Source organism: Caretta caretta, chromosome 8, assembly GCF_965140235.1.
Source record: "Caretta caretta isolate rCarCar2 chromosome 8, rCarCar1.hap1, whole genome shotgun sequence".
In the NCBI taxonomy this organism is placed as follows: Eukaryota; Metazoa; Chordata; order Testudines; family Cheloniidae; genus Caretta; species Caretta caretta.
Window position 1 is genome coordinate 9,900,735 of NC_134213.1, and position 144,179 is coordinate 10,044,913.

Below are 144,179 nucleotides of genomic sequence, written 5' to 3' on the forward strand. Positions count from 1 at the left end.
CATGGAGGAGTGTGTTTGAGAAATAGGTTCCCTGCAGCTGGAGGGTATGGGAATGTGGCAAGCCGGAAACTTTCCCTGTGTTCCCCTTTGACCAAAGTCCCTGGCCGGCGCAAAGGAGACTGGAGGATGCCTTGTGCAGCGGCGGCAGCTCGGAGAGGTGTAAACTCAACACCGCTCCCGCAGTTGCTGTTGCCAGGAGACCGAGTAGCGAGCTCGGAGGGAAGGGGGGAGGAGGCGGCTGCAGCAGGAGTAGCGGCTGCTGCAGGGAGCGCTGGGTAAGGAGCGCCGGGGCTGCTGCAGGAGCAAGCGAGAGGAAGCGGCTCGGAAGGGGGCGGCGGCGGCGGGGGCAGATCCGATTGCAGCCGGGCCGAAGCGCAGGCAGTGATTACTCCCTCCAGCCCGCTGGGTGCAAGCGGCCGCGGGCTTGCGAGGGGACTGGAGTGCATGCGGAGTTCAGGCTCCAGTCCGGCTGCGCACGATGGAGGATGAAAGGTATGTGCGGAGTGTGTGTGTGTGTGTGTGTGTGCAGGGCAGACGCCTTTGTGTTTGCGTTGGGGCTGGCGGGGCACGCAATGCCCTGCAGCCCGGCGCTTATCTGTCAGTGTCACAGCCCTGCTTCGTGGGGTGGGGGTGGGGGTGGGGGATGAAGTTTCAAAGCTCTCCCTTGTGAGGAAGGTTTTGCATTGTGTTGCTCTGAGACAGTCATCGCTCACATCACCGCTGGGCACTTTGTGTTTCCTTTTCCCCCAGCGCTTCCTCGTAGAAATTGCCCCCGGTGAACTGTCTCTGAGTGGAGCGTGTATGTGCTTTCGAGATTTAAAATCCCCCCTGTTGTCAGCGCCTGAACTGGGGGGCCTTGGAGCTGTGCAATACAAGGATCTCTGCTTTTTTTTTTAAAAAATAAATAAATAATAAAGGGCAGTCTAAGGGGAAACATTCTCATGGGAACTGCTTTTTAATTTAATTTGAAATTAAGCTTACTTACAGTTGCATAAGCTTATCAGCAAGAATGTGAGATGTGTGACTTGTAAGAACCAGATCACTTCGCCAGTGGCACTCATTGGCATGCAAGAAGTGGTGATTAAGTAAAGGGCTGATTCTTAATGTTCCTATGAGAATTCACCTTACTTCTGAAGCATGTGAGGCTCCTGTTCCTGCAAGGCCTTTTTTCCCTAATCCCCTGCACAAAATATGTTGTTTTTTATCTTCTGATTACTAGACATTGCAATGTCATAGGTGAAGGTTACTTCACCTGATTCAAAACTGTGCTCAGAAGTTGAAGGGAATTTATTTCCATGCAAAACTTGCCATAAAAAAGATTTTTTTTTTAATGAGATGTTGGAATGCATTTTGTCTGATTGACGCAGGCATTTAAAGAACATGCGGAGTTGAGCTGGAAATTTAATGTGGGTTGATGTAGTGCAGCCTACCAGTAAAATTTTAAACTCTGATTTAGTGTTCACCTCACTCTTTAATTTCAGCTAGTTGATTTTAGTTCTGTAAATCTTGACTTGTACCCAGTGGCACCCATTTAGTGCTTTTTGTAGTTAACAAACAAAAGTTTATGAATTTTGCAAATCGTACTGTGAGTATATTTACACATCCTTTGTAAGCCAAAACAAGCGACCTGTGTTTTATGACAGGCAGAGGGAGACAGCAGGATGGATCTTTATAGCTGCTCATAGGGTAGATGGGCCATTAACTGTTTCCTGTGTAGTCTTGTTTTTGTCTGTCGTACCTTGGTTGCTGTAGTTTTCTAAGAAAAAGCTAAGCTCTTAATAGCCACTGAACATAGTGCAAATAATGAGAGGTGGCATCTTGTGATTGTTGCATGGGAATGCCCAGGAGAAGAGGGGTATATAAAATATTTACCATGTAGGCGTTCTTCTTTGAATGCCCCTGTGACTTTTTGAAGCCAGAAACTTAAACTTCTAGAAGCTAAAAATCAGCGGAGTACTCCCTTTCCAAGTTGTGCTGGTGACCTTTGTGTATGGGGAAAGTTTTCACAGAATAATATTGATGGAACTACTGCCTTTTGGGATGTGAGGAAAACTTTGCTTCTCCAACATACTGTACCTAAAATGAAACCTGGCTGCAGTCTTTGAGCAACATTCTCATTGCAGCCAAAGGGAATTTTGTCCAAGTAGCAAGGGGCAGGATTCTATCCTTAGGTGAATAGAGAGTCTCAATAGTTGTTTGTATATTTAATGTTCAAAACAAAACTCTCAGCCTATGATCTCTCTTGCAGTTAAATATATTCTAGAATAGATCTAGTGTTTGTTTAAATGGCCACCTGTGGAGGTTAATCATTAGTATATTTAAATCTCAGAGGTATTTTAGATACTTGCCCATGTAACTTGTGTCCAATTCTTGCAGCTTTTAAAGTGAATCTGTTGTCTGAGAGTTGACAGGAGAGGAAGCTGAGGCCATGTGCTTATCCCAGTGGAGAGTGGCAATTCATTATCATCCTTGTTAATCAATTCTATTCTGGTAGTGCCCAAAAGCCCAAATACGGACTTGGCTCTGATCATTCTGGGCACTGTACAAACATAAATGTCCCTATAATAACCAGTTTGGCTCAGTTTTGTTTTAGACTGAGATGCTTTTTCATTCCCTAAGAACAATCTCCATATCCCCTCAGTCTTTGAAACTGAAGAATCCCACTGAAACTTCTGGGGGATTTTGTTGGTTTGAATATAATTATCCAAACTGTGGCTTACACACCATTGCTCTCAGGGTAGGGACGGAAGGCTCTTCAATGAACCCAGGCTGTGAGGACCTTGGATTTATGTCCCCTCTGAAGAGGCAGTTGAGAGATGTCAGCTTCTCACATTCTAGAAGTGCACGTCCTGTTGAACTCCACAAAAGCTACATCCTACACACTGAAAAGTGGAATGAATAGCTCTTTAAAAAGGACTCTGTCAAGTACTTTATTTCTGTGTGTTTTTTTGTGGTGGCTTTGTGTTTATATTTGTACATGTGCTTAGAATTTTGATGGGAACATTTTATAAACTTGCATAAAAATAGTATAGACCTCAAGTTTGACCTACTTTAACTTTCTTATTTGGATTTTAATTTCTTTCTTTCCCACTCAGTTAAATTTTTTTTAAAAAAGTACTTTATTATCAGGTCATGCCATACGTAGGTTCTAAACCTGCCAACACTTGTATTTCTGAGGAACTTTTACACATGTGAACTTCTTCAGTGGGGCTACTTACATGTGTAAAGTTACTCATGTGCCTAAATGTTTGCAGAGCGAGTGATTTTGTGTAAGCCAGTCATGTGTGGCAATCTAAATTGCTTACTTTGAAATCACAGTTCTCTCTTTGTCAATGCTGGTATGGCTACACTTTGTCTGGCAAAACTACACAGCTGTATGATCAAAATGTGTGTTCTTTACCTCTGATGAAATTAGACACATTTTATTGTTCAACCAAAATAATAATATGAATGATACAGAATAATTATTGAAAACTTAAATTTTCCAATATCGTAATTTAAAATAATGGCTTTGAATGATTTTGCATAAACATGGTGATGTCTTCATAGTATTTTTTCCGAGAGGTTTAATATTTGCATCGCAAAGCAACTGTGATATTGGTGTTGAATTTGAATAATTATCTTAATTAGGGTAAAAATTGTTATCCTATGTTGTGGAACGCTTTATCTTTGTGATTTTTATCAAGTCCACGTTCCTCAAAATAATGTTCTTTTGGGGTTCTAGTGTGCATATCTGCAGTATACTCCAATTGCATATGTTACCAATTTTGTGTGTCCATTTTTGTGTAGTAATAGGCAATGCCAAAAATGCCTTAACAAAATAGGGGAAATATTACTTACCTCAAAAACAAAAAATCTGTTCTTATATTGATTTTTTTTTTAAATGGGGGAGAGGAGCAGAATGAGCCAGTTCTGTTTCATTATTTTCAAATCCTCTGCAAAATCTGCCTCCCCCAATCAAAGCTGGCATTTTCAAAGACGCCAAAGGGAGTTAGGTGGCAAACTCCTATTGAGTATTGGGGATATTTGGCAAGCTAATTTCTCTAAGCTCCTTTGACAGTCCTAGCCCATAGTCTTTAAAATTATTTTATTTTCATGTGGCCTTAAAAAAAATAAAGATTAGCTAGTGCACGTGCGCTCGCTCGCTCTCTCTCTCTCTTTCATAGCTAGCTATTATCAGTCTCTTCTATATGTACTGTAACATTGACATCTGATAGTAGAATGGGTGTTAGCTTGTCTCTGGGGTGAAAATATTAGGTATAATAATAAATATATTTGCTTCCAGGTATTTCTTGCCACTCATTCTAGATGTAAAATATTGTTGCTCTTTTTGTTTTATACTTGCTTTGTTTCCTTCAGTTAAAATTAAAGATCAAAACATTTATTTTTTGGCTATGATATCCATTTATCATAATAAAAAAACTTCCTTTCTTCTCAAATTAAAAATAAGGAAGACAGCTCTGTCAATATGGATAGCAGTTCTATCTTGATAAACAGATTCTTTGTTAGCTTTATAAGTCAGGGGACTGCAATTTAATATCTATTTAGTTCCCAGATCAAACTACATTAGACTGGAGTAAAGGCCGAGTGCCTGTCAGCAACTTAAGGGTAAAAATCATTACAAGGATGCTGTAATTATCCCATTAATAGGCACTACAAATCCAGGAAATTCAGAGTTCAGGTTAAATTTTAAGAAAGCTGACATGTCAAGGAATGGAAATGCACAATTAAGGTCCCAAACAACCTTAACTCTGCCCTCTGTAGTAACATTGTGCCACAACCATAAAATTATGGTTAGTACAGAAGTGTCTGTAGTTCTGCTGGCCACCGTCTTCCCTGAGGGCAGCTCGGCTCCACTCCTGTTTGAAAGTAGGCACTTTTAGCTTCAGTCTATTGAGAACGATAGAGCATGGCAGCCATTTTGAAAGAGGGCAGCTCTTCATGGAATCCTTTGCAGCAGTAGCATAGATTCATAGATATTTAGGTCAGAAGGGATCATTATGATCATCTAGTCTGACCTCCTGCACAACGCAGGCCACAGAATTTCACCCACCACTCCTACAAAAAAAACCTCACACCTATATCTGTGCTATTGAAGTCCTCAAATCGTAGTTTAAAGACTTCAAGGAGCAGAGAATCCTCCAGCAAGTGACCCGTGCCCCATGCTACAGAGGAAGGTGAAAAACCTCCAGGGCCTCTTCCAATCTGCCCTGGAGGAAAATTCCTTCCCGACCCCAAATATGGCGATCAGCTAAACCCTGAGCATATGGGCAAGATTCATCAGCCAGATACTACAGAAAATTCTTTCCTGGGTAACTCGGATCTCACCACATCTAATAGCCCATCACAGGCCATTGGGCGTATTTACCATGAATATTTAATTACCAAAACCATGTTATCCCATCATACCATCTCCTCCATAAACTTATAGAGTTTAATCTTAAAGCCAGATAGATCTTTTGCCCCCACTGCTTCCCTTGGAAGGCTGTTCCAAAACTTCACTCCTCTGATGGTTAAAAACCTTCGTCTAATTTCTAGTCTAAATTTCCTAGTGGCCAGTTTATATCCATTTGTTCTTGTGTCCACGTTGGTACTGAGCTTAAATAATTCCTCTCCCTCTCCAGTATTTATCCCTCTGATATATTTATAGAGATCAATCATATCTCCCCTCAACCAGAAACACTATTCATCAGTTTTGGCTGAAGAAGAAGCTTGCATGGTGCCTTCCCTGATGCCATGGAAATCCCTCTGTGGTTAGAGAGATGGCAGATCAGAGGCAGTGCAGGTTCCCAACTTCTTTCTGTGGCATCGTTCTTTCTTCCCTCTCCAGGAGATGTATGGGGATTCCTGGTCTAGTCCTTATTGACTGACTGCTCTTTACCTCTGCGTCATAAAATCCCCTTCTGGGGGTGGGGTTGTTTTGCCAGCAGCAGCATCTAACAGGGACACGGTGGCGTTTTGGTCCCCGCTGGAGCTGCTCTGTTGCAGTTGCTGCGTGGAGGAGCAGGAAGCAGTACCACAGCTGCTCCTGCGTAGAAACCCGGGCCATATCCCCTAGTGTCTGCATGAACCTCGGGAAGCTGAGTGGTTCAATGGGCTGAACCTCTTGACTAGTCTGTGGAATGTGCATGTGGAAACATGCCCTTCCCCCCCTCTAAGGATGGATCAGCTGAAAACTGTTATAATGGACCACATTTAATAGAGTGGCTTGAAAATCCCATTGATAATTGGGGAATTTTACCTAATGAATGGAGAGGAGAGGAAGGGGCTGAGGCTGATTTCTGCAGAAATCAACGTTGGTTTTTTTTTGTAGTTGAAATATGATGTGTGAACCATGATCTCACCTGAGCCTGCAAATAGACCTCGCTAGTGTACCTGTCGCTGCTTGGGCCAGAGCAGCACCTTAAATAGAACTCTAATTAATTTCACTGCTGCTGTTTGGGGAAACTCTGAGGTCAGGGCTGCTTCTGCTTGGAAAAGTTCTGAGTGGCACTGGAGGTAGGAACTGAGGCTGCTCACGGAAGACGAGTCTTCAAAAATTGGAGGCTGGATGAGGGATAGAGCTGCAGAGAGGCTGGAAGAATATGTAGAATAGCAGGCAGCAACCCCTCAAATTGAAGAGGGGTTGTGGTCAATCTCTCCTTCCCCTGAGATGGTACTACATTGTTTCCCTACTGGAATTTAGAGCAGGCTAAAAACTTCGAGGGACTGCTCTGCTGGCTAAGGGTAGCTAGGATGCAGGTGGCATAGAGTTGGCTACATTGGCTTTACGCCTCTTGGAGATTTGCCTAAACCAGGGGTATCCTCCGCTGCCGGTCTTGCGTACTTTTTGAGTTGTTGTACATAGCCACGTGCACTTTAGTTCACACATCATCCTTAAATGTTCATCAGAAATCTTCATTCCATAGCTAAGCCTTCTCACTATGTTAAAGAACAAGATCAACTGGAAATCTTGTCATTTTCACAGATGTGTTAAAGGTTCTTGTCAATTTGAATCTTCTTAAAAACTGACTCGTTAAAAAAAATTCATCTTTGAGAGAGAGAGAGAGAGAGAGAACCCTTTAAATGGGATGTCTTGATCTCAAAAATTATTAAACGTGTTGGCAACACTAAGGTTTTTCAGCTAACTCTCACAATTTTATGGTGAGCCTCAGGATATTGGATGGCTTTCTTATAGCCCCAACTCCTGGAGTTAGTTAATTATATGAGAATATCAGCTTTCATGTTTAGTAACCTCGCCCCCTCCTTCCCTCCAGCTGCTAGCTCTCATGGGGGATGGAGAAAAGCTTGAAAATGTGCAACTTAAAGGCTCCAGTACCAGAAGGCAAATAAAAAGAACCTGAATGTAGTAGTTTTGAAATCTCATGACTTTTAAACCAGTCTCAGGAATTTTTAATGCTTGGACTTGGCAATACTATAAGAAGGGTTTTTGTGCACACCCACAAGCAATGCCACTAAGCCACCCTACTGCTCCGAGTCCTGCTGTGTTCCCTGTGTGCATCTATACATGTGCTTGCAGCCTGTTTTGTTTTCAGTTTCACTCTCAGCTCTGTTGCTGGTAAATGCCCTTTTTCAGGGCCTGGGGTAAGGTGTATAGTCAGTGACCTATATCTAGCCTTGTGCTGTCAAATGGACAAGGTAAACAAACTGGGGGAGGAGGGGAAACATATTTCCCATCTCTAACCTGTCATTCAGACGACTTTTGCGGATAATACAGGTACAAGATTGACAACCAAAGCTTTCTTCTGACAATTCGATGCTTCAGAGAAGTTTCAAGTACTTTGGCTGCTCTAGAATGCCCAATCCCAGTTTTGTGGGTTTTTTTTGTTTTTTTAAATATAGACACTTCCTTTAATGTGGCTGTGTGTAAATCCCAGACAGACATAAGGTGGAATTAGCTGGCACTGATTTACACAGGGGAAACAATGGAATTGATTTTATGCAAAGTGCTGTCAAATGCATAAAGTAAGCAAACTAGAAACATAGAAAAATATTTTTTCCTATAATCATTCAGTAATAATAAGATTGGAGATTACTTGTAAGAATAGGCTTTTTTAAAAAAAATCAGGCAATTGTCTTTAATGGACTGTGTCACTATCGTAATAGACACTGTGCACATTACAGAAGTGTTGTAAGCATTTAACAATATTACTAAAATCACCTTAAAATATTAAGTGTCAATGTTAAAAATCCGCTTGTACTGTTCTGGGTTAAATCCAGGCTGTGGTAATGTCAATGGGAGTTTTGCTATGGACCCCCAGTTGGGTTCATTTTCTTCCTACATTTATCCCAGCTTTGGAAATGAAAATCAGTTAAATCACTTGCATTTTTGGGTTCTTCATGATTGGGTTTCATGTGCTGGAGGGGAAGGTTTGGCTGCTGAAAAGCCTGGAGAAAGCATTATGGATTTAAATAGAGTAGCAGTCTCTCATTCTATTTGTTTTCAATAAAATTGAAACATTGAGCTCAGAGTAATTTTCCACGTATGAATAATAGAGGCTGGTGTTGACCTAATGGCAGTCTTGCACAGAGAGACAATTCTCTGCACAAGGTAATGAGGACACTGATGTGCCTTAAACTTCCAGATTATGGTGATCCTTGTTAGACAGATCACATTGGGCAAAACTGCTTCTGTTTGTATAGCTTGCCGTCCTGAAAGGAGGTTCTAGTTTAATAATCCCTCCTGTACGCCTCACCTGCACTACACCCTGTTTTCTAAACTTAACACCGAATGAGGCGTGACCTCTAAACTAATACAGTGGACGTCGTACAAATAATTTCAATTCCAATTTTCTGACTTATCGCTGTAGAGTGCGTTCCATGCAATCTACTGTGAGCATGTTTCTTTCAGATGAGATGAAAAACCACAGTCCTGCTCTTTGTGTGGACACTGGCCCCCTTGTGCTTAAGTCTATACCTATGCAGCAAGGCAATTAAGCACCTGCTTAACTTTAAGGTCAAGTGCTTTGCTGAATCAGAGCCTGTCAGGGCTTGTCTTCACTGTAGTAGTTAGCTGGAGTTAGTACACTTTTGTTATTGATAGGGCTGCCACCTATGAGATACAAAACCCAGGACATACCTATTACTTAATGCTGGAGATCCAACTGTCCCACCATTATGCCAGGGCACAGGACAGCCTGCAGGGTCTGCCCCTGCCACCCAGCACTGGGGGCGGGACACGTGGGTCCCCAAGACAAGCCCCTCACTTCCCCACAGGCTGGGCTCCCAAGCTCCAGCTGCTGGTCAGCAGAGGCAGGCCGGCCCAGGGGCAGTCCGACACTGCAGCCGTCCTGCTGTGGCCATCACCTCCCCCTCAGCCACATGAGTCTGTCCCTGGAGCCTGCCCTCATTGGTGCGCTGTGCCATCTGTCTGTGGTGCAGATGCGGCCCCAGTCTCTGAGCAGGCTCAGAGTGACGTATTATTACACAGCTGTGGTTAAAAAAAAAACAACACTGCACAACCTGGGAGTTTTAATGTCCTGAGAAGACTCGCAGATTTCCTGGGACAGCTGCCTCAAAAAGGGATGATCCTGGGAAAACCTGGGCAGGTGGCAAGTCTCGTTACTGTAGGTGAGCTAGGCCAGCTCCAATGAGAGCAACCATGCTGCAAAGCAACACTAGAGTTACACAATGATTTGGATTAGCTGTTGCATCCCCACTGAATTACCAGCTCGAGCACCAGCATCACTTGCATGTCAAGCCACGCTCCCCACCCTCCGATTGGCCAGCTAGCTCGACCTTAAAGCAGCACTTAACTCGGGTTAGAGATTTTTGTGGACATGTGTTGTGTTAGGTTTAACACATGAGCGATCACTCAGATTAACTGGGCTGTGAAAGCATACCCTCAGGGTATGTCCACACTTTGAGCTGGGCATGTGATTCCCAACTCAACATACCTGCACTTGCTCTAATTGAGCTAGCATGCTAAAAATACAGCATAGTTATACGGGCGTGAGCAGTGGAAGGGGCTAGCCACCCGAAATACGTTTTCGTCAGAGACTATAGGCATGTACTCGCGGCAGCTAGCCTTTCCTGCCACTTGCACTGCTGTGACCACACTATTTTTAGTGCACTAGCTTGATCAGAGCTAATGTGGGCATGTCTCCTGAAGCAGGGAATCACACCCCCCAGCTTGAAGTTTAAATGTATCCTGAGACTTGAATTTGTCCTCATGTGCTTGGCTCACATTTCTTCCCCTTCCCACTCTTGTCTGGCTGGCTGCGACCATCTAACCAACCAGCGGTAGCTGCATTTCAGCGAGACTTTCCATATACGGACACTGATCCTAGAGACAAGGATGAGAGTGTCTGTGACTCTACACATGAGTTGTCCTGTTCGTACTACTTGCATGCGCAAGTGTTTGCAGGAGCTGGGCCGTAAGCTGTAAAGCATTGGGGATCCTTCAGAACAGAGCTTGCTATATTAACATAAATTATTGCTATCTTTAAATTCAATTATGCTGGATTCAACAACACTGAAAAAGCATAAACTTTCCCTTCCCTCTTATCCTCATTTTCAGCATCAAACAGAGTTCCCAGTCACCTGATGAAGCTGAAGATAAGGAGAAGGACCAGCGCACGATAACAGTCAATCCTTCTCACATGGGAAAGGCATTCAAGGTCATGAATGAATTACGGAGGTACTTTTTCCACGTAACATGCATCATCTTTGGTTTATCAGACACATGCTGATCAGAACAGAAAGTCATTTGGGGCACTTTAAAAAATAATATTCTGTATTCGCTTCAGCACAAAAGGAGGTCACGCAACAGGGTGTTAGCAAAGCAGTAGGAAGAGGCAGCCAAAGTGTAGACTTGTAGAGCGCTGCTATTCCCACCCACACACCTGTCTACCTCTTTGTCAAAAAGAAGCCAGCTGTGTCATTTTCAGAGCCATATCTGCTGTTTACAAACAATAATTGGTTTAAAGTTTCCCACTACTTACAGCAAATCCACACACACAAACACACTATTCTCAACAGAGCAAATGGCTTGAAGACCAATAATAGAATATTACAGCTATGAGGACACCTACACGTAATTACAGAGCAAGGATTGCTAAAGTGGGATTCTCATTCTCTTTGACTCACGGTCACTCAATCTCAGCTTTGTACTGCAAAGTGTGTAAAAAAACAAAAAAAAAACCACACCACCCACAAGCCAATTTTAAAACTTCACACTGCTCAAAGAAGAACTCCAGCAGATTTTCGATCAAGTGTGTGTATGTGTGGGGGAGAGGAGAATTGTTACTTTAAATGGCCTTTTAAAAAAATTAGTCATTTAAAAGATACCTGTGGGTGTGTCAGCCATTCAGTGGCAGTGGATGACATTTGGCTTGTTTCTTGGAGTCTGCCATCTTCCCTTGAAGCAGGTTGAAATTCAGCGAGTGTTTGACTTTTTCATTTGTGTGACTTATTTGAGTCCTTGGCCTGCCAAACGGTATCTTTGGTTTGTGGAAACTATTCTGTTTTATTTATTTAATGTGAAAAATGTGTATGTAACACTCTCTTTTCCCCCTCCCTCCGCCCCCGGGTTGAATAGGTTGACCTTCTAAAATATGCATTATCCTATAAAGAGAAGGACTGGAATCCTCTTCCTCTGCAGCAGATGCCACCATGCTTGGGCTGGCCCAAGCAGAGGGGCATAACACAGAGAAATGCTAAGTATCCTTCCCATCTCACAGTTCTGTGAAGCTGAGTGCATTTCCTTTTCAGTCTCCCTCTAGTCCTCTGCTGGCAGAGGGATGAGGAGACCTGAATGCAGGTGCTTGTGCAGCTGAGCACCAGGCGGCCATGGTTATGTTGAAACTCCAATATTGTATTCCTTTAACTGAAGTGCACTGGAGACCCGAGCAGTGCTGCTTTCTTGGTTTCTGTGTTTTGCTCGATCCCGTATGTTACTCAGCTGACTGTAGAAGGTTAGATCTGCCCTTAAGCACATGCTTTTCAGACTGCATCTTTGCATGCTCCTTGGCACTGCTTTCTCTTCACTCCTGCTGCTATTCTGCAGTCTGCAAATCCTGATGTGTGTATGGTGCACTGCTTTGAACCATCACTCAGTAGTACTGTCAGACAGCCTGTGAAAATGGTTACCTTGAATAACAGCGATTTAATTCCTGTTTATCTAGTAATCCCTTACAGAAAGTCTAGATTTAAACTCTCTGGGAGGTAGTGAGACCTCTAACCTATTGACTACGAGTTAGTTGCTTGGCACATTCATCTTCTAAATGTAAATGGAAAACTCATTTGCATGAAATAGACTTTTTAGATGATAGGATCCCAGAGAGGGACTAAACTGGATTCCTTCTTGATAGACTGAAGTGAATGATCTCCAAAGCCTGCACTGTATTTTGCTCACATAAAAGCTCCCTTTACCACCACCACCCCATCAGAGCTGGTATAAATATGAAACACACAGTCTCTTATCTATTTCTAGGTGTTGTCTTTCCTGTATGTTTCCAGCTGTAATTTTCAGCGTTTTGGGAGTCATTTTATTAAGTATCACAAAATACAAGGGACGTACCTAGTCTGTTAGAAGGCTAAATGTGTTTTTTGTTTTACATGGGGTTTTCTAAAGCAAAAGCGCAATAAGCTGTATAGAAGAGAAAGTGACATCTGGATTTGTAGACCCTGATCTTTTTTCCTAATGTGACCCCGTCAATGAGCACCCTTATTCTGCATTTAGATGCTTAAGTAGGGACTAGGTATTTTATAATACTGAGCACTTACAATATACAAACATCAATTAACAAATGCTCAAAGGAGAGATCTGAGAGGGAGATAAAAATGGGCACAGAGTCATGAAAAACTTACCCAAAGACAAGCTGTGAGTGAGTAGCAGAACTGGGGCTGACTCCATGCTGACTCGTGCGTTAAACTCGGTCATCAAGATGAATAGCAGACTCCAGTGAATGAGTGCACTTTGTGGTGATGCTCTTGAGAATGACGCGAGGAACCCTTTGTGTGCCATTCAGCCCTGAGGAATACGCTTTGTTTGTTCATGTGCTGTAGCATCAAACCTTCTCCTCTACCAGGCCTGTTGTGTCATGTGGGGAAAAAAAGGAACCCTCTCCCCATTTATCCCACCTCCTTCCCAAGGCTGTGGAGAGATGAAAGCTGCAGCATCCCCTACTGCTTTATGGGGGAAAAGTGGGTGGCACATCGGTGTAGTGACAGAGCTGCTAGGAGGATCCTTTGTCCCTTTCCCAGGCTGCTTTATGATTGGAGATGGAGACAATCTGAACTTCGGGGTTCAGGACCCTGTGGCCAGCCTCCCAAATCCTTCCTTTTGTAGAACAGGATGCGTCCAGTTCTATTGCAGGCAGGGATCTCTGCCGCTTTGGGTGGGAGCAGGATATGCTCCATAAAGAAAAGTTGATAGGGACTGGTTGTCTCCTTGTGTTTCAACCTTCCACTGAGACTCCAGCAGTTGTCAGATCTTGCTGGATGATTCAGGTCACTTGTTTGTGACATAGGAACTCTGCTCATTTTTCCAAAGGTATTTACAGAGGGCCCTTTGCATGGCCAGATGTTCTGAAACCATGTTGTCTTCTCTGGTGTTTTCCAGCAAGCGACTCCTCTGTGATGTGGTGATTGTTGCTGAAGCCGTTGAGATGGAAGCCCATCGCGTTGTCCTAGCAGCCTGCAGCCCCTATTTTTGTGCAATGTTTACAGGTACTTTTCTGCCTCCAAACAAAGTTCTGTGGTTGAGTGTGCTCTGCAGAATCCAAGACGCACACAGTTATGTCTCCACGATAGACCTGCTGCAGATGGTGTGGGCTCGGGTCTGTATGAAGGTCTTTTCGTGGAAGAGAAGAAATGTAGTAAAGTCTGTAGCTGCTTATACCAATGAATGTGCTTGAACATCTCTTGGCTAAATCCCCTTTGGACAGGGGACCTTGTCTTGTGCAGGTTTGAGGACACTGGCAGCACTTGGTAAAAGTTGGATGCCACCGTATGTGGCCCTCCCATGGGAGCTCTGTGCTGTGTGGGACACAGAAGGAATTGTATGTGGGTTGGCAGATAGCATTTGAAGTGAGATGTTTGATTTTTCTAGACCAGAATTCGGGGTGTTAAAGCATGTTTTTTATTTATTCATATCAAGCATTTATACAGTGCAGTAAAGTTGCATGTTACATTGCTCACACGTCCCCCCACAAAAGTCCCTGTCTCAGAGCTTACGATCCAAAGGCCTTATCCTACAAAAACTTGAACACAAGGGATGGACGTGTTCCGAAGTGTTCAGCATTGGTTTAATTCTGCTCCCACTGAAGCAAATGGTAGAAGTCTTGTTGACTCCTTGGTCTGAGTGCTGCCACTGTCTTTGGAAACCCCGTCCGTGATTATAGGATTATAATTCAAAATGATCTGGACAAACTGGCGAAATGGTCTGAAGTAACAAGGATGAAATTCAATAAGGACAAATGCAAAGTACTCCACTTAGGAAGGAACAGTCAGTTGCGAACGCACAAAATGGGAAATGACTGCCTAGGAAGGACTACTGCGGAAAGGGATCTGGGGGTCATAGCGGACCACAAGCTAAATATGAGTCAACAGTGTAACACCGTTGCCCAAAAAAAAAAAAAGGGGAACATCATTCTGGGATGTATTAGCAGGACTGTTGTAATCAAAACACGAAAAGTAATTCTTCTGCTCTACTCCACGCTGATTAGGCCTCAACTGGAGCATGGTGTCGAGTTCTGGGTGCCACATTTCAGGAAGGATGTGGACAAATTGGAGGAAGTCCAGCAAAGAGCAACAAAAATGATAAAGCTCTAGAAAACATGACCTGTGAGGGAAGATTGAAAAATTGGGTTTGTTTAGTTTGAAGAAGAGGAGACTTAGAGGGGACATGAGAACAGTTTTCAAGTACGCAAAAGGTTGTTACAAGGAGGAGGGTGAAAAATTGTTCCCGTTAACCTCTGGGGATAGGACAAGAAGCAATGGGCTGAAATTGCAGCAAGGGAGGTTTAGGTTGGACATTAGGAAAAAATTCCCAACTGTGAAGGTGCTTAAGGACTGGAATAAATTGCCTAAGGAGGTTGTGGAATGTCCATCACTGGTGATTTTTAAGAGCATGTTGGACAAACACCTGTCAGGGATGGTCTAGATTGGGGCAGGCAAACTTTCTGGCCTGAGGGCCGCATCGCGTTTCGGAAATTGTATGGAGAGCTGGTTAGGGGAGGAGGTCGTGGTCCGGCCCCCACCTCCTATCTGGCCCCCCACCCCCGGGACTCCTGCCCCATCCACACCCCCTGGCTCCCTGTCCGCTGACTGCCCCCGGACCCCTGCCCCCCGCCACCCCATCCAACCTCTCCTCTCATTCCTGACTGCCCCCCCGGGACCCCTGCCCCATCCAACCACCCCTTCTCCCTGTTCCCTGACTGCCCCCTGCTGCCCCATACAACCCCCCCTCCTTCCTGACTCCCCCCCCCGGACCCCTGTCCCCATTCAACCCCCTGTTCCCGCCCGACCCCTAGCCACTCCCCTGCCCTCTATCCAATCCCCCCGCTCCGTGCCCCCTTACCACACTGCCTGGAGGCGCTACAGACATGCTGCCCGGCTGGAACCGGGGCACGCTGCCGCCGCCACCGTGCAGCACAGAGCACCGCGTCAGGCCGGGCTCGGCAGCTACGCTGCCTCAGGAGCTCACAGTCCCGCTGCCCAGAACACTGCGCCGGCGGTGGAGTGAGCTGAGGCTGCGGGGGAGGGGGAACAGTGGGGGGGGGGGGGCCGGGGGGCGAGCCTCCCTCGCCAGGAACTCAGGGGCTGCGCTGGATGTGGCCCCCGGGCTGTAGTTTGCCCACCTCTGGTCTAGATAATACTTAGTCCTGCCATGAGTTCAGGGGACTGGACTAGACCTCTCGAGGTCCCTTCCAGTTCTATGATTCTGTGTAAGCAAAACTACACACACACTTCAGCGTTGGCAAGATTAGGCCTTAGGTTAAGACAAAAGGTCAAGAAGAGCGGAACAAGTCTCTGAGGACAGGGATGGAATATTTCCACCTAACTCAACTGAAGACTCAGCCTGGTAGCTCAGCTGGAAGACACCTGCACTGCAGTACCGTCTCTGCTCCCAAGCCCCTTGGCCATGCATGTTGAATTTCCATTGGCAAATCTTTGCTCCCACCTGACCAGCCATATCTGTGCCTCCAACAAATCAGTTATACCCCCAAACAATGCTGCCCCCTTCAAAAAATTTCAATCAGTACTGTCACCCCGCCCAACTCTACCTCTTTGCAGGGCTCTGCAACTGCTGACCCTCCTCCTGTTGCTGTCCTGAGTACATAGGAGACCTTTGACTACCCTCTCCACCTGGGCCATCTGCTCTTTTCTCCTCTTCTTAAAGGAGCAGCTGCCAGGAGGCCACACTGTTCCCTCCCTCACATTCCCTTCCTGAAAAAGAGCCAACAAACCAAAATTCTGAGTAATAAAACAGATTGGATTTTAAGCTCTCCTGAACGACTCTTGTGATGGCTTAACTTCAGCCCAATGCATTATGTGAGAAACCCAATTTGGGGAACGTTCTGTGATACTCCTTGATTTGTGGTCACCAAAGCGTTGGAGGATGGTCAAAAGGGAGCTGGGAGAGCTACTGTTTTGTGTCTCTACGTGGATGCTCCCTCCTTAAAGAGGCTTAGATTGACCCTGTTTCTGTCAGTTTTATTGGAAGAGTTCAACTCCTTGCTAATCATCATCTGCAAAATGTGTTTTCTTTGTCGTGACTTAAAAGCTATAGCAGAGCCAGGCAGTGTTTGTGCCAGAAAGAATGTGGTCCTAACTGAATGGGAAAAGGGGGGATGCAACTGTGAGTTCATGTGCTGGGCTTGGTGTTCTGCCGGGATTGCATGTATCGGTGGCTTTTGGCATATGGGAAGTAGAAGGTGCATTCACTTAAAAAATAAATTGATGGTTGACGTTGTGGGATGTATGTCTGTATAAGCAGGAGTGCGTTGGTAGGTACTTTACGTTTGCCAGGAAGTTTTTTCTTCGTAAGGCTGACAAATCTAAGCTACTAAGAATCTAGAGAGCTGAGACAGTATCTTGGGATTGGATGTTAGCAGTAATAATAATGCCACTATGTGTAAGGAGCAAAGCAGGAAGGCGTGCTCTGTGAGAGTATTTGTTACTGTTTGTGGTAGTTATTACACCAGCCAACAAGAGCACAGCCCTGGAGAAGCCTCTGATCCTTAGAGGTCATGTCTGCCTGAAACCAGCCACCATGATTAACTGGCATTAATAAGGGCAGGTAGACTTTGTCGCTGTTCCAATTCTGGAATTCTGTGAGGCCCAGTAATGCTCGGATCTGAAAGTTAAATAGTAACCATCTAACCACAATCGTGTGACTTTTTTTTTTGTAAACTACCTTTGGCTATAGTTCTAACGATTACTGTTTGCTGCTGCTCTGGTTGTAAAACAAGTTGAGCGCTAGGTCACTATCTCCTCTCCTCTCTGTTTAGGGCTGGCTGTTCCCATATTCTGGGAACAAGTTCTGGGTCTCCCTATTGCAAGGTCAGAAGTACTTCTCTGTACCTCAGCATTGTTTCACTTTGTGGAGAGTGATCCTTTACCAAAATAAGCTCACTATTCTTCATTTTTTTTTTTTTGTTGCTGCTCAGAGATGAAACTTGACAACAGTGGGGAAACTGAGCTCTTGTATTTATCCACAGGACCCGCACAGCATGAGCAGCAGCAGTAGCAAGCTGTTTGGGAGAGCCCCTAGTAGTATATGTCCTGCTTGGCCTGGAAGGGACCTCTTCTGGGGCAGAGATTTCACTCCAGGGGGAAAATCCCTATGGCCATGCCCATGAGGAAGGTGCTCATTGGGTTAGCTGGTAGAAAAGAAGACTGTGGGCAGACAAGCAGGAACCAAACGGAGACCAACAATTCATTCCCTATGTGTGATCATCCCACTGCTGGTCAGCAACTCTCAATCAGTGTAGACTTCTACTGGATTTGAACCAGTGACCTTGAGATGAAGGACTCCCTATGCCAGTGCCTTTAGCCAGCTGATCTCTTCTAGTTATGTATTTGTTTAAAACCAAGACTTTGAAGCTCTGGAATAAGCAGGCACATCGCCCACTGAAGGTCATGAGACTTACCCCTGCGAACTCCAGAGCTGGATTTGGAGCAGTGTTCCTAAACTGATTGCTTTCCCTTCATTATTTTTTAAAAGCACTTCCCATGGAGGCTTGATGGTTTTGTTTTGTTCTGCAAGGATGGTCATTATAATGTACAACATTCTGAAATAAAACAAAACCAGATCCACTCCAATAATGACTGCAACAGCTGCAGTGATGTGATTGCAAAAAGAAAAGGAGGACTTGTGGCACCTTAGAGACTAACCAATTTATTTGAGCATAAGTTTTCGTGAGCTACAGCTCACTTCATCGGATGCATACTTTGGAAAGTGTAGAAGATCTTTTTATATACACACAAAGCATGAAAAAAGGAGAGTGATCACTTTAGATAAGCTATTACCAGCAGGAGAGTGGGGTGGGAGGAGGTATTTTTTCATGCTTTGTGTCTATATAAAAAGATCTTCTACATTTTCCACAGTATGCATCCGATGAAGTGAGCTGTAGCTCACGAAAGCTTATGCTCAAATAAATTGGTTAGTCTCTAAGGTGCCACAAGTACTCCTTTTCTTTTTGTGGATACAGACTAACACGGCTGTTACTCTGAAACCAGTGATGTGATTGGAATGTTTGAGGCCGTTACTGCAGAACAGATTGTGTGTGTTGGGGTTTTGGAAGCACAGAAGCAGTCAGCAGCAATCCAGATCTTCTCTTCAGATCTTCGGCATCGCTTCAGAATCTGCTCTCCTCTTTTTGTGTGTGAAATGGCTGCTGTTGTGTTTTCTGCCACATGTGTATTCTCCTCACAGGCAGTTTGAACAGATCCTTGGTTTAAACCCCCCCCACAAAAAAGAGCTAGAGCTATGAACCAGACAGTGTCCATGTGGAGCACAAGAAATACGGCGCAGGGCGGCCTGCAGTGCTCCGTGAACAAGGCGATATCAAAGATGGGAGAGAAGAACTGACTCCCCCACTGAGTTAATGCAGGCTAGAAAGAGCAATGGCATTGCAGTATATAGGACAGACAGTCATGTGTATTGAGGGGGTGTGCAAGGTATACGTAAGAAGTGCTTGCAGATGTGGGAGTAGTGGTTGCAAAGTCTTCTCAGCAGCAAAAGGCAGCATGATCCAGTAGGTAGAGCACAGGACTGGGAGTCAGGAACACAACCCAGCTCTCCTGGCTTTGACACTGACCTGTTGCATGACCATAGGCAAGTCACTTTCCTTCCTACCTTTGTCTGTCTTGTCTATTTCGATTCTTTGGAGCAGGGCGTGGCTAATGTGCACAGTGCCTAGCACAGTGGGGCCCTGTTATCAGTTGTTGTCTGTCGATATAGTGCTAATACAAATAATTAATAACAGTGCTTTAAATTAAGATCTGAAGCAAGCAAGGCTCGATTCTGGTTTGTCAAAGACTTTAGGATTTTTTTTTTTTTTTTTTGAAAGGGTGTATGGGATGAGTTGAATTAATTCATCCAGTCATTCCGACACCTCCAAAGATGCCTTAGGAGATGCTATATTTGTACTGAATATGCGTGCTTCGGCTTGGATGGAAGCATTTATCACCCACTCCTATTATCCTGCTAACTTCACTCCCCTGCTCCCCATTCCCTTTCAGCTCATAGTGTCCAGATGTTTCCTGGCTGGGAAGAGTAACAGGCACGTGAAAAGTGGTGCCTTCTGACCAGTGGAACAGGTTGGAGTGACCTGCTGGAGTGTGGAGGGGGTAGATGGTATCGCTGCAGCTCTACTTGCCTGGGCAATGGAGCTGAGCATAACGATCTAGAGATCTAGCAGAATGCAAACTGCAGCGTTAGCAGCTTGTGGGTGGGCGTGTGAGCCCACACAGTATGTATTTTTTGTTGGCTGTGTCTTATGAGTGCCACAAAGGGAGATGATGATCTCAGATCAGTCTCTCTGAGCTATTTGTGTATTGATCTCTGCATAAGTTCTTCTGACTCTGTCCTCTACCCCTCTTTTTTTCAATAAACATATCCGTGTTTGTGCTGAGTCTTTTGCTTGCTCTGAAGCACAGGTACAGGGTGTTACCGTAGCACCCGGGAGACTTTTATGGACCATTCTGTAATATCCTTTGTTCAGGATGCTTCCTTCAAGTGGTGAGAATTCTCTTTTTTTTTTTTTTTAAATCCCACTTGCTTTAAATACCACCAGGGATTTGATTTGACTTCACAGATGTGGGTCTTTTGCTTGTAAAGATGTCCCAGGTTCCTTTACGTGATCTTTATCATTGTGTTTTTTAATTCATTCAGTTCAACGCAAGACTTTATTGGTTTTACTTAGGGACCAGGTCCTGCTCATCTTACTCACACACAGTGTAGTTCATGTTTCAGAGTAACAGCCGTGTTAGTCTGTATTTGCAAAAAGAAAAGGAGTACTTGTGGCACCTTAGAGACTAACCAATTTATATGAGCATAAGCTTTTGTGAGCTACAGCTCACTTCATCGGATGCATACTGTAGAAACTGCAGAAGACATTATATACACAGAGATCATGAAACAATACCTCCTCCCACCCCACTCTCCTGCTGGTAATAGCTTATCTAAAGTGATCACTCTCCTTACAATGACAGGTTTCAGAGGAACAGCCGTGTTAGTCTGTATTCGCAAAAAGAAAAGGAGTTCTTGTGGCACCTTAGAGACTAACCAATTTATTTGAGCATGAGCTTTCATGAGCTACAGCTCACTTCATCAGATGCATCTGATGAAGTGAGCTGTAGCTCACGAAAGCTCATGCTCAAATAAATTGGTTAGTCTCTAAGGTGCCACAAGTCCTCCTTTTCTTATTATAAGGAGAGTGATCACTTTAGATAAGCTATTACCAGCAGGAGAGTGGGGTGGGAGGAGGTATTGTTTCATGGTCTCTGTGCATATAATGTCTTCTGCAGTTTCCACAGTGTAGTTCATGTCACTTGTGTGAAGAAGGCCAGAGCTAGGTGGTGTTCCCAGTGTCAGGATTTTGCTGAAACTTGGTTGCCTTTGTGTGTCTGTCTCACCCCAGGTCATATGCTGTGCTCTTAGGATGTGGAGCTCTATCATGTCATGTCAAAGATGACTTGAACATTTCCTTTACATACATGCAGCCTGTAACTGTTTTTCACAGAGGATGAGTGTAGAACTACTCCTCTTAATCCCACAGCAGCACTGAGTGACCGAATTTCTCAATGTTGTGATTATTCGTATCCCAGTAAAAGATTTGACAGTTGTTCAATTTCTCCTTTGTCTAACTTAATTGTTTTCTTCTATTGTTTTACTTCTGCTGCTGGAATTTGTTTTTCTTCCCTGGCTTATCAGCATTTTGAGAAAACCTGGAGGTGTAATGTCACTTTCTGCAACTGATCGTTAAAGGTGGCCTCAGGGATCCTTTCTTGCAACACCCACAGCTTTCTTTTGTTACTGAAATATACCTCCTTCCTACCTCCATTTCTAATTAAGCTCAAAGTCAGCTACACCGGGATATGCATGTGTAGGCTGTTGAGCAGACACAGGTTTGGTTTACCTCCAGTGGAGTCTCTTGTTTGCCACTTTTTATATTTATAAAAAAAAAAAAAAGTTAACCTTAGATTTCCTTTGGCCTATCCCTCTGGATAGGACTGCCCCATTGGCCAAAAAAAAAAAAAAATGCTAGCAACGGAGTGGTGATTTCTGCAGAGATTTTCATAGTTTCCTAGTTTGTGCGAAGAGGCCCTCCAGAGATTCACCCATAATTAGTTCTTATAGCCTATCAAAGGACAACTTTTTTGTCATCTTCTGTGCTTATCCATCTATGAGAGTAATTAATTGTGTCTTATTGTTGTTTTCTCATATACATTTGAACTTGGGTGAATCTCAGGAGGTTGTCTTCATCCAAGCACCCAGCTCATGGGGAAATGTATTTTGAACCAGGCCAATCTCTTCAGTCTGCGGAACTATGCTGGAAGCCTCAGGAGAAGAGGCTGCTAGAAGACCACCCGGTTCTGGGCATGCTGTTCTTGGGGTACCTCTCCCCCGTTGTAGTTCTTGGGCTGTGAAACAGTGCACACACACACTGTGTGAAGGGAAGTCTCTCTTGTTGCCTCCTGATATCGCTCTCTGATGTTTAGAAGATGGCACTAATGGACTTCTGCCAGTCATCCTGGACCTGCAGGGATAGCGACTGGGTTCAGGGCTTTCCATTGTGTTTTAATTGGGGGTGGAGGGAGAGTTTCCACTGGGCATATCGGGCATTGAGGTGGAGGGGAGGAGAAAAGCAAACAAATATTGAATGCCAGTTTGAACTGAATTTCAGGAGACATGACTGAAAGTAAAGCAAAGAAGATTGAAATAAAAGACGTCGATGGGCAAACACTGAGTAAGCTGATTGATTACATCTATACAGCTGAAATAGAGGTCACGGAAGAGAACGTGCAGGTAAGCTGGGCTCAATAACTCCTGGAAACTGAAGGGGAAAAGCCTTCATGGCTTAAATCGCAGACTGAGGAACCATCAGCGTAACTGGTGCCTGCAGGCTACACAAAATGAAGGGTAGAGTGTGACGCGTGCTACCTTTCTTTTCTGTATTGTTTTGAGGCACTTTACTGCTTTTTCCCCACACATAAGTCATGTTACATTTAGTCTTCATTTCATGTTCCTGTTATAAGACGAGAGAGACAAGGTGAGTGAGGTAATATCTTTTACTGGACCCACTTCTGTTGGTCAGAGAGACAAGCTTATGAGTTTACATGCTTGTCTCTCTGACCAACAGAAGTGGATCCAGTAAAAGATATTACCTGACCCACCTTATCTCTCTAATATCCTGGAACCGACATGACTACAACACCACTGCATATTATAAGACTAAGCATTTGCCTTCCAAGAAGCCGTGCTAACTTGTCGGGTCAGTCTAGTGAAGGTCAAGATACGCTAAAACAAGCATAAGTGGGGTGATGGTTCTTCAGGTCCCAATAGAAAACTCCTGTGGTGATTAGTTTTTAGTTCTTATGGGTAGTCATTTGGGTTGTGTGAAGCTTTGAGTAGAATGCAAATTTACAGCTAAAATTAGAGCTCGCATAGCCACTTCTAGTTCCTACTTCCTTCCTTTGTATTCTGTCTAGACTTGAAGCTCTTTGGGGGAAGAACATTGGGTCTGATTCTGCTCTCACACTGGTATAAATCATGTGCATCTCGAAAGGAGTAATGCCAGTGTTAATCTGGTGGGGGAGCAGATTTGGGCTCCTTTATACCAGTGTGTAAAGCACTTAGTACCCTATTGATTCTATACAGATAATAAAGAATACTAGTAAGCTGAGATGGGTGGAAGAGAGGGTTATTTTATATGGAACCTGCCAATACAAAATAAGAATTACAAATATGATTGAATTTTGGTTCTAAAGTCCTGTTTTGGGGAGCTATTTGTAAAGAGAAGAGAGTCACAGATTGATAGCGGTGGTTGTGTAGAGTGGGAAATAGGCAGGGGACTATCAAGAGTAGAGAGGAAGTTACTGAATACAAGGAAAGCAAAACTATTTGGCAGCAGGGGGAAGAATCATTGACCGGGTGCAGTAGACTAGTATAGTCTGTAGGTAACACATGATGCTTAGGAGCGGGTATTTTTACTTTTCTCCTGTGTCTGTGTGGAAGATAGTGAAGGTGTCCAATGCCTACATTTGTATTTATAGCAAAAGAGCAGCTGGTGGGAAGTGGGTCATTGAATTCCAGGAGGGGTTTTGGGATCTCTGACAGGTTTGGTTTCAATTGTTGTTGCTACTTGTTTAAAAATGGTAGACATAAGGCATGGTTACACTAGAGAGTTTACAGCCGCTGTAAGCTCTCCGATGTAGCCACTCTAAGCTGATGGGAGAGAGCTCTTCTGTCTGCTTAACTCCTCCAGCCCCCACGAGTGCCCATAACTTTGTCGGTGGGAGAAGCACCGTGCACACCGGCATTTACGTTAGTATAACTTCTGTCTCTCAGAGGGGTGGTTTATTCACACCCCTGAGCGATATAAATTATGCTGGCATAAGCTGCAGTGTAGACATAGCCTTAGTTTCAACCATCTTCCTTTTCTGAATGATTTTGAAATTGGACAAGGCATACGCAGTTCATCTCCACAGGATGGAGTGAAAAATGAGCACGAGAGAGTGCTGGGAAATACTACAGCGTGTGTTTTAGATTGTCTTTATTTGAAAATGCGAGACTAGAGGGAGCAGCAAGAAGCCCTTTAAGAATCTGTCTTCAGGTGGTGATGTTCTTGATGCAAGTGAGATGGCCACTAGCTTTGTCCAATCCCTTAGGACTTGGGGAAACAAGGGTTTGAGTGCTTATTTTGCCACTGACTTCCTGCCTGACCGTGGGCAAATCACCTAGTCTCTTGCCTCAGTTCCCCATCTGTAAAATGGGAAAAATAGCACTTCGCTACTTCACAGGGGTGTTACAAGGATCAATATGTTAAAGATTGTGAGTGCTCAGATACAATGTTAATGGGGGACATAAAAGAGCCTTAGATGGCTCCAAAATAATGTGTATTGGGAAATGTTCTCTCTCCTGAATCTCTAGGAGCTTGCGTCTCATGCGAAGAGATATAGCTTACACATTGCCAAGACTGGTCTGTCTGTCTTATGGTAAACATCAAGAGGTTCAGATTGTATGTCTCCTCTAGCCAAACGCTGGCTCACGGGAACTGAACAGAGGCTAGTGTCTTACTAATAGAACCCAACCACTGCCTTTGCTTTAAAGCTCTGTGGTGGAACAAATAGTTGAAGTAAGAGCCCTTTCTGTACTCTTTCAAAGATGTATGCAGTCAAACTAGTTCAAACCCAAGTGGACAGAGGCCTAGAAAAGTCCAATAGGAATAGAGATGTTTGCATGATCTAAATAAAATAAACCCCAAACAGCTTCACCCCCATGTGACTTATTTAAACATCACCCTGCTCCCTTTTGAAAGCCCAGAATTATGTTAATACAAGAAACTGCATTAACTTAAAGAAAGTGAAACCGATTATAAACAAAGATGAAACTGACTAGTCTGTTTCAATATCCAAGTTGATATTGTTATGGAAATGTCTTATAGAATTTAACTTAATTTTATATTGAAACCAGTAGAATAGAAATTACTCTTCAACACTGACAGCAATGCACAGAGAATGATCTCCTTTTCCCTGATCTCCTTTTTCTAACCATTCTACAGAACATAATGAACAGTTCTATTCCTCCCATAGAGCCTGTGATGGCTCTAGAAAGGAGATCATTCTTTGTCTCTTTCTCTTTGCATAGCTAGCCAAAGAAGTTCAGACAGCATGAATGATGAAGAGTAAGACTGTTAATGTCTCAGGTGTATCTACTAAAAAAGAGTGAGGAATTGTTTTATACTGATGCTCATTACAGAGAACGGATTGGGGGAAAATCCCCCTGCCATGCAACAATCTGAGGAAATCCTCACCTGGGGTTTCCTCCCTGCTGCCTCTTGCTGTAATGTGGTGTGAGTTTTTGTTCTTCCCTCCCTTTATGGGGTGTGTGCGTGTAAGCTGGCCCCAAGGAATTTGCAGGAACATGCGATTATTGTGGGTCCAGTTCTGTCCATGGATGCTTACATACATCCCCTTTTGGCTTCACTGGAAGCTGCCTGTGTGCCTCTGAGCAGAGCCTGCTTCCCAGTGTATTCTAGTTACATGGCTTGGTAGAACCCTGAAAATCTGGCTGTTCCGGCAGGCTGTTGTCATGCCAATTATGTGGATTTCCCAGGTAAGAGAAGACTTCAAGTTGTAGCTGAAATTAATGTCTCTCCAGTGGCTTTCCATTGCTCGCGTCTAAGCTGCTGGCTCAGTAAAGAGTTATAGGGAACAAAGGCCAGCTGCTGACAAAGGCTCAAAGCCACTTCCCCCTAGTGGAGATCGAAGTCAAGTAGAGAATTAAAGTGCTGCCAGGTTTCTGAAGAAGCTTCTGGTGCTGTGAGCTTGATGAGAGTTTATTAGAGCAGCTCTGCTTTGCTGAGCCAACGCTAGTTCACTGTGGTGATGGAACAATTTTTGTGGTGGAGGTGCTGAAGGTGGAAACCACGTATTTGGGTGGTTGTTACTACTTCAAACCAGCACCCCTGGTTCCAACACCTAGGGTAGTGCAGATATTTGGAAGGAGACATAGCTCTGTCAGCCTCATGAGGGCCGGACCAGTGAGGTGCCATTAGCATGGGGCTCCCACAAAAATTGTCCCCCTCAGCCTTTGCCTTGGCCTTAGGGTGTGTATGTTGCAGAGAGAAGAGCGAGGGACGGTAAAAAGGGACTTGATTTGGTTCCTGTTTAGACAAAACCACAGAACCAGGGAGGGAGGGAGGCAGGCAGTGCAGCATTATATCCGATGCGTGTTCTGGAAATGCCTGTCCTGTATTTGTTGCACAGTGACCAGCTTGTGTAACCTTGGGTGGGCATGGAATCTCAAAGGGGCTGGGATTATCCTCTCCATGGAAACTCTTCTGAAAATACCTCATTCCTGGAGCAATCTGGACTTCACCAAAACCTCCCCGTTCAAATAAACGTTGCTCTTCAAGTGTCTTTGTGAGTTCCAAGGATAGGTAAATCTTTTTTGGCAGGGATGCTGTGGCAGTGCCCAGAGAAGAGGTGACTCCATCAGATGCAGGGATATTACTCCAAAAATCTTCCATTCCATTTGGTGATGGAACGTTAATGCAGGACCCCCTGAGAGACCCCCTACAGCACGTCACTGGGAAGAGATCCTTAACAGAGCTGCTTAATTACCTGCATGCATCCAAGAAATTACCATCCTAATTGAGCAAGTAATTGTCAATAAGTATCATTAGGATAAACTGGTTCCCTGGGAATGGGCTCATTGAGCTGATTCCACAATTAAACCCTTCCCAGTTAGGTGCAGGATGCTATGTTTGAGTGCTTCCCTGTGCATTCATTGCATGAAAAAAGTGCAAGTGTGTGTGTGTTGTAGAATGAAAAATGTCCGAGAATCCAAGGCATGAGGGGAAAGAGCTGGGGACTCTCCTGGTTTTTAAAAATTTTTACAAATAAATGTGGTCTGCAAAATGTAATTAAAAACCTCCCGTAAACTCTGCAGCATTTTGGAGCCTTCAGAGGTTGCACCCTTCTACCCAGCACATCTCTGGCAACGCTGGAAACTGTTGTTAAACAACAACTTTGGCATACAGGAAAGCTGTGGATGAGGCAGAGAGAGTCCTTCAGCATAGGGCTTGTCTACACTACCCGCTGGATCTGCGGGCAGCGATCGATCCAGTGGGGGTCGATTTATCTTCTATAGATGTGATAAATTGACCGTTGAACACTCTCTCCCCTCGACTTTGGTACTCCACCAGAACGAGAAGTGCAAGCAGACTCGACGGGAGAGCGCCAGCTGTCAACTTCAGTTATTCACGTAGCTGAAGTTGTGTATCTTAGATCGACCCCGCACGGTAGTGTGGACAAGCCCAGTGTGTTAAGGAAGTCTGATTAAAATCTGTGTTCTCCTTGCTACAGGAGATATTCTTGCTTTACGTCTGTGTCTAATGGAGTACCAAAGAGACCTCCTTAATATCCCTCTGCTGTGGCTGTTCAGTTTTAACAGGACCCAAACTGGGGTTCCCCCCAATCCCTTAGGAAGGATTAGAGGCCAGTATCGTCAGATGGGAGATGGACAAGGAACAGAAACTCGTAGCACCTTAAAAACTATAGTGTGGGTTTTGCAGTCACAGTCTGATGTGGTTTGTTGCACGTGCTCTCAGCTGTTTGCCAACAGACACAGTTAGCCATTCTACAATATAAAGTTTGGGAAGGAATATTTTTGGGGAGTGGAGTTGATGCCTCCGCACTTTTTATTTCATGTCCACCTGTTTCTTCTCTCCCTCCTTTTCTCTGGCTGTTCCTCTCCTTGTTTCTCCATACGGAGATGTTACCATGTGTCTGTTTGGTTTGTGCCAGGGTCACCCGTCTGGAAGCATTTCACCTGCAGTGCTGCTGCAGTATTTTCCCCTGGGGAAAGCATTTAAATGCGGGAGCTGGTCTTCATTCCCAGCTGCTAGTGCTGGTTGGACATCATTTGGAGAGCGGGGCAATAAGGCAAATTCTCTCTCTTAAACAAACCAGAGAAATCAAAGGAAGCTGAATGTAGCTTCCTCTGTCCCATGTGCCGTTGGCAGCTGCTCATCTAACAGCACAGTGTTTTCATCTGCCTTCCACATGGAGGATCCATGTACTTCTGTGTCTCAAACTATGTAGAAAACTTTCCAGGAAGAGGCTTCAGGGAAACAGCAGCACTTCAGGATGTCTGTTCGGGAAGCAGCCTTTAGTCCTCTGCTGATATGCAGAGTACCTTTTGTTAATGAGGATGTGTGGTTTGTCAGGGGAGGGTTACAAGATCTACATCTTTGTCTCGGACCTGCCCCCTCAACGTATCCTGAATGGGCTGTCTAGGTCTACCTCATTGTTTGCTTCTATCATATTTATCTGGCCCTCATTACTGTTGCATCTGAGTTACTCTCAATATTTAATGTATTTGTGCTCTCAACACCCTTGTGTGACAGGACAGTTCTACTATCCCTGTATGACTGAGGATAAACTCAGTCTTTGTGCCTAATTGACTTTCCTGAGATCACACAGGAGGTCTCTGGCAGAACATGGAATGGAACCCAGATCTCCCACAGCCAAGGCTAGTGCCCTAACCACTGGGCCATACTTCCTTTCAACTGCAGCAATCAATATAAATGTGTTCACACCTTCTGACGTTCAGAAACTGTTCCCAAACCAGCTGTGACCTCAGCCAAACATTTAAAAAAATACAATCCCTTGCAAATAGTGTTCAGCAAAACGAGAATCTGAGAACCAGCTACAGCAGCTGCCGAGATCTGGATATTGCAGCTTATAACCATGTATCCGATTCCAGATATAAGTCATCCCAATAGAGAATTTCAGTAGTAAATGTAGCACAGGTTTTGATGTAACTTTCAAAGGAAGACTCAAGTTTTAGCCAGGAAGCTGATGTAGCTGAGAAACCAAATTAGCATTTGCTGTCTAAATTGCACCCAGCAGCAACTTGAATTTAAGCATTAAGAGCCAAATTCTGATGCAGTTGAAATAGATGGCAAAAACTTGTGTGGATTATACTGGAATTGAGATTTAGCCAGGGTATGTGATTAGGCAGGGCATTTCCTCCTGTTATTTCTACAGGAAACATACACAGTGCTAACGGATATCCTTAGCTGGGTTTTCATGTTCTCTGGTAAAAACAAGACTGATAGAGAAGCACACAGCTGAGAAGAGAGAGAGTGACAACCCACTTATCTGTTGATACACTATATTTTTCTCTCTCTCTCTCTCTCTTTAAGCATTAGGTAATGATGCCTCTTTTCCATGCAGCAGGCCAAATGCTTATGTCCTGGGGAATTGTTCCACTACTCAGAGTAAAGTACGCTTTACCCGTTACATGCCCAGTGCTATAATAGGAGGGGTTCCGGGAAGTTTATGTGGCTTTGTTGTGCATTTGTAACCCAGAACAGTATAGCTTTATTATGGATGGCCTCTTTCATGCAGATTTTATCCCAAAACACAGAAGGAAATCCTCTCACTCAGCTTGCTCAGGACAGTACATTTGGAAGCTGTGATGTATTGCTACAGATGGCATAACCTCAGCTTCTAGTGAACCTGGGAGGATCTCGCTCTTTGGGATGGTTATGTAAGCTGCGTGCACACCCCCACGTTGAACTGAGGAGGCAGTTTTAGTAGAATAATGAGAAAGTAGAAAGTTGTTCATAGCTAGATGTTAAGATAACACTGCTCTCGCCTTTTTAACTGAATCAACCAGACAGACTAATCTGTTCCTGGGATCGAAGTGTTTGGATGAAACAGCCCCGTGGGTTAATTGATTTCTTTGTTTTATTGTTGCCTGTTGGGGTTGTAGCTGTCTGTGAAAGTTACTGCTTGGTAATATTAACATGTAATCCAATTGGATTCGATTTTTTTTCTTTGAATGGATCAGTGGCTTAGAATGTACCTAAGGGCAGGTTGCCGGTTTAGTGCTATTCTGCTGAGATGTATGGGGGAGGGGGAGGCTTGGGAAAAAAACATTTTTGCTTCTTACCAACACTGAGCTGCAGTAAGGTAAGCTTTTTTAACAGGCATCTGTTTCCCCTGATCAGAAATAATTTAGAAGTTGGTGACATGTTTTGAAACCCCATTAATGTGTGGCTGGCGTTCCCATTAAGAACGAGTTCTCGGCACTAGCCAGAGTTATGAAAACATGGACTCAAAAAACTGATCGCAGTGCATTGGCAAAAGACAAGAGAAAAGAAACGTAACAAGCTGAAGTGACGGCTGCAGTGTCCAGCCTGGCTTTATCTCTGACTTCCTGTCCAGGAGCCCTGAAGGCATTTTCTCTCACAGATGAACAGTGCTAAATGCCGTAGGCCGAGTTCTTGTCCTGGGTTTATCCCGGCCTCCATTTTTTGCACTCTCAATTCTGTGGGTGCGATTTCCAGCGCCTGGACACTTAAGTACCTCATTTGTGGGTGCAGTCGAGTATTTCAGCATCTAAATCCTATAAGTGGCATCTGCAGTTTTGTGGGTGCAAAGATGTGGTCATTGTTCGAGTATTAGGGCTATCCCCCAAGAGAATAGTTCTGTACCTAAAAACCTTTTAAACCGAAAACTGGCTGTGGAGCACATTAATAGCTCCTTGCCGGTACAGAGCACCCACCTACAAATAAAAGGATTTTTTTTTTTTTTTGGTTGGAAACTCAGATTCCAGGTGGTTGGGGTCCTAAGTATAATGGAATGTTTGTGTGTTCGTGAATGGGGTGTGAGTTCCATCCCAAGCCTGCAAATAATATAATGCTCTCCAGAACGAAGGCTTCACGAGGGACCTACTGTCAACCAATTGAGGATTTTAGGTGGGTTGGCTGTAGCAGGCTCATTGTGCTGTCTCTCTCCTCTGCCTGACTGTGCAACTTCTTCAGTGGGGAAGAAGTGAGGAGGGGAGCTTCACTGTTGGGTGCCCCAAGATGTTGCTGCTTTTGCCAGTCACCACATGGGGGAGGGAACCTCTGTCCATAGATGCTCCTAAATCTTTAGCACCTCTTGTGCTGCTGCTAACACCCTCCGCCCCTAAAAAGCCAAGAAACCCATCCTTGTTTTGAAGGGGGGTAATATCTGGTGAGTTTATGCCAGGAATCAAACTGGTGCCTCTGGTGCTAACTCTGGTTTCTCTCTCTTCTCCCTCCCCCCTCTCCCTTCCCACTCTCAGGTTTTGTTGCCAGCTGCCAGCTTATTGCAATTAATGGATGTTAGACAAAACTGCTGTGATTTTCTCCAGTCCCAGCTGCACCCCACAAATTGCCTTGGAATTCGAGCCTTTGCAGATGTGCACACCTGCACTGAACTTCTGCAGCAGGCAAATGCATATGCAGGTGAGCAAAACATCCTGGCTCATCCCAGCCACTTAGAGTTTGGGCCCAAGTATAAAGGATACTTGGGGCTGGAGCCATTAGCAACTCGTACTTTTAATGTTGTTTCCAAAGAACATGCAATGGGCTTCTTTATTGGACTTCGCAGGGCTCTGATGCGTGGTGGTCCTGCAAAAGACGGAGGTTCTTCAGAATAATGGAAGCTTTGGAGGTGAAATGAAGGACTTTAGTTTAATTTGTTATGGAAAATGCAGGCGGGTGTCAGGTGAATTATTTCCTTTATGTGTTCCTAAATCTGTAGTAGAAATACAGCTTGGTGGTTCTTCTGGAAAAAACACTCTCTAGAGCAGTGGCTGAATATCTTGTCTGTTTGTCTTATCAAATTTCTTTCTCTCCTGCTCCTCTTCTGTGAGCGCAGCCTTTCAAAGCGTGTTGTAGTCGGGCTCCTCTGACTGACCCTTTGGGGATTTACGTTACTATGACCGACAAGGGGGAAGTTGCTCTCACAGTTTTCTCAAATATTTATCCATAAGCTAACTGAAAAGCATGTTTACTCATCTTCGATGTGCCAGTATCTTGTCTTTCTATCTCTCTGTACCGCACCTCATACACTGCACTGCAGTGTAATAAAGAGAACACAATCCTTAGTTCAGTCTCTTAATACATTTGATCTATATTCTGCAGATACATTTTACACTTAAGATGAGAATTTGCCGGGGGGACAAGGAGAGGTTGTTTTGTTTTGTTTTATATTTGGAAGCAACGTTAGGCTGTAACCATTCACTGATCACAATGGGCACTTGTGAATTTACTTTATTTATTTCTTGATACTACTTGCAACAGTTCTCTTACAGACCGCGTGAGCTCAAATCTGTCTAGTCGTATTGGGCATCATGTTATGTACAAAGTACTCTTTTTCATCTAAATGAGCCAAGAGAAGGCTGAGTATCTGGACAGCTAAAAGCCAAACCCTAATGCAAGGTGCTCAGTCACTTAGAACATTTTCTACTTAAATGGTAGTCAATCTAGTTACAAAGCTGCTGTTCTACTTTGCAGCTGCACCACAGGGCGCTCAGTCACTCGCAAAGCCTCCCTGACTTTGGCAAGTTCCAATATGCCAAGCGGTACCAGAAGTTAACGTCCATGCTCTGGGTAACGCCTGATGGCATTAATCTCCAAGACTTGTAACAGAACTTGGACAGAGAGGTTGCCACTATTCGCAACCAGGCCAACTGCTACGGACATATCGTTCAGAGTGTGCCAGGCTTTGTCTGTGCCAAACACTATCCTTCTGCTCCACCTCAGCTAAATTCAACTTATATGGTCCCAGGACACACCAGACGCTCTTTTGGTGGCCTTTGGATGAGGAATGCTAGCTGCGTTGCGCTATCAAGGCCCTTTGGCTAGTTACTCAGCAGTGTCAGCCATGTTGATGGAGCAGTCTCAATTCCTCTTGTTTGGCAGCTGGTATCCAACCACAACAAACCTGCACTAGTTTGATGTGCATTCTAGGAGCGCTTGTCTAGGCAAACAGGTTTAGGGACACATCCTGAGCTGGTGTACATTGTCATTGTTCCACTGACTTTGAAGGAACTATGACAACTGACATCCATGGAGGAAATGCCTCTTCAATTTAATGGCTGACTTAATTGGATAATAACCTATTGCATAATACCGATTCCTCAATGACGTCTCTTTATACTCTCTGCTTGCTTTCTGCCTGCGTGCATCGTCCAGGAGATTTGTTCCTGTATCTGTTAGCTGGTGCCCAAGGCAGAAACCCAAGTGGACCCGAGTGAGAATTCTCCACGCTCTTAACTCCCCCGCGCCCTCCTTTCTCCAGTAGATTTGCTTCTGAGCTTTTGCCTGCTGTGCTGTGCTTTGTGTAGGCAAAGCAGGGCTAATCTCCAAGTCCTTCCCCGATCAGGCTCCGCGTTCACGCTTCCTCTCCTCTGCGACATTTTGCCTGGCATTTATGGTTTTTAGTCATATGGTGAGTAGGCTCTTTCGCAACAAAAAAAATCGGGTGGCCACCAAATTCTCCGGCATTCTCCCTCAAATCCAGACAAAACCTTTCAGCCTCCCTTGTTGCATTATTCCCTGGAGAAAAACATACTCTGAAAGGGATGGTTTATTGTGTAAGGGTTTGCTTGTAATACCTCATTATCCTTGCTTCCAGGACCCTGGTTAATCTTTAACCTAACAAGCAGTGCATTCTGTATATATTTATTTGGTTTTTTGGCAGTTGCTTTTGTTGCTTTATTGGCCTTCATGAGTCCCTGTTAATACAATAGCCTATATAATGTTAATGAAACTCCATTAATAAAAATGCCATTAAAATTCTTTGAGTTGTTTATGTAACAACATTAAGCCAAGCCAGAAATCTGAGGGAGACCCCAAGGATTTCATGAGCTCAGTTACTCGAAAATGCCTAGTTTAAAAAGCTTAATTTTAAACAATGGATAATTTAGGCAGGTGAAGTAGTCTTCTTTATATGAGAGGGCAGATGCTGTTAAATGTGTAAAATCAGAACGTGTTTTACATGCTTGTAACAAATAACAAGGAATGAAATATTCATTGTCTGCTGTCCAATACCTGAACTGTCTTGGTTGAAACGTAGATTGCATTATCCAGAGCACATGCATTGTGCTGGGTGGAGTCTTGTACTGTCCTCTGGCATAGGCACAACATGTCAGGGCCTAATTCTCATTTACACTAAAGCCATTCATGCGAAGGTACCCTAAAGTGGGTGCTGGTTGTAATGTACATCCACCCTTATGCAGCCAGAGTGTTCTGTAAAGTGTCAATGAGAATCGGGCCTGTTAATGTCTGAGTTCAGCCAGAGAATTTGCCACGTTAGCTGGAGTAATAGTCTTTTGTGATGGCCGTTTCCTAGAAGACAGTAAGGGCGGAGCGAGCGGAAAGGGAGGAAATGTAAGGGAAGGCATTGCCACCTGTTTGCTGTCATTTAACCCACACGGCACCGTGAGTGCAGTACAGAACAGAACGCAAGATGTGGCCCTCGCCCCAATGAGCTCACCTCGGTGCTCATGGCTGGATTTCTCAGTGCTGAAAGGATTAGGCCTTGAAAGTCGCTGCTCCAAAGAGACTCCCCAAGCTTAAAGATTCATGTTGTCATATTTCAGCTGAAAGATAAATGGGGCTGTACAAGCATTAGGTGAGACTGTAAGTGCCTAGGGGCAGCAGCTGTCTTAATTCTGTCCTTTAAAGGACCACATGCATGATGGGATATATACAAATCCTATTGATTTACATAATAACATAAAGCACCAACTCTCCTGCGAAACATTATAATAATGGATTGGGCTGTATAAAACAGAGCCAGTTTGCAGTAGTACGGATATTTGTCTAGCAATAAAAGTGTCTGTAAACAGATCTCAGTCTTTTTAGACAACAAATGTCTAATTACTTAATTATATGGACCTGTGCCCTTCGTTAAGCTTTAATATGTAATGGAAAGCACTGTCAGATCTGAAGAGCTCTTTCAGAACTGTGTTACTGCCAGGGAGATTGCTCCCTGTTTGATTATTTGTGACACACAAATATTTTAGTATTTTTATACAGTGCCTCTCAAAGTCAGAATGGAGGGGGTTGGAGATGGTGGAAAGGGACTTAGGCCAGGGTGGATCCTATGAGTTTAGAGGAAGGGGTGGGGTAGGTAGAGGGATAGGTAGTTGGTGGGGTCTGTAGTCAGAATTTTGAGGATGGGGGAGACTAGGTTTATACTTTGTGATGACGGAGCCTGAGGACAGTAAAAGGTTAAGTAGGCGGAAGAGAGTGATGGGGGTGAGGGCAGGGACAGGGGAGGTCAGTGGTCAGGAAAGGTGGTGGAGGTAGAGACCAGCCGACAGACTGGAGTTACTGTTAGGAGTGATTTTGACCCTGGGCATTTGGCTTGCTGGAGCAGGAGAGGAAGATGCAAGTATTAGATGTCAGACAGGATTTGGGGGAGGGGAGTAGGGGTTAGTGAAACAGGGTGTGGGTGGCACAAGAGAGGGGTCAGGGTGGAGTGTGGCTGACAGCTGTTGAGATGCCTGGGATATTGATGGGTTGGAGGTTATGGAAGGCCTAGGAGTGGAGATGGGAGGCTGATGACTCTCCATGCTCTATTTAATCACCCCAAACTGCCTGAAATTTCAGCAGTGTAATTCTGTGTAATTCTTCACTTCCCGTGTGGCTGTCAGACCGCCGCTGGGTTATACACAACAATGCTGACTGTGCCTGTCTTGTTGAAATGATTCAAGTCAGTGTCAGGGTTTTTTGGTTTAATAACTGGCAACGTTCAGAGCCTCCATTGAACATCTCTGAAAGCTAACAACACAGCATTCCTTAGAACAGTGCTGGCCTTAGTGACTCTAAGTCTCACCTACTGACTTGCCAGCACCACTTCCTGCCTCACCGTGTGGTTTTCTTCTGGGGGTGTCTCATCCAAGTACAGAACAAATCTAATGCCGCTTAGCTTGCGAGAGCAGACAAGGGTCACATCCAGAGGTGGCATGGTTGCAGGTTATCTATTGGTCGGGAAACGAGCTCCTCTTTCTGAATTGCCATTGGCAATTATACTTGCCATTGAAGAAAAATACTTAGCAACACTACAGAGTTTTGTTTGTGCCATTTTATGATTTATTGCAATTAGTGAATGAATCTCTGGGGCAGCATTTCAAATAACATCAGGTTGCTTTAACCTGCTCTGAGAATATTTTCTAGTCTATACAGCATTTTGATTTGAGTGTAATCATATTTGTTTTGGGCCATTGCTGTAATAGTAACAATTCTCTGAACACTGTAGTCCTTCTGTTGACTGAAAGCATGGATTTCATTATAATTTTCCTTTCCAACCTTTGATTTTTTGAACAGAGCAGCACTTTCCCGAGGTGATGCTAGGGGAAGAATTTCTTAGCCTTAGTCTGGACCAGGTTTGCAGTTTAATTTCAAGTGACAAGCTCACTGTGTCTTCAGAAGAAAAGGTACAGTAAGTTATGTAGTAATAGAGAATCTGTTCGGGAATGTTTTGAGTTTTTAGCAATTTTATTGGTAACTGGTCTCATGTTATGCTGTCTTTGAGTCCTTTTTCCAATAGTGCACCACGTCTCAAAAGGAGAGAAAATTTATAACTAATAAAAATTCTAGAACTCCATCAACATGTTCTATCACAATTTTCTCTACATAAAGTCTTGACTATAAAAAGCGTTTTATCCATCTCCTCCCAGGGTAAGAAGGAAATTCTGTTTCTCTTTGGAAAACAGGAATCTCTCTCTTCCACAGATATAAAGCTCGTCTTCTAAACCCAAAACATCATGAGATATCTGACCTTAGGCCTTTCCCTGGTCCTGGATGGGAGGTTGCATGTTCTGCAATTCAGAACTGGGTAATTCGGGGAGGAGAGGTCCACTATTAGGAGGAAATAAGGAAATGCTTTTTTCTGGCAGGGTTTTCTTTTGTTTTAAAAGAAAAATAATGGTGGCTGGTGCCATTTGGAAGTTTGGCATGTCAGGCACCGTACCCTATTGGTAAGGTCCTACCAAATTCACTGACCATTTTGGTCAATTTCTTGGTCATAGGATTTTAAAAAATCATAAATTTCATGATTTCAGCTACTTACATCTGAAATTTAAAGGTGTTGTAATTGTAGGGGTCCTGACCCAAAAAGGAGTTGTGTTGTGTGTGTGTGTGTGGGGGGGGGTCGCAAGGTTATTGAAGGGGGATTAGCAGTACTGCTACCCTTACTTCTGCACTGCTGCTGACGGGGCGCCGCCTTCAGAGCTGGGCGCCTGGCCCCCAGCCACTGCTCTCCAGCCACCCAGCTTTGAAGGCAGCGCAGAAATAAGGGTGGCAATACTGCAAACCCCTAAAATAACCTTGCCAACCCCCAGCATCTCCCTTTTGGGTCAGGATCCCCAATTTGAGAAACGCTGGTCTCCCCATGAAATCTGTATAGTATGGGATAAAGGCACATAAAAGACCAGATTTCACGGTCTGGGACATGTTTTTCATGGCTGTGAATTTGGTATGGCCCTACTTATTGGTCAAGGCAGATGAAATAGCTGGAGGGAAGGATGGCCCAGTGGTTAGGGAACTAGCCTGGGATTTGGGAGAGGTGGGTTCAATTACTCCCTCCACCTCAAGTTTTCCTGTTTCACTTTGAGCAAGTCACGTAGCCTGTGTGCCTCAGTTCCACATGTGTACAATTACAATGGGGAGAATAGCACTGCCCTGCCTCAAAGGGGGGTTGTGGGGATGAAGACATCACACAGATTGTGAAGTGCTCAGATTTTATGGAAATAGGGGCCAGATAAGCACCGAAAATGATAGATTGATTGTCACCAGAACATGATATTGTAATTTATCACACTGACATGACCAGCTCACTCTAGGGTTGCCAACCTTTTAATGGCACAAAACCGAACACCCTAGCTCTGCCTCTTCCCCAAGGCCCTGCCCCCACTCACTATATTCCCCCTCCCTTGGTGGCTCACTCTCCCCTACCCTCACTCACTTTCACTGGGCTGGGGCAAGGGCTTGGGGTGCGTGAAGGGGTGCGGGCTCCAGGGTGGGGCTGGGGATGAGGGGTTTGAGGTGCAGGAGAGGACTCCAGCCTGGGAGATGGAGCCCAGGGATTTGGAGTGTGGGAGGAGGCTGCGGGTTGATGCAGGAGGGGGGTGAGGGCTCGGGTGAGGCCAGGGATGAGGGGTTCAGGGTGTAGGAGGGGGCTCTGGGCTGGGTTGGGATGCTGGGGGGGATAAGGGCTCTTGGCTCAGCGGGGCAGGGCTTACCTCGGGCGGCTCCCGGTCAGCGTGTCCTGACACTGCGTTGCGCACGCCCCAGAAGCAGCCAGCAGATCTGACACTAGTAGGCGGGGGGGGGGAGGAGGCTCTGCATGCTTCTCTCACCTGCTGCAGACACCCTGCCCCCAGCTCCCATTGGCTGCTTCCAGGGCACAGCACGGTGCCAGGACAGGTAGGGACCTGCCTTAGTACCACAGCACTGCCGACCGGACCTTTAATGGGACTGGAGCCACCAGAGTCCCTTTTCGACCCGGTGTTTCGGTTGAAAATCAGACACTGGTCATCCTAGCTCACTCACATGCAAAATCTGAGCTATAGATGTGTAATGAATTTGTCATCAGAAAGTTAAAAGGGAAAAGCAAACTCTCATCCTGTACGTATGATTTTGCCACAAATTTGCTCTGCTTGTGTAGAGCAGCTTGCACAGGGTTTTACTAGCTCTTTGCACTGCTGTGTTGACACATCTGTTGTGTTAATAAATAGCCTTTACTGTCCGTGTTCCCACGATATGGAAAGCCGAGCTTCCACTCTTCTCTTCTGGACTTCATACAGTTGAAAACATAATTTTTTTGGTAGGTTTTGAAGTAAGCGTGCAAGACTGTAAAAGAAAATGTAAGCTGAAGCCACACATTCAAAACGACAGAAATTAATAACAGGCTAGAGATGCAAAAAGAATGTAGACACGCAGGATATGTTCTGGCATCCAAAGAAAATTCCAAATATTCAGGTCATATTGATAGAATAGTTCAATAGCTCATGTAAACATCGGTATTATAGGCAGTAAAATTTCTCTGACCTTACATATTCATCTCTTCCGATGTTCTCATTGTGTAGCGCAGTGGTTCTCAGACTTTTGTACTGGTGACCCCTTTCACATAGCAAGCATCTGAGTGCGATCCCCCCTTATAAATTAAAAACACTTCTTAATATATTTAATACCATTAGAAATGCTGGAGGCCAAGTGGGGTTTGGAGTGGAGGCTGACAGCTCGTGACCCCCCATGTAATAACCTCGCGATCCTCTGAGGGGTCCCGACCCCCAGTTTGAGAACCCCGGTGTAGCTGATTATTTTAAAAAATAATTTGATGGAGTAAGTAGACAAATGTTTAAAACGGCATAGGGCTAAATTGTCATAACCAGATTTTGAGAAGTGCTCACTTTTAAAGTAGGCTAAACTCTTCGTGGATAAAGAAATAAATAGAAATGCCTATTCTTGATGTGTCTTCTGTGTATAACGGAACTAATGAACCAGTACATTCCATCTTCCAGAATAGATGGACACGTTATAGTCAGATACCTGTAGGCCCAAACTGTAACAGGGCATTGGGAGGCATTGCTTTTGGAATGTTCCTGTCACCAAGTTATCTGTCTTGTTTGTATACATGTGGTCAGCTTGAAGGGTTGTCCTCTTAGTACCTCTGCTGTACCTGGGTGCATCTCTCCCTCCTTACTTCATTGCTGCTTTAACTGCAGACATCAGACATAGAAAGAGGGACCGTTTTTTTATAAAATCAAGCTTGTTCAGACATATAAAAACTAGGAGCTAACCGTGTATGAAACTGGAATTTAGCAGTAATCTGCAGAAGTGGTAACCCAGCCCCCCATTTCTGCATGCCTACCAGTGTTTAATGTATTGATCCTTACAACACCCATGCGAGTTAGGGAAGTGCTCTTATCCCCAATTTACAGAGTGGGGAGGACTGAGGCAGAGACTAAGGTCACACACGGTACGTCTACACAGCATTTTGGAGCAAGTGGGAGCGGGTCTCCCAGCCTGGGCGGGCTGACTCGGGTTAGCAAGGCTCGCGCCAGTGCTCTAAAAATAGCTGTATGGACAGGGCTTTGATGTTGTGGCTCATGCTAGCGCTTGGATCCTGAAGCCTGCCCCCATCCCTAGACCTGGGCTGGGAAGCCTGCTCACTCACGCCAAAGTTCTGTGTAGCCAGACCCAGAGGGAGTCTGTGACAGAACAGGGGATTGAACCCAAATCTCCTACATCTTGGGCTAAAATTTGCTTATTGATCCATCACTTAAACCTAATAAATATAACCCAGGGCTTTGAGCCCAATCCTCAATGGACCTGCACCCCATGCCACGCTACGGAAGCTGGTGCAGAACTCCTCAGAATCTGGGGCCATCAGAGATTTCTGTATGGGAAAACACGAAGGCTCACTCTGTCTTCTCTCGGGCAGTGTGCACAGAGGGGATATTCCAAACTTGTATAAAAGCTTTTCAGGCAGTCCCAGTCTCTTCCTACACTTTGTTTGTTACTCAGCAAGTCAGAGCTCCCCTTCTCCTGAACTCGAGAGCAGCACCTTGGTTTGGGTAGGTGGCTCTCACTGAACTGAATGGAAAAGATTGGCTTTCTCACATCCAGGTTCTCTGGGTGTGTAGCTGGAAAGTGCTCTCTCAAAGTCACAGGGGTGTTGCAAACAGTGGAAGGGTCATGGCCATTCAGATTCTGTTGGGTCAGCTGTGAAATGCTCTGGATGGTGAGTAGAGTCGTGCACTGAAATACAAAAACTGATCGGAACCCGGTAACAATTATAATTCTGCAGAACAGTGGAAACGTGGAAACTGACACAACTTTTGAAATAAAAGAAGTTGGGGTTTTGGACTAAGATTTTTCCTCTGTTAAAAATTGAATTAGGTGCTGTTGGAAGGTACCAGAGGTACACCTTGTGAGTATGAATTTTCCCGTTTATCCACAGAGTAGGTATAGCACGGATAGCATCAGTATAAACTTCCTCCACACAACCCAGCAGTGTTCTTTGATCTTATTTTGGATGTCTTGAGATAGCCATCAACTATTTTGGACTAAACTATGACCAGTAGAACTGGTGCCATCACATGACTTTAATTTCTCCAAACTGGAGGCCTTGTACTTAACGTGGCTGCCTCCCAGAAGAAACTAAGATACTTGTAAATTGTGGGACTGATGATTTGGTGACTGCCTGGGAAGGTCAAAACTGGAAGGCATGTACTCATAACTCTGAGTGAATATGCCAGACTCCAAGATGCTAGATGTAAGGGATACACTTGAAATCTCTTAGAGAGAGTGAGGATATTTTGGTAACCATTGATGGGAAGGGCAAAGGTCAGCACTGGGATATTTCACATGTACGTAGAGGCCCACAGTGAATAAGTGCCAAATTTCACAATTCTGGCTCAGTGGGAACATGGGAATTGTCTGTCAGTCATCCTGTTGCAAGGATCTAGATTGTATTACATAATATCTCCAATTGCCCTGCCCCCTTTCCCTACTCTGCAGGTTTTCTCTGGAATGCCTTTTACATTTCTTGATAGGTCTTTAGTCCCTGTCTACACTAGGATTGTAGCTGTTGTGGTTTCAACTCCTTTGTGGATGGGCCTTTACTAACTGGTCTTTGTTAACCAAATGTTGAACAATATGGGCAGAATGAAGTGCTCTTAGATACTTCACCAAACACCACTCTCTACCCATCAGTTGAGTTATTTTTATTTTTTTAATACATCACAGCATGCATATTCTTCCAGGATTCTGCGTGTGTGTGTTCTGTGGCGTACTCTCCACTGCAGCTACTACTATACAAAGTGTCTGTCTATTTACAGTTTGTTCTGGGCCGAAAGTTTGGCTGCAGATCTGAACCTGTTTGATCTGGAAATGAAGCTGGAATTGTGCTCAGACCAGGCTTCTTCACCAAATTTCCAACAGCCCCTTCTTTCCCTCCTGGAAGCACAGGTTGTTTTTTTTTGGTGGTGTTTGGATATATTTAGCTGCGCTGCCTTGTTTCAGCTATCAGAGGAGGGTGAAATTTAAGAACTGGAACAAGTGTCAAAATATTAGGAATTTCACTGCACATGTTGTGAGCATTTTCCATAGTTGTTTTCAAGTTTTGGAAGGAGGTGATGAAGGGATTTAAATCTGATTTTAAGCACCGAATTAGCATGTGATCCCAAAACATGTGTGAAGCTGATCTGCCTGATCTTTCGCGTATTACAAATAATAAATCCTTGTGTGTTGTTTTTACGAATAATGCCCAGCATGAATGCTGAAAGACTAATTACATTTTGTCTTCATTCCAAAACCTAACGTAACAGAGGTGCGTGCTGGTCTGGGTGACCTGCTTCACTTTGAGAATGTCATTGATCATCTAATGATGAAACAGAGGATTTATCAAAGTGTGCAGCCCTGTTCTCTTGACACACATGACCAAAGCTTGGGGAAATGTTTGTGCTCTGCATATATGCAGCATTGTGCATCTTTATCTGTCTTTCTGCATTATTACCTGCTAGAGCTCTTATCCCTGGTGCATCTTTTATTTATTTCTTTAGATACTGCAAACCTGATGCTTACATCACTAAGCCCCTGGCTTTGATGATTACTGAGAAGGCACGTTCTCTTTTCTATAGTTAATTGTACTCTCTCTGTGTAGGTCTTTGAAGCTGTTATATCTTGGATAAATTATGAGAAAGAGTCTCGCTTAGAACACATGGCTAAACTAATGGAGCATGTTCGTCTGCCCCTTTTGCCCAGAGATTATCTTGTACAGGTTAGTACATTTTAAAAAAAAATCCTCACATTAAAACTGAGTGTAGATCCTTAGCCTATGTACTTGATTGTTCGAGTGCTTCTGTTGTGGGTGGTTTGGCATTTATCTTAGTCGGTGGGCCGAAGACCAGAGTCAATATTTTACAGTGTGCCTTCAAACTGAGTGGGATCTAAATATAATTCAAGGACTGAAAAACCTTTTTCTCCCTGAATGTGTTCTGTATTCTACTCAGCAGTGCAAAAGGCAGTGATGTGCACCCTAAAACTGCCACAAATGTGGAAATATGTATTTTTTTTTAAAAAGGCATCCACTTACCTGTTTTTATAGCTGGTTAAATTAAGGGCCTGATTCTGAAGCTGAGCCATGCACATGGGATTCCTGCATAATCCAGATGGAGGCTTTTGGGAATATATATAGTTCAAGACCATACAGAATCCATTAGGTGTTATGTCTGCACTTCAGAATATTTTTTCTTAGGTTTATATCTGCACTTCAAGCTGGGGACGTGATTCCCCGCTCAAGGAGACATAGCCATGGTAGCTCTGATGGAACTAACATGCTAAAAATAGTTTAGCCGTGGTGGAAGGGGCTAGCTGCCTCAAGTATGTACCTGTCCAACACCATAGGCACGTACATAGGCAGCTAGCACTTCCCACCTCTTGTCACCATGGCTATTCTCTATTTTTAGCATGCTACTTCAATCAGAGCTATTAAGCACTGGTGTTGGGCTGAATTTCCTGAAAGAAAAGATCAGCCTGCATGCTGTTGGACCGTCTCTGTACCAGGATTGGTGTATCTGTATAAATAAGTTAAACTTAGAATAGAGCCAGACTCTCCACCACTGATTTCTCCTTTACTGAGAAGCTGACCTGCAAGGCCCCAGAAGTCTGCTACTGCTTGGCAGAGAGGGAGGGCTGGTGTCAGAACAGGACACAGGTGTTGGGAGAAGGGGCAACAGTAATGCAAGTTGTAGTTGCTATGTGTTAGGCTTTTGACATAAAACCAGCTAAAGCCTCCCCACCCTCACTATCCCCCAAGCCTCCCTCTGTATACAGCTCAACTGTTTGGGCGTGATGTAAGTGATGGTCAGGGTGCAGGACTCCACTTTCCCCAGCCAGAAGTTGCACTATTGGTGTAAAATGCCAATCCTCATGTTTGAACTGGGTGCAAAGTGATTCCTGTCCCTTCAGGAAAATCCGTGCCTTTCTGCAGAAAGGATTTAGTTTCCAATATGAGGATGAAAGCAACCCTCATTGTTTGGATGCAGTTATGACTTCAGAACAGATAGACCTGCATAAATGGATCTTTAAAGATCTGGTAAGAAAGAGAGCAAACTTGGAAGTAAATATTGTGTGCCTTAGCAGGTCCTTACTGAAGACTCAGAATACTGCCTACTGATGTTGCAGCTATTCTATCTTTCTCACTGTGGTACTTTTAAAAAAAAATCCCAATCTTTTCCCTATATTTTCTCTGAAAACTCCCTAGTGAAATACATCCATTCAAATAATCTTTATTGGCATTCCCAGACAGTTGAAGAAGAAGCTTTAATCAAGAATAACAACACGTGTAAAGACTTCCTTATTGAGGCCATGAAATATCACTTGCTTCCTCTGGATCAAAGGCAATTGATAAAGAATCCTAGAACAAAACCAAGGACTCCAGTTAGCCTGCCAAAGGTAAGATAAATTCTCTTCCAAAATAGAGAAACTTAGAAGGGAAAATGTAGGTCTTTTTTTTTTTATTGGCTTTGATATTGCGTCATTAGAGGCATCTTTCACCTTTGAATGGCTAGAGCTTGTTCTCTTACTAGATTTCATTTGATTGATTCCTAATTCTGTTGCGTTTCAGTGGCTCTGATAGGGCCTGACCCAAAGCCTGCTGAAGGCAGCCTGACAATAGCACACATTCTGGAAATTCCCCCATGCCAGGGGAATGCCCACCAGAAGATTTGTGGCTAGTCTCTGATCCTTTTTGTGCTGCCTGAGCAGAACAGGGTCAAGAATCTGCCTCAGTGTCCTTAAAATTGGCTACTATCCTAGAAGCCTGGAGGGTAACAAATATTCATCCTGTCTTCAGAAATAGCACGAGCATTTCTCCTGGGAAGTGCAGACAAGTGAGCTCAGTTTCAATAGGACGGAAACTAGTTGAACTGACCATTTAAAAATAGGGTTAGACACTCACATGCGTAATGACAGCAGTAGCAGCATTTCCATTAGGTAGGCTAGCTGGTTTTTGGGTTTTTTTAGAAGAGCTATAAAACCACCTGCATTGGAGCATGAGCCAGTCGCTAACTGATGAGGGTTACTTCCTTTATGGGCAAGTAATTCCATAGTAGTCTAGTACAGGGGTTTACTGCACCCTCCTGCAGTACTCTCCTTAGTATCAGGGACATGATACTGGAGTAGATGGGTCTGATCCAATATGGCAGTTCCGATGTTCGAATTTCCCACTGTTTGGTTCTCAAAATATTTCATTCTGGACCACCAGCAGTGTTGTGGGGGCTACTGGTGGCCTCGGGACTACAGTTGAGAACCGCGGGTCCGTGGGGTAGGCAGGGGTTTACAGTGCTCAGAGGGTTGGCCAAGATTTCTGCTGAGTGAAGCAGCTTGGATATTGTGCGGTTGGAGAGGGCTATGGTGCTTTTAGCTCGCATTAGTTCATCTGCATGTTGGAGGCAGAGCCTGATACAGCAAAAAAAACTCCAACCAACCTTATCTGAAAACTGGCTCATGGCAGATTCTGAACAGCGACTGAGAATAGATGTGGCACAAGAAAAAATAACTCCGAGATTCCCTATATTGATACGGGAGCTGTGCACTGCTCTGCATCCATGTGCATTAGTGAGAAAAACGCTACCCCATCCCCAAAGCATACAGGCAGCTTGCACAGAAAACTGTCACTGAAATTCTTAATGAGAATTTCAGGCTGTAAGATGTCAAATCACGTGCCTATTCCTCCACTTATAAACAATAGGAAGCTAGATTTTGTGAGGCTTTGTACCAGTTTTATCTCAGGAGGCGGTATTCAAATGCTGATTTGCTGGATACTGTTAATTTGCAGTTCTGTAGTGCATGCATCGTATTTGCCTACATATTGTGGTTCTTAATAGGAATTAATCTACAGAATCTACCTTTGGGGTTGTCATGGTGAATGTGTCTTTGCCCTTTACGGACCGTGCGCTGGAATCATGGAACTGGAGAAACGAGAGGTGGAAAAGATTTGAGGTCAATAAGTTCAGAGGTTCTCAACATTTTCTATACCATGACCCCAAAGTATGAAAGAAAAACCTACTAGCCGGGTCCCCCAGCTCTGCCTTCCATCTAGCTGAAAAGAAAGGGAGGGAGGTTCCTCCTGCTGGACCTACCTCATTGAGAAGCTATATGGTCTTGTCTATTGCTCCTACCAATGTGGGATTGTTTCCTGCTGTATAATCTCCACTGCTTTGTCAACTCCTCATTTTAAATGTCTTAAGCTCTGTGGCTTTCCTCTCTTTTCCTTGGGAGGCTAGTCCACAATTAGTAGGTCACCGTTGTTAGGAAATGTTTCCTGATAACTTTTTTTACCTTGTCACCTCAATTTCATGCTATTGCTTCTACATTAAACAGTTATACAGAGGTCTCTTTCCCTGTTTTTTATGCCCTGTAAATGCTTCTAGACTGTTATCTAATCATCCCATTCCACTCCAACCGTCTGGGACTTGAACTCAGGACCTTTACATACTAGGCTACATTCTTTTTTCTCAGAAACAAGAGATCGGGGTTTTATTTTCCCCCCCGTCACGCTGTTGATCTGTTCCGAGGCTAATTATCTTGGTGCCAGCTCCTCAGCCTTCTAAAAATACGCTCGTCTTGTGTAATGCTCGCTCCTGCTGGCGTGCTGTGTTGTGATAAGAGGAGTGAATCTCATTCTCGATAGCTGTAGAGAATAAGAAGTAATGTCTTCGGAGCAGTGCACAAATCAAGCTGCTTTCTCAGTGAAGGAGCCAGCGACCGTTTCAAAAATCTGCTGGGGTTCCGTTGCAGCTTGGTTGCTATGGGCAGCCATCAACAGCTGAGCTCTCATCGGGAATGTTCCTGCGTTCCCAAACCAACAGTCACGGGCCAGAAATGTGTCGATTGGGGGCTTCAGAAAATGCACTGGGATTTGATTTTTTTTTTTCCTGTTGATCAAGATAAAGTTTACTAAGATCTAAGCAATTTAGACTTAAAATGCACTGGATTTGTTTCAGTGCACATGTTGCATCAGAGACCTTAGGAAGCTGACAAGGACCCCCCTGTGCGATCCACAGCCAGACCTACTACTCCAGCAGTTCTCAAACTGTGGGTCGGGACCCCAAAGTGGGTCACGACCCCATTTTAGTGAGGTCGCCAGGGCTGGCTTAGACTTGCTGGGGCCCAGGGCCGAAGCTGAAGCCTGAGCCCCATTGCCTGGGGCCGAAACCTGAGGGCTTCAGCCCTGGGTGGCAGGGCTTAGGTTACAGGCCCCCTGCTGGGGCTGAAGCCCTGGGGCTTCAGTTCCCCACCCCCACACAGGATGGTGAGACTTGGGCTTTGGCCCCCGATCCTGGGCCATGGTGCTCGGGCGGGCTTAGGCTTCGGTCCCCCCTCCTGGGGTCGTGTAGTAATTTTTGGTGTCAGAAGGGGATCACGGTGCAATGAAGTCTGAGAATCCCTGTAACACTCTAATCCCTTACACAGACATGGTGCTTTCTGGGGGAGTAGTTTCCATCATGGGTGGTGGTCCACCTGGAGTGCTTCACTTATTTATCAGCATCAGTATTTGTCAGCATAACTATGAAAACAGCAAATACGCGGTGGTCTGACCACTGAAACGACACTGAGGTCTTCTCCACTTAGAGCACTGGCACATTGTGCGGGTCTGTGGTGGGATGAGAAATGCTATGCTGATTTATGCGTTACACAGGTAAATGTGACAAGGCACATGGGCAATAAATAAATGGGGTGATGGGCTGCTGAATTAAGCAGAGCTTCCATGGCTGGGGGCTAAGTTACAAAACGGGGGATAAACTTAGAAGAAGAATCTTCAGAGGTCATTTGAGAAAATTCCCGTAAGACAGTCCTGGGAGGCAGGATGTCTAGCCAGGAGTACGTCAGATTAGCCTTCAAATATGTATTTTCTCCCTTAAAGGCCAGTGATTTCCATTGCCTTGGCAGGGTGGGAATGGGGGATTTCCTTGAATCTCTGCGTCTCTTTAGAACTCTTCTGCTGCAGTGGGAAAGGTTTTGAGGGAGAGTCCATGGGGAAATCCCTATTGCATAAAAACATAACAGCTGCCATACTGGGTCAGATCATGGTCCATCTTGCCTAGTATCCTGTCTTTGACAATAGGCCATATCAGAGCTTCAGAGGGAATGTACAGAACTGGGTAGTTATGGTGTGATCCAGCCATCTTCCATTCCCAGCTTCTGATAGGCAAAGCTTCTGATAGGTTGCCCCAAGCATGGGGTTGAGTCGCTGACTATCTTGGCTAATAACCATTGATGGACCTATCCTCTATGAATTTAGTTCTTTTTTGAATCCAGTTATACTTTTGGCCTTCACAACATCCCATGCCAATGAGTTTCACAGGTTTGTTGTGTGGAAAAAGTTCTTCCTCTTGTTTGTATTAAACCTGCTGCCTATTCATTTAATTGGGTGACCCCTGGTTAGTGTATTGTATGAAAAGGTAAATCGCACTTCTCTATTCATTCCCCCCTCCCCCCCACTATTCATCATTTTATAGACCTTTATGATATCCCCCTAGTTGTCTCTTTTCTAAAATGAACAGACTAATATTTAGTCTGTCCTCTTATGGAAGCTGTTCCATACCATTGATCATCTTTGTTGCCCTTCTCTGAATGTTTTCCAGTTCCACTATATCCTTTTTGAGATGGGACGACCAGAATTGGACTTAGTATTCAAGGTGTGGGTGCACCATGGATTTATACAGTTGCAGTAAGATATTTTGTCCTTTTTTTTTTTTTGGGTTATACCTTTCCTAACAATATATTAGGAACTGTTAACCTTTTTGACTGCTGCTGTGCATTGAGCAGAACTGTCCATGGTGACTCCAACATCTTTCTTTCGTAACAGCTAGTTTAGAACTCATCATTATATATGGATAGTTGGGATTATGTTTTCCAACATGCATTACTTTGCCCTTATCAACGCTGAATTTCATCTACCATTTTGTTGCCCAGTCACCCAGTTTTGTGAAATCTCTCTAACTCCTCACAGTCTGCTTTGAATTTAATTATCTTGAATAGTTTTGTATTGTCTGTAAACTTTGCCAGTTCTCTATTCATCTCCTTTCCAGATCATTAATAAATATGTTGAACAGCACAGGTCTTCATACAGATCCTTAGGGGACCCTGCTGTTCACCTCTGTCCGTTGTGAAAACTGTCCATTTTTTTTGTTCATACCCTTTGTTTCTTATCTTTCAACCAGCTACTGATCCAGGAGAGGACCTTCCCTTTTATCCCATGGCTACCTAGTTTCTATAAGAGCCTTTGGTGAGGGACTTTGTCAAGGCTTTCTGAAAATCCAAGTACACTATCTTGACTTTATCACCCTTATTCCCATGCTCGTTGACTCTCTGAGAATGCAGACAGATTGGTGATGCATGACTTCCTTCTACAAAAGCCATCTTGACTCTTCCCCCACAAATTGTGTTTTCCTGTGTATCTGATCATTCTCTTCTTTTACTATAATTCTGCCAATTTGTCCAGCACTGACACTAGGCTCAGTAGCCTGTAATTGCCAGGATCCCCTCAGGGAGCCCTTTCTAAAAATTAGCATTAAATTAGCTACCTTCCAGTCATCTGGTACAGAGGCTGTTTTCAGTGATAGTTTTGCAATACTACTAACTGCACTGCACTGCACTGGGCAGCACAGCATGGAGAGGAGGTGACCAGCCCTCTGTGAAGGAAGAAGTGGTTCGGGACTATTTAGGAAAACTGGATGTGCACAAGTCCATGGGGCCGGATGCGTTGCATCCAAGAGTGCTAAAGGAATTGGCGGATGTGATTGCAGAGCCATTGGCCATTATCTTTGAAAACTCATGGCAATCAGGGGAAGTCCCGGAAGACTGGAAAAAGGCTAATGTAGTGCCCATCTTTAAAAAAGGGAAGAAGGAGGATCCTGGGAACTACAGGCCGGTCAGCCTCACCTCAGTCCCCGGAGAAATCATGGAGCAGGTCCTCAAAGAATCAATCCTGAAGCACTTACATGAGAGGAAAGTGATCAGGAACAGTCAGCATGGATTCACCAAGGGAAAGTCATGCCTGACTAATCTAATTGCCTTCTATGATGAGATAACTGGTTCTCTGGATGAAGGGAAAGCAGTGGACATGTTATTCCTCGACTTTAGCAAAGCTTTTGACACGGTCTCCCACAGTATTCTTGTCAGCAAGTTAAAGAAGTATGGGCTGGATGGATGCACTACAAGGTGGGTAGAAAGTTGGCTAGATTGTCGGGCTCAACGGGTCGTGATCAATGGCTCCATGTCTACTTGGCAGCCAGTATCTAGCGGAGTGCCCCAAGGGTCAGTCCTGGGGCCGGTTTTGTTCAATATCTTCATTAATGATCTGGAGGATGGTGTGGATTGCACCCTCAGCAAGTTTGCAGATGACACTAAACTGGGAGGAGAGGTAAGGATAGGATCCAGAGGGACCTAGACAAATTAGAGGATTGGGCCAAAACAAATATGATGAGGTTCAACAAGGACAAGTGCAGAGTCCTGCATTGAGGACAGAAGAATCCCATGCACCGCTACAGACTAGAGACCGAATGGCTCGGCAGCAGTTCTGCAGAGAAGGACCTAGGGGTGACAGTGGACGAGAAGCTGGATATGAGTCAACAGTGTGCCCTTGTTGCCAAGAAGGCCAATGGCATTTTGGGGTGTATAAGTAGGGGCATTGCCAGCAGATCGAGGGACGTGATAGTTCCCCTCGATGTGGTATTTAACTGTGGTATTTAACCTATCGTGTGGGCATGGATCCCAGAGATCTAGTCCAACCAAAAGAGAGCACTTTTTCTCACCAGCTGTCCCATGAGAACCATGCTGGTGCTTTGTGTCCTCTGCTGAGCAAGAGCCATCACTTGTGATTTGAAAACATAGGTATTGCATTAGAGTGAGGAAAAGGGCACAGCAACCCTATAGAGATTGACCATAGAGCAAGATTTCTTAAGGGGACATCTCATCTGCCAGAGAGGGAGAATTCAAAGAACTTTGGGCAGTCTTTGGGGCCGTTGAAGTTCTGCTGACCCAGCTGGTTTGCTTGGGGAATGATAATTGGTGGGATGGAGCACCCTGATGCAAGCCAAAAAACTGCTTGCAGACTAGCTTGGGTGAGGGGGAAATCTTTTAGCGTATATTGAGGTCAGCATAAGCACAAAAGCCTGTTTTGTTTTTAGGTTTCCCCCCTAAACAGTATGTAATAAGCTGTACTCCTGGGCGTATAGGTCCTCTAGGGACAGATTCTCAAAGGGCCCAACCCTTTTATGCCTTTAAAAATCACCCTCCTCCCCACATAGACAGCCCCCCAGCTGTCAATATAGCTCACTTCTACTAGGTTCTGGTTGTGGTTTTTATTTTGCAGGATGCAGCCTGCTGTGTAAACAGTCCTTGACCTAAGGGTTTCCCTTCTCTTGTTTTTCCTTCCCAGATAATGATTGTGGTTGGTGGGCAAGCGCCCAAAGCCATCCGGAGCGTGGAGTGTTACGATTTTGAGGAGGATCGGTGGGAGCAGATAGCTGAGCTTCCCTCCCGGAGATGCAGAGCAGGTAAATGGAACATGTCCAGTAGCCTCCATCACTTTCCCACTAAATACCTTAGGGGACAGAAGTGTATTCAGCCCCTCTCTGTTTCCAGCCGACAACAGCTCTGCCTCCCACCAAGATCCAGGAGAAAGCTTCTCTCCCTTAAATGGGCACAAAGCCAGCTCACTCCCCACTACTTCCTCTATGCTATTCCTTCCATCTCCTCTGGCCTGGCTTCACAGTGGGAGCCAACTTTCCCTGTTGGCTTTCCAGTAAAGAGCTGGGAACAGAGATCATTCACTGGACTTGCAGTTTGAAAGAGAAGGGATTTTTCCTAGCAGAGGTGAGGTATGTGGAGTTGAAACTTGTTCCTCCTTGGAGATCTGACTGACCTACCATCCAGCATCCAGAGGTGCTCTCCGGATCCATACTTTATTCCCCCTCTCTGAGGCACCTTGAAATTATCTGGGTCTCATACCCACCTTGGAATTGGCAAGCTTGCAGACCAGCTTGGGTGAGGCCTGGTTTAGTATTCTGTGTTATGTGCGTTATTTTCCCTACAATCTGTACGTTCTCTTATTCAGATCTAATGGTTGTACAGAGCAAGTAAATGCTAAACATTTGCAAATGTCCTATTCTTCCCTTCTCTGTTACCATCAGATGGCTCTGTTGGTATTTGTATCTCTTTTCCAAGCTACCTGTAGGTGCGGTTGGAACCTGTAGGTGCGGTTGGCTCTCTAAACCTAACTCGGAGTCTTAAGTCTCTCTCCCCTTCTAACAGGTGTGGTGTTTATGGCAGGCAACGTTTATGCTGTTGGAGGGTTTAATGGCTCTCTGAGAGTGCGAACTGTAGACGTGTATGACGGTGTGAAGGATCAGTGGACATCAATTGCCAGCATGCAGGAACGACGGAGCACTTTGGGGGCGGCTGTGCTGAATGAACTCCTGTATGCTGTGGGCGGATTTGATGGAAGCACTGGTATGTTACTGCACAAAAGCCAGGCAGCCAAATGAAATGGATATTGTACTAGTTCTGTGTTTTCCAGGTCCCTCACAGGGAGTCTTTGAACGGCAAATTCCCTCACGGTAGAAAACAGCAGTTAGTTCCAACCAGTTGTCCACACCTATGTTTTTAGCTTTGTGTTTTGATGTCTTGTGTTTATTTTTTTTTTTCCTCTAGAAAGTAAGAATTTATTCAACAAGAATCTGACGCTTTAAAAGGAAATGTTTTCATAGCAAACATCTTTGGTTTTTGTAGGGATCTTGCTATTGCAAGGCAAGTGATTCACTAACATTCACTTTAAGTGACAATCCCCAGGAGCAGCAAAAATCCTGATTTGCTAGTAGATCTGGTTAGTGAAGATGGGATTGGGAACTATGGGGATATTTTAAAGTGCATGTTTCAGAGGCATCTCACTGTTGGAAAGTGTCGGTATTATTATTGGGTTCTTTTTTGCCATGAAATAATAGTTACGTTCACTTTGCAGTTGTGCTTGAATGGCTCAAACTAGAACTGAGCAAATAGTTTGTTTCTAAAAACTCTGCGTCTTTCCTGAATGCATTAATTGTTCTGAAATTCTGCCCGCCGTGATCTCTGCAAACATTTCTTGAGCTGTAGTATGCTGGTGAGCTGTGAATAGAAAATAACTGCATTTGAAATCTTCAACTGTTTTGGTTAGTTTGGTTTTGCCAGAGGTCATATGGTTTTGTTTTCTTTCCTGATTGGATTAGATTAAAACTTTTCTCTCTTAGAATCAGTTTTCTGGTGTAAAGACTCACGATTATCTTTCTGTAACTATTCTCTAGTATTCACTAAAAATTTCCTTTTTAGGAAAATTTTCTTTCCAGTAAACTGTTCACTTAGAACATACATGGAAAGTGATCACAAAATGCAGTCAGAGCAGCCTTATTTAAGAATTGGAATGAACATTAATACAAAAATGTTCTGAAGTATTTCGCCAGCTCTAGTTCAAACCCCAGATTGACCATTGTTTCATACTGTTTTAAATGGAGATTGGTGAAATGGGTTTGGATTAAACAAAAGCCTTCTCTGAACTTGTCAAGGTGAAATACTTGCTTGTCACTTCTCCCACACCCTTCCTTGTCCTTCTGTGTTGCACACTTCAGTGCTTCCAGGTTCTGCCCAGGACTGGAAGGGAAAGTGCTGAAGTTACTGCAGGAGACTGGTTTTGCTGTATTTCTAGCTGTATTTCTGAGACCCATTTGCTTCAGAAAGTTCAGATAAGCATCCAGATTTTGGGTGTTGATGCAAAACTAACTCTGCCCTTCCCGAAGGGCTTGCCTGCACAGGCGAGTTTTACCAGTTATACTGGCCTAGTTATTGTAATATAATTATATTGGTGGAACTCCCTGTGTGGACACTTATTCTGGAATAAGAGAGGCTTTTTAAACCCTTGCCGAAGTAACAAAAGCCAAACCAGAACAAAGCACTCTTTTATCAGAATAAGAATGCCCACCTGGCTGTTATCCCAGTGTAAGCATAGTGGTTTCAGTTCACACCTTAGCTTGTGCTGGTATAGCTTTGTAATGTAGACAAGCTTGTGATGAGCAAACCTCAGAGGGCTTAAAGGGGCGGTTTTAAAACCTTTGCATTGGACTGATTTTAATGCTGCTTGAAAGAACAGTCACTGTTGGACTATTCCAGCTGAAGAGCTCAGGATCTAGGCCCCAGATCCAGTCTCTTATTCCCAGCACATTAGAAGTGGCAGCAGCCTCAGGACAGGGAGTCATCTGGTAAGGCTCAATAGCAATCTTCCTGGCTGCAGAAGGAGCAGCATTGATGGGCCAGTACCAACCTGCTTTTCCTTGCCTAGCAGGAAAATGGCCGCGCAGCTGCCATGGGAGTGGGGAGGGAATTGAGAACCTTGGGAAACTTTAGTCCAGGTCACGGTGGAGATGTGTCTCCAAGGGGGAGAACAGTACAATGCTAATCTATGTATCCTCTTTTTAACTAGGTCTGGCATCAGTAGAGGCCTATAGCTATAAAACCAATGAGTGGTTTTTTGTGGCTCCCATGAACACAAGAAGAAGCAGTGTTGGAGTTGGAGTTGTGGAAGGTAAGAATAATAGCAGCCATTTCAGTCACTGGAATATTACTATTTAAAACGAAAACACAAGTGGTTAAAGTCTGAGTTCCTGCAGCGAAGGAGCAGGAGCTGTTCTCCAAACATTCCCTGAGGTAACCTGCTGGCAGATGAGCACAAGAACAAGCCAGGCTGGTTTCTAAAAGCTGCATTCTAGATGTTTGTTGATTGGTAAAGATTTTTTTTTTAACGTGACTAAATTGCTGCAGCTTTGAATAGTCTCTTTGTTGTGCGGGAAAATTGTATGTTTTGCCATCCGCGCTACATGGCACAGGATCTTGATACTGATGCTGGGCCCAACAGCAGCTGGCCACCTCTCCTGCTTTGCGTGGGGCATTCTCATTTTTTTGGTGGGAGAATAACATTCTGAGACGTCTCTGGTCAGTGAAACAAGGCACTGTGAGGGTGTTCTGTTGTGGTCATCAGCAAGCATTGTGATAGACAATGGCAACCGCAAGAGGAAGACCTTTAAAAATCTGCCCTCCAAAATGAAGGCTGAAGCACGGTTAAAATCCTGGCACCTTAGCTGGGTGGCATACTACCAACAAAATCATAAGATTCTGCAGTTGTTTGCATCGGACTCACATGTCGGGTTGCCCATTCTGCTTTGTGCGTAAATGGGGAATTTACAGTAACAAATTTCAGTACCATGCCAGCACAGGGATGGGGTAGGGAAGGATAAGGGGCAGTTGCAATTGTTGAAACAGCCATCAGCATGAACATGTAAGTATGAAAGTCCTGAGGTCTGGTGCCAGATGGGTTGATTTCATTTTACCTTGCTTAGAATCCAGGGGAACAATCACTTTAGAATATGAATTTCTTTCCATTTTGTGGAACTTTGTGGCAGTGTTTTTATTATGTAGCCCTAATTGCAGCGGGTTGTAGCTGTCTCCCGTACAGTATGTAGTGATTGGTTGGTGGAGTTAGCCCCAGTATGTTACAAACTTGAGTTCCTGGGATTGCAAATGGGCTGGTTTGGCCAGTAAATGGGAATGGATTGGAAATTTTCTTTAAAAAAGGGAGGAGGAGAGGAACTGAAGTCCGTTTCTCTTTAAGGAGTGATAGAGCGGCTAAAATCTGCTTAACTGCTTGTGGAGTTTAATAATAATTTCCTTAATTATTGGCATATTCATATGCTTATGATGTGCTTAGTAAACAGTGATACCTATGAAAAGCCAAAATGGGTCATATTCAGTTCGAGTGCTTAACAGAGATTTAAGAAATGCTGTGGTGATTTTTCTTTTAAACAAGGCAAAACAAATGCACGTGTAGACCCGCTGGAGCAAAAATAGCCAAGTGTCTTGGAGCTGAACAGGTTTTAAATCAGCAGGAGCGAACAACAAATTTGATATACGGCTTAAGCCACGGTCCAGAGTTAAACAACACCCCCAGAGTTCTAGCCACAGAGACTGACTATGATGAAAATTGGCCTGGTGCCTACAGTTACTGACCATATCTAATAGTTGATGCAAACCAACAAACGTTACCTTGGTAGAGCATAGTCGGCACCAAAATGTTTCCTGCTTTGATTTGTTGACCTAAAACACCAGTGGAGTTGACATGATTGCACAAATAAGTGTATGAAATGTCTAAAGAGACAGTAACAGGGGAGTGCAATTACCCCTGTACGTATGGAAGTGTAAGAAACTGATCTTGCCAGTGAAGTGTGATGGGACTGACTTTGACTTCAGCCAATTTTCACCAGTAGGAAGAAAGGCAGCGTGTCGCCCAGGACCTGAGTGTAGGCAGGCTTATTAGTGTTCATATTAGGCGAGGTTCAGACTGGTGCATGGGCCCCCACCACACTTCAGTTGTGCTTAATTTGAGACTTAATTGGTACAAAGGGCTTTTCAGGGGCCCTCTGTAATGGGGTGAGCTCAATACCCTGTACTGTTGAGATTAAAACGAAGAGGAGAATCAAATGCTTTACATGGCAAATTGGAGAAAGTTGGCAAGGTTTATGGGAGGGTGTTGTTTTAAGTGAAATTAGACAGTATCTATTTATTGAAATGTACGGTACGCTAAACAAAAGGGCATGATCTCGCAAGCTCTCGGCACCTGTGGCACACTCTTAAAAATACCCATAAATCCCCAGACTCCAGCCGTTTCCCACAGATGATACTACCGAGCAGCAGGAGCAGCACTGAGAAAGATGTAATAATCCCCACTAACAGTCACTACCAGAGTCACCCTCTGGAAGGACATAGGTTTCCAGTGTTCCTTAGTATGAAACAGGATAGAAGGAACAAAAGACTGGTGCTGGTTCTGGTTCTTGTGAACCTCTCTCTGGCATGAGTTAGCAGTTACTCATGTGCATGGTCACATAGTCAGTGGAGCTGTGTGTGTAAGGGTTCATGGGCGGGCCCCCGCTGTGTGTGGTAACACTGTGTGAAGGAAATTAGCCTGCATCCTCTTGGAGTTGTAAAGCCATCAGGGAAAGAAGATGGTGGAAAAGACCAGACATCGTAAAAACAGACAGCAGGAGGGTCACAGAGCAAAGGGGTGAGCGACCCATTTAAGGTCATGTTGTACCCTCACAGAACGTAAGTACTGTAATCCCGTTCACCTCAGGACGGTTTTGGGCAAAGACCGAGGGTAGAATTTAAGTATTATTTTGTTGACAATGGTGCTCCGGGATACAGCCTCGTTAGATGCCCGTCATTTTTTTTTTTCCGTTCGTTTGTTGGGGATACCAATCGTACGCATGACTCCTGGCATGCATCAGCACAACAGGAACAAGATGATGCTATACACTCAGTCCAAAGAAGCAGACAGCCTTGGGCTGCAGTTACAACATCAGCTCGCTTTCGACTGGCCAGGATTCTTCAAAATAGGGATTTAGTGTTTAACTGTAGCCAATGCAGATGCCTGTTGCAGTGGAGTAAGTTATTCCACGTTTATCACTTTCATGGCATCTTAAATATTGCACTGTTTTCAAACCAGAAGGTGCTACTGAGGTGAATGTAATTTAACTCCTATGTAAGACCACTGTGAGGTAAATATTAGCTCCATTTTACTAAAGCAGAGAAATTGGAATGTTGTTCCCAAGGCAACATAATTGGCCAAATTCATGGCTGAGATTGTGTCCTAAATGGGTGACACTTCCACATAGTTCTGCCCCCTTTACAGTGCATGTTACGCTAACTTAGTCTCCCTCTGAATCAGTTAGATACATGCCCACTTACCAATATATAGCTTGCAGTATATTGTTTTTACGCATCACCTCTGCGTTTGGCTAAGTGAATATAAGGGCGTATACATCAGCATAATGCACGTAACAGACAAAATCTAGCAACTGAATGGGAGGATATAAGGATGTGTAAGGTTAAAGCAGGTGAAAGCCTGCTTTAAATGGACACCTTCTCCTGGGTGTATCAGCTGCAGCAGTTTAGAGTCCCTTACACCTCATAAACTGGGTGTGAGTGGGTCTGAGGGTCTGATTGTGTTTTCATACTACCTCTGAATCTGGTGCAGTGAATCACGTGGTAGAGCTGGATTAGAACTCTGGCCTTCCGGGATTCCAGCCTCCTGCGTTTTCCTGTGGAGACAGTGTTCGTGTTCGCCGCTTAAAAACGGGCACATCAATTGTAAATATGCTCTAACTTGTACAGTAGAGTGCCCCCTCCCCCCCACCTGGAAAGAGATACAGACTCACCCAGTGGCACCCCAATCTCAATTGGATTTTTCGGCACTATGGTAGTCTACAAATGATTGATAATAATGTACCCTATTGTGATGATCAGATATTAAATGCACCCATTTCTCTCTGATTAGTCTGTGCCGTGATTGTTGCAGGTAAGCTGTATGCTGTGGGAGGTTACGATGGAGCATCACGTCAGTGCCTTAGTACCGTAGAACAGTATAATCCAGCTACAAATGAATGGACCTACGTCGCTGATATGAGCACTCGGCGCAGCGGTGCAGGTATCGATTCTGAGACACCTATAAATAAATAAATAAATCCTTTCCCCACTTCTCGGAAGCATTTAATTCACACATGTCCGGCTTTTATCCCCTGTCACTGCATGGTGAGGAAGTGAAGAAGTTGCGTTGTTGGGCTGCCAGTTCTGAGGAGTGAAGCTTTTTTCGTGTGGGTCGTGATCACATGGAAGCTTCCAACTGCTCCCTTGACTGTGTTAATCTCCCCCAAAATTAAAATTAATCTCTGCTTTGGACAGTGACTCTGAGAAATGGCATCATGTCTATTGTCTCTGAGTAGCTTCCATATCAAACTTGCCTTGTCCGTGCGGTAAAAAGACAGCTTTTCTAATTGCCAGCCCTGCAAACTCACCCTGGGACCAGAAAGCCAAGCTCTGACACACCGTCACTTGCACCTTCCACCACTTCATTTCTTGTCCTGTGGGCTTCCTCTTGATTTCCATAGGTCACTGTAGATATAGTAGGTGTTTCATAGATCAAAATTCACCTGCAGCAAGTGACCTAAAAACCAAGTTAAAGCACTTTATTCCATCTTAACAAGTGCTCCATCTCGACCCAGTTTTTAATGAGTGGACAGGCCAGAGGATTGTAGAATAAGACAGGGAACAAGGGATTTGTGTTCCATTCTTGACTGCTACTGAAGCGTAGTGTGGCTATAGGCTACTCACAAAACTGATCAGTGCATTTTCCTAGTCTGTTGGAATGGGGATGATAATGCTGAACCTCCTTGTGTAAGTAATTTGTATCCGTGGATGAAAGATGCTATAGAAGTTTTATAATTATGGTGTAACACGTACAGTGGAAACTCACTTTTGCTGAATGTGAACATAGTGAAACTGTGTTTAAGAAGGTGAAGTTCCCACCCTGCTCCTACCACCAGAAACACACACTGACTAGGGCCCCAAATCAACCCTTTCCTCGAGGCTTGCCTTTATTACTAGCTGAAATAATAACGCATAAGCCTCAGTAAGAATTTTCTCCTTGACTGGCTGTAGCACTCTTCTCTGCAGGATCTCTCTCTGCCCCTGCCTCTAACTACCTCTGTCTCTGACATGCCAACCCTTTAACGCTCCCAGTTTGGGGCCCTCCTGATCTGACATCAGGGTGAGTCAGCAAAAGAGCTTTCCGTCTCTATGCAGGGCCATTGAACCTGCCTCACCCTGTCTTATAGGGAAATAGAATGAATATCCCACACTGTCAGTCCATGGCGATGTGCAATTGGCGTTCCTTGCGTATAGCAATTCTGGTTATAATGAATCTCTGCTTTTGGTGACGTTTCCTTATTAAACTGACTGTGCTGGGAGTCCTGCTTTACACATACTTCTAATGCGAAACACAGAGGAAGGAATATAGTCGCTCTAATATTCTGAACATGCTCTCAATTGCCTGCAAATGCTGCTGTTCATTTTCTTTTCCTCAACTGGGTATGAGGTGCAGCAAATTATGGCAGTTACCAAAACAGGCAGTGAATTTTCCTCTTTTCAGGGGAAAATGCCAGTAATGGAATTCACTACTTAGAGCAATAAAAAGTGACTATCAGTATAACACTATTGCAATAAATAAAACCACGGTCAGTGCCTCCAGCATCATTGGCTCAATGCTGCCATCTAGTGTTCTTTGGGAAACAAGTGCTCCTGTATACTGGATAAAAGAACAGGAGTACTTGTGGCACCTTAGAGACCAACAAATTTATTTTGAGCATAAGCTTTGTGTAGCTCTCGAAAGCTCATGCTCAAATAAATTTGTTAGTCTCTAAGGTGCCACAAGTCCTCCTTTTCTTTTTGCGAATACAGACTAACACGGCTGCTACTCTGAAACCTGTATACTGGATAGTTGCAGTTTAATTTTGATTGCTAGCTGCAGGCCCTGTACAGACTAAAAAATACATGTATTCTGGCAGTGCATCAGCAGGCCTCTTTCTGTGTACTAGGTCAACAGAAAAGAATCCCATTCGTTCCTGGAAAGGATGTCCTCTCTTTGGATCTGAGATACCCTGCATTGATGCAGATGGAATCCTACAGGCACTGCAGGTGGAGAGGCCGTTTTAGGCTGGATGGGACATTTCTAACTTTTTTTATTTTTCCTCTCCCAATCTAATAATCTAACTATTTTAACATTTGGCTGCACTTACTATTTAAAAAATGATTCCGAAAGTGTTGCAATTCCAGTGTGATATACCCAAGTGTAACACAAGTTTCCTGCCCATTTCCCACGGTCTCCCAATAATCACAGTATTAGCGCACACACACTGGGCCAAATCCAGAGTTACTCCACTGAACCTGGAATTTGGCCTAATATTGCTGATGGGCTTGTTTCTCCAGTGCGCAAAAGTTAAATACAGTATGTAATAGAGAGTTGCCACGGGCTGGGGCAGTTTTGTTTGGCTGCTGACATTCATCTGTGTTGCTTTCTTTTGACTCGGCTGGAGGTGGTCCAGACCATCCCAGGTGCGTAGTAGGGATTGGGGTATAAATGTGGCTGAGGCCCACTTGGCTAAAACTGAGGCCAGATAGGATAGAAATGATGTTGGTAAGTCAGGGACAGCACAGCATATCTGCCTTTTGTTACTCATGTTCACAGTCTGGTTAATTTCTCTCCTGCTGTTAGCTTTTTTCCATCAGTTACTGCAGCACATCCTAAATCTAATGCAATGACTAGTGTAGTCCCCTTGATGTCTATGGGATATGGATCAGGCACCTAACTGAGCAAGTTGTTGGGGTGAAACACAAGAAAAACCAGCAGGCCCATTGTTTAAGGCAGCATTTCCCAAATTTTTTGGGCCATGGAACACTTTTTAGCCTATTACGGAACACTTAGAATATTATTTTGTAGTTCTTTGGTTTTCAAATAAAAAATTGCTTTATTTATGCTCAGATATATTTTATTTTATAAAACAAAGCAAAAATACAAATTCAAAATAACTTGAACTAACAATTTCTAACTGGAAAGCGCGTATAAAGTAGTACAAAAATCAAGTGCAAGAGTCCAAATTAAATTCTAGATTCTTTCACGGAACACCTATTCACATCGTGCGGAACAGCAGTGTTCTGCGGAACACAGTTTGGGAAACGCTGGTGTAAGGTAAAGGGGGGGCTGCAGCTTAGTTGCATTGGAAACTGGCACTGGTGGAGGGGCACGTTACAGCCGTGCTCTAGGATCTGAGCTTGCTGCTGATTGGTGTTCAGTGGATTAAGACGGTGATGTTTTGGTCTGTGATACCATGGGACCGGCTTGCCTAAAGCTGCTCCTCTCCCCATGTCACTAGAGGCACTTGAGCAGGGGCCTGCTTGGCTTGAAAGAGAGGGGTTTGCTAGCAGGGAGCTCTCTGAGGCATTTGACTTCAGAACTCCTTCCCTTGCCCCAACAACCTGAATGTCTTGACCTCTAGGGCATGGAGGGTGGGCAGAGATGAGGGCTGGAGCCTGTGGATAGTGCTGTGGATAGTGCTTTTCGGATCCATCTTTGTTTTATTAACATTCTGGCTGGTTCATTTTGACTGGTCTTGATCCTGCTGCTGAGAGTAAGTTGCTGGATGTGCTAATTCACATGGATTGTCAAAGGCAGCTAAAACAGTGCCTCCCAGCCTCAGTCTGTGGCCACTGGTACAGTGCATATTGCTGGCTGATCACACGAGGCCGGTTCACCCGCTTCCCTTACAGGGTCAAGGCCCGAGGGCCTGTGAGCACAGTGGCAGACAAGGAGCCATCTTAGTTGTCTCTATTCAGGGCATGTTAAGGTAAAAAGAAAAGAGCCATGAGCTGCTATCAAGGACTGGAGCCACCAAATCACCAGCCAGGGCAGAGGCGGTGCTAGCCCATTGGGGGCCCTAAGCAAGAATATTTGTGGGGGGGGGGCCCTACACAACATGCTGGCTCTGGTTCAAGGGAGAAGAGAATGAAGCATCCAGGCAGTATGCACAGGAGGAAGAGGGAGAGAAGAGGTCTCAGTACCTGGGGCGAGGAAGAGGAAGAAGAGAACCAAGTACAGGAAGGTCTGTGCAAAGGAGGTGGAGGAGACCAGCAGGCAGAGCAGCTGGGGGAATAGAACAGCTGGGAGAGAGGGGAAGACATGAAGAGCAAAAAATAGACCATGTGATTAACCTGTATTTGAAAAAGGCAGAGGCACATGAGGGAGAGAGCTAAATATGCAGTAAATACCTGCCCACCGTCACTGCTCCTATACTGAACTGTTGTCGCTGCTATTGTGCTGTTCCACAATCACGAATGGGAAGGGAGGTGTCCAGGAGACAGACACCTTCTTGCTCTCTTTCTGAAGCGGTGGTCCACATTATGGACACGACTAACCTAGCACACTAGACAGGCCTATTAAGTTTGCGGTGCTAAGGATGTGAAAGGTAGAGTCAGTTTCACTGTCCCGTCCGGGTCTGGCTAATTCTGTTCTCTGCTTGGCAGGCGTCGGTGTTCTCAGTGGACAGCTATATGCTACTGGAGGGCACGATGGTCCCTTGGTGAGGAAGAGTGTGGAGGTTTATGATCCAGGAACAAATACCTGGAAACAAGTTGCAGACATGAACATGTGTAGAAGAAATGCAGGTAACCACTGTCTGTTTGTGTTCTGTCTGTATCTTCATTTCTTTCTTCGGTCATGTGGGTGCATTTAATGGTACTGTGCGAACACGGTTAAAATGCAAGGCTTTGGATGCAGGGGCTCCTGTAATGAAGAAAAGATGGAGGGTGGGGGGTGTAGTAGGATATAGTATCTAGAGTTTAACAGCGTGTCCATTTTATTTGTAGGTGTGTGTGCTGTGAATGGGCTACTCTATGTGGTTGGAGGAGATGATGGTTCTTGCAATTTGGCCTCTGTAGAGTATTATAATCCCATCACTGATAAATGGACGTTACTGCCAACCAATATGAGCACTGGAAGAAGTTATGCGGGTAAACAGTCGGGGGAAGAGGTGGGAACAGAACTCGGGATGTGCCAGCTCCCACATATGTGCCCAGCTGCCCCTATCAGGTCAAGGAGTGTGTATCCCTTAACCTGAGGACTGTGCCTCCTGGCCACTTGGTCTTTTCTTTTGATGCCCCTCAGGGCTTCCATTGGAGAGGCTTTCTTCACAGAATTGGGGACGCCAGCTTCCTTTGCACGCCCTGGCTGCTGGTCTTGGTCTTTGCAGCATGTGTGTGTTACAGCACAACCCAGCAGTTGCTCCAAAGCTTATGTGAGGTCTGTTTGTCCATTCTCTCAACAGGTGTGGCTGTGATTCATAAACCATTGTGACACCTACTCCAGCTAAAGCAAGGAGCAGCAGTGAAGTGAATCTCAATGGGTGTTCTTGAGGAGATGCCTGGCACCTGATCTAATCCATCTTATTGCTGTTGAACTCCTAGTGTGGCAAGTGCTGCATTAAGAACTTCCCCTTCTGTGGATAGTGCAGCAGTGTGCCAATCCCAAGGTGTTGCTTGTTGTCCTTGGTGCAATCAATTCTCTCTGAACAGGCGGTTTCCTGGGATAAACATTGTGCTTAAACTGATACTGGAGAGACTGAATTTCGTGTGTGAAACAAAATGCTACTGTAGGGCTTGTGAGTAAAAACAAATATACTGAATGTCTTCACTACTGATACTTTGTACACATCTTGAGTTAAGCTATTTACTCACTGCTCCTGGAATTTACTACTGACAGTGGAATCTTCTAACCACTGATCATCAGAAATATACTGGACCAGGGTGCTGGCTTGTGTTTGATACTGTCTCAGTAACATGTGTATATGTCACTGGACAACTGTATGTATCCCTAGCACACTTATGATGTGATTGGAGATGTACATTGTATGATTGTTTTGCTAGTCACATAGCTGCTTTTATATACAGGATAGGATGTGCTGGGCAGTGGCTTGCCCAGAGAAAGGTGAATACCCCACCACCCAAAGGTTGTTAATCCTACAGAAACATGCTGCTCTGGAGGGGCTTTTTGCTCCCATAAAACATGTACTGTTCGAACTAAAAAATCAAGGAAGAAAGTCATACCTCTGTCCTGCATTTCAAGGCCATTTTGGAACAGAGCATTTAAACATAAGGATGTGTCTTACTGAGTCATTAACACATCTTGCCTGTATCCAGCCAAATAATCTTCCACCACCCAAGAAGTGATTAAAGACCAAGATAAAATGCCTACAGTGTCTTAACGCTTCCAGAAGAGGGAAATCGTATTCTTCAGTGTCATTGTTCTCCTTTTTAAAGTGTTTTCTGTGTTAAATACTTTCTTCCATCCATACCAAGCAGCTAGCAGGAGCCTTTATAAGATCCTTCCAAAAAGGGATTTTAAAGAGTGAAAGCTGGGCTCTGTTGTGACTTTTAATAATCTCACTTGTACCAAATTCATGCTAGTTTGTTTTCCCTTTAAAAGGATGGAATCGGCTTGCAAATTGTGTGTGTGACTCCCAGCATACCCTGCTGCTGGGAGTCATGACACACTTCTGGGTATCTGCTGTAGTTAAAAGTAACACAAAAGGGTCCCGAAAGATGTTTGGGGGGCACAGGGGGCGAATAAAAGGTTTCCTCTGAGTTCCTCTCCCCACCCCCCGCACCTCATGTAACTTCGTGCATTTTACAGGACTTTTGGTAGGGTCAGTTTCACTGTTTTCCCTTATAGAGCCAGTCAGAGCTTTCCTATACGGGGAAATAGCCCTGCAGAATTACAGCAGTGGTATTATTCTGGCATAGCTATAGCGGTATAACTTCCAAAGTAGACTCAGAGACTTGGTCAGAAGGGACCATCAAGATCATCTGGTCTGATCTCTTGCAGGCCACAGAACCTTACAGAACGTTGCAGGCCACAGAACCTTACCCACCCACTCACTGTATTCCAGAATAAAAGTGATGTTTTCCAGTATAGCTTATAGAAAAAAGAACAGGAGTACTTGTGGCACCTTAGAGACTAACAAATTTATTAGAGCATAAGCTTTCGTGGGCTACAGCCCACTTCATGGGATGCATAGAATGGAACATGTAGTAAGAAGATATATATCTACATACAGATAAGTTGGAAGTTGCTGTACAAACTGTGAGAGGCTAATTAGGTAAGATGAGCTATTATCAGCAGGAGAAAAAAACACTTGTAGTGATAATCAAGATGGCCCATTTAGACAGTTGACAAGAAGGTCTGAGGATACTTAACTTAAGGAAATAGATTCAATATGTGTAATGACCCAGCCACTCCCAGTCTCTATTCAAACCCAAGTTAATGGTATCTAGTTTGCATATTAATTCAAGCTCAGCAGTTTCTCGTTGGAGTCTGCTTTTGAAGCTTTTCTGTTGCAAAATTGCCACCCTTAAATCTTTTACTGAGTGGCCAGAGAGGTTGAAGTGTTCTCCTATCGGTTTTTGAATGTTATGATTCCTGATGTCAGATTTGTGTCCATTTATTCTTTTGCGTAGAGACTGTCCAGTTTGGCCAATGTACATGGCAGAGGGGCATTGCTGGCACATGATGGCATATATCACATTGGTAGATGTGCAGGTGAACGAGCCTCTAATAGTGTGGCTGCTGTGATTAGGCCCTGTGACGGTGTCCCCTGAATAGATATGTGGACACAGTTGGCAACGGGCTTTGTTGCAAGGATAGGTTCCTGGGTTAGTAATTCTGTTGTGTGGTGTGTGGTTGCTGGAGAGTATTTGCTTCAGGTTGGGGGGCTGTCTGTAAGCGACAGACAGCTTCTTGTCAACTGTCTAAATGGGCCACCTGGATTATCACTACAAAAGTGTTTTTTTCTCCCGCTGATAATAGCTCATCTTAACTAATTAGCCTCTCACAGTTTGTATGGTGACTTTCCAACTTATCTGTATGTATATATGTATCTTCTTACTATATGTTCCATTCTATGCATCCCATGAAGTGGACTGTAGCCCACGAAAGCGCTTATGCTCTAATAAATTTGTTAGTCTCTAAGGTGCCACAAGTACTCCTGTTCTTTTTGCGGATACAGACTAACACAGCTGCTACTCTGAAACCTGTCAGTATAGCTTATGTTGCTTTGGAGGCAGTTTAAGCTATACTGAAGAAGTTATTTGCATTACAGTATTCACCTTGGGAGTTATACCACTACAGCTATGTCGGAATATTTATACCGCTATAATTCTGCCGGTCAGTTTTCCCATGTAGACAAGCCTTCAATATCTCCTTGCTCAAAAAGCTTTCAGTGTTTCCCTTGCTCTTAGAAACATCAACAGGGGAGTAGAAAAACCCTTTACAATTGTTTTTAAAGAATATAAAAATAAGTCATGATGTGCTGATTTTAAACGGAGATTGATCAGGAACTGGAATATTTTAAAATGCAGGGCTTGTCTACATGGAGATTTAGTGCATGGCAAACTGGGGTAGTACACTGCACTAGCTTGCCATGTGCTAACTGGCTGTGTCATCAAAGTGCACTAAGGAACTTCTAGTGCATGGGAGCAGGGTCCACATGGCCAGCTAGTGCACTGTAGATTTACACCCTGTCTTGTTGTGCACTAAGTCTCCATGTAGACGAGCCCAAGTAGACTTTAAAACTGCAAGTTGACAGTGTCCCTTTAACCTGGATGCCTGTGGCTCAGGGCCATTGACTTCAGTGGGAGCACTGCATAGGCATATGAGCGGTGCATTTGATCCTCTCTAGGGAATGTGAAGTAGCATTCACTCATTCTGTGTTGTAAAGCTAAGAGTCAACTGTTCACTGGAATGACAATACTGATAGTAGAGAGACAAGGTGGGTGAGGTAATACCATTTATTGGACCAACTTCTGTTTGTGAAAGAGACATGCTTTTGAGCCTCACTGAGCTCTTCAGGTCTGGGAAAGGTACTCGGAGTGTCAGAGCTATATGCAAAGTGGAACAGTTTGTTTAGCATCAGTAGTTAGCACATCTTCCCAACGGCTACAACTACACTGCATACGATATTGATATTGGGAGCTGGGGTGTTGTGGGTCAGGTGAGGGGGTTCTGGAAATAAGTCAAGAAAGCAGAGCGTCCCATAAACCCTCCTCCACCAGTCACTCCACGCCCTACAATCCATATATCTGAACAAAATCAATGAAATTAGTAAAAAAAAAAAAAAAATGACAGGCTTCAGAGTAACAACCATGTTAGTCTGTATTCGCAAAAAGAAAAGGAGTACTTGTGGCGCCTTAGAGACTAACCAATTTATTTGAGCATAAGCTTTCGTGAGCTACAGCTCACTTCATCGGATGCATACTGTGGAAAGTGTAGAAGATCTTTTTATATACACACAAAGCATGAAAAAATACCTCCTCCCACCCCACTCTCCTGCTGGTAATAGCTTATCTAAAGTGATCACTCTCCTTACAATGTGTATGATAATCAAGGTGGGCCATTTCCAGCACAAATCCAGGGTTTAACAAGAACGTCTGGGAGGTGGGGTAGGAAAAAACAAGGGAAAATAGGTTACCTTGCATAATGACTTAGCCACTCCCAGTCTCTATTCAAGCCTAAGTTAATTGTATCCAATTTGCAAATGAATTCCAATTCAACAGTTTCTCACTGGAGTCTGGATTTGAAGTTTTTTTGTTGTAATATAGCAACTTTCATGTCTGTAATCACGTGACCAAAGAGATTGAAGTGTTCTCCGACTGGTTTATGAATGTTATAATTCTTGACATCTGTTTTGTGTCCATTTATTCTTTTACGTAGAGACTGTCCAGTTTGACCAGTGTACATGGCAGAGGGGTATTGCTGGCACATGATGGCATATATCACATTGGTGGATGTGCAGGTGAACGAGCCTCTGATAGTGTGGCTGATGTTATTAGGCCCTGTGATGGTGTCCCCTGAATAGACATGAACAGACATGAAAGTTGCTGTATTACAACAAAAAAACTTCAAATCCAGACTCCAGCGAGAAACTGTTGAATTGGAATTCATTTGTAAATTGGATACAATTAATTTAGGCTTGAATAGAGACTGGGAGTGGCTAAGTCATTATGCAAGGTAACCTATTTCCCCTTGTTTTTTCCTACCCCCCCCCCCCCGACGTTCTTGTTAAACCCTGGATTTGTGCTGAAAATGGCCCACCTTGATTATCATACACATTGTAAGGAGAGTGATCACTTTAGATAAGCTATTACCAGCAGGAGAGTGGGGTGGGAGGAGGTATTTTTTCATGCTTTGTGTGTATATAAAAAGATCTTCTACACTTTCCACAGTATGCATCCGATGAAGAGAGCTGTAGCTCACGAAAGCTTATGCTCAAATAAATTGGTTAGTCTCTAAGGTGCCACAAGTACTCTCTTTTCTTTTTAGTAAAAAAAATAATGGTTCTTCCAGCTGATGCTTTACTGTTATGTGTTGGCTCTGTAACTTGCTCACCAGGAGTCTGATGTAAAGGCCGTTGAAGTTGATGGGAGTCTTCCCATGGACTTCAGCAGGCTTTGGCTCAGACTGTAGGAGGCATCCTCACCCCTAACAAATGAGATCCTGTCATATGTGTCCGAACCACCAGCGTTCATCCCTAAATAGCTACTCACCAGCTGTTACACTTCAGCTTTGGGTAGTCTGTCCAATACTACATAAGATGAAGTAATTTTTAAATTAACTCCATAGTCCATGGCAGTGCGTTTTTGAGTAGCTCTAGAACGTCTCACGTGAGGCTGTAATACACAAGATGAAAGGTTGAGCCTCTTTAACAACTGAAGGGGTGCACTCATCCTTTAGGACAGTGGGTTTTGGTGTCTTATTGCTATTCTAAAATGGCATTTACACATACACGTGGCCTAAGGAAAACCACTAGCCCCATGTGCATACTGGACATGGCTAGGACCCTGATAGTTGGTCAGGGATCACTAATTGTGTTTTAGTCTCCAAAGCTATTTCTTATCAATAGGAAATGATGCTTCTTTCCTTCCTTCTCTAACGTTGCAGCATTATGCAAGTCAAGTGACCTCGTTTTTCAGCTATGCAATATTAACATCTGTAACACATGCCAAGCCCCTTGTAATATCCCCTAAAAATGCTTTTGAAGTTGTCTTACTGGATATGTGGTCTAATGTTTGTATTAATTCTGAGCACCTGAGCCAGATTGTTTCAAATATTGCCTTTTTTTAGGACTGAAAAAATGTAGCTTTAGAGCTAACAAATTTTAATGTAAATATTTTTATAAGATAATTTTTAAGAATTTTTGGATTACTTTTTATTGTCGATGACGTTATGTTCCATTCTGTATTGAATTCTTACACTCTAATGCAGTTCTCGCCAGCCATGGTGTGGGTGTGAATTTGAACATTTTCTGCACAAGAAATTACAGTGTTGTAACTAAGGTGGAATAAATTCTCTTTGCTCTTGTGTTAATTCTAACACATTAAAAGGATTCTGCTGGGTTCAACTTTATGAATTTAAAATGATTTCATTACCTCAATTGCTAAGAACAACATAGTAGATTATTCGATTTTTTAAAAAAAAAAAAGACTTTTAAACGTCTAATTCAACGTTCTCCTTTTCTGCTGTCGATTTAATCTTTGCTGTTCGCTCAGCTTAGACAAGGAAACCAGGCTGACTCTGGTCAGTTTCATTTTCAGTCTCTCCCCTATGATCAGAATGCTGCAATTGGTTGGGCTGTAATGTAGGGAGATGTGTTTGAGCCCAAACCTAATTATGAAAGCAAACCAGATAACTGTAGGAGGTTTTGCAAGGCCCTTTTTATTACTTTCCAAGCTGAGCATTGATCCCTTTGTAGGGTCAGGGCCTTAGGCCTGATCTACACCTAAAACTTTTGTTGACCTAGCTGTGTTGCTCAGGGGTGTGAAAAATTCAGACCCCTGAGAAATGTAGTTAAACCATCCTAAGCCCTGATGTGTACACCGCCAAGTCAATGGAAGAATTCTTCCGTCAACTTAGCTACTGCCTCTCAAGGGGTTGGATTTACTACAGGGACGGAAAGCTTGTAGCTGTGCCACTGTAATGCTTGTAGTTTAAACGTACCCTTGGATTCCCTAGGGGTGGCTCGTTGGGGCCCCAGTGTGAGGAAGCCGTCTTTGAATCTAGGTTGTATACAGACAGACAAACAGCTTCTCCTGCAGACAAATGCCTGTCAAGATGTTTGCGCAGGACTGTACTTCTAAAACTTATGTGCAAATGCAAAGTCACTTCCCACATAACGGGTTGCCTCAAGTCTTTGGTTGTTTTTTAAAGTGAGTTTTGAATCAGCTCCACATTTTCCATTTGGGACCAATAGGTAATTTGGGGTGATCAAAGCCAATTTTCTGTTTGTTTATTTTATCTAGTTCCTTTTTCTATCTGGATTTGTAAAGCTCTGTAATTACCATAAAGACACTTGGCAACATTGCGTGGCAACGCAATGAAAGCTGACTACTGTTCTCTTGTTTGTGCTATTTGAAGACCGAGGGAAACCATTCAGCAATCTGTGGTGCCTTCTGATCAATTAGTAGCAATGGCTCAAGAGTGCTCTCCATTTGGTGGTTTTAAACTTTGGGGGGGATTCATATCTCATGTCAGGGCTGTTACACCATTGATTTTAACAAAATGGGATGGGCACATAAATAATGTCAGTGTTAGAATAATCTGTTGCTCCAAACTACAGTGCTTGGGAATATATTATGTATTATAGTGTGGAAGTAAGCTAAATGAATTCATTAATCTTTTCTGTTCTTATCTTTGGTTATGAGATTATAAATTATTTCATGTCCCTCTACAGTGGCAAAAAGGAAATGTTAAGGTTTAATTTGTATGTTTTAGGTGTAAAATAATTTTAAAATAATGGAAGAGCGTGAAAGAGTTTACCTGGATGCAGAGTTTTGTTTTTGTAAAACAGACTGTTGGGATAATGGCTGATGCTACGACACAGTCAATTGGTTGACTCCTTAAACCTGTCATTTTTTTTAATAGAATCATGGATTATCAGCATTGGAAGGGACCTCAGGAGGTCATCTAGTCCAACCCCAGCCCTCACAACCCTGGGTTTAGCAGGCCAATGCTCAAACCACTGAGCTATCCCTCCTGCCGTGTCAAGGACCAAATCTCTTGTGAAGTAATTCACTTGACATGTGTCTTGTCCAGTTTGGCAAACAACTCAAGAAATGATTTTCATAGAAATACTTCCAGCTTTAACAGGAAAATACATTATAGTTTCCAATACGCTTGCTTTAATTTGAATAAAAACTGACTAATGAAATTTCTCCTGGTGAGTTTGATTTGACATTGAGGCACAGTTGTCTTGAGGGATGTAGATATGTATATATTTAATGCAGCACAAACAGGCACTGATCTCGTAACTCGATCTGCACAAATGGACTCTTGCTCCACCTGGAGCCCCATTACAGGATCGGGGCCACCGTTTCATATAAAGAAACGAAATTGCTGTGGCAAGTGACAAGAGTCCTGGAAATCGAACAAAGACTCCCATAGAATTCCCCCTGCAGTTCACAGAATTTTTTTAAAAAAATCATTTTACAAACGTTTTTTCTATTACGTTTTACATGGTACATGTGGAAGTCTCCTCTGCTGAGAAATAATGAGGAAAAATTTGAAAACATGTAACAAGTTCTGAGTGATCTACCTGCTTCTTGCAGCACTGCTGCTCGGTCAGTGGTCACTGTAACAGATCTGAAGCCTCCGTGTCTCAAGGTGGTTGGAGTAGAGGTTGCTCTCAGACCCTCCATGGTTATGTCTGCTTACAACAGGGTGAGGGACATGCTCCTAGGGATACATGTGCAGAGCTGCAGGTAGGCCACAACCCCTTAGGAGGCCACAACCCCTTAGGAGAGCTGGCAATGCTGCGGGTGGTTCAACCGCATCAGGGGAAGGACCTCCTCCTTCGTAGGCTCCTGACTGCACTGGTCGTCCTCTCGCGCTGCGTGTGCTGGTACCACGGTTTGGCCTTGCAGGAAGTTCCTACAGCTGCACTGAGAGATCTTAACCAACCTGTTCAGGGCCAGTCTGTCTTATTTTCAGGCAGAGTTGGAGAATCATCCTAGAGGCACCAACAGTTGTTGTTCTGCCTCTACTGCCCCCTCTTGCCCTCCCATCATTTTCCTAATAAGAGAAAAATGTTCTTACTGTACTTGTAACACAACACTGGGGTCATGTGCCTGTCATGTGATCACGGTGAACATTATAGGGGTTGATTTCTCTAGGTCATGGTTTTGAAGTACGTAGACAGGGTTGTGTTGAATCTGTTCTTATTTTTTTTAATGCAATTTTCATGGGCTCTCTGTGGATGATACCTCTTCCCATCACCAGTTTCCTTTCCTCTTCCTTCAGGGCCCCAGATCTTGGTGACTGACCTTTCCACTGAGGAGGAATGGCTGGGATTTCTCTTTGAAACCTATTATTGGGGCACCTAGGCTGGCCAGAGGATTTTGTGCCGCATAAAGTGCTCAAGCTCAGTGTGCTACCTCTCTCTTACTGTACCTCTGCATCACACCTAGCTCCTGTTAGAGTGGGGTCAGACCATGAGCTAATACTGACCATCAACCCCTACAGCAGGTCCTTGCAAAAACTCTAGTGATCGAATCAAACACACAGTCATTTATTTTGAACTACGTGTTTTACACTGGACTGAGGATTAGACAGAAAAAACCCCCACCACTTAGTGCTTTATAGCCGTTTTCCATTAGAGAATTTGTGTTTAATATAATCCATTATGACTTTAATTTCTCCCTGATTGTTCCTAGGCATTCTCTTGTTAGCAACTGCTTTGGATATGCTTTGCTAGAACTAAGATACCTGTAAATATTGGATGCGTATGTTAATGCAGGACAGAAGTGTACCCAAGGACATCCACAAACTCCACCATGGTTTTCCGGTAAGGAACTGAGTGTTGTGATTCAACATAATTGAAACAGGTCCTTGGATACTGTGGTGTGCCATAGAGACCTTGGTACATAGACCGCATGGGCGCATATGTGCTGCCTGTTATCTTAATGCTTCTTGTGGGGCCGCAGTGCTGGAAATAGGCACTTCATTGACGTTCTCTAATTAACTCTTACAGTTTACTGTAGATTTGGCTGAGTAACTCTCTGCTGGAAGCCCTTGATGTACACTGCTGTCTAACCAGATGTACCAGTCTGTCCAGAATCACACCAGTCAGGCTACAAATGGTTTTCTGGAGGATGTTGATGCAACATTGCTCTGTGCCAGAGGATAGGAGTGAAGGTAGGATTTTTCGGGGGAGAAGGAGGTCCCTTCCAACTCTGATATTCTATGATTCTAGGACCCAATGCTGAGCTCCTTCCAGACTTTACTGAGGGCTAGTTTGAGGGAGTTTTGCCTGACAAAAGACTGATTAGACTCTAAATTAGGGTTTGACCCCCGGTACCAAATCCTTGGTGGCTCCAGTATTTGAAATATGATGCGACTAGTCAGGAGGGCTTGGGAGTATAAAAGTTATAGTGGGTCCTGTTTCTTTTCCTGCCAGAACAAATGTCCTTTTCCCTGTGGAAATGGGAGGGTGAGTAGAGAGAAGACACTGAGCACTTTAAAGCTGGAGGCAGTGTCCATGCATAGAGCAAGCAGTTGAGCGCAGGCAGTTATTCATTAATGATTTCTATTCCAATAGCACTGAGGAGCCCCAGTCATGGACCAGGACCCCCTTTTGCTAGGTGTTGTACAAACCTAGAAAAGATTTTCACTTAGTTTTGAAATCCATGGGGTGTGTCCCTACTTAAATCAAATTCCTCTGGTGGAGGTGTGTTTAAGATCCCTTTCTTCATCAGTTTAATACCCCTTTCTTTCTTCCTTCCTTTGAATAGCAAGGGACGGATCCTAGGAATTTAAGCACAGGCTTCGGTGACGCATGTAACTCTGGAGACCCTGTTCCAAGGTGAGTGGGAGCTGTTAGACACAAGGGGTGGTGAAGAACTGTGAGGGGCACAGCTGGGGCTTGTTTCCTGTACCCAGTCCTCTCTAATAATGCTACAGACTATGGCACATACCCCTGCTGGGAGCATTCAATTCCCATCTGAAATTGGAGTAAACTTTGTAGATCACCCAATAGGAGGTTCCAGCAATAGGGTGAATTGAACCTCACACGGCAGCTGGGATCTGAGGGATGAGCAACATGAATCTTCATAGGTAAAGCACCTGAGACTTAATGGCTGTTGCATGATACTGCTGCAGCCTGCATGTCGATTGTCAGCATGGATGGATTTGTGTGAGGTTTTCAATTTATACTTACACCACCAGAGGCCGCCACACTCCTAAACAGTGGGCAAAATATTCCAGACAGGAAAGCCATTTACAGGCAGAGCTGGGAGAGCCAGGCAATGTTCACGTTCCCAGATGAGTGGCTGCTCTGAGCACGTCATCCAGCTGAGATCAAAAGAAACTCCTCTGTGGCTTTTCTGTGTTTTTTGCTCTTCTCCCAGCGTGAATCATGCTTGAGCTGGGGGCATTTTTGGTTTTTCCTTTGACCTAATCAGGTCCTTGGAAATACAGAGCTGAGTCAGAGTTCCTTGCCTCCTTAGTGTTCTACTTCCCATCCCCTGGACTTTTTTTTTAATAGTAAGCTGACAAGAATTGTTCAGTATTTAGCATAGGCAATGCCCTGTCCATTCTGCATTTCCGTGTGCCCTATTGGATAAAGGATGCATCTTACTCTGATTCCTTTATTCAAGACACTGCTATTCAAAGGTTTTGGAGTTGTAACCATGTTCTTTCTCCTATTGCCGTGCTTTTGCAGTACTCAGTCGCCTATCTTTCTTACGTTTTGCACCAAGCTCCATTTTTACATTTTCTCCCTGTCTGTTGTTTTTAATGGTGATTTCAAAAGCCAGTGTAGACACAGAATCCAGGAACAAAAATGATTGTGGTTGTAAAGTCGGTCTTCACGTGTGAATCCCTGTGAAATCCAGGAGATTTCACAAGTGCTCCTTATCCCAGTGCACAGATGAGGATGTGGCCACATTGAGCTGTCTCCTACTGTTGCCCTGCCACTGGGTGCAGCTCCAGTGACAGTCGCAAGAACGGGAGCCCTTTAGCTTAGATAAGACCCTGGAGTTCTTAGCACCCTTTTCAGATGACTTGATGGTAAAATCACTGGTGCTGCTTCTACACCAGACCTCTCTCAATTGCTACCACTGCTGGAAAATTGTCCAAAAGAGTTTAGTGTAGACAAGGCTGCCCAGGCTGTACAGTAGGGAGATCCATGAGATGGGGCCAAGGAGGAAAAAAGCTGCCACTCCAGGCTGTGTTGGCGGCAGTCAGCACCATAGCAACAGTAGGGGCTAGGCTTCACCTCAGACTCACCTGCAGAACCCACTGGCCTCTCCTTCTGTGTGTTGGACGTCATCTTTTACAAAGAAATGATGAATTTTGAGTAAAGAATAACTGGGTTCCTTGCACTTGAGCTGGAGGAGGTGCTCAGACCTGTTAGTCACTTGGGGGGGTCTGGGGGCTCTTCAGATCATCCAGCTCTGCCTGTGACTTGCTTTAGTAGCTTGAAATATTTTGCTGCTTGTTGGGTGTGTGGTGGGCTGTAGTGGTCATTGCGTGTAATCCTTTGCCGTTCTGTGGTGCTTTCACCCACTGATGCGCAGGCGCCAAGAATGTCATGGAACGGGTAGCGAGGCACTGTGGCCTGTTGGCAGAGAGAGGCTCTCATTACGTGTCATGACACAAGCTTTGATTGCTCACTGACTGTTACAAAGAACCATGTAGGCTCACTCCCCAGTCTGGGCAGGAGGAGCTCAGCTGCAGAGAATAAGTTCAGTGTATTTGTAAAAACTCCTGTTTCTGTGTGGCTATGGAACATCTCCCCATTCTCACCAGGGACTATGCACAGATCTCCTGAAACACTACACTTGTAGCATAAAGGGAGAGTAAAAGATGCATGTGCAGAGGTAGGGAAGGAAAAGAAACTGCACCTTAAAGGGGAGAGTGAAAAGCCTCAAGTTCCAGCAGAGCCCTGTATGCTATTGGGGTTGAGTCATATGAAGTCAATGAGCAGACTCCCATTGCCAGACCCATAGCTAACTTTGAAAATCTCTGTCTAGTTGTCTAGTACTTTAAAAAAGTGACACTGAAAGAATGCTAAGGTTGTAAATTTCAGCACGTAGAAGTTAGGAAATGCCATAACTAAGGTGCCCCTGCCTCCTTTTCTGCCGAAGTTGGAAGATGTAGTGAAGAAGTCCAGGGATTGTAGGAAGAGAGGAGATCGTCTCCTGATTAAGGCAGTGGAATACTGTCGTGGAGAACTGGATTCTATCCTGGCCTGTGCCACAGACTTCCTGTGTGATGCTGGGCGAGTTATTTAACCACACTACTCACTGGATCACTAGCTGCATGTTCCTCATTTTCTGGGTGCCCCACTTGAAATCCTGGGTCTGATTTTCAGAAGTCACAGTTAGAATCATAGAATATCAGGGTTGGAAGGGACCTCAGGAGGTCATCTAGTCCAACCCCCTGCTCAAAGCAGGACCAATCCCCAATTAAATCATCCCAGCCAGGGCTTTGTCAAGCCTGACCTTAAAAACTTCTAAGGAAGGAGATTCTACCACCTCCCTAGGTAACGCATTCCAGTGTTTCACCACCCTCCTAGTGAAAAAGTTTTTCCTAATATTCAACCTAAACCTCCCCCACTGCAACTTGAGACCATTACTCCTTGTCCTGTCCTCTTCTACCACTGAGAATAGTCTAGAACCATCCTCTCTGGAACCACCTCTCAGGTAGTTGAAAGCCGCTATCAAATCCCCCCTCATTCTTCTCTTCTGCAGATTAAACAATCCCAATTCCCTCAGCCTCTCCTCATAAGTCATGTGTTCCAGACCCCTAATCATTTTTGTTGCCCTTCGCTGGACTCTCTCCAATTTATCCACATCCTTCTTGTAGTGTGGGGCCCAAAACTGGACACAGTACTCCAGATGAGGCCTCACCAATGTCGAATAGAGGGGGATGATCACATCCCTTGATCTGCTCGCTTTGTCCCTACTTATACATCCCAAAATGCCATTGGCCTTCTTGGCAACAAGGGCACACTGCTGACTCATATCCAGCTTCTCGTCCACTGTCACCCCTAAGTCCTTTTCCGCAGAACTGCTGCCTAGCCATTCGGTCCCTAGTCTGTAGCTGTGCATTGGGTTCTTCCGTCCTAAGTGCAGGACCCTGCACTTATCCTTATTGAACCTCATCAGATTTCTTTTGGCCCAATCCTCCAATTTGTCTAGGTCCCTCTGTATCCTATCCCTGCCCTCCAGCGTATCTACCACTCCTCCCAGTTTAGTATCATCTGCAAATTTGCTGAGAGTGCAATCCACACCATCCTCCAGATCATTTGTGAAGATATTGAACAAAACCGGCCCCAGGACCGACCCCTGGGGCACTCCACTTGACACCGGCTGCCAACTAGACATGGAGCCATTGATCACTACCCGTTGAGCCCAACAATCTAGCCATCTTTCTACCCACCTTATAGTGCATTCATCCAGCCCATACTTCCTTAACTTGCTGACAAGAATACTGTGGGAGACCGTGTCAAAAGCTTTGCTAAAGTCAAGAAACAATACATCCACTGCTTTCCCTTCATCTACAGAACCAGTAATCTCATCATAGAAGGCGATTAGATTAGTCAGGCATGACCTTCCCTTGGTGAATCCATGCTGACTGTTCCTGATCACTTTCCTCTCATGTAAGTGCTTCAGGATTGATTCTTTGAGGACCTGCTCCATGATTTTTCCAGGGACTGAGGTGAGGCTGACTGGCCTGTAGTTCCCAGGATCCTCCTCCTTCCCTTTTTTAAAGATTGGCACTACATTAGCCTTTTCCCAGTCATCTGGGACTTCCCCTGTTCGCCACGAGTTTTCAAAGATAATGGCCAATGGCTCTGCAATCACATCCGCCAATTCTTTTAGCACTCTCGGATGCAACTCGTCCGGCCCCATGGACTTGTGCACGTCCAGCTTTTCTAAATAGTCCCTAACCACCTCTTTCTCCACAGAGGGCTGGCCATCTATTCCCCATGTTGTGATGCCCAGCGCAGCAGTCTGGGAGCTGACCTTGTTCGTGAAGACAGAGGCAAAAAAAGCATTGAGTACATTAGCTTTTTCCACATCCTCTGTCACTAGGTTGCCTCCCTCATTCATTAAGGGGCCCACACTTTCCTTGGCTTTCTTCTTGTTGCCAACATACCTGAAGAAACCCTTCTTGTTACTCTTGACATCTCTCGCTAGCTGCAGCTCCAGGTGCGATTTGGCCCTCCTGATTTCATTCCTACATGCCCGAGCAATATTTTTATACTCTTCCCTGGTCATATGTCCAACCTTCCACTTCTTGTAAGCTTCTTTTTTATGTTTAAGATCCGCTAGGGTTTCACCGTTAAGCCAAGCTGGTCGCCTGCCATATTTACTATTCTTTCGACACATCGGGATGGTTTGTCCCTGTAACCTCAACAGGGATTCCTTGAAATACAGCCAGCTCTCCTGGACTCCTTTCCCCTTCATGTTAGTCCCCTAGGGGATCCTACCCATCCGTTCCCTGAGGGAGTCGAAGTCTGCTTTCCTGAAGTCCAGGGTCCGTATCCTGCTGCTTACCTTTCTTCCCTGTGTCAGGATCCTGAACTCAACCAACTCATGGTCACTGCCTCCCAGATTCCCATCCACTTTTGCTTCCCCCACTAATTCTTCCCGGTTTGTGAGCAGCAGGTCAAGAAAAGCTCCCCCCCTAGTTGGCTCCTCTAGCACTTGCACCAGGAAATTGTCCCCTACGGTTTCCAAAAACTTCCTAGATTGTCTATGCACTGCTGTATTGCTCTCCCAGCAGATATCAGGAAAATTAAAGTCACCCATGAGAACCAGGTTATGCGATCTAGTAGCTTCTGTGAGCTACCAGAAGAAAGCCTCATCCACCTCATCCCCATGGTCCGGTGGTCTATAGCAGACTCCCACCACGACATCGCTCTTGTTGCTCACACTTCTAAACTTAATCCAGAGACACTCAGGTTTTTCTGCAGTTTCGTACCGGAGCTCTGAGCAGTCATACTCAGTCAGTCAGTTGCAAATTAAGTCAGTGGGAGCAGTGCTCTGATCTTATAAAATGTGACGTAATGCTCACCACTCTGAAAAATGAGGTCCTAGACATCTCAAACTGCGCACCTAATATTTGCGGACTGTTTGGAATTTAATCTCTCTGCCTCGTTTTCCCATCTATAAAATGGGGCTCATATCTCCCCACACATCACACAGAAGTGTTGTGAAAATTCATTCAGTACTGTTGGTAAAATACTAAGATGCTATAGTGATGCCCCATGGAAATCCCATGAGAAAATGAATGATTTTGTCTTCAGAGAGTGGTTGAATAGTGTACACTCGTTGCTATATTTGCTTTCCACAACCGTCTGTATAACTTCTCATGAATGATGTACCCAAATACAAATATATAAACTGTATTGTTAAATTCATTCACCTTAATTTGGGTTATTGCTGATTATGCACTATATGTATCTTATGACTTAAAAACAAACTTTGTATTTGTGGATAATCTAAGCACTATACCCAGATGTACAGACACTTTTCTTAACCTTAACATTAGCTTTAATAAGGCCTGGAACCACTCACTGAACAATGAGAATAAAACACAATATTGAATAGTTGCTCATTACGTGAGCCCTGTCTATCTTGTGCACTGAATGAGGAAACGTGCTGAAAAACAACTTCTTGAGACATTTCCATGGCTCTTCCCAAATTTCTGGGTTATTCTTAAGAAGAAGAAGAAACAAAAAAGGCGCGGGGGGAGGCAAATAGCCAATTAAGTAGGAATGGTGTCTTTGTTAGAATGTGCACAGAAGAAATTCTGTGACGTGGTAATGGCCAAAAAAAAAAAGTACATTATTGATAGGACAGGAAAGTGCTAGCTATATTTTTCTTTTCATAGGCAGGAAAATATTCAGGAAGTTCTTACAGCTGCATAAAGATCCCCAAGAATGGAGAGATTCCTGCTGGTTTGGGAGCAGCTTGGCAATCCAGTGCCTTGCACACATTTTGTTTGAGAATTGCTGGCCGCTTCCTTTTGAAAATATTTGCAATGTTTGAAATGTTTCCTGTGTATATTTTGAAGATGACCTTTTCATTGGCATGGGGTTCTTTATTTCGGCTTCATTTTAGTTCCAGTAGAGACACATGATACCACACCTGCTTTGATGGTGTGATTGCTTCATTCGATGTCTTGGAAAATTCTAACGTATGTAACTCTGTCTTTGTAATGCTGTTCAGTATTATACTTGGGCTGCAAAGGCAAAGTGTGTGACTCATCTCCCACCTTAGTTTGGGAAACTAGAACTGAAAAGGAGAATCTCAGCTTTTATTATGTTTTTACAAGAATATTTGTTGTGAAGGTAGCCTTATAAGGTAGTGCAAACTGTAAGCTAATGCAAAGAGACAGTTGGAGTTCATTTCTGCAGCAGGGGGCCTGGAGGGACCTACAGCTCCTCCAGAACATGTGTCTTTATGTAAAACAAGTCAGTTTGGTTTTGGGTTTATCCCAAAGAATTATTTTAAGTCTCTTTATTGCATGATAAGGGTGGACAAAGATTATTTAGTTTGTAATCTCTTTAGGGCAGGGACCATCTATAATAATTAGTAAATCTAATATTGATTAACTGTTTCTTAGATTACTTAGATTGTGATCTCTTCTTTGTTCTGTGTCTAGCACATTCAGGTCCTGACCCATGGTTGGAAACCCTAGTTCAGGGGTTCTCAAACAGGGGTTGGGACCGTTTAGGGGGTTATGCGGTTATTACCTGGGGGGTCGTGAGCTGTCAGCCTCCACATCAAACCCTGCTTTGCCTCCAGCATTTATAATGGTGTTAAATATATAAAAAAGTGTTTTTAATTTATTCGTGTTAAGGGGCTTATTCCTTCACCCACTTACTTCCCTGGTCCTTCTCGCATGAACAGAGAGCAACAATACCTGAAGTCCAAAGGTGCAAACATTCAATGTTTATTGGGGTGAACTTCCAGCAAGCCTGATTCCAGTTTCCTTCCTTAGTGTCCCCCTTCCCAGCTCTGACACCACAGAGCCTTACACCTGTGTCACTGTTCCCATTCCTGCCCTTAGCCAAACATGATTCCAGTTTCCTTACCCCATTCCCTTTTCCCATTTCCCCTCTTCAGCAAAACATGATTCCAGTTTCCTTACCCCCATTCCCTGTTCCCATTTCCCCCTTTAGCAAAACATGATTCCAATTTCCCCACCCCATTCCCTGTTCCCATTTCCCCCACACACACCCACCCACTCACTTCCTGATTGACTGCAGACTACATAGTAAAACTTGAGTTCTGCTTAGCTATACCTTAACCAATCATTTTCCTGAAATTTAACTAACCAATCCTAACATATTGTAACATGATTATGTAACCAATTATATCCCACCACCTTAATTAGTTTACACCCAGCAAAATTAATTATACAGCAGACAGAAACAATCACAGAACCAGACAGAGATTATACAGACAAACAATAGCAAAGTGGGAACTATAATGACAAAACAATACAGAAGTGAGGATTTCACATCCCAGCTATTGATAAGTGAGTTCTTGCCAGACAGGATGCTATCAAATTAAGTTTCCATTTACATCTTCTAGGCACTTCCTTTCTCTGGAGGTGACAGGCATTATCAGGACAGGACTGTATTCCTAACAGCCCAATCGCACCTTATTTCAATGGGACTAGTTTGGAATGTGAGGATGTGACCAGTCGCTTCCCAGCTTATGGCTGCCTCTGCTGCTTAGCCAAAGGCCTTAACCTAAGAACAGAGCCTCAGACTGTCACAGTAAGAGAAGGACCTTACACTGGCAGACAGTGATTTTGATTCTTTCTTTTATACCTCTAACTAGCCAAGTGATAAGAATACACCTAAATTCTTAAAGTACAGGCCTTTGCAGACAGGCCTGAATAACTATAGCCTAACAATTAGGGGGTCGCACTCAGAGGCTTGCTATGTGAAAGGGATCACCAGTACAAAAGTTTGAGAACCAGTGTCCTAGTTGCTACTGAATATGCACAATAATAGTAATAAAAATAAGGATTCATTAAGTTTAGAAGGGTGGGCAAAAAAATCCCAAACTTTCTACAAAAAAATCAGCCCGGCTCTGATTTTACCATGGCAAAGGAGTAGAAGAATGAATGATGTAAAACCTAAAATGGACCTTTCATAAGAGATGGTGAAAACAGCTTTTAATATCAAAAAGATCTTGTGCTCAAGATGAGACTAGAGAGGAGGGTCTCCATCAGGCTCGAAGAACAAAAAAGAGCCGGGGGGGGGGGGGGGGGGGGAGAGAAAGCCTTTTCTAGCAATACAAGGCGTTTCTTTCAAGTCACTGCAACTAAATCTGAGGTGCACCTCCCTTGGCCCAGATACAGGACCGATGCCTTGTGTTGCCAAGTAGATATGGCTGATATCACTGGGAGTGGTTTGAGAGGGGATAGTCTTCTGGCATGAGAACCACTGTGGAAGTTACCACAGCTGCCCATGATGGGGAAATCTCATCTTCTGTCTTGGGCTTTCAGTTGGGGGTTGGTGTGGAGGGTGTGTTGGGGGTGGTTAAAGGTGGGAGATCAGGGTTAGGGATGTTCAGTGGATTAATTCTATCATCCTCTTGGGGCTGATTATTTCAGGCTGTATAGTTCTAGTCAGGTAGCTTCCAGTGTTTGTTTTTATACTTAAGGGGGTCCCCCTGGCAGCGAAGCTTGGTAAAACAGAGGTATTGAGGACAGGGGGTGTGCAGATGTTGTGCATTATGCAGAGCCTGCTGTGTGTGAGAGATCTCGGGTGAAACATGGGTGGGCAGGGTAGACCTGGAGAAGGTACTCCAAAATGCACTCCCTTCCCCATACCTCTGGGAGCTGTGTTTAGCCATTGGGCCTGGGATTCCTCCTCTTGATGCCTGGCCTGGCTCTTTGGGCTGCTGCTAGGCAGCTTTGTCCCTATGTGCAGCAACTGGGTAATATATTGTCCCTTTACAGGCGCTGGGCAGTGCAAACACATATGCATTCAGTGATGGGACTGTTCAGTGCGTTACACCCTGAGCACTCAAATAGAATCAATAGAAACCATTACAGACCTGCAATTACCCAGTAAACCACTGTGGGTAGCGATGTGTGTTCCTTTCTCTTCCTCTACAATTAGTTCCCTTATTCTGAACATTAAGAAAATTTTCAGTGCCAGAGACAGCCTCCTACGCCTGTCGTGTCAGCACCTTTCTGTGGCAACTTTACACCTCAGAATTTCACAGTATCTCATAGGGACTGATAAACCCTTTATGAAGCTGCATCCCACACTAACCTGCTGCAATCTCATTATTGCTACTATTTGTACTGTACTGACACCCAGAAGGCCCAATCAGAGCCCCATTGTGCTAGGCACTATACACGTCTATAGATAGACATGGTCCTTTCTCTTACGAGCTTATACTATAGGAAGACAAGCAATATATAAAGGGTAGGGAGTGGGAAACAATCATATAATCTTATAAATAAAGTAAATTATGGGTTCCCCCCCACAGAATATGATACAAATTAATAATACCTATTTCTTACATAGCACTTTTTAGCTGTAGCTCTCAAAGCACTTCACAAAGGAGGTTAGTGTCATTATCCCCATTTTACAGATAGGGAAACTGCATGACTGAACTGTGGAACTCCTTGCCACAGGATGTGGTTGAGGTGAAAAATCTTGAAAAATTCAGAGTGCACATGTACATGGATAAGACTATCCAGAGTTATAACCGTAAATGCCGGGAAAAAAGTTTGAAAGGGTTTTAAAACTTGATGCTTTAATGGTTGTTAGGAGGAGGCCTTCCCAGAGGGCAGATTATTCCATTGGTTTCCACTGAGGGCTTTTGTGCACTGTTGTTTAAATCACCTCTTGCTGGACATGGATGGAGACAAGCTAGTGGGCTAGATGGACCAGGAACCTAAACTAGTGCAGTGATTCATATGTTGCTAGAGACACAATCCCTAAAATGTATAAAAATAAATGTTTGTACTGACCTCAGTAAATAAGTAAGGAGGTACCTCAGTTGTCTGCCCTCAGCCTACCTCTTGAAATGATGGCTGGTTATCTGGGGGCGTCACAGCAGCAGTGGGTTTTGAGAGGTGTTTTGAAGGAGTAGAGGGTACTAGCCTGATGGTAGGGACAGAAAAATCAAGACTCCTTTCTCAACAGTGTAATAGGGGAAATACAGAAGTGGCTGGGAGGCCTTTAGTTGTGGTAGGGCGTGAAGGTTAGATGGGACTTGTTGACGAGGGTCCTGCAGGTTAGGCTGAGGGGTGGAGGGGAGGGTGGAGGAAGGTCCTGGAGGTGAGGCTGAGGGGTTGGGAGCGTCCTGAGGCAGGGCTGTGGGGTGAAGTGGGGGGAAGTAATTAGTATCTGGGGGCTTTGGAAGGCAGGGCAATGTTTGGCAGCAGGAAGCAGGTTTTAGGTGAACCTGCTTGTCACTTCCCCCCCTCAGCTATCACCCTAGCATACCTCCCCATCCCTTTCTCTCTAAGCAACACATAAAGCACTTTCCCTTTCATAGTGATGAATATGGGGCCCCCCTTCCTGTGTTCTGGGCTCTGAGAGCACCTGCCTTTTCCCATGAGTAAATGTTTCACGTGCTGGAGCACTGACTGTTCTAAGTCATGCAGTCAGTGAATATTGTGCAACTCTTCATGTCAATATAACTGGGCGAGACGCTCTAATTGCCCAGAAATGCACTGTCTGTCACAGCTTTACTGACTTATCTTGGAATCTCCCATTAACTCCTTATGAATTACTTTTTAGAAGAATATATTTAACACAGGCCATGTTTAAACTGCAATAAAATAAGAAAAATCAGAAAAGATCCATATTCTGGAAGCATCGAGACATTTTTGGAGGTAAGGTGTCAAGGCGGCAGCTTCCTTTTTGTGGTCATAATTGGAACCTGCAACAACTGTGCATGTATTTTTCGCTCACAGGTGAGTTGTGATCTCTGGGTATTTGTGTCTCTAACCATCTAATTACCTAAACAAGTGAGCATGTGATTCTATGGCTATACTCTCCTCCTCCTTCCTCCTGCTGTCTGGGAGCCCCTTCGTTAACTCACATCTAATGGTTGATTAAGGTGCTGTAAGAAGAAGAATGATTAATAATAATACAGGAAGCTTATTTAATGCTTCACATCTACGGTGGCTGTGATTCATAAACCATCCACATAGGAATGCTGCCAGAAGGAAGTGGAAAGAAGTGACCCCTGCTTGGTGTCCTGAGGAAGGTGACTGCCACTGGACTTCATCTATCTCATTCGTATCTGATTCCTAGCTTGACCAGTTTTCAGAGGAACAGCCGTGTTAGTCTGTATTCGCAAAAAGAAAAGGAGTACTTGTGGCACCTTAGAGACTAACCAATTTATTTGAGCATGAGCTTTCGTGAGCTACAGCTCACTTCATCAGATGTTTACCGTGGAAACTGCAGCAGACTTTATATACACACAGAAATCATGAAACAATACCTCCTTCCACCCCACTGTCCTGCTGGTAATAGCTTATCTAAAGTGATCAACAGGTGGGCCATTTCAATGGTCAAATGAACAAATGGCCCACCTGTTGATCACTTTAGATAAGCTATTACCAGCAGGACAGTGGGGTGGAAGGAGGTATTGTTTCATGATTTCTGTGTGTATATAAAGTCTGCTGCAGTTTCCACGGTAAACATCTGATGAAGTGAGCTGTAGCTCACGAAAGCTCATGCTCAAATAAATTGGTTAGTCTCTAAGGTGCCACAAGTACTCCTTTTCTTCTAGCTTGACCAGTAGACCATAGAAATTAGAATATTACTCTGGCAATCGTTCTGCGCTGGATGATGCAGCCATGCACAAAACTTACTGGGAACACGCTCCAGGCTCGAATGGGCGTGACACCCGACACGCTCCAGGCTCGAAAGTGGCCCCATGTGCTTAGCTCTGATCGTACTGATTGTTGAAGGAAAACCACTTGGTGCACCAAGGATAACGAGTGACACCTTATGTGTAGCATGGAGTGTGTTCAAGAGGGGGTGGTCCACAGCTTCTACAGCATGTTCTCACTTGTCATCCTAAGAGTTCAATAAAGGGATGAATAGCAGCAGGTGTCGGAACGTCAAACAGGCATCTGCTGCTCCTGTCTTGAGTAGGTGTCACACCGGTTTATGAACCACAGTCACACCTGTTCGGAGAGAGGGTATGCATATAAGATAAGCCTATCCGAGCTATCTTTAAAAAGCATCAATCAGGAAATTCCCTAGGGGCACCTGTCAGGATATCCAGGGCCAGCTGTAGGGGTGAGGGACAAAAGCACCACAGACCCGAGCCATAACAGTACCACCAAGCAGGGCGGGGTATGATCAGCATGGGCACATGTTCCCTTAGCTGGCAATGGCAGCTAATGCAGCCTCCCATCAGATTATGGAGCAAGGGGAGCCTCCCGGGGACGGAATGGAGGAGGACTGAGAGAACAGTGCAAGGTGGGGATGCCCCCCAGGGGTGAGAGCACACATGAGATGGGGGAATGAGAGAGAGACATCAAGGGAGGCAGAGGTGCCCTCCTGTGAGCGGAGGAGGAGAGCCTACAAGAGAAGCAGGGATGCTGGCAGGAGAATAGAGGTGTGGCAGAGAGAGAAGACTGGGGAGAACACAATACTACAGAAGAACTGGGAGCAAGGGGAAGAGGCAATGTGCCATGGCACAAGGTAAGGGAGGTGTGGAGGAAAGAGATCAGGGGTGTGAAAGAGGGGAGAGAGGATGCCAACAGAGCACGTGGATGCAAAAGAATGGATATCCCAGTGGCAATCCTCTGTGCCATCCTGTGTCCCCAGAGATATTGAGTGTATCTGTGCATATGTGTACACACACGCTAATGAGCATTTACAGTTGTTTTAGTTTTACCAAAAGTAAAAATCCTCCAATAACATTACAGGGCATGTGGGTAGGAAAGTCTGGATGTTGCTATTTTTATGATGTGTTGTGTTCGGGATCCATATTTAAATTGTCCTCCTGGAACGAAGACTCATAATTAGATTTTTCCTAAGTTTGCTTAAAATGGCGTAGGGGGAAGTAAATAAATACGAAACGCGCTCCCACTGATTTGTACTGCATTTAGCTGAGTAGAGAGAGAGAGATGGAAAAGTGAAAACTGTTGAAATGCGCTAGAATATCATGATGAGATAAAAAGTGACAGGACACCTGGCCAATGGGATTTGATTTTGACTATTGAAAGAGAGAGTGAGTGTTGTGGAGAAAATAACACAGGTGTTCGGTCCCCAGAGATTAACAATACCGAAGTGATGAACTAGTATAATTTTATGTGGGAGTGACAAACCCGAGGAGATGATGGGGAAATCGCTCTCTGGCTGCCTGCTACACCTCTCTGCAGGCCAGGTAGACCTTGTAACTGACCCTGTCGGAAAAAGTAGCTGTTTATCTATCCCTTTGCCTTCCAGGAGCAGGTAAGTAGAGAGTGGGTGGCAGAGATAATGAAGGGGCAAAGAATTGGCTCCAGCCACCTCCTCCCCCCCATTCTCCCACAATTGTCAGCCAGTACAATTTGTTTGTAATTTTGTTTTTGATAGAGGTCAGCAGTTTAGCGCCATCACCAGATTAAGGAGGAAGGAGGGAAGGGAATGTGACTCCTGGGTTGGTGCTGTTTATGTATCATGACAGCCAGATTAAAGAATTTTGGGGCCCGGTGCACTAGGGGAATTGCCCCACCTCTTTCACTCAGATTTGGTCCTGCTGCCCACTCTGCCACGACAGAGGGGTGTCCACTGTGACAGCCCTCTGCTCCAGCTGCTGCCAGCCTTGCGTGGCATGAACAGGGACTGCTCAGCAAAGTTCTCCCACCCCACACAGACCCCCAAGTACTCCTCTCTCCCCCATATACCCCAACAACTCTCCACCCCCCCACCACTTATCCTGACAGACTTCCCTACCTCCGAGCAGCCTTGACATCCATCCTGTTCAACACAGCCCGCCAGGCCACAGCACTGTTGGTCACTCACCCCAACAGCTCCCCGCAACTCACTCCACCCCACAACATCCCCCACTCACCCCAACCCCTCACCCTGCAGCGTCCAACACTTCTCACCCCTGAGCCCACCAATAACTTGCCCCCCTTCCCTCACCCATCATCCCTGGGACCATCCTGGCCACCCCCTTGCTCAGCGCTGTGCTCTTGTCCCAGGCTTGGGTGGCTCTTCCCGATCCCAGCCACCCAATGGCTGCACTTTCTCCCTTTGCCTGCCGCGCACTCACATAGCAAGGGCCAAGTGAGTGAGTGGTGTGACGTAGCACATGGGGAGCACAGCTCCACACAGGTTTGTCCCATTGCAATGCAGGTGAGCAGGGCTACTCTGAGATGGAGGCCCTGTGCAAGTGCACTGGGTTAATCCAGGCCTACACGCCACCTCCTTGCTCATGGTTGTGCCTAATGTCAACGTCCAGCTCTATGTATTTTCTAACACCACTGAAGGGTGTGTGGGTGGGTGTGTACACCCCTCCACAGCCCCCCCACATCAAAGTAATATTAATTTAGTAGCATTGCATGTCTGTGTGTTTTATGGTATATCTTTTATAATGCACTCAGCAGTATGCCGAACTAGACCTTAATCCAGAAACATGAGAAAGGAAAACCCTTTGTGTGCAAATCCTAAGATAAAAACAATAGTAGCGACTCCCTTCCTGCTGCACAGGTGTGTAGGGTTGTCACTCCCACACAGTTCTCATGGTTCTGCTTTTCTTTTAGACTTGGGAACGCAGTCTTCACACGTTCCATCTCCATGTGTGGTACGGATATCTTTGGCCCTGCAGCTTTTGTTGTGTGTATCAATTCAGATGACGTTCTCAGTCAGGCACACAATTAGGGTTTATAATCCGATTTCCCGTGTGTTGCTGCACGTGCTTCTTTGTAACACCCAGGTAGTTTTTCTTCCCTAATGAATTCTGCAGTTGCTTGTCTATGTAGCAGTTTGAGTCAGCAGTGGATAGATGTGTGCTCCGTGTCGCTCAGTCAGAATGCAGTCACTTCAACACTGCCTTAGCAACCTCTCCAGTGAAAATCTCGCTTGAATGAGTAGCAGTGGGTAGAAAGCTTGGTACTAAGCTGATGGATTCTCCTTTAGGATGTGCCATGCAGAATGCCTGACTTGGCAGGTCAGCACAGCCAAGTAAATGAAAGCTGGTTGGTGGAATTCATCCGCAATATAATGTGTCTGCATCAAAATATTACTCTAGTCTTTGAAAACATATGAATTGTGACTTGGCTTTTCTCTTTGTGGCAAAGGGAAATAATAAATGTGTGCATTAGCACTGTCTTTTGCATATAAAGTAGGGAGGTAAGTACTTCAGCTCAGGCTTTCCCGCACCATCTTCCAGCTGCTTGGTGTGTAAGTTGGACTCACTCAGACATGGTTAGAACAGATGTAATTAGATCTAGGAGACTGAGTGTGGAAGGGATCTAACTTACCCCACCATATGCCTGACTTCTTAATTAGACCCAACATACCCACAAGCTCAGAGATCAAAGTAAGCCATTGTAAGTGACCAGAAAGAAACTGTAAAATGCAAACAGTGCTCAAACAAGCTGTTCAAAGTCAAAACTGAAGCACTTACAGAGAACGGAGGCCATGAGAGGTTGAATCTTAGTTCCTTTGGCACTCTGCGGCCAAAGAGCGGCAGCAAATTCTTAAAAGCAGTTGGTCTAAATACCACCCTGTACCTCCACACACTTAGCCCCTATTCAGTGAACCCCTTTATCATGTGTTCCTTAGGCAGCGACTCGGGCTGTTTTGAAACACATCTCAAGATTTTTGCATTGCTTATTTCTAGGATAGCTTGATTTGTTGTTTGTTAACTTGCCTGAATATTGTAAACAAAGATGGGCCTGAACCAGAATCTTGAATTCAAACACCTCCAAACTCTGGAGAAATTTAGATTCAGGACCGCACTTTGAAGCGGGTCCCTACATGTATCATGGGCTAAACTAAATCCTGGGATCCAAACACACCAACCTTTTAAGAAAGTTCACATCCAGATCCCATTCTGTGGCTTTGGCCTATTTGTAATTGTCAAGCACTCTGTAATTAGTGCCTCCGTGTCTGACTCACTCAATGAGAGCAATGAGAAATAGATTATGAGGGACTCAGTGGCCTAAATACAAGATGTCAGCTTGTGCTTGGTCTCTGTGGATATGTCTACACTACAGTGTAAACCCAGGGTTTGAACTTGGGCTCACACATAGCCCCCCCTCCCCCCCTTCCGTCTACACGCAGATTGCACTAACCCAGGGCTCAGGCCTATGGTGCCCGTATCTCAAATGTGAGGGTGGTCTGAGCCTGAGTCAAGCTGGGACCCAGGATTCAAGCCCTATTGCTTTGCAGCATAGACACAGCCCCATTAGACTCGTGGTCTGGGAGTCCACCAATAGTGTCCCACAATCCTGTGGGCCATTTTTTTTGTTCTCTGGACAGGCAAGTTTGGTGGACAGCCAAGTTTCCCTGCACTGCACCATAAACAAAGGGCTAGAGCGGCCTCATTTTGGGAGGGCACTAGGTAGCTTGGGATACAGGTGGTTGGACTTGTGCCCGCATAATGCAGTGTAGACATTGGAGCCCCAGGTTGTGGCCCAGAGTTCAACAATCCTAATCTGGGGTTAGGCATGTGTGTAGTTGCTCAAGCCTTAGGTTTACAAACCCGGGGTCTGCTCACTTGAGTTCTACTCAACCATGTGTTTAGACATACCCTGTATGACCATGCAAGGAGGCTGGGAAGGTGCAAGATATTCGCTGCCATGGGGGCTGGACAGCATCCCATTGAGAGTATAGTCATTGCTCCATTTTGTCCCCAAAAAGGGTTTGGTGGGGTAAATGATTGGAGGAGCTACTGTTTTAGCCTCCCAAGAGGGTTAGCACACTTGCACTCTCTCTCCAGAATGAAAACCCAGAGAATCCCCAGGAGAAATTCTGGCTGATTTCTGTCTTTTGGATTCTAGCCACAACACGGCCTCCTGCAACCCATCCAGCACGTAGTGCTGAATCTTGCCCAGAGTATTGTTCTTCAGGTACAGATGGTGAGGAATTGAAAACTCTGTGACAGCAGAGCTCCTACAGCCCATAATAGAATAAGTTTTCTTCAGCCACATGTAAAAAACTGAAGTTTTAGTTTGAATGTTTGCATGATGCCTTCAGTGCCCCTGTACCTCCAAGGAGGCAACACTCCTGTGGCCTCCAGATGCACTGTATGCTTTTCACTCAACTGTTCGTGCATTATTGTAGACTTGACAAATGACGTGACCCAGTAAGTGCCTGGGGCGTGGCACTCAAAAGACTGATGACTAAGCAGTTGATTTTAGTACCCGTTCCTCTTTGCTCTGCATTAAAGGCATTTACATCTGGGTTTCCTATATTTTGATGGTGGTTCTCTCCCAGGATACTGGAAATTGGATCTCTTGAGAACCTGCCTGGATCTATTGAGTAAGAACAAATGCAGTCATCATCTCATACCATTTTATTCCAAACCTTATTTCCTAGAAACAGTCTCTGTTGCTGGGAGCAAGATTATGCCTCAGCAATACCATTTAGCTTCTCAAGTACTCTACAATGCGTAATATTCTTTGCCCAACTTTGAGGATGAACATCAAATAGTGTAGCTCAGGAGCTCATACTCGCTTTTTAAATTGTTTTGATCTTATGAATAGATATATAAAGGTTGAATGGTTGAATATGAAAAAATCCCCAATAATTAAGAAAAGATGAAGTCCACAAATTATTAGGCCCCAATCCTTCAGGGTGCTGAGTGCCCACATGTCCCATTGACCCTTGCAGGCTCAAGCCTCTGGAGGACCTGCAGTAAGTACTGAGCATTATATAGCATAACTGACATCATCCTCCCACTGGCAGAATTGCTTCAGGGGGTGTCTGATGCAGGCAGAACAAGGGACTGGAAGAACCTTGGATAGAGCACTCACTGTGAAACCTGGGGCTTCCTTGGAGGCAGTGCAGGTCTGCACCATCCTATTACCACTGTGGGGAAATTAACATAGTCACTTAGAAACAAAACATGTAATTGACCTGGTGTTATAGCACAAAAATTATCCATTCAACAACCATGAATGAATTTATGAGCATACTCCTCACTTATAAAGCCATGATGGCTTAATCAAGACAGAATTTTACTTTGTGTGAAACAATTAAAAAAAAGGCAACAGAATAGCTGAGAGGGGGAGCCGGGTATAAAGTAATTGGTGAAACTCAGACTTGTACTAGAGTGATAATGATAACCTCATAGACCACAGGGCCGGGGTCTTAGTTTTTAAAAATAATTGCCTGTTCCACTGAGCCCCAATGATTCTGCTTTTGTTTGTTGTTCATTCGCTGTGCCCTGCGTTATCTGAGTTTGAAGTTTTGGCTGGTCTCCTGCTACAATGATCTCTTAAGGTTTCCTTTTATTATAATAAAAATTGAAGTTTGCCCATTGGCACTGGTTAAGCTGCATATTGCTGGTAATACACACACTGCTTTGGAAATGTTGATTTTACAAGAAACTGAAATGGGGGTTTTAGCATGATTTGGAGAGAGAGAGAGAATGAGGATGATTTGGGGATGGTGTTATAGGCGGATTAGGTAAGTGGATGGATTCTAGAATGTGGAAAAATGGTTCAGCAGCTTGGAATCTGATAGAAACCGTTTAAAATAATTTTGTGACATTAGCGGATGGTGGTAGGTCTCAGTGATTCAGTGTAATTAACCATTAGAAATGCGGAAGGACAATGGACATGATGGTTTGATACTGCATTTTCTGTAGTCCTGTCCCAATTAATTTCTAGTTTCATCAAAGAGAAAAAAACATAGATGAAGCTCATGCTAAGCTACTTATTTGCCTCATTCTACCTCCAGCCTTGCGTCATCTTTTGGAAATACACGCATGCTGAAAGAAGGCTCAAAATGTTGTTGGTACCCAGATATTCTACCCGTGTAATATAAAATCAGGCATATCCCAGGAAGGGGGTAATTGCTCTGACCCAGTATGGCCATTCTTATGTTCACAGGCAATGGTCAGTCTAGCCCAGTATCCTGTCTTCTGACAGTGGCTGGTGCCAGATGCTTCAGAGGGAGTGAACAGGGGGTACTTTAACTAGTTCCAGCTTCTAGTAGTCAGAGCTTTAGGGACACCCAGAGCATGGGGTTGTATCCCTGACCATCTTGGCTAATAGCCATTGGTGGACCTATCCTCCATGAATAAATCTAATTCTTTTTGATCCCAGTTTATACTTTTGGCCTTCACAACATCCCCTATAAATTTCATTGGGCGACCCCTGGTTCATGTGTTATGTGAAGGGGTAAGTAACACTTCCTTATTCATGTTCTCTCACCATTTGTGATTTTATAGACCTCTATCGTGTCTCCCCTCAGTTGCCTCTTTTCCAAGCTGAACAGTCCCCATCTTTTTAATCTGTAGAAGAAATAGAAACGCTACTGTTAGCTTATGCAGATGAGATTCAGATTTACACAAGAGCTTGACACCACATCTCATGGTTTTTAAACAGCTTTCCAGAAGATGTACAAGATGAGACACATGTACCACATCTGAATGTAGCTTTTCGGGAGCAGATCATTCTTAGATTTTTAAGACCTCTGGTTCTGGACTTCATGTCTTTTGGCAGTCTACCTATTTTACAGTTAACACTTAACTCTGTCAGATAAATAAATCAGGACCAGATTCTGCCACTCTTTCCTTTGTTGTATAGTACCTTTCTCCTTTGGTTGACCCATTCATTCCAGTGTGAGAGAGACCAGCAGAAACGAGCCCTAAATAAATATATAAATAACAGGGAAAAATCAGGGCGCTAAGCTTTTTGGCACTGGCCCTTTAAATGTTGTATATTTTTGGTACTCTTGGGGTCTGAGAATTCAAATACTTTACTTTAATATATATTTAAGGCTTCAATTTCATAAATGATCAATTTCTGCATTTTTAATATTAAAAATTAAGGCAGAACCTCAAAGAAAAAGAGACTAAAAAGGTTTCCTTCTATTTCAATCTCAGTCCAAAAATAAAGTAATGGTTTTATTGTGTTTCCAGATGTTTGGAGCTAATCTTCAATACAGTTCTTCTCTGACTGGTTACTCAGATTCATAAAGGTATTTCATTACCACTTTAGATCGTCTTCATTTTTGCCTATTTTGTCAGTACCCTTAATGGATGCATTTTATGTTCAGAAACATGCTTGTATACATTTAAGCGGACAGATCTGCTTGGATATTTTGACAAAAATATTCTTGATCTATGCAACTTCCTGGTAAATCTCAGTTTTATTGTTGTGAACATGAGTCATGCAAAAAAGTCATTTTTCACGATCCCACAAGTTTCCTCATCCATGGATGGGCAGGTTCATGAGACTATCTGGGTAAAATCCCACCTTGTGTTGTACTCTTTAGTGATCTCACTACCGTTAAACTTTCAACATGATATCTTTTTCTATAAAGTATAAGCCATTGTAATATACAATCATGTCTGCACGAATGACCACTCCTGCTAAGTAATGCCTTGTATTATGTGACCACTTTAAAGAATTTCCAAAGTTTCCAGTCCAATTATGATTTCAATGGCAGTATGACAATTTAACAGCTGAGGATCAACCCCTTAGCCTTTAGTGAGCCCATCTCTAATTAGCTGATATGTTCTTGCTGGCCCTCAAGTGATCACTAAAGAAAGAGTTCAGTATATTTAATTTCACTCTATTGTTCACTTTGAGCCTGTTCTTACACCCATTGAAATCAATGACACAACTCCCATGGACTTCAGTGCCCCATGTTAGGGACAAATTCTGACCTCAAATACTTGTGCAGAGCTCCCATTGATGTCAATGAGAATAATAATTATATCTGAGGTCAGGGTTTAGAGCTTGATCCAAAGCTCATTAAAATCAATGGAGAGACTCCAATTGAGTTCAGTGGGGTTGGGATCAGGTCTTTAGACTGTAAGGTCTTTGAGTCAGGGACCTTGTCTGTCTATATGAGCATTACATGCACCCGTGGCATTTTAAAATAACTAATAATGATTCTCTGTAGATAGGGCAGCAAATAAATTGTTAATGATGAGCGGAATGCATCTGTCTGGCTATAAGATGGGAGCATGAAGTTGTCTCTTGCTGCATATGGAGGTATCCCCACATGGACACAGGCTTACTCAGCAGTTCCTCCCTCAACCATTGGGGCAGTTCACTCATCACTAATATCCTGCTCCTCTTCAGTTCAGTGCCTGTTAACTGCCACTTAAAAGGAATTGTCACTCATGTCCAGAATGCTCAGGCAGAAATAGTAGCATGTGACCTTTAAAAATAATCCTGTCTGCAGTCTAATTTAGGATAAATTTATCCTGTTGCAAGAAGCTGTCTGGGGCTTGAAAGTACATAAAAGATGTGCAGAACATAAGCCATACAGGCATTAGGAACACAGAGCTCCAGGGTCCCCATTAAATAGGCCAAGCGGTATCTGCATGTCTTTATTTAATTCCTCTCCTTTGCTTGTCGTATTCATAGTGTGGCAGCAGGAATATTTCAGCTTTTTTCACGCCAAGCCTTTAGTGCAGTATCTCACCTCAAGGTGAAGTGACACCAGTCTCCGCATCTTGACTAAAATTTGCTTCATCAACAAGCTTCAGTGTAGCATCTATTACCTAAGAATAACTTGGTGATGTAAAACAAATATTAATTTTTGGTATTCACTGCTTAACCCCCTCCTCTTTTCTGTAACCAATTAAGTAACATTCTTACCTATTGAGTCTTACAAAATCCTCCTTTACAGTGGAGCCTACTTGTATCACCTTTCCTGCTTTAAAGGACCGGCAGGGATTGAGCCACGGGCACCGACAGACCCCTTCCCCCAGTCTGTGAGACTCTTCAGTATGGTTTTGCTCTACAGATTAGTGGTCATTGCTGTTGGAGTGGTGCAACCATCCTTAGATGTGCACTTGGACTTAGCAAAAAGAAAGAAAGAGAAAAAAAACCACACTGCATGAACAACATGCCATTTTTAAAGGGTCACTAAGTCAGTCAAGTCTAAATCCGACTTTATAGGAAAACTCAAAGATGCTTTTTCTCAAATGGGGCTTTCTATGCCCAGTGTCTGCTTTCTGCTCTCAGCTGGTTAGTCCTTAAGGATTCCCCTCCCCCCCATCACCCTTCTTAATAATAGCTGGACTCTTTTCACTCAAAATCCACCTTCAGGCAGAGAACAGGCCTAAAAATATCAGCCAGAATGTGCAAGTGGCAGAAAGTTCTGCGTGATTGAAAGCAGGGGGCTTAAAATGGAAACCATTATGCAACCTTAGCTATAATGGTTACTACCCCTCCAGCTAGAATACAGTTTTCTAATGTATTATTCTGCTGAGATGAGATTATATATACCACACAGGTGCAGATATTATTTAATAATATATTGCATTTATGTAGCACCTTTCATTATGATGGATCCCAAAGCCTTTACAAACTGGTATACAAATCCTACTAGAGAGGGAACATTTCAGCCACCACCAAAATGCAGTCTTCTATGGAACATTGCAGCTATTTAGGGGCCCCACAGTTCAGCTGCCATTAAAATTTGCGGAAATCTTGCTATTAACTTCAATGGGGATTTGGATTGGGTTCCAATAGCAGAGAGCAAAGGACAGAAACAATATATGCACATAAATAATAGCACAGGGAAGGAACTGAGGAGAATACTGTCTCTAATTTCAACTGTAGGTGGCCTATACCTTAGGAATCGCTGAACCAGATCAGACTCAGGGTCCAGCTAGTCCCACTATCCCATCTACATTGGCACAATGTAATCTTAGCATATGTGCAACGTGCCTGAGGTGGCACACGACTAGGAGTCATCACCGAATTCAGTCCGCTGGTTGGATCATTAGCTGCCCCGGCTTAGGCAGGGTGCTGATGGGTAGTGTGATGTGACCACCACTAGTTGGGTAATTTAATTCTGGGATTCGGAGTCTGACAGTCAGAACCCCAGTGGGTTTTCAAACAGTGTCAGGGAGTCACTCCCACTTTGATAGTCCCATATCGCTAAATGGGAGTGTGGCCCCTGGGTGGTCCCTCACAGCATGGAAAAGGCTGAGAACCACTGATTGAATTAATTCGCTATTTCTTATTGCGCTGTGTAGGCCTGCCTATCCCCACTGTCTTTGGGCACTTTTACAAATGCTTACAGTACACACAGACCAAGGTTAAAACTCTGTAGATTTCTTTCTATAAATAAAAAAAAATGTAGAAACTAGCTCCTCCTCCACTTTCATTATTTTTGAATGTCTGTGTCAGCTGTGCATGGTTTGCCGTGCAAGAATTCAGTAAAAGCATCTGTTATGAGGAAAAGGTGACCAAGTTCCAGCCTTCTGAGACACTGACCCAGCTGTGTGGTCTTACGGCCAGATTCTGCCCACCTTGTTCGTGTTGAACAGCAGCGGGATTCCTAGAGGAGTAAAGTACTACCCCCCAAGAATATCAGAATCTGGCCCGATAAGACAGCAAGTTGTAAAAGTAATTATACAGGAGAAGTCTGTAGATCATGTCCTGCTAGGTGTGTTGCTAATCATAATTAACGAATTCTTGTTATTAAGTAGTAGTCGTCTTCGAGTCCTCGCTCATGTCGATTCTGTTGTAAGTGCATGCGCGCCCATGTGCGTGGTCATCGGAGACTTCTGCCTCAGCGGTATCTGAAGGGATGGCCGTGGCACCCTCTGGAGCACCGCGCTCATGGCACAGTATATCAGGCGTCACTATCCCTACACCCTCTCAGTTCCTTCTTACCGCCCATGGTGGTTAGTCGGAGTGCCTCTCTCCCTTGCTTCGCAAGTGATTAGCGGTTGTTCCTGCCTCGTTAAGAGCTCTTCAGCCTTAAGGCTTTGGAAATAGTTTTAATTGTTTTTTCTAGTTTGTACTTAGTTAATAAAGGCCCCAGTGGGACTTTGCCCCAGGCGGGGCATGCCCCGGTCCCCCGGGTTCAAACCTTGCACGGACTGTAACAGGCCGATGCCTGTTAGTGATTCCCGTGGCAGCTGTCTCAAGTGCTTGGGCGAGTTGCACGTCAAGGAGAAGTGCCGTATCTGTAAGAACTTTTGGCTATGAACTCAGAAAGAAGTGGGATATTAGACTCCGAGCCCTTCTTGTGGAGTTGGCCCTTCGCCCGGTGTCTGAGCCCTCCCACCAGGAGTGGGCGAGTACCTCACCATCGGTGCGTAGTGCTCCGCCCAGCACCAATCGATTTCCCTGGTGCCTAAGAAGGAGGCCCATAAGCACAGCTCCCCAACACCAGGCAAAAAGGCCCAAGGGCCTTTGGGCAAGGGACCTGGTTCGGCCTGCCCGGCCACCCTGGAGCCACGAGTGCACACCTCTCCAGCTGACACTCTGAGCCCCTTAAAAGGTCAGTCACCAAGTCAAGGGAGCGGTTTGGGACCAAAGCTCCCATTGGCACATGCCCAGGCCTCCCCGGTGCGAAGGGAGCAGAGACCTCCGCTGGCACAGCAGGGGCAACAGGAAGCAGCAAAGACTCCCCAGGAGGGCAAGCCAGCTGCTGCGGCCTCTGGGATGGGTAGCAGAGCACCGTCGATCCTATGCGACGAAACCGCGCTCCCCACCCCTGTGTTGCAAATCCGTGGAGGCCTGGTTTAGCCCCTCACCCAGATCCCACCAGCGTGATTGGGGTCCCGACACCATGTTGGCTGCGACATGGCAGCAGCAGCACCAAGGATAGTGGCCAGCCCAGTGGCCTTACTGGGGCTCGTGGGGAGTGCTGGTCGTGGCTATGCCCCCTTCCCAGCGATCTTCAGGTGCCGCCTTGGAGCAACAGCAGACGGCACCAGTGACCCGTAGGACGGCACCAGCAATACCAATGTCACCGGGCTCGGTGCGTGCTGATCGCTCAGAGGCCAGGGTTGAGGAAGCGTTACCCACCCCGAAACCTCCCTCCCCGAAGGAGGGGAAGTCACAGATCCTCCTCCAGTAACCCAGTCATCCTCGTCGTCCCCAGATGAGGTAGTGGCAGGCCCTTCAAGAGCTAGCCCACCCCATGACTTCAAGGAGCATCAGGTTCTACTCTGGAGAGTGATGGATAATCTGGGTTTAGAGGTGGAGGAGATGGCCGAGCGGACTGACTCTCTTTGTTCAATATCCTCTCTGCTTCCACCCCAGCCCACCTCGCCTTGCCAGTCCATGAAGGGGTCTTAAAGATTGACACGGTCCTGTGGCATACTCCCACGTCTGTCCCTCCCACTTCCAAGAGGCAGAGAAAAAAATACTTTGTCCCGGTTAAGGGTTTGAGTATTTATACACACACCCACTCCCAGGCTTATTGGTCATCTCTGCAGCCAACGAAAAGGACAAACAGCTCCAGTCCTCTTCTACTTCCAAAAATAAAGAGGCCAGAAAAATGTGTTCAACCACCAGCCTACAATTCCGGGTGGCAAACCATCAGGCCCTCCTGGGCAGGTACAACTTTAATTTGTGGGATTCCCTCCACAATTTCCAGGAGTCCCTCCCACAGGGGTTAGCCCAGGAGTTTGGCACTCTGGTTGAGGAAGGCAGCGTGGCGGTCAGGTGCTCCCTACAAATGGGCTGGGATGCGGTGGACTCTGCGGCTCGGTTAGTCATGTCGGTGCTGGTCATGAGGCGTAGCTCATGGCTACGAATGGCGGGTCTCTCGCAGGAGATGCAGACTTCACTCCAAGACCTCCCATTCGATGGGGCTGATCTCTTCTCTGAGCAGACGGAGGCCACGCTGCATGGGGTCAAGGATACAAAGGCCACTCTTCGTTCATTGGGCATATACACCGCAGCCTGCTCAGAAGCCCTTCTGGCCACCCCCACCGCCAAGACCTTACAGAACCTTGGCGGGGATGCCAAGAAGAAGGGACAGTAGCTTCAGCCACCCCCACCGCCAAGACCTTACAGAACCTTGGCGGGGATGCCAAGAAGAAGGGACAGTAGCTTCAGCTGGCGTCACACCCTCTTACTCTCACTTACCTACATAGTCTGGGCCCTCTAAACACCACGGGGGCCAGAAGTGTGCGTTTTGACGGTGCGCCCAGGAGCGACGCCCCAGTCAGTTCCTCAGGTCCCTCCCATCCCTTCCTGGATCACCTTCAATTTTTCCACTCAGCCTGATGAAGGATAACCTTGGACTGCTGGGTCCTGGATATAGTATCCCGGGGCTATAACCTACAGTCTGTGGCTGCTCTTCCCTTCCCCATCCCTCTTTGGGGACCCTTCTCATGAGCGACTTGTCGTTCAGGAAGTCGAAAAGCTCCTGTGCCTGGGGGTGGTGGAGGAGGAGGTTCCTTGGGATGTGCATGGACATTCTACTCCTGTTATTTCCTAATCCCGAAGGCTAAAGGGGGCCTAAGACACATCTTAAACCTGTGTCACCTCAACAAGTCTCTCAAGAAGTTGAGGTTCTGCATGGTTTCCTTGGCTTCTGTTATTCCTTCCCTGGATTCTGGAGAGTCGTACGCTGCTCTGAACTTGAAGGACGCTTATTTCCATGTTTCCATATTCCCAGAAACATGGAAACAGGTTGAAAGGTTGGGTGGTGTCCACCCAGAGACTCACAGTGTGGATCATGGCCTGCATCTGCTACAAGCTGGCAAAGGTGCCTCCGCCAGCTGTTGTGATGGCTCACTCAACTAGGGTGCAGGCTTCCTCGGCAGCCTTCCACGCTCAGGTGCTGATCCAAGAAATTTGTCGGGCTGCGACCTGGTCATCTGTCACACTTTGTGCGGACCCAGCAAGCTCGAGGTGACACTAGCTTCGGCAGAGCAGTGCTCCAATCTGCAAAGCTGTAAACTTGAGCCCCCCTCCAAGGATTCTGCTTGAGTCACCTACGATGGAATTGACACAAGCAAGCACTCAAAGAAGAAAAAACAGTTACCTACCTTTCATAACTGTTGTTCTTCGAGATGTGTTGCTCATGTCCATCCCATTACCCACCCTCCTGCCTCTCTGTCGAAGTTGTCGGCAAGAAGGAAGCGAGAGGGCCTAGGGACGGCGGCGCCTGATATACCGTGGCCTGAGCACAGCACTCCAGAGGGCACCACAGCCATCCCTATGGATACCACTAAGGCAAAAGTCTCCAAAGACCGCACACGTGGGCGTACATGCACCTAGAATGGAATGGACATGAGCAACACATCTCAAAGAACAACAGTTATGAAAGGTAGGTAACCATTTTTTTGCTAATCACCAACAGTGGGCTTGTACCTCTTCAAGACACCAATAAATATATTGGCCCAGACCCTTCGCTGCAGCCAAGGATTGCACAGTGCAGCTTTGTTGAGGATTTTACAAAGGTGGCATGAATCCGCAGACATCCGAGTAGTTCCTTACAGAATTGCTGTAGCCAGTGTAATTTAGAGCAGTAGTTAGGCTGCTCGAAGTTAGGCTGGGAGCTGTTTTATTCCTCAGTGGCTCCAGGATTGGGGGAGCAGCAGAAAGGCAGCTTCATGGTACTGCAATATGCAATTTGCAGTTCGTTAGGTTCAGAATGCAATGTGGAAGAAATGATGTTTGTGTAAGAGGGTTCCATGGTCCTTGGAATGAGCCTGGTGTTGCTGCAGGATCAGCAGCCAAGGTAACATGAATTTTATGACTTTGCTGGCATTCCCTTCATCTTGAAGCAAAGACTGTACCTGTACAATGATTTGTGTGCCATCATCTAATCAAGCTTTAGGTCATTCCACTCAGTGAATATGAATAAGGTGTGGGATGACAAATGCCAAATAACTGTTCACCTAGATTCCAAGATACATATTCAGATTGTCTAACAATTGCCGTTATTTTGAGTCTGCCTAAATGCGAATGTGTCAGGTGCAAGTTCTCAGGTGAGTGATACTATTGGAGATTATTCTTAATAACATTTATTATGAATTCAGAAAATATCATTTTTGTATAACCCTGGTTCTTGTCTTTGAATGATTTACTAATGAAGACTCCAATTCATAATGCTCGGAGTACACAGGAATTACATTTTAATGAAACACAAAATTACCATCATGTATCAATGGTTTTGAAAAGTGTTAAAATTATATTTTGATTTCTAGATCTTTTTGGTGGAACATTAGGACACGAATTCTTAAACAGAGCATGCAAGACATTGCCAACATTCTGATATTACTAAATATTACTGCTAGCCAAGCACTGTCTTAACAAGGAAGACTGTAAGATTGAGTCCTATGATAATGAAGGTGTAAGTGAGTGAGATGAGTGCTACGCCTGGAGGCTTATGAAGTATTTCGCGTGAAGCTACAACTGTAAGACTGAGATTTGCACAATGATACTTTTACCGTTACATGCTATAAAACACATCCCAAAGCTTTTAATAAAATACTGACAATTTAAGTCTCAATGAATAAAATATTGTCTGATGGGGTTCTCCTTCTTTCTTTTATAAAGCAGGGAGATCCTGTTCCAGGGGTTTGTTCTCCACGGAGTCTGGCACTTCCGCAAGCTGGAGCAGCGAGCCGTTCAGGGGTGTGCCACAGTAGAGGAGTTTTCGCCACTTATCTCCCCTGTGAATGAGGCAACAGTCACAAGAGCTGAGTAGGAGCCCAAATAGCAGATGCCATGCTGCTGATGGTTATTAGCTATGTGCAGATTTTAGTCGAGCTAGGGAGGTTTCTGCTGACAGCGAATCAGCAATATCATCATTTTGTTCTATGCACGCTCTCCCTGCTCCTGGGTGCAGTTCATTAATAGGAAAGACTTGAAACTCAAGTTCCATCACCTGTCAGATCATTCGATGGAATTGCTTGCTTATGTGTTCACAGGGGTCTCTCTCTCTTGTGGGTCTGGCCCTACGTTGCTGTTATTAGAAGGTAGATAAATAGCTAACTTGGCCTGTTACGAGGGATTAAACATAAATTTCAGGCTACCCCAGAGATAATTCCAAGACTTCTTGAGGAGCCAGAGCGTCACTAGAAACATAACACTCTTATGTTCACACATGGTTTCCTGGAAGGTCCCTTTAAGCATAAATGTAAAGTTAGTGAAGCAACTTCCCAACTGCCTCTGGCTTTGTCCTCATTCTTCTAGTGTCATTTCTGGGTGTGGTTGTTAGCCGTTGATGTTGGTAGTGCTTTTGGTTTCCTGAGCTCTATAAATAGGGATATGCAGGGATTGGGAGGGTAGTTATGTTTGGAAGGTGTTTGAGATCTTCTGATGGGAAGGACTATAGGAGTGAAAAAGCGCCACACAATGGACTACATGTACCAACCATCTCAATCTCTGAAGTGCAACCATAGTCTAGCTCTCTGTCTTTACCTTTGGGGGTGATATTTTTGACGGTCTTGATACTCTGTTATGTCTCCTGGCAGGGCGTTCTCTGAGACAATTTTCCACTGTCTGTGCCACTCGTGTGGGGGACTGCTTGCTTCAACTCCCTGCTTCAATTCCCCATGAGGAACAAGATGACAAAAAGGGGATAGGGACAGGGCTCCTAAGCCCATGATGGCCAACAGCGTGGGGCTGGTGCATCCTGGATCCGATGACATAGCTCCAGCCGCGGTAGTCTCTCTCTGAAGAGCAGGTGCTGCTTCTGGGTCGATGCAGCTTTGCAATGACTCCTACTCATGACAGTAGCATAAAAGCCAAAGTACAGCCTTTTGTGATGAAATGTTCAGTATATATTGCCATACATAGTAAGGGTCCAGTCTTTCAGGGGCCCCAAAACCGCATGCATGCATCTCCTCTGCCATATTGATGGCAAGCTACCCAGAGTGAACAAGACGGTCAGAAATGGGGGGCTAAAATGAGGAAGACGTGAGGTGTGGAGAAGCAGATCCGTGAGTCATCAGGATAGAGGCAATTAGATTAATTGAGCATGTGGTTACGAGAGGAGGAGGAGGAAGAAGGGGGGGCAAAGAAAAATCCCTGTGGGATTTCAACAGGAAGGGGAAGAGGGTATGAGGAGAAAATGTCAAAGGAGACTGCAAAGGAGAGATCAGAAAGGCAGGAGGAGAATCAGGAAAGACAACGGTATGGATATCAAGGGAGGACAAGATGTTGAGGAGAAGGAAATCAGCAGTACCAAAGGCCATAGAGAGGTCATGGAGGATGAAGCACAGGCCTCAATTTTGGCCAGGAAGAAGTCACTGAAGCATTTGGTGAGAGTGGTTTCACCGGTGTGGCAAGAGCAGAAGCTAGACTGGTGTGAATCCAGAATTGAGTAGAAGCAGAGACTGCAGCTGTAGCTAAGACTGTTCAGTGGGCATAGGGTTGAAGGGAAGGAGTGGGATGGGACACTAGCTGGAGAGACTGGGTCAATTTTTTGAGGATGGGGATACTAGCACCTATTCGTATGCTGTGGGGAAGCAGCCAAAGGGGCAGGGAGAGGCTGAACATGAAGGAAGTGAATGAGTTCAGCAGCTGTAAAGCGGTAGAGTGGCTGGAAGCTGGTGAGAGATCTCTGGGTCAGTGACTGGTATAAAAGAGGAAAGAGTGAAGGGAGGAGAGGTGGCAGTGGAGGAGAGAAGCCATGTTTCCCCTTGAAGAAGTTGAGATCCTGGGCAAAGAGCAAAAGTAAGGAGTGAGTGGGAGAGGGCTGGAGTAAGAAGTTGAAGGATGCTGATAAGCAATTAGTGTCTGGGGTGAGACTCAGGGAGGGAGAAAAGTCGAGGTCTGTAGTAGGGAAGATGGTGTTGCAAATGGAGAGGATGACTTTGTAATTGAAGAAGTCCAGCTGTCCCTGGTATTCTTGCTGAGGCATTCAAGGAAATAATTTGGGTGCATTTGGTTCATCAGCTGTTAAGAAATAGATCGTCACACGCTTTGAGTCTTCAAAAGATTGCACTTCTACTAAGTCCAAAGGTAGTGAAGAACTACTACATATTTGGTGGGAATACAAAACCCTGAAGGCTGAGGAGAGGTTGAAAGAAAGACACAGATTTGGAGTATGATCCTGCCCGACTTCCTTGACTCAGGGTTCGTCAAGCCACAGTCAAAAGATTAATTTCTTTCTAAAGGCTGACTTGTTCTGTGCCTCAACTTTTCCACCACAAGATGGCATCAGTATGCAGTAGCAGCGCCAACTGGAAGGATTCCAGTAAAACCCCAGATTGGAAAGGAGGATCAATGTGAAACAAAAAACTGTTTTTAAAATAACAACAAATGAGTACAAAATGGGCATTAGCCACACATTTCTCTTATAAAATTATATTCTCGATGAGCTTATTTTTATTGCATAAAATTACCACTTACCAAATATTAGTAGAGGATGGCTGCTGATTGCAATACTAGTCGAATGAACACAATTTTGCCTGTATGTTAACTGTCAGTTGTTTGCCTATTTGGGATAAAGACAGTTTTAGGCTGCAAGAGGGCTAGGAAAGAGTCTATATGGGTCCACTGCTTTTCCTGTGAGCTAACGCTTGCATATCATATACTTCTAATTCTTCTCGAATTTGTTTCTATGGATCTTTATTCTAATTGGTTTTATTGAAGTCCTGGGTATTTTATCCCCAATGACTAAAATGTTGTCCTTACATGGTTTTTTCTGTGCTTAATCAGGTAAAACTCCCTTTTGGCCTGATATTGTCTCGAAGAATTCCTTTAAAATAAAAACCACTCCAATTCCTTTAGTGACTCATTAATCTAAGTAACGCATCTATCTTGCTTAGATCTGACATAAATTCAGTTTCTTTTGTAGCATCTTCTAGTAATTTCAGAATGCTATATGCCTCTTCGTCTCCTCTTCCCAGAGACTGCAGACAGACACGTCTCCTGTAACTTTCTGGATAAAGAAGATTCTTGAAATCCTGTATAATACTGTAACGGAATGTGCTCACCACTCTGGTGCCTCTCCGCCATCACTCCTGCTCTAGGACCCACATCTCTCCAAGGACCGCAGCCATGCTACACCCTGTGTCCCACCTTCTGGGAGACCTGTAGTCCTCTGTTCAGCCACTTCCCTTAGTGGTTAGTGCAGAAAATTGTCTGGCCACTTCCTCGTGGCTCCAGCATCCTTTTTGCCCTTGCCGCAGGGCCTCAGCCTGCAAACCCCAGTAGCCAGCCAGGAGCTCTGTCTCCCTGCCCTGGTTCCTGCTCACAGCACTGCTCTGTCCAGGGTGCTGGCAGTTCTCTTAGCCATCCAGAGACAGTCCTTCTTCCCTGGGCTCCCAGCAGAGAACTGCCTTTCTCTGCCCTGCAGTTCCCTTTCTATATGGGCCTGCTTGGCCTTGATTGGCTGCTCCCTTTAGCCCTTCTCTGATTCACTGCCTTCTGCTCAGCCTCCCTAAGCTGCTTTTAACCCCTTTTCTGCCAGTGATGGGCAGCCACCCCATCACAATTACTCTATTTTTATGATATTTTATTAGGTGGCTAAAGCTTTGTACAATATTCCAAAATGTCTGTTTCCACATGTAGGACAAAAATGTTGGCTTCTGTTAACAATTGATGTCCTCAGGTTTTGTTTTTTGATTTGCTTCTCATGACTCCTAGGCACAAGTGAGTTTGATGACAGTTGCCAGTTATCAAAAATGTCACACGGGGAGAATTTAACTCCTAGCACCACAGGATTATACACCATGCCAAGGAATGTAGAGCCTTATCAAGCATTACTCACACATTCCTCTTTTGTTCTGTGTTTTTTAATGTATGGCCACCGAAGGACTGTTGTTTTACATGCCGGTTGTCCCTAACCTCACTGCTAATGGACTCCTCCCACTGTTTTCATGGAAGTCATCGAATCCATGATTTAAAAAAAAAAATCAATGGCATCTGTGTGCATAGTATAAATGGTTGGGAGTATGGGACGGTGAAACTTCCCACAGTCCTATCAAGCACAATATCTGGACTTCAGCGATAGCAAATGCATAATGCCCCAGAGGAAAGCAATCCTGACCCTCCAGCCAATTATCCAATAAAGTACAAGATCTTTCCAGTCCCCCTTGCAGCTATCAATTTATGCCCCAGAGCATAAAGTGCTTTATAAGTGGTGTTATAACCATAACTGTGGCGCTTGATCTTGCATGTTCTTCACACAAAGAACTCCCACTGAAGTCAATGGGAGTTTCAGGCACTGAGGGCTTCCAGGATTGGACCTGGTATTATTATTCATGAAATTATCCAGCCCCTTTTAAAAAAACCCACTTTGTTTGACTTAATGAGCCACTGCAGCAGTCAATACTGTTAGAGAGCTGGGGGGCGGGAGGGAAAGACTTTCTCTTCTTAAATGTAAAGAGCTAGATCAGGGCTCAGTCTGGCTTCTCCAAAACATACCCACTCTTCGGAACGTTCATATCCTGCCTTCTCAGTGACTTTTGTCCAGGCAGACCCTGATAAACTTCTAAACCTGTTTGCATTGCTAACTGAGCAGGTGAATTACAGGAGGCCGTTATCTTCCTCTGAAGTATCAGACTAGAGGGTCTAATGGTCTGCTATAGTACAGCAACTATTACAATCACAGCTCTTCACTATGGGTGAGAATCCCTCCAGTTCAGAGGGTCAGAGCTTTCTATACTTTCTTCTAATCTGTGTATTTATACAATGCTTACCAGCATGGTGGTATTTGAACCCACATTAAAGGCTTAAATGGCGCATAGGACTTTGTGTGGATTCTGTGCTGGGGTGAATTTCACCCTGTTGTCACTGGATTGCATGAAGAGTGGAGCAAACCCTAATTTTATTTGTCTACAAAGCTATGACCGTGACTTTATTTTTGAAAACTGCCTCTCACGACTTCTGCCCCTTTCACCCCCAGACTTTCGCTAAACTGTCTCACGACAGCCATCCTAGCACTAATTCATTACCGTCCATTTCTTCCCAGTGAGCTGCATAAATCATTTATCGGCCCACTCCTGCCCTGTCCAAGTCATTCTGAAATTCTGTTGCCTTTGCCTTTTAAGTTGACAATAATCTGCCCCTGCAGTTTGTGTCATTATCCGTTCTTTATCACCTTGCTATATTGTTCTTTTTCCAGACCACTGACACAAAACGTGAATAAAACCAGCCGTAATGGAGATCTTTGTGACTTTCTCCAAGTCATTATCCTCCAGCCCAAAGTGCAGCTGTCACAGGTAACATCTACCAATATGAATGACAAGGGAGAATTGACCTAAATTCTGTCCTTAGATGCACCGGTGTAAATCTGGAGCATTGCAAGCAGTAGAGTTACTCAGGGCTGGATCTCAACGGAAGGTTTAATGGTTAAAATGGGGGGCAGGGAGATAGGACACCTTGGTTCTGTCACTAGCTCTCTGTGGAGCTGTGCTTTATAGGCCTTTGCCCGAGGAAGGAGTGGTGTGAAGCTGCATGGACCGAGAACGAAGATTGAGGAGGAATTTTGCCAGACTCGGCACAGTTCTTGAGCAGCCTGCATTGCAGGGGCACTGTGCAGGCTGGACCATAATTTGGATTGGTGCAGCCTGTTCTGAAGAGCGTACCTGTTCCCCGATGCAGGCCAGTGTAGAGGGACCTGGGGCCATGGTCCTGTCTCCTCCATGCCATGCTCTGCCCCCTGTGGGACTCATGCGGGGGGCATAGTCCCCGTGCTTCTGCACTACAGTGGTTGGAGCCACAGAGGCCAGCCATGCCAAGACCCAAGCAAATACCCAGCTGGCTGTGGAAGCCAGTGAGGAGGAGTCGTCATCAGGATCTTCACCTGCCAAGTACCCTGGAGACCCAGAGGACCTGCGGACTACAGAGTGGGAAGACAGGGTAGGAAGTAGCCCAGGGGAACCAGACATTGATCTCAATGTGTTTCAGAAGGATCCCCACTAACCCAGTGGCAGGTACGCTCACCACTGATAGGGCCCTGGGCTGGGACCCGGTGGGGTAGGGAGGTCCTGGGTCTGCCTGCCCTGGCTGCCAGCTCAGCCATGGGTGGCAGCCGACCCTCCTTGGGCTGTTAAGCCACACTGCCCTACACATAGGGGCAACCCCACTGACTCTGGCCACTAGACCATACCACCCAGCTTATAAGGGCAACCCTATTGAATCTGGCCGCTGGGCCACACTGCCCCATGTATAAGGGCAACCTAATTGTCTCTGATCACTAGGCCATACTGCCCTGAAGCTAAGGGCAGCCCTACTGACTGTGGCCACTGAGCCATATTGCCATGCATTGAAGGGTGGTCCTATTGACTCTGGCAGGCTTACCATATTTGAACATTCAAAAAGAGGACACTCCACGGGGCAGGTATTTGCTCGCACCCCCCTGGTCCCGCCCCAACTCCACCTTTTCCCCACCCTTTCCCTGCCCCCATTCCAACCCCTTCCCCAAAGTCCCCACCCCAACTCTGCCCCCTCCCTGTCCCATTGGACCCCTTCCCCAAATCCCCACCCTGGCCCCACCTCCTCCCCTGAGTGCACCACATTCCCCCTCCTCTCCCACAGCCGCACAAAAGAGCTGATCAGCACTCTCTCTTTCTCGAATGATCAGCATTCACTTTTTCTTGAATGATCAACTCTTCTTTGGGGAAAAATAATAATGGCAAAATCCCGGATGTTTTTAGATATTTAAAAATTCCTCTGAGACTGCGATTTAAGAATCAAAAAGCCAGACATGTCCGGGAAAATATGGACGTATGGTCACCCTAGACTCTGGCCATTAGATCACACTGCCATGAGGTTATTTGGAGTCAGCCATAACACCCCCTTCGTCCCCCAAGAGGTGACAGGGTATACCTGCCCCGCTACAGACTGAGTTTAAACTATTTATCCCAAAGTCCTTTTGTTCTCTGTTGGCCTCTGGAGAATCAAGTTTGAAATAGTACAGGTGAGCCTCCCCAGGAACTGTCCAGGATGTGGAACACCTCTGAAGCTGTTACAACCTGAATGAATTTGCCTAATCACTCTCTACTTTTTTTAGTTCCTGGAGGGCTGTGATTACTCTCCCCGTGCCCCAGTGGAATTACATACAATCCCTGGCCTGCAACGATAGGCAAATTTCATACTGTAAGAGCTCCCACAGATATTGCAGGAAATTGCCATCTCTGTCACAGTTTTAACCGATACCTCTTTTGTCTGTGAATTTCTCCTTCAATCTCAGAGAGACTCGACAACTCTTATGACCATCCCTTTGTTTTAAATGTATCGAAAACAGTCCTATTATTTGTCTTAACCTTTCATTCTCCACTTAAACTTTTCTTATCATTTGTACACAGCTCATCATTGTGTAATCTCTCCAAGCCTCTCAGGTCCTGAGAGTTGACACCTTCTGTGTGTACTTAACCACTTTTACTCTTTCAAGTTCAAGCCCTTTTTCTTTTCAAGCCTTAATCTTTCTATTGTACATATTTGTTCCTTCTACCTTTTAAGAAAGGAGATAGTGAAAATCAAAAAGAAGCTGCTATAATTGCAAACCCAAGATTTTTAGACATCAAAGCCTTTGACAGATTACCTGCAGGACACCAGAGCCTACCATAGGATAGCAATACTTCCAACTGCTTTGCATTCACGGCAGTATTGTATCTATTTTAAACACAGAATCTGGCAGTTTTTACTTTAGTTTTTGCAGAAGCTCTATCCTGGAACTTCGGAAGTGAACGCCGCGGGCGTCAGCATAATTTTGTTTTAGTACAAAGGGTTTTTTTTTTCTTTTAATGGCAACATTCTTCTTTTCCAAAACCAAAAGCGTCTTCCAATTAGTGTGCCACTATAGCTAGCCACCACTCTTCCTTTTTTGCTTTTAATCAAGATTGCGCTTTCCCATTTTGGATACAACTGCTGCTTTCTGAGTAGCCAAGGACATTCATGCTTAAACTGCTGAAATATCAAAACACAGTACTGTGTACTGTCATCTCTTTCAAATGCGCAACATAAAATGTGAGCAATTGAAACTCGGCTGAAATCTTGGACAGTAGTGCTGGAATTGAAAGGAAGTAACGGCCTGCTTTCCCCAACGGTGACGGATTGCGCCAACTTATATCTCAACTTTTTTCTCCATATCCAACTGTTTCTCTTGGATATAGAAAATTTGTGATCTAGAAAAATCCATTCTGAAATGGAAAAAGATACAGAAAAGGGAAACAAAATGGCAGAAGAAATTCAATGTAGATAAATGCAAAGTAAGGCACATTGAAAAACATAATCCCAATTATACATACACAATGATGGGGTCTAAATTAGCTGTTGCCACTCAAGAAAGAGAGCTGGGAGTCATTGTGGATAATTCTCTGAAAAAAATCCCCTTATTGTGCAGTGGTAGTCAAAAAAGCTAACAACCTTAGGAACCATTAGGAAAGGAATAGCTAATAAGACAGTAAATATCATAGTGCCACTCTATATATCCATAGTACGCCCACACCTTGAAGACTGCATGCAGTTCTCATCGCCCCATCTCAACAAAGAGATATTAGAAATGGGAAAGGTGCAGAGAAGGGCAACAAAAATGATTAAGGGGATGGAAAAGCTCAAAGCTTCCCTTTGAGGAGAGATTGAAAAGACTGGGACTGTTCAGCTTGCAAAAGAGATGACGAAGGGGGGATATGACAGTCTATAAAATTATAACTGGGGTGGAGAAAGTGAATAAGGAAGCGTTATTTATCCTATCACATAACACAAAAACTAGGGGTCACCCAATGAAATCAAAAGGCATTCGATTTAAAACAAACATATTTCTTCACACAGGCAACCTGTGGAACTCATTGCCAGGGGATGTTGTGAAGGCCAAAAGTATAACTGGGTTAAAAGAGGCAAAGAGTCCTGTGGCACCTTATAGACTAACAGATGTATTGAAGAATAAGCTTCCGTGGGTGAATACACACTTCGTCGGATGCATGGGTTAAAAGAATTAGATTTATTCATGGAGGATAGGTCCATCAATGGCTATTAGCCAAGATGGTCAGGGATGCAACCCCATGCTCTGGGTGTGCCTAAACCTCTCAATGCTAGATGCTGGGACTGGAAGAAAGAGGATGGATCACTTGATGATTCCCCTGTTCTGTTCATTCCCTTTGAAGCATCTGGCACTGGCAACTGTTGGAAGACAGGATACTAGCCTAGATGACCCAATATATCCATTCTTACGTCTTCATGTTTTATTTTTTACAGGTGGAATTAGTGAAGGGTAAGGATTGAGCCCAAACATCTATGCTCTATACCCAATTCCAGAACAGAGCTACACAACTCTCCTGCCTAGTCAGGTTAAGAAGCAGCCAGAACGTGCTTACCTGGAACATCTTTCCAGATGTACAGTACTTCATTTGCCAATATAGTTTATACACATCCGGGGGTAAATCAGAGCATAATTTTGCCCTGTGTGCAGAACCTATATTGCCACGTGACAACACCATGTATCCAGAAACATTCTCTGTGAATTAACTTCCAAAAAGATCATCAGGGTTGCACATGGTGTGAATCAGGATAGAGTTTGATGATAACCTCTTTTAGTATTCAGTTTTTTGACTCTAGTAATTTTGCTAAAAATATTTCTCTCTCTCCAGCTTTTTTGTTTAAATTAAAACTGACTGAACTTAGTACTCATGAGTTACAGAGAGCACTTTCTAGAACCTGGCAAACTCCTGAAATGATCCCTTTGTAGTGAATCTGCTTTGAGCGATGAAAGTGTTGTACAGACAGGGTTGATTACTCAGGCCTATGGCAATGAATAGGATCTTAACAGAAGGCCTATGGAGGAACATGTGACTGCACAGCACCTGAGAAGTGTGCCTGGACAACAAGGTTGATAGTCTTGCTATTGAACTGAAGACGTGCACAGATCACTGCAGTGCTCCATAAAAGGAAGAGAGATACATGGGATGAGGAGTCAGTGTTTGGATCCATATTTAATGGTGTATCTAAGCCAGGGGTTGTGTTCTGATTCCATGGTGCAAAATATTATAAGCTGCCCCCCCCCGTCACCTAACTAAACTAGAAATAGGTACCACATGGTTTTTGGATCTAATCTCGAAACTAGCCAGAGGAAGCAAATTGGGATCTGAAGCAAAGCTGATGAAATTCAAAGAGGGTTGGATAGAAGATTCCGATTTGGCCCATCTCTAAAAGGAAGATAGCTCTTGAAATTAGGATCTTGAATTGTGTGATCATAATTTGCAGTAAAGCAACCAACCAGAGAAGTAATTGCATTTTAGAGGTTGATAGTCAGAGATTCTGTGATGTGAAGTGCTAAACTAGAGAAGCATAACATGGACAAGATGATAGATGTAAGATTAACACAGGCAGTTTTATCACAATATTTGCCATGAGACTTATCCTATCTTGAAGCACCTTTCCTGGGCAGAATAAAATTAGCTGTTTTTATTCCAGAGATCAGAGTGGTGTTTTGGACTCAGATCATGCTAGAAACTAACTCCGGCTCATTGGACGTAAAACTGCACACATGTTGGGGCCATACTGCAAGGACAAAGACCTCCCACTCTATTAATACTGCACGAGCAACTGATTTTGCAGAAGACAATACTGATTGTATGAAATTATATTTTTTGGCTGTTAATTGATGATGAAGAAGAGAAACTTCATGATCTAATAGGGAGACTTTTTGATACTAGTCATGAAGGTTCTTTGTACAGCTTACTACTTTTGCCTTTGGAACGCCATTAAAACAAGGAGCTGACAGATGCTTGGAAATATTTTTGTCTCGACTTTAACGTTATTTTTTTAATGTTCAGCGATTTTTTCAGTGATGATTATTGGGATTTCCCCCTTATTCTGGGTTAAAATTAACCTGAGACTGGTTAAATGAAATAAAACTAATAGACGAAAGGTAATATTTTCAAAATCCCCTAAGTCCCATTTTCAAAAGCAAGTTAGGCACTGAGGAACCTAAGTTCAAGACTAAGACTCAGATCCTCAAAGATATTTAGGCTCCTAGTTCCCACTGATTTAGGTGCCTAACTTCTCTCTGACAAGAGATCCCTAAAGTGCAGCTACTTCTCAGTTTAGTTTTTTAACTTCAAATTATGATCATGCAATACAAGATTCTAACTTCTTGATATTTTAAAAATGTTTTTAACCTTTAAAAATCTGAAAATAAGTCACTTTTGAAAATGGGACATGGGATTTTAATCCACTAAACTGAGTTTGAAAATTTGATCCAAAAGCATTCTTGGTGGCTGCATGACCTCTCCAATGCTATTCGGCCTCCTGCCAGGTCACTGAAGTTATCCCTTACCTCAGCACAGTGAGCTGCCTTTCCTCCTATATCTCTATCTGCTGCTAGTCCCCACCACGCAGCTCAAGTCTCAGAGGCCTCTGAGCCAACAGGACAACTCTAGGCTTGATAAAGTTTTTGTTTTTTGTAAAAGCAGAACATTTAGTGGGGCTGGGGTGGTCCCCCTTGGATTTGTAGTGTGCACAGAACAGGCAACAGATGCTGATTCATTTTGTGAACCAAAACCTAATTAAGCTTGGAGCAGTCCCACAGGCCTGGAAAGCTCAGATTTATGGATTCCAATGATTACTAATGTCAGATTTCAAAGTGTCAAAACATGTTTTTCACTGAAGTTACCAAGAGAACAATGCTGACCCTCCTTGACCTAAGGGAAGTAGGCAGTTCTCTGTATCTGAACAATCCCTAATTAGTAGTGACGGAGCATTCTGTATGTTCCCATGTCATAACTGTGACTTGTGCCTTGTCACTTCCTATTTGAGAAGTTGAGCCCTGACGGGAGCAGAACACTGAGCTGCTTGTTTAGCAAACATGAAGTGTGTAGATTTTAACCAGTTACATTCAGTAAGTGATAAAGCTGCTTCTGAAGTGTTTTTGGAAGAGGCCTGTAAGATTATATTGTTTCTGGTGTGGATTTTGCACAACTTATTATCGCCACTGTTTCTTCTTAGCGGGTATCTTTTGTTTTCAATTATATTGAGCCATTACTTTGTTCTTATCAAAATATCTGCACTGCAACTCAATTTAACTGAAGAATCAAAATCTGACCTTCACTTTTCTTCTCCTCTAGGCTTCCAGCGGGTCCAGCAAAGGGAAATAAATATGAAAGCTCAATCCCAAGAAAATATGGCTAAAGTAGTCGATATATGAATTTCTCTCTGTATGGCTAAGGTGGAACAATGTTCTTGCATCCCCAGTGCAGGAGAAAACCTATGCTGGAGAAGGGAGAGGCATTTGCCAGTGATGTGGGATATTCTACAGTTGCTAAACTGGAAATTCTCAAAGTACTTCCCCACTGGGTGCTCACTGTGACAGATATAGCAATTTCCTGCATATCCTTGGGAGACCTTATTAAGTTTAGATATCTTTGGGGTCCATTGTATTGAATGAATTGTTTTATTTGTTATCATAGGCCGGAATAGTATGTAACCTCTCCGGGCATAGGGTTGCCAACTTTTGGATTACAGAAAACCAAACATGCTTGCCCTGCCCCTATCCTGCCCCTTCCCTGAGGCCCCACCCCTGCTCACTCCATCCCCCCTCCCTCTGTAGCTCGCTCTCCCCCACTCTCGCTCATTTTCACCAGGCTGGGGCAAGGGGTTGGAGTGCAGGAGGGGGTGAAGGCTCTGGTTCAGGGTGCGGGCTCCAGGATGGAGCTAGAGATAAGGGGTTCAGGGTACGGGAGGGGATTCAGGGCTGGGGCAGAGGGTTGAGATGCAGTGGGATGAGGGCTCCGGCTGGGAGTGCAGGATCTGGGGTGGGGCTGGGGATGAGGAGTTTGGGGTGCAGGAGGGGGCTCTGGGCAGTGGGTTGGGGCATGGGAGGGGGTGCGGGTTCTGGGAGGGAGTTTTGGTGTGGGAGGGGGGCTCAGGGCTGGGGTAGGGGATTGTGGTGTAGGAGGGGGTGAGACGTGTGGGGTCTGGGGAGCGCTTAGCTTGGGCGGCTCCCAAAAGTGGCCAGCATGTCCCCTCTCCAACTCCTAGTTGGAGGCGGGGCCAGGAGGCTCCATGCGCTGCCCCCATCAGCAGCTGCCGTCCCCGCAGCTCCCATTGGCCGTGTTTCCCAGCCAATGGGAGCTGCAGAGCTGGCACTCGAGCCTCCCTGGCCACCCCTGCACCTAGGATCTGGACACGCCGGCCGCTTCCAGGAGCCATGCAGAGCCAGGGCGGGCAAGGAGCCTGTTTTAACCCCTCTGCACCGCTGACCAGACTTTTAACAGCCCGGTCAGCGGTGCTGACTGGAGCCGCCCCAGGGTACCTTTTGATCAGGCATTCCGGTTGAAAACCAGATGCCTGGCAACCCAATCTGGGCGGATGTGACAGATGTGAGACCTGGTGGTTCAAAGGACTATATTGAACAATGTGCCCGAGAAGAATGGACTCCCAGAACAAAAAGTATTAAGCGGGTTCCCTTGGGAATTCTAGGGACACTTAAATGCAAACTCCCTACCTGCAGTTATGCAAACCCCCCAGCCTGAGGCGTGGGCCCTGGTCTGCTGATTCCCTATTAAATGACACCAAAATCAAAGGCCCAAGCTGTATACAGGAAAGCCTGAACTAGTTATGGTTGTGTTGGTTCTGAATCTGACATAGGTATGAACTTGGTAACCATGGTACCCGTGGTCAGGATGGAGAGAGAAGTGACAGCCAAAGAGCTTGGAGCCTATAGTGGGTGTCCTTAGTGGACCACAAGGGGTTATACAGGTGCAATTGCCCTGAACTGTGATACTTGTATCTGAGCATAAAGGTCTCACTAACTTGGGATAACTTTTGGTGCAATTGCAGTGAAAGCTAATGTCCGCTTCCACACAGCACAGAATGGGTAGATTGGCCTGTTTTCAGAGGTGTCAAGCACCCAAAATTCATTGAAGTCAAAATCATGCCACATGTTTAGGGTTCTAAATATGTAGTCAGGTTCCTGACTCTAGGTACCCAAATTTCAAAATATTGATCTTCTCCTTCAGCCTAACTCATCAGATAATCCAGCTAGAAAGATAAATTATATACATGCTAATTTATTAAGCTTAATTTCTTTCCTCTCTTTCGATATTATCTAGTTTAAGAAATGTCTTTGTTGTCTGGCCCAGTGGTAGAACAGACGCAATATGTAGCGCAAACAGGACCTTAGCGATGTTCCATAACCAGGCTAAAACTTGGCTGTACCTGGATGTGGTAAAGGCTGTTACCTGGTTCAGGGATGTAGTCAAGTCTCATCTATATTGCTTACTAAAACTGTGTGGTAACTGGGGCAAAGCACCAGCGGGTCACCACTGGATCTCTTGAATGTGTTGTGGCTGTAGTGTAGGCAACCCATACACGTATCAGGAGTCGGTATAAAAGGGCTGCTTCCTTCTACCTACAGGCACTTCAGGGGGGTGTGTGTGTTTGACAGTTAAACTATAGCATCTCCAGTGATTAAAAATACTTTATAGAAGTAAGGTGGCCTATTCTTCCTATGTACCAATCAATAAGATTGAATCAATGATACATGTTACCCCCAACCATCCTCTTTTGTGCACCAGAGAGCCTTTAAGTGAAATATAGGCTGCCCTGGCCTCCTGCCAGCAGCTGTGTTTTAAAGCAGGCCTGTCATCTGTAAGATATGAAATGCAGGAGAGAGAAACTGCGATGTATAATGTGAAATCTTTGAAAGGGGAATACACTCTGCAGTGCAGACAACTCTTTCTACTGAGACTTTAAGATTGTTCAGCAGTTATGAGCTTTTTTTATAACAAGTCAAATTTCTTCACCCGTCTGCTTGTCTGGTTATGGAAATGTATCCCCGAGGTGCACTTGTTCCATTTCACCAGCGTTAACATAAAGTAAAATAAAAAGCCTACATACCTTGCCCACTGGTTTATTCAGCTGGGTCCATTTCTAATGAACTGTGCCTTTTTTAAAATGAACACAGACACATCTTGATGTAAATGTAGCTCACTGCTACCAGTTCCACCACTATAATCAAGAAATCGTGTTCATTAATGGAAAATGTAAAGAGAACACACTCAGACCATAATAAACCTAGTGGAAAGTTTTCAAAGGGGAACTACAGATTCAAGTTACAGCATGTTGCCTTTTTTGAACAATTAATTTTGCCTTAATTACATGCTCCCAAGAAGGATAGGTAAATAAAGAGACAAATGGGTCAGTAATATTAATGGCTTGCTTTATTCCGAGTGGTTTAAGTGCCAATTAGTAAGAAAAGATGCAACAAAAAGAGGCACTGAAATTATTTGAATTAAGTTTTGAAGAGTAAGATGGGAAACTTAAAGAAACATGATTGTGCCTGTGTGTGCACATGCGGACATTCACATGCACACACGTGTGCTTGCTGTCCAAAGGCAACTGGGGCTATGAACCCACCAGCTGCCTGTACAGTACCATGGGTCCTATCTTCACTGTGCATATAAGGACCACGCAAGCCTTTGCTGATAGCAGGATTCACAGTAGCCAGCTGCAGTGTTGTGTCATATTTTAAGGTCTTTAAATGCTGGGCATGGTTATCCTGTTTTATTTAAACTGTCCACTCTCGGTAGGAAGTCTAATTAAGATAGCTGGTGCCTCACATCATCAGTGGTTTTAATTGTGCTCAACTTTCCGGGACCTGTGATCTCCTGAACACATTAGTCATAGACAGCCCTGTGTAGAGACACGGACATAAGCGGATATTGGTACTTATAAGGTGATGTTAGTGCATATTTAAGAATACAAATATCTGCCTGAGTGGAGTTCAATGCATGCAGTATTTTGTAGTATCGGGGCCTTAATGAGATACTGCAAGTGAGGCCATCTGTATTAAAAATGTACACCCTGACCCCAGTCTTGTTCCTATTGAAATCAATGGCAAAAGTCTCATTGACTTATATGGGAGCAGGACAAAGCTTGCAGTATTTACTGCACTACTATGAAATACTCCTACTACTGGCCAGTTTTTGTGTAAGTGCACATATAACACTGACAGATCCCGGTCACTGGTAGGCGGGATTGAACCTGGGACCTCTGGAGCTAAATGTATGAGCCTGTACTGCATGAGCTAAAAGCACGGTGGCTCTTAGCTAAGGTTGTAGCAGACTCATTAATTTCTAAATGGTCTCGGTGCCACTAAAGAGGGACAGAGCACCACACCTAGGAGGTGTGTGGTTTACACACAGGTCCAGCTTATGTGCACAAATAACCTCCTACACATGCATCACTTGAGGTTTGTGTGTGTGTGTATAGACTCTGACATGTATATGATTGGGGAGTTCGTGTACCTCAGTTTGGATGTGCACAAATATGCATGTACATTTATGCGTGCATAAAATTTGTTTTTATATTTTCTGCTTATGAAAAGAACATTTATTAGCTAGAACAAAAGACAATTTGATACATTTGTCTCTTGACAAATAATACCAAAAGCTAAAATATCTATTTTCAACTTTCTTGTCAGTTCTGGTAAAATTTAATCACTTTCTTGTTCTTTTTTTGTGTCTTCCAGAGATTCTTCCTGCATCCACCCCTCTCCCAGGGACCGAGATCCAGGCTATCCTATTTTTGGTTAACAGGCTTGTAATTTACTTCTTTCCTAGTATTTCATGTTGAGTTCTAATGTAAAATATCCAGAAAAGATGTTTTTTGGTCATCACTGCACTCCGTAACTGTTCAGTGCTCTCAGTGAATTGATGAAGGACCTGTTCACCCTTCACAAATTGCATGTATTCATAGATTCCAAGGCCAGAAGAAATCATTGTGATCACCTTGTCTAACCTCTTGTATAACACAGGCCACAGAACCTCCCCAAAATAATTGCTAGAGCTTTTCTTTTAGACAAACACCCAACTTTTGTCAGTGATGAAGAATCCACCATGATCTGTGAGCTCCCGGGAGCTCCTTGAGCCTATCACTGTAAGGCATAAAGAAAAGGAGTACTTGTGGCACCTTAGAGACTAACCAATTTATTTGAGCATGAGCTTTTGTGAGCTACAGCTCACTTCATCGGATCATTGAAGTGAGCTGTAGACCACAAAAGCTTATGCTCAAATAAATTGGTTAGTCTCTAAGGTGCCACAAGTACTCCTTTTCTTTTTGCAAAGACAGACTAACACGGCTGTTACTCTGAAAACTGTAAGGCATGTTTTTCTAATCCTTTAATCACTCTTCTCTAACCTTCTGCAATTTATCGACATCCTTCTTGAATTATGGACACCGGAACTGGACACAATATTTTATCAGCAGTCACACCAGTGCCAAATACAGAGGTAAAATAATCTCTTTACTCTTACTGGAGTTTTCCCTGTTTATGAATCCATAGATCTCATTAGCCCTTTTGGCCACAGCATCACACCGTGAGCTCCTGTTCAGCTGATTATCAACTAAGACCCTCACATCTTTTTCAAGCTTCAGAGGGGTAGCCGTGTTAGTCTGGATCTGTAAAAGTGGCAAAGAGTCCTGGGGCACCTTATAGACTAACAGACTTAGGAGCTTGAGCTTTCATGGGTGAATACCCACTTCGTCGGATGCATGTACATGAAGTGGGTATTCACTCACAAAAGCTTGTGCTCCAATACATCTGTTAGTCTATAAGGTGCCACAGGACTCTTTGCCGCTTTTACATCTTTTTCAGGTTCACTGTTTCCTGGAATAGACTCCCACTTTGTGTAGGTATGCCCTATGTTCTTTGTTCCCAGAGGTACACCATTTAGGTTTAGCCTTATTAAAACACATATTGTTTGCTTGAGCCCAGCTGACCAAGTGATCCAGATTGCTTTGTATCAATGACATGTCCTCTTCATTATTTACCACTCCTGCAATTTTTGTGTCATCTGCAAACTTTATCAGTGATGATTTTATTTTCCTCCACGTCATTAATAAAAAAGTTATAGTGGAAGGCCAAGAACCGATTCCTGAGGGACATCACTAGAAATACACCCATTTGATGATGATTCTCCATTTACCGTTACATTTTGAGACCTATCAGTTAGCCAGTTTTTAATCCATTTAAAGTGTACCATGTTAATTTTATACCTTTCCAATTTTAACCAAAATGTCATGAGGTACTAGTTAAATGCCTTGCAGAAGTTTGTTATATCAACACTATTACCTTTATCAACCAAACTTGTAATCTCATCGAAAAGATATCAAGTCAGTTTGATAGGATCTGTTTTCCATAAACCCGTGTTAATTATATTAATCTCATTTAATTATTTATTAATAGAGTCCCTTATCAGTCACTCCATTTCTTGCCCTGGATTGTTGTCAGATTGACAGGCCTATAATTATCCCAGTCATCCTATTTACCTTTTTAAAATATTGGCACAGCATTAGCTTTCTTCCAGTCTTCTGGAACTTTTCCAGTGTTCCAAGACTCATACTGAAAATCAAAATTAATGTTTCAGTGAGCTCCTCAGCCAGCTCTTTTAAAACTCTTGAATGCAAGTTATACAGGCCTGCTGATTTAAAAATATCTGACTTTAGTAGCTGCTGTTTAATATCCTCCTGAGATGATAGTGTTATCGTATGATTATAAGATGTAGTCACACAATATGACTACATCATCCATTTTTACTGTTCTGGATTTTATTCTGTGTGCACATTATAAATGTAATCAAATCATGATCACTTGTATCTAAGTTGCTATTAATTTTCAGTTCTGTGATCAGTTCCTCTTTAGCTGTCAAGATGAGGTCTAATATAGAGTTCCACCCTGTTGGATGTCGCACTTTTTGAGTTATGCAATTGTCATCTATGATATTTAGAATTAGGAAGTTTTAGTACTGGCAGCTTGAGACCTCCAGTATATGTCACTCAAATTGAGGTCCCCCACGATCATGCAACTTTCTTTCCTACTCATTATAGATGGGTGTGTAAGGAGCTGGTCATCCTGTTCCCCAGTGAGAGTTCATGGTCTGTAGCAGGCACCAACTAATACCCCATGTTGTGTTTTATCTTCTAGAACATTGATCCAGAAGCATTCAAGATCATTTTGTGTTATCGGTGACTCAGAACCAGGTAAAGACATTGTTGACATAGTGCCACTCCTGTTCCCCATTCAGTCCTTCCTAAATAAATATAAACCATTGATTTTAACATTCCAGTCATAGGAATCATCCCACCAGGTTTCAGTAACACAAGCTAAATAACATTTATGCTCATAAATGAGCAAGTCTAATTCCTCTTGTTCATTACCCAGGTTCTTAACATTGGTGTATAGACAATTAAAGAATTTCTTCACTTCACTTCATGTCCTTTTTGTTCCTTGATCAATTTTGGTCTCATCTTGATTTTGTATTAACCAAGTGCTATTATTTCCCCCTCTTTTTACCCTCCCCTTTTTGTTATTAGTTTAATGCCCTCTTGACTACTCTAGCCAGCCTACTGAGCTGGAGGCCATCCAAACTATCCAGCTCTTTCTTCCTATAGAAGGTGGACCAATGTTTCACAAAACCAAAACCCTCCACCACACGTCATTTACCTAGCCAGCAGTTCACTTCCAGAATCTTATGCCTTCTGGCTTTCTTCACTTATGGGACAGGAAGAATCTCCGAGAAGATTGCTTGGACATTCTTCTTCAGCACACTTCTGAGTTTCCTGAAGTCATCTACTATTGGATAGATGTCCTGTGATACCATGTCATTACTGCCGATATGAACCACCACCGACGGATCCTTTCCTGTCGACTTCAAATGCCTATCGAATCTTAGAGTGATATCTTGGTTCTGGGACGGCAACATACTGTCCTGTTGTCTGCCTGTCTCTTGCAAAACATTCCCTCAATTCTTCTGAGTATTAAATCCCCAACAAGGATCACCTGTTTTCCTTGGAGAGTTGGAGAGCTCTTTGTGGACAAGCTCGATTTTGATTACAGCTTGGGCCAAGCTGCCATTCATAAGAGCGTCTAATACATCTTCTTGTTCCCTTGGACTAGCTGTATTTTCCACAGTTTCCCTGTAAGCATTAATAACCTCTCATGCTTTTCTTTAAATTCCACTTTGGGTAATCATGTTCTGCATCCTACATTTCCTTAAGGTTTTATTCAGATACAATATACTTCTGATCCCAAACTGTTGTGTGCACTGTTAATCAGCTGCCACATTTCTCTTCAGAGATCTCTACATTTCAGTGGCAGGCAAAGCGATTGTTTGAAAAGCACTTTGGGATCCTTCAGGCTGAAATATAAATAAATGTACTGCTATGTGAATGCAAGATGATACTATTTATTCTTCATCTTGTAAAAAAGTCTTGGTGCATGACACAGTCATTCAGACGCTGCTCCTGGGACAGTGAATTTTTAGGCACTGTACAAACCATCAAACGTACAACAATAAATGTCAATATCATAGTATGTAAACTTACCCATTCTCCCCAAACAAAACCATCCTCATTCCCTTCAATAAACCACCCCTCATGAAATAATGGTTGAAGAAACGGCTTTATCTCTGATGCTTGGTACTGTTGTTTGCAAGCTCTGGTGTGCTAACTCTCTCTGCAGGGGGTATCTTAGAAAGCGATCACTGTGCTTTTGCTGTTTGTTTATCAGATCAAGATTAATGTAGAGTGCATAAAAAGCATGTTTATTTATAGGATTGTGACTAATGTAGTGTGTACATTCTACATCAGTAAACATTAATGATTATTCCTCTGCATGCGTCTATGTAAGTGAATAGCCTGGTATATTATTTCCACAAGACAAGCTACGGCGGTACAGGGGTGAGGTGAGTTAATTTCAATCCCACCATGGGATTGCATGTATAGTGCACATTATTGGGGCTAGAAGCCAATTTTTCAACAGGAAATAATGACTCATGGTACTGTGATGTTTACTGAAATTAACCGGGGTCGGCATTCTAGCTGCAGGATGAAAATAACAGAGTAGAATCAGGGGCTATACTGTGCCTTTCAGATTCACAGTATCCCCAAGTGCCTGACAAACAATAAGGTAAATACTGAGTGGGCAGAGACAGTGAAGACAGTTGTGCCAGCCTTAAACAAAGAAGAGGAATCCATGAGAGAGTGGAAGGAGGAGGACAGCAAAATAATAATATAGGCTTAGACTTAACCCACTTCATCTCTGGTCCCCATTAGCCCAGTAGCAGAGTGCCTTGCACTCTTTAATGTACTTATCCTGTAGTGCTATTTTTGCCATTTTACAGATGTCCTCCAAAGTCATATCTACGTTGTGGTATATGTATCGTCAGCAAACACACATTCTCCTCTAGCCCCGAGCCCTCTCTCCCCCACCTTCTGCCCCTGCTACCAGTCCTGTCAAAGTTGGACCCTCAAGAAGCCTAAGGTAGAATCTGCAAAATAATTGGCATAATGGGTAGGCAAATCACTGGAATAAAAAAGCAAGTATAATGCCCCCCCCCCACATATTCTTTAACACATGTGCTTTAGCTGTACTTATATACTACAGTACTTTGTAATCCATTATATTCATAAGCGTGTTATAGTATATCTTGTAAAAGCAATAAAATATTTGGGGCCAGATCCCATCACCCTTGCTGATACAGACTAGTACCTTACTCCTGGAGTGGTTCCATTTACTTCTGTTGGAACCTACAACACGCGTAAGGGTGGCAGAATCTGTTCCTTGGTATTATAAAGCCGCACTGTTACCTTTCAATCTTTTCTGAGATGCAGGGAGGGAGTGACCAGTTTTTTGTTTGCAGATTAGCTAAGTATGGATTAGCACAGCTCTGCAAAGCACTAGTGCAATAACTACCGTGCTTGAATCAGACAGTAGGAGGCAGTGGCTCACAATCAGCAGTGCTGGGGAAGGAAATACAGTGAGCTGAATGGAGTTTTGAATAAAATATCATCGAGTGTGATTCTTTTAACTTCTATCAGAATGGATAGAATGAAGATGGCTTTGAAAGACCGTCCCTCTCAGTTCAGCACCCATTTTTTATCAGCACTAGGCGGATTCCTGAATACTTACGTGGCTACACTTCAACCCCAGTCTAATGGTTCACAAGCAAGAATGCTACCATCCAAATTGTTCTGAGGCTTTCCTTTATCCTGACAATTCCCTTTACACCTTTCCCGTTAGATGTTCCTCCTGCTATGTTTGAATTCTGTCGGCAGTTTTGTGTGTGGCTACTAACTTCATCTAAATGCCAGAACACATCTCTGTATGTCTGGTGTTTTTGTTTTGTCAGTCATGTACAGAATCTGCACTGTTACAGAGAAGGAGCCTGAGCTGCCTGTCTGAGTTTATAAAAAGCACGGGCAGACCCTCACCTCAGATCATACAAGAATAAATAATTGATAGGCCCTATGTATAACCCTCAGCTTTACTAGTGTCTCTGAAGGTGCCATTTTAAAAAAAATCCATATTGGGTGATAGAGACCGATCATTAAATCCTAGGGTCATAAGGAGGAACTGCTTCATGAGTCAACTACCGCCTGAGTAGGACTTTGATGGATAATTCCTAGCCAGACTTGTATACAGTGGAATTACCTCAAGTCCACTGTGGGTGGGAGTGAAAGGGGACGGTAGCCTGGGCGGAAGGCTATGCACAAGTTTTGCCAGATAATCCCAGTTCGGCTGGGGCATATTCTGAGCTGGTGTCTAGGAAAGAGATGAGGGCTGGAACAGCGGCTACATCCCTCTCCCCCACACGCCTTGTTTGGGGGCTATTAAATTTGCCTAATTGTATCTCTCTCTCTGGCCTATCCCTTGCCCTTCCTCTATTCAATTGCCACCCTCTGCATCAGCTTTGCAGAATTTTCCAAAGAGTGCAATGGATATAGGTATATGCACATCCCCATTTCAGTGCTTAAATGTTGTTGTAAAGGCTCTCCTCCACACCAGGCTGAACTTCACCCTGATTGGTTAAAGTCACTCTAGCCTCTGGCGACAAGTTGGGAAACACAGCAGGGACCTTTTGTGCAGGAAATTTCGTAGTTGTGTAACCTACCAAGAACAAAAGACACCTTCCATGGGGCATGCCGGTCAGTATTCCTGAAATAGCTACTTTACCAGGTCCTGGATTCTTCTGTGTACCATCAGCAGATGTCATTATTTTTCTTTGTGATTTTATCCAACATAAAAAAAAATTCCCCTTTGAAGTTATGTACTAATAAATCAGCTTCTTAGTATATCATTAGTGACAATATAGTGTTATGGGCTGACAGCCTAGCTATGTATTCTACACTGTAGTGATTCTGAACTTGGGAATAATAGGTAAACCAAACAAGAAGTTTACTTGCCATTCCACTGAAACTGACCCTGTCACAATTGTGATCACCTTGGTTAGAGCTCTCATAATTTCTGTGGCTAACACAGACCCTTGCCCCTGAGGGAGTACTTCAAAGTTTATATGGCATGGAGTATATTGTGTGTTAGCTAGCATGGTACGGTACAAAAGGGGCATCTTAAGGATGGCAAGGCACAGAGAAAGAAACATGCTGCACTTGGACTTTTGGTCTGTGCTACTTTCTCTCAGTTAGCCTAATGGAAAATGTGTACAAATCTTTATTATTGTCTAGTCGCATCTAGTCAGAGTGAAAGACATTATGCTAGGCAAATATCTTTAATTGGCGAACACGAAGAAAGCTAACTTGCTTTTGTCAATATGATAGAGCAGCTAACCAGGATGTAATGTTTGTACAGATGAAAAGTTTATAAAATATAATGACATTACTTATTATGGTATTGCCCAATGTTTTATTCGAGTGATTTGTAGAAGTGGAGAGAAAAGGCATCTGTAAGGAGAATAAGAGGCCTTCGGAGAGTGGGGTTAAATTTGTTGTACTTGCAAGGGGGTGAAATGAATATAGTCCTTGGGTAGAGCCCAGGGTAATCCTTCCTGTGGAATTTTTTATTGGGAAATCTCTGTTCTCTGGCTGCAATATGGTGCAATCCAATTGCAAAACCATTTTCTCTTTGGAATTAGCTTTGATCCAGGGATGAAAATCAGCCTTTGCATGGTCACAGAGGGGAAGAATGCCACCAGAAGCAAGAAAGCCCCTGCATTTCCCATATCAATTCAAACACTGGCATCCCCGCTGTAACTGATCTTGCATGAGCAGGCATTTCCTATAGCAACCAGACAATACTCTTGCAGTCTTAAATAATCTAATCTCTTTTAGGTGGGTTTAGGGGAACTCAAGCAGAGCACTAATCTCAGAGGAAATAAAACGGCATGACAAATAAAGAGTGTTATTCAAGTATTATGTTCTGCTTAGCCTGATAATAAAAGTAATAACAGAATAGCGCAGAAACCAATAAACCTGTTGGGGCCCTAAGTAGCTTCCCTCTGTTGGCTGCACTGCAACCTCTGATGTTCAGTTTACCATCCCTCAGACATTTGCTCTCTCTAAATACAAACAATATGAAACACTGGCATTTCTGTTACATGAACCCAAAGATTGCAGACATTTGGTTGAACCTGCTACCCCACATCCCAACATGTGGGCAATGGTTTTTGTTTAGAAGCGTGGAAAATCTGGGCAACCATTCAGAAAAACACCACTTACATGCAAGGTCCAATTTCTTGTGTTTTAGCAGGCACTTTGTTTTGTAAACTCCTTGGTTTTCCTCCCCTCTCTTTTGTAAATAATAGAACTGGTTCAAAAAAGGTTTTATTGGACTGTTTTTGTTTTTTGGAGGGTAGGGGGAGTGTATATGATGGAAAATGGCTTTTCCATCTTTTTTTTAAATGTTCATTTTGCTCAAAAATTTTTTTAAAAAAATCCTATGTTGACAGATATTGAGGGTTTTTTAAAAATGTTTTGTTTTCTTCAGGTTTTTTGCCCTATGTTCTCTCTTTTCACCCCTCCTGCCCATCCGCCAGAAAACCAGAGGAAATTGAAAAAATTGCTCTCTCACTTTTTTTACTTTTACCACTCTGTATCAGAGGTGTGGAGCAAGGGGGGACGGGACGGGACTTCAACTACCCCCCCCCCTTTTAAAAAAAAGTCTAGAAAAAATGTCAGTTTGAAACAAATGTTTGTTTCATTTCAAACTTTTTCAATTAAAAACTTTATGGAAAATGTAGGAACAAAACAGAATATTTTAGTTTCTTCAAAAACATTACACAGCAATGGAATTCTATTTTTCGACTGGCTTTAATAGTCAGATGGTTGTAACCATTATTTATTTTTTCTTGAGATGGGCCCAAGCCATAATAACAAAGGAGCAGCCAAATTGGGTCAGATCAAAGGTCCACCTAGCCCAGTATCCTGTCTTCTGACAGTGGCCAATGTCAGGTGCCCCAGAGGGAATGAACAGATCAGGTAATCAAGTGATTCATTCCCAGCTTCTCGCAAACAGAGGCTAGGGCCACCATCCCTGCCCATCCTGGCTAAAGTCACGGAGTTTCAATCTGGATCAGAGTTCAAATTTCCCCAAAGTTCAATGGGTGGGGATGGGCTTGTATCCACAGTTCTGGTTCCATTCCCTGTTTACATAAAACATAAGAAGGGGTTAGTGAATCAGTGTCAGGGGATTTGGGTTCCTATCCTGTCTTCAAAACTGTATGACCTTGGGCAAGTCATTTTATCTCTCTTTCTCCTACTACCGTTTGTCTGTCTTGTTTAGCTCTCTGCCTGTAAGCTCTTTGGGGCAGAGACTTGCGTGTGTTTGTACAGCACCTAGCACAATGGGGCTCCAGGTACACCTGGGGCCTCTAATGGCCAGTGTAATACAAATAATAATGAGGTGTCCTGTGCAGACCATGCTGGGCCTTGTGTTCTTTAACGTGATGTATTTTCCTGGTCTAGATGTAGTGTTTGCCAGAAGCTGGGAATGGGCGACAGGGGATGGATTGCTCGATGATGACCTGTTCTGTTCATTCTCTCTGGGGCACCTGGCATTGGCCACTGTCGGAAGACCGGATACTAGGCTAGATGGACCTTTGGTCTAGTCCACTGTGGCCATTCTGATGTTCTTATGTATATTTCTGATTGTTGCCTATCACCATTGGTGCCTTATAGCAACATGGTGCTTGTAGCATATATCTCTGTATAGTGCCCTTAGGAAGGACTTCTATGTGCTACTGTAATAAAAATACTTAATAAGAATTGGATGAACAAGGGGAATGGAGTGCAGAAAACTGGGACTCCACAAATGAAATATCTGTGCTTTAGTGTGGACTGAGGCTGAATCTGTAGTTCCATTGTACATTATCACACACATGTCACAACACAGTGTGGCGTGTAATATGTACCATACGTGGGTGATGTGTAAATAACAAGGTGGAGCTCAGAAAATACACACTTCATAATGTGCCATCAGGCTGAGTTCAAAGGGATTACTTTTACCATTTCATCTCCCAAATTGCTTCAACAGTATTCACTCATTTTCCCATATTTTCTATGTACATTTCACAAGCGCCCTGCAGGGCAAAATACAAATAAACTTCAAAGTAGGGAAAATAATTTGGCTTTCTCTTACTTTTGGATGTCTCCTTTTTTGTATAATACTGGCAGTAGCCTGTTGGTGAGTATTGGAGTTCAAGCATTTGAAATACAGTGACATGGATGTATCCTCCAGAAGAAGTGGAAACTTTTAAACTTATGTGATCAGATCCCGAAGTCCTTATTCGAGGCCCGTTTGCTCCCTGCTGTAGGAAAAGCCATGGCTAAGGAAGAGGAGATCTCCAGGAAGTTTCCTCACTGATATTTCTCCCCAGCAGCTTCTCTGAAGGCAGGGTTTACTCCCTTTGATGCAGGCCTTGGGACCCACCAGTAACTCTCACATGTACTCTCCCCCAGGCCTCCTTCTTGGGTCTTGGTGTTGGACAAGCCTCCATTGTCACCATGGCAGCATGGCTGCACTGACAGCTTTCCCGCAGTTGTCCTGGAAACTCTCCTTACGGGGGATCCCTGCTAGTGGGTAAGGGCCGGATTACATTTTCTCCTTCATCTCTTCTCCTAGCTCACCTCCTCCCCACTCTCAAATCACTGGATGTGCAGAGAGCTCTCAGCAGGGCCCAAGGAAGGAAAGATTGTTGGCACCAGTGGTTAAAACCAACAAACAGATGGGGGGAATGCTCCCTGCATCAGTTAAGGAGAAGTAGGAGCTGGGGGGAGTACTGCTCCCCTAAGCCATGGAGTGATGAGAGAGCCTTCCCTATGCTTTTATGCCTTGGGCAAATCACTTAGGCCCAGGGCCCCATAGGTATTTAGGTGCTCTATTCACTATGATCAGACAATCATGTTCAAAATGGCTTTAGGGGGGAGCCTTGGTTAAGCAAGATTTTTGGACACTGATTGGTTTGAAGTGCCCACAAAGCTTCTGTGTCTCACTTTAACCATGTATAACAGTGGTCTCCAAACTTTTTGGCTTGCGCACCCCCAGGGTGAAGACTGGAAGACCTGCTGCAGAGACACCGCCAACAGAGGAAGACCTGCCGCAGGAGCGCCGCCCAAGGGGAGCCCCAGGACACGCACCCCCTGGGGTCATCTCGCGCACCCCGTTTGGAGACCACTGATGTATAAAATGGGTCTAAGAATATTCCCACCCTCAGCAGAGCAGCTGTGAGATATTTGCAAAGCGCTCTGAGATCCTCAGATGAAAGGTGCTATATGCAGGAAGCACATTAGTATTATATCCATCCTCTTAAACCTTCATATAGGTGGCAATTTGGAAACTGTCAAGTATTTTTCAATATGAAAGATAAATAACCATTAAATGTTTGTGCCACTAATTAGAGAAGTGGGGAAATTCTGTGGGTATTTTACCATATTTGCTGACTATTTTGAGGAGATAGGTATGTAGAAAAGTATGAGTGACCTTTGGAAAGGCTTCTTAGCTGTTTATGTCAGGCAGCATTCACTTTTGCTTGCTGATGGTGAGCGCCTCTCATCGCTTGATACTTTTCGTGTCCTTGCAGCTTGTTTTAAAATCTTTTAACACAGAGGGATGAGCCCAGAGCTAACCCCAAATGTAAATATGAGATCTGGCAGACCTGTCACTCCCAAGCATGTCCTAGAATTTGCCACACTGGCTGCCGGTGGGGGAGGGGGCTACAAGGTTTCCTGTTGGCCTACTGCCAGATGACCGTGTCCGTTCTTACACTATTTTAGCATCCATTTAGAAGCAGTGCCCGCCGCAGTCACTTTATGGCTAGCTCCTGGATACCTGTTTGCTTGACAAGCACTTTCAATTATTTGCAAAATAACACCTCAAAAGTATATAACTGTTCCACAAGGGCACGTTGAAATGATGAATACAGACTGCAGCTCAATATCATTTTCACCTGCTTATCTGCTGCAGCATGTTAGCTATGCCCTTCATTGCAGCGTGGTTTCCTGTGAGTTTCCCCCTCAAAGCCGTGTGTGACGGGTTGGCTCACAGAAAGCCCCTTGGGACTGCCAAGACTACTACTGCCCCTGCTTTCCCTGCCAGCTTAGGACTCCAGCACCCTGTCTTGCTGAGCCAGACACGCCCATCTGCTCCAGCACAGACCCAGGGTCTGAACCACATGCCCCAAAGTTGCAGGCTTAATTGAAAGCAACTTACGAAGTGTTCCTGTCCTTGACACTCAGATGCCCAACTCCCAATGGGGTCCAAACCCTAAATAAAGCCATTTTACTCTGTATAAAGCTTATACAGTACAGGGTAAACTCATAAATTGTTTGCCCTCTATAACGCTGACACAGAGAGATGCACAGCTGTTTGCCTCCCCCCCCCAGGTATTAATACATACCCTGGGTTAATTAATAAGTAAAATGTGATTTTATTAAATACAGAAAGTAGGATTTAAGTCAGGGGTGGGCACACTATCTGGCCTGTGGAACCCTCTTGCCTGACCCCTGAGCTCCCGGCTGGGGAGGCTAGACCCCGGCCTCTCCCCTGCTGTTCTCCCTCCCCCGGAGTCTCAGCACGTCACGCTGCCAGCACATGCTCTGGGTGGTGGGACTGTGAGCTCCCTGGGCAGCACAGCTGCAGAGCTGCAGCCTGACCCGGTGCTCTGTGCTGCTTGGTGCAAGGCTGCCTGTCCTGGTGCAGCCATGCTGCCAGCCACCTGTGCTCCAGGTAAGGGGGCAGGGAGTGTGGGGGAGTTGGATAGAGAGCAGGGGAGGAAGGGGAGGGAGTGGGTGGGGGTTGGATAGAGGGCAGGGGAGTTCAGGGGTTGGTCAGAGTGTGGGGAACATGGGGGTTGAATGGGGACGGGGTCCTGGGGGGCAGTCAGGAACGAGAGGAGGGGTTGGATGGGGCAGCTGGGGGCAGTGAGGGGTGGAGGTCCCAGCGGGGCTGTCAGGAATGAGTGGAGTTGGATGGGGCAGCGGGGGCTAGTTAGAGGTGGGGGGTCCAGGGGCGGTCAGGAGACAGAAAGTGGGGGGGGGTAGATGGGGCAGAGGTCTGGGGGGGTCCATCAGGAAGGAGAGGGGGGTTTGGATGGGGCAGCGGGGGCTAGTTAGAGGTGGGGGGTCCAGGGGCGGTCAGGAGACAGAAAGTGGGGGGGGGGGTGGATGGGGCAGAGGTCTGGGGGGGGGTCCATCAGGAAGGAGAGGGGGGTTTTGATGGGGCAGGAGTCCTGGGGGGTTCTGTCAGGGGGTGAGAAGCAGGGAGGGTCAGATAGGGGCGGGGGGTGGGCCATGCTTGGCTGTTTGGGGAGGCACAGCCTCCCCTAACCGGCCCTCCATACAATTTGGGAAACCAATATGGCCCTCAGGCCAAAAAGTTTGCGCACCCCTGATTTAAGTGGTTCCAAGTAGTAACAAACAGAAAAAAGTGAATTACCGAGCAAAATAAAATAAAACACACAAGTCTAAGTCTAGTACAGTAATAAAACTGAATACAGATAAAATCCTCACCCAGTAAACTTCCTTTTACCGACTAGTCTCCTTCTAGTCTGGGTCCAGCAATTACTCACACCCCCTGTAGTTACTGTCCTTTGTTCCAGTTTCTTTCAGGTATCCTTGGGGTGAAGAGGCTTTCTCTTTAGCCAGCTGAAGACAAAATGGAGGGGGGTGTGTGTCTCCCAGGGGTTTAAGTAGACTTTTTCTTTTGGGTGGAGACCCCCTCCTCTCTCTCCTATGCAAAGTCCAGCTAAAAATGGAGTTTTTGGAGTCACCTGGGCAAGTCGCATGTCCATGCATGACTGAGTTCCTTACCAGCCAAGCCACATTCCTGGGAAAGCGCAGATGTGGATTGGCATCTCCAAATTCATTGTTGGCTTAAGGGCTTCTTGACTGGGCACTTACTGAGAATAGTCTTTTCTCAGGAAGCTGACCAACTGCTTCACTAAAACCTACTTAGAATCAGAGAAGTATACAGCCAATATTCATAACTTTGAATACAAAACTGATACATGCATACAAATAGGATTAATAGATTCAGTAGATCATAACCTCTACAAAGATATGTTACATGGCATATGTAGCATAAAACATAGTCCAGTTAAGTCATATATATATATATACATTCATAAGCATATTTCCATAAAGCCTTATGGGGGGGCACCATCACACTGTGCAGCAACATATTTGATATTTTCTAGTTAGAGTAGCACAAAGTCATCTAAGATTAGCTGTTTCATTACTAGAGTTACGCTGGGGAAATACAATGCTTAATGGCTTTGTCTCTGTTAGACTAAGGGTATCCGACTGGCCTATGTAACATGACCCACAGCAATACTGCCAAATTCGCAGCCTACTAAAGTTTTCCTTTTATTGTTGGGGCTTCCTTATCCTCTACTCACAGATTTGCAAGAGGGCAACATGTTGCTATTTTCATGATGAAAATGGTGTCATTTTGTCACTGGTACTTCTGACCTCCTCCCCAACAAAAAAATCAACCCTACACAAGGAGCTAGAAAATTACATTGCCATCTTCAAGAATCAAATACTAATTGACTGTAAGGAAGTGGAACTAAAGGACGCCTGTACAGAACATTTGGTGATATCGTAATCTTTTTTAAGTTACTGCTTATTTATTTACTCACTAATTTGCCAAATTCCGCGATTTGCAACAAAATCCCAGTTATTAGTAGGAATTAGCCAGATGTTGCTGTATGACTTCCCACAACCAGATTTCAAATATTGCAGGAAACACTTGGCAAAAATCCAAAATTCCCTGTAATAATTCTAGCAGCACCATCAAAAAAGCAGGAAAACAGGTGACCTTGCAACCTCCCCGTCCCCTGCAATGGTGATGACATGAGGGCTTTGGCTTCCTCAACCATGGGATGCTGTTCTGAGGAGGAGGACTTCTGGAAAGCGATGGGGTCTACTTGACCAAGAAGGGGAAGAGCACCTATAGACACCAACTCGCCACTCTAGTGAGATGCGCTTTAAACTAGGTTCAAAAGGGGCAGGTGACACCAGGTCACAGGTGGGTGTTTTTAAAAAAAGGTGATCGTCACAGGATAAATGTTGGGGTGCTGATGAAAAATTACAGTAGGGTTAGTAAAGCAACAAGAGGAAAAGAGTGGGTGGGGGAGCAGCTGCTCAACAGCTTAGATATCTACACACAAATCCAAGGAGTCTGAGGAATAAACAGGAAGAACCAGCAATGTTAATACATAAGCTAAAATATGACATGACAGAGACTTGGTAGGCTGAAACTCATGACAAAAATATTGGTATGAAGGGGTACAAGAAGGACAACCAGGGGAAAAGAGGGATGAGGTGTTGCATTATACATCAAGAATATATATGCTTATTCTGCAGTCCAAAATAAGAGGTGAGCAAGGCAGTTGAAAGTTTCTGGGTGATAATAAAAGGGGGAAAGACCGTGGTTGATGTCATGGTAGAAGTCTACTATAGAACACCAAATGGGAATGAAGTACTTCTAGACCAGAGGTTGAAAACGCAAATGACCACGAGGGCCACATGAGGACTAGTACATTGGCCTGAGGGCCGCACCACTGACCCCCCCCAGCCCCGGCCCTGGCTCTGCCCCCACTCCACCCCTTCCAAGAGGCCCGATGCCTGCCCCTTTCCCTGAAATGCCCACCCCAACTCTGCTCCCTCCCTGCCCCCCAGGGGGTGCAGGAGGGGTGCAGCAGGGGCTCAGGGCAGGGAGTTGGGGTGCGGGGTGTGTCAGGGGGCTCAGGGCAGGGGGTCGGGGGGCAGAGGATCAGGGTGCAGGGTGTGGCAGGCAGCTCGGGTGCAGGAGGGGTGCGGGGTGCAGCAGGGGGCTCAGGGCAGGGGTTGGGGTGCAGGGTGCAGCAGGGGGTTCGGCTGCAAGAGGACTTTGGGGGGGGGGCGGGTCCGGCCCGGGAAGTGGCCGGGACCTGAGCGAGGGGGTGGGGGCGGCACAGGGAGTCTGTGTGTTGCCCTGGCTGCTCCTCCAGGTATCTCTCCCGAAGCTCCCATTGGCCAGGAATGGGGAACCGCAGCCAATGGGAGCTTCGGGGAGGTACGTGGAGGAGCAGCCAGGGCAACACACAGACCCCTGTCCCTCCAGCAGGTCCTGGCCTCCTCCCGGAGCGGCGTGGGGGCAGGGCGGGAGCCTGCCCTGTCCCCGGAGCGCGCCGGGCCAGAGCCACTCTCGGTAAATGCTGGGGGGGGCCCTCAGGGAGCTAGTGGGCTGCAGAAGAAAACTTGCATGTTTAAGACCCCCTGTTCTAGACCAAATAGCCAAAACACAATATGGGGTAGTCATGGGGCACTTTAATACGGCAGAACACACGTTCTTGCAATGTAATGGGGACAACTTCTTGTTTCACAAGGTGAAGGAAGTCACCTGGGGCACGGCCATTTTAGACTTGCGTCTGACTAACGGGGAGAACTGGTGGCAAAGCTGAAGACTGAAGGCCATTTCGGTGGACGTGACCATGAAATGCTAACGGTCATGAGTCAAAGGCATGAGCACAACAGACTATGCCCAACAGACTTGACTTTAACAATCGCAGAGAAAGTCCCATGAGACAAAAAAGGTAAGGGAAAAAAGGCGTTCAGTAGACCTGTTAGTGTCTCAAAGAAACAATATTAAAGGCATAACAGAAAACTAACCTGTTATGAAGAAAAGACATCCTGACGTCAGTTGCTCTTCAGATTGGCTGATCAGTGCGGGATTCATTTTTTGTGGGCCTGGTACAAAACATATTTATGCCCCCCCCCCCCCATCCCCGCACCTTGCCCCATGGTCAGTCTCCAGAGTGAAGGGAGGGCTGGGGGCAATGAAGCACAGCACGGCGGGAGCAGCCCCGCTCTGCACAGCCCAGCCGGAGGGCACTGGTTACAAACCTGCAGCCGCCAGACGCACACTGGCCTGCCCAGCCCTGTGCTGCCAGCATGCCCCTTCCCGAGAGGGCCACCCCCCCCCACCGCCCAGTGCCCCACCCTTATACCCAGCACCCCCTCGCCCAGAGACCTCCACCACAGATCTTTATGCCCGGCTCCCACCCCCCCGCCCGCTGACTTCCCACACTACTGAACACCACACCACTTGCCCAGCGGGGGGCCCTCCGCTCCCCCCCGCCCATAGACCGCCCCACTGCCCACCACGTTCCTCACAGTCCCACCATCACAGCTACACATCACCCCATATTCCTTAGGGGATTCAGCACCAAAAAATTAAAAATTCTGTGCACAATATTTTAAAATTCTGCACATTTTATTTGTGAATAAATAAAGGTGGAGGCGCCAACATGGCAGTGAGGCACACAGGCCACTGGTTGCATGGAGGTGGGAGATTACCTTGCAGCTTCCCCCCGCCCACCCCGGGACAGGGACTCAGCAGTGAGGCTGCATCCGACCCTGACACAGTGCAAGGGCCAGGCCTGCCCCAAAACACCCTGAGGCCCTGCCCCCGGTGCCAGGTGCACCAGATGTGTGTGAGCAGGCTCAGCCTGGCAGCAGGATCCAAGTGCAGAGGGACTTCATGTGGGGGGATCCGGGGGGGGGAAGGGGGGGTAATCTGGGTGCGGGTGGCTCAGTGGGAGAGCTGGATGCACAGAAGCTCATGGGTGGGGGGGGTTCCAGGTGCAGGAGCAATGGGACACTGCAGGGGATCCAGGTGAAGGTGTTTGGGGCTCAGTCGGGGGTGTAGGGAAGGGGCGGTGGAGTTTGTCAGGGTGAGGGTTCGATGGGCCTACTTAACAGGGGAGCACCAGCTTCTGCCAAGGGGCTGTCGCATGCTGGGCTCCAATTTCCCCCGCTTCCCCTATCCCCGTCTCTTCCCCATTGCTCCATCGCCTCCCCAGACTTGGGGGACAGGGGTGAAACTGCCCCCACAGCACAAGCTGGTGGAGTGGAGTGGGTTAGGGCTGGGTCGCTCCACTTCCCGCCCCCGGGTAAGTGCAGGTTGCACCCTGGGACGTGTAGCTCAAGGGAGGGGACGCTTGGGGCAGGGGTGGGGGGGGGGAGGGAGTGGAGTGGGTCGGGGGGGGCAGCTTTCCTGGCCAGCTCAGCAGGCTGGGGGATCGGGCTGGCTGGGGCCCCTTCTGACTCTGGGCCCGGCCCCATGGTAAACCCGCTGCTGATGGCCCTTTGGGTGGCTGTCCCAGGTGCTGCATGGTTGTAGAGAACAGGAAACAGCAACACCATCCACTTCCCTGGCTGTGACCACTGCACCACAAAGCCACGCTAGCAGTGGCGGATTACCGCATGGGCCCAGAGGCCCCGTGCCCGAGGGCCTGGCCAATTTGCAGGCCCCCACCGGAGTGGGAACTCTGGCTCTGCCCACTGTTCTGCCTCTTGGCCCTGCTCCTCCCCTCTTTTCCCTGAGGCCCTACCCCTGCCCCCGGCCAGGCCAGACGATGGAGCCTGTGTAGAGTGAGGATATTCCCCGCCCCCCACTCTCCCATGCAGAGCTGGCCGAGCTACTTGCCCGAGTCCCACACAGCTCCCCTCGTCCTTCCGCTAGTCACCTTTATGCATTAGCGGGTCTTTTGTCCAAGGTTATTGGCAGCCTTGAGAAAACAGCTCTTTATATGTGCGTCTCTGAATTTCTTTTCCAAGGCACTTGGACATGAGCGTTTGTGAGAATCCACAGATGTTTGAGAACGTAGACAGCATTTATTTATGCAGGTGTGAATGGAAGGAAACTGCTGGAGTACAAATGGCCCTTAAATGTTGTTAGGATATTAATCATGGTGAAAAGCTGAGTGCTAATGGAATTCAGTTAGTCAGCTCATTAGAACTACAAAGAATGGGTCCAATTATGAGAAGAGGAATCATGGCTCTTGGAAAATTACAGCTTTGCAGGGTTATTTACAGGAGTATGTTTGGGAATCCAGATTAAATACACTTTTTGTGCAAGAATCAGATTTTTATCAGCAAAAATAAAATGAACTGGGAATGCTAAGATAGCCACATGAAAGCAGAGGCCCTGTAGTGCAGAACTAGCATTGAATGCTGCAAATAACTTTGAATGTGTGAGACAAGGTGGGTGAGATACTAGCGTTTATTGGCCCAACTTCTGTTTGCAAGTGAGTCAAGCATTCCAGTTTATACACAGCTCTCATTCAGAGTTGGGAATGGTACTCGGAGTGTCATGGCTGTTACCTAGCAACTCTGTGTTCTTGGGGAACCAGGGCACAATGCCCATGTCTGACTCTCTCTCTGCCCCCTCCCCCCCGCCTAATCTGTGTGAACCAAATCTGCATCAGAAGAAAGACTTACAAAAAGCAAAGAAAAGGCAGTGGGTGACACACCTAAACCTCTGGGATAAGGCTGACAGGATTAAGGAAACTCACCGGGCCTCATTTGCATCAAAGATGGGACAAGGTGGCATCTCCAGTAGCATACAGAATGGAGAACAGCAATTCCAAGGCAAGAACCGCACATAACTCTGGGACCAGAAAAGCAGGGAATCACTGCATGATTGGGGCTCTCTGCTCCAGATGTTAATGAACCTACTCCTGCGCACACCCCGCTCAGTAGTTATCAGACCAATTCTAGTAATAAATCCTTTATTGGTATCCAAAATAGTGAAACTCCCTAATTGCATTGTGAGCACCCTTCAAGGAACACTGCCCAAAGCCAGGAATGATCCGCTCCCATGTCTAGCCTGAACAAAACAACGTTGGTATTCTCCATAAACAAATCTAGTGTTCTCCCTTGAACCATTGAGGTTTCTCTACAAAAACCCCTATCCATGCTCAAGTAAGTGTTCTGATGCCTGGATCCAAAATCTGCATCAGTTCCATTGGGACATCATCTTCTCCTGACTGATCATGCTGGGGGCTCTGCTTGACTCCAGCACTCCGGACCCTCAGCTACCACCACCACGTAGGACCCCTGATCGATTCAAGCTTCATGGAGTGGTGAGAACCCAACGCCTGCTCTGTCTCTCGGTATAGCCTTCTGACCCTGACTTGTGTGATCAAGTATCGTTCTGTAAACCTGACTTTTATAATCAAATTTAAGTATTATAACTGGTTTGTTTGGCTCCCCTATGGTTATTACCCAACAATAAATAACTTTCATGATTAAGCTAGTTGCTTCTCTGTCTCTCTCGTGGGGTGTTCTTTTTTTGTTTCCTCAGTTGCGCTGCAGCAATGCTCCTCGTACCTAAGCTAAAAGATCCCTGCAGTGCCCCAAAATCCTGTGGGGTTTGCTCATCAAGTAGGTTACGACCAGAATAATTGTACCTGGGGATAGAGACGTGCTGAACCAGGGACATATGAAGGTAGCAGCTTGGAAGTGCTGCTCGACCCAGCCTGCTGAGTCCAGGGACATATAAGGGGTCAGCTTGGGAGTGCTGATTAACTTGGTCCCCTCAGACATGGTCTGTTAATGTGCGTGTGGGTTCGTCTGATTCTGGGGCTGGAAGAACCCAGCCCTGGGGAACCTAGGTCCTGCAGGATAGCTCCATTGGGAGGGAACTTGTAGCAGGGAGAAGTAGAGTTCCATATGAGAACACAAGTGACACAAAGAGTACATTGATAGAAATACACAGCCTCCCCCCCACCCCACAGACGCGTAACCCTAATAAATGAGGAGACCCCTAAAGTAAAAGGCAAAGCTGGTAACTACAAGGTGGCTCAGATTGTTTAGGATAAGTAGTTAACTTCTATTTCAAGGGACCATGCAAGGTGAAGCAGCCAGTTAACACTTCTCCAGTCACAGGCAGAAAGGAGAAGTGGAAAAATAATTGGGGGTGGGGGGCAGGGTTTAGTGGGGTATATTTTGTTGTAATAAGCCATAAATCCAGTGTCTTTGTTCATCTGTGTGGTTCTTCAGGGCTCTTGGGAAAACAATTCAGATTTCAGTTGGGTTTAGGTATTTCAAAGATCCCATTTCTGGTTTTCTTTGCAGTTCAAATAATGGGTTTTCAATTTTCTTTCATTGGTGTCTTTGGGAAGCCTCCACAGATCAGCAGCCGGACTGTAAAAGCCAGCCTTGCCTCAGGAACCCGGACTGGCTATGGGACAGGCAAGGAGGGCAAGCTGGCCTCTCCGACTCTCCATGACCCCCAGTTGGCTAGAGAGCTGGCAGGAAATCACACTCTTACTTCCTGCTGTTAGCTCTCCTCTGAGTGAAGGTTGGGGATGTGATTTGATAACAGATTATGTGGGCTGCAAGACAGGGCCCGGGCTGGCTGAGAGCATGGGGCTGGGGACAGACTCTGTGCCCTACCTGGAATGTGGTGCGGGTTAACTCTACCACCCATAAGAATTAACCACAGCTCACAAGAAAGGCGGGGCTTTAATCCAGGCTGCAGTGGGAGGGAAGGCAGTTGAGCATCCATGCGGCTGATGGATGCAGCGGTCCTTTTAGGCATCTGGGATTTTTGCCATGTTCCTGGTGACTGCTCTTTGCAATAAGGCTAGGGCTCTGTCTATGCTAATAAAGACATTGGGCTAGAACTGTGTGTTGGAGCAATTCCTGGGTGAATACCTGCCTCCTCCAGGGTTGTCAGAGGTTGGGGGACCAACCCTGTTGAGAAGGGAGCCCTCCCCCCATCTGGCCAAGAACAAGAGGCGGGTGGATCATGGGATGAGTCATTGGTAAGAATATTTGCTAAGTGGGTATAAAGACACCTGTTTCTTAGGGAATACTCTCACTTCCTGGCTCTCTAGTCATCCCAACAGCAGAGGGCTGTCACCTTACTCTCTCTCTTGTTACTATGGGACGCCTGTTTAGGCCTCTATGGAGGAATGAGTGTAGAACTTTATCATGTGTTAGATTGGAGGCCTCTGGCTATCGAGTGATCCCACTCTGCTCTACCTAAAGACTGCAAAGACTGTTAAGCAGTATTGCTTGCAGTGTTATAGCCATGCTGGGGCCAGAATACTGGAAAGAGACCAGATGGGAGAAGTAATGTCTTTTATTGGCCCAATTTCAGTTGGTGAAAGAGACACGCTTTCGAGCTGCACTGAGCTCTTCTGTATTGGTCAGTCTTCTCCCTCTGGTTGATGGATTTCCTTAATACTTTTTCTTCTCCCCACACCTGCGAGTGACGGCCTATGCTCCATGATAGAGTTGCCAACTTTCTAATCGCACAAAACCGAACACCCTAGCCCTGCTCCTTCCCTGAGGCTCTGCCCCCCCATGCACTATGGTCCCCCTCGTTCAGTGGCTCGCTTTTCCCCCACACACTCACTTTCACTGGCCTGGGGTATGGGAGGGGGTGAGGGCTCTAAGTAGGGGTGCAGGTGCCAGGATGGGGCCAGCAATGAGGAGTTTAGGAGGTGTGTGGGGCTTTGGGTTAGGGCAGGGGGTGTGGGGTTTGGGATGCAGGAGGGGGCTCTGGGCTGGCTGGGCTGTGGGAAGGGGTATGGGCTGAGGGGTTTGGGATGCAGGAGGGCGCTCCAGGCTGGGGGTGGCGTTGGAGGTTGGAGTGCAGGGGAGGTGAGGGCTCCATTGGGGGTGTGTGTGCTCTGGGGTGGGGATGAGGGGTTTGAGGTGCAGGAGAGGGCTCTAGGCTGGCGGGTGGGGCAGAGGCTCACCGGCAAGCACCGCCCCCACAGCTTTCATTGTCCACGGTTCCGCGCAAAGCCCCGTGGCCCCCCCTGCGTAGGAGCCAGACCTGCTGGCTGCTTCTGGGGTGCAGCGTGGTGCCAGGACAGATAGGGACTAGCAGGCCTTAGCTCCACAGCATCGCCAACTGATCTTTAAATGGCCCGGTCGGCGGTGCTGACGGGAGCCACCAGGGTCCCTTTTCGAGAGGGTGTTCCAGTCGAAAATCGGACACCTGGTCACCCTACTCAATGATGACATCAGGTCTTGGGCAGTAGTAAGATTGCACTGCCTGCACTGCACTTTTAGGACAAAATGATTTAGTACTTCCTTCCCTGTAAGATTAAGCCCCATGCAATTTACCACCCAACCACACAATTCAGTTATTTCCAATTCTGACCTAGCCTGAAGATACCTGGAGGTGCAGAGGGACAAAGAAGTAGGAGGGCTGTTGACTGGGCTCCCCTTACGTATTCAACTGACCTTTTCAGTAGCTAGATCCCCCCCCTCACTTTTTCCCTTACAAGCAGTTTTGCTGTAGCCATGGTGGTCCCAGGCTATTAGAGAGAGACCAGCTGGGTGAGGTAATATCTTTTATTGGACCAACTTCTGTTGGTGAGAGACAACCCAACTTTTTTCTCTACACTGTGTTTGGAAATTTTTAAGGGCTAAGGATGGAATTTTCAAAAAGTGCCAGAGTCAATAGGACGGGTGCTCCTATTCCTATGAAGGAACTTTGGAAAATTCCACCCTAAATCAGGTCTAGATGTTGTTACGCCCATCAGCATGTCATAAGTAAATTAAGTGAAAAGTTTGGGAAGACCTTAGTGCCACCATCTGGCTCACATCACTCTGTGATGTATATGAGTAACTCCTGTCTCTTTCACTGAATTCTTACATAGCGCCTGCTTTACATAACCAAAAAAACCCCATCCCCCCTCTTACCCGTAAGTTTTGGCAAGGCTGTGACCCAGGTATCATTGTCATACCCACATAGGGTTCACACCTTGCTGTGGAGGGCTTATGATCCTAAGTAACTACTGTGCCGTCAGCCCTCACTCAACCCTCTGATTTCCCCCTCAGCTTAAAAAAGGACTTTTCCTCTCCACAGTTCTCAGCATTCTGCACATTTTCGGAGTCTCTGGAGCTTAAAGTGTATGCTAGGAAATAATAAGGGAAAAGATAAAGAGTTGATTTAGTGCCGAGCAAATATTGGAAGGAGATTTGTGCATGTGATTAGAATTTATTTGTTCTGTTCTTATATAGCAAAAGAGGATTTGATGCGATGGCTAAGAATATATGTGGAAGAAGTTGCTGAAGAAGGTCTTTAATATTGCTAAAATATGAATCAGCTTGTCATATTTAAATAGCCTCCTAAAACATGGAGCTATATATATATGTGTCAGTTAGGACATGCACAAACTATGGTCTGTTTCTGCAAACACTAACAAGTACCACAAATGTGTCAAGCTGGACAAGAGGGAAAGGAATTGAAAAAATGGGGCCCTTTTACTGCAAAAAGGCTGTCTTTTGCCTATTAGTGGATCTCTTGTTTTGTTTTTTGATTTAATACATTATTCAATTTTTTTTACCATAATGCCAAAGTCCAAAAGGGTCTACAGTCTATCCTGGCTCTGCTTCTGCAATCTTGTGCAGGCCACTTCACAGCTCTTTGCCTCAGTTTCCCCATGGGGAAAATAGCAACAGTGAACTTCCATCCCTCAAGGTGTGTTCTGATTCTTATAAAGGATTTTCTGTTCCCTCCTTGCTTCATATATAGGCTTTTGAAGGTGTTAATCGGTTTGGCTTGGCTGGCAGGGGTTTTCTATGTCATTGTTTTCCTACTTTGATAGATCATAGAATCATAGAATATCAGGGTTAGAAGGGACCTCAGGAGGTCATCTAGTCCAACCCCCTGCTCAAAGCAGGACCAATCCCCAATTAAATCATCCCAGCCAGAGCTTTGTCAAGCCTGACCTTACTTTTATTATTTTAATTCACAGAAAAATCAG

General features: G+C 44.9%; 1 protein-coding gene across 4 annotated transcripts; it reads left to right on the forward strand.

Moving 5' to 3' along the window:
- Positions 1-268: 268 nt before the first annotated feature.
- Positions 269-64,750, forward strand: KLHL3 (kelch like family member 3). Of its 4 annotated transcripts, none has more exons than XM_048861906.2 (15): positions 269-492; positions 10,520-10,639; positions 13,565-13,671; positions 22,359-22,480; positions 31,301-31,463; positions 36,339-36,448; positions 42,682-42,798; positions 44,325-44,474; positions 51,466-51,583; positions 52,359-52,538; positions 54,535-54,636; positions 58,459-58,587; positions 63,015-63,155; positions 63,357-63,500; positions 63,815-64,750. In XM_048861906.2, the coding sequence occupies exons 1-15, from the start codon at positions 479-481 to the stop codon at positions 63,841-63,843; spliced, it is 1,746 nt and encodes a 581-aa protein (XP_048717863.1). In that variant the 5' UTR covers positions 269-478; the 3' UTR covers positions 63,844-64,750. The 4 variants fall into 4 exon arrangements, with proteins under 4 accessions (XP_048717863.1, XP_048717862.1, XP_048717865.1 ...); XM_048861905.2 differs by having other exon boundaries at positions 270-492; positions 52,341-52,538; XM_048861908.2 differs by lacking the exon at positions 10,520-10,639 and having other exon boundaries at positions 270-492; positions 52,341-52,538.
- Positions 64,751-144,179: the final 79,429 nt, after the last annotated feature.

Excerpts from the sequence above, each read along its gene's own strand:
- KLHL3 (XM_048861905.2), top strand. Across the intron at positions 13,672-22,358 it reads TTTTTGTGCAATGTTTACAG|GAGACATGACTGAAAGTAAA; the intron begins GTACTTTTCTGC and ends ACTGAATTTCAG. Across the intron at positions 54,637-58,458 it reads TGGAGTTGGAGTTGTGGAAG|GTAAGCTGTATGCTGTGGGA; the intron begins GTAAGAATAATA and ends TGATTGTTGCAG.